At 39.1% G+C, this 144,179-nt stretch overlaps 6 protein-coding genes and 4 long non-coding RNA genes across 27 annotated transcripts in view; 2 read left to right on the forward strand and 8 right to left on the reverse strand.

Annotated features, from left to right (window-relative positions):
• Positions 1-28,131: 28,131 nt before the first annotated feature.
• LOC147759082 (uncharacterized) lies at positions 28,132-32,180 on the reverse strand. The gene is made up of 2 exons (XR_015324969.1): positions 32,039-32,180; positions 28,132-30,979 (listed from the first exon to the last, which is right to left on the reverse strand). It is a non-coding gene; the product is annotated as an uncharacterized LOC147759082 (long non-coding RNA).
• Positions 32,181-33,125: 945 nt separating this feature from the next.
• On the forward strand, positions 33,126-74,836 carry LOC111252595 (uncharacterized). 10 transcript variants are annotated; one of them, XR_015324947.1, is made up of 6 exons: positions 70,015-70,151; positions 71,038-71,113; positions 71,698-71,899; positions 72,073-72,287; positions 73,427-73,483; positions 74,080-74,836. XR_015324947.1 is itself a non-coding variant. In XM_086985275.1 (6 exons), exons 2-5 carry the CDS (start codon positions 71,111-71,113, stop codon positions 73,474-73,476), a joined length of 378 nt encoding a protein of 125 aa, XP_086841401.1. In that variant the 5' UTR covers positions 70,015-70,151; positions 71,038-71,110; the 3' UTR covers positions 73,477-73,483; positions 74,080-74,836. The 10 variants fall into 10 exon arrangements, 8 of the variants coding, with proteins under 8 accessions (XP_022666553.1, XP_022666538.1, XP_022666520.1 ...); XM_086985275.1 differs by having other exon boundaries at positions 72,073-72,195; XM_022810777.2 differs by lacking the exon at positions 73,427-73,483.
• LOC111252638 (uncharacterized) lies at positions 53,491-64,032 on the reverse strand. 7 transcript variants are annotated; one of them, XR_015324965.1, is made up of 4 exons: positions 61,961-64,032; positions 61,768-61,814; positions 61,049-61,182; positions 53,491-60,713 (listed from the first exon to the last, which is right to left on the reverse strand). It is a non-coding gene; the product is annotated as an uncharacterized LOC111252638 (long non-coding RNA). The 7 variants fall into 7 exon arrangements; XR_015324956.1 differs by lacking the exon at positions 61,768-61,814 and having other exon boundaries at positions 61,961-62,379; positions 62,953-64,020; XR_015324966.1 differs by lacking the exon at positions 61,768-61,814 and having other exon boundaries at positions 53,491-60,177; positions 60,686-60,713; positions 61,961-64,015.
• On the reverse strand, positions 68,159-69,885 carry LOC147759083 (uncharacterized). Its single transcript, XR_015324968.1, has 2 exons — positions 69,831-69,885; positions 68,159-69,608 (listed from the first exon to the last, which is right to left on the reverse strand). It is a non-coding gene; the product is annotated as an uncharacterized LOC147759083 (long non-coding RNA).
• Positions 74,837-92,611: 17,775 nt separating the features above from the next.
• LOC147759084 (uncharacterized) lies at positions 92,612-93,373 on the reverse strand. Its single transcript, XR_015323376.1, has 2 exons — positions 93,243-93,373; positions 92,612-93,002 (listed from the first exon to the last, which is right to left on the reverse strand). It is a non-coding gene; the product is annotated as an uncharacterized LOC147759084 (long non-coding RNA).
• Positions 93,374-93,543: 170 nt separating this feature from the next.
• Positions 93,544-108,504, forward strand: LOC111248238 (annexin A4-like). Of its 2 annotated transcripts, XM_022800212.2 has the most exons (9): positions 93,544-93,946; positions 98,337-98,511; positions 101,324-101,437; positions 101,635-101,725; positions 102,002-102,169; positions 102,939-103,097; positions 103,537-103,622; positions 103,988-104,083; positions 108,148-108,504. In XM_022800212.2, the coding sequence occupies exons 2-9, from the start codon at positions 98,338-98,340 to the stop codon at positions 108,229-108,231; spliced, it is 972 nt and encodes a 323-aa protein (XP_022655947.1). In that variant the 5' UTR covers positions 93,544-93,946; position 98,337; the 3' UTR covers positions 108,232-108,504. The 2 variants fall into 2 exon arrangements, with proteins under 2 accessions (XP_022655947.1, XP_022655955.1); XM_022800220.2 differs by lacking the exons at positions 93,544-93,946; positions 108,148-108,504 and adding an exon at positions 105,442-107,142.
• A 1,501-nt stretch (positions 108,505-110,005) lies between these two features.
• LOC111249649 (uncharacterized) lies at positions 110,006-112,664 on the reverse strand. The gene is made up of 4 exons (XM_022803787.2): positions 112,369-112,664; positions 112,132-112,236; positions 111,021-111,193; positions 110,006-110,760 (listed from the first exon to the last, which is right to left on the reverse strand). Exons 2-4 carry the CDS (start codon positions 112,219-112,221, stop codon positions 110,625-110,627), a joined length of 399 nt encoding a protein of 132 aa, XP_022659522.1. The 5' UTR covers positions 112,222-112,236; positions 112,369-112,664; the 3' UTR covers positions 110,006-110,624.
• Positions 112,665-122,648: 9,984 nt separating this feature from the next.
• On the reverse strand, positions 122,649-124,554 carry LOC111253173 (uncharacterized). Its single transcript, XM_086986014.1, has 4 exons — positions 124,483-124,554; positions 124,025-124,197; positions 123,605-123,658; positions 122,649-122,851 (listed from the first exon to the last, which is right to left on the reverse strand). Exons 2-4 carry the CDS (start codon positions 124,074-124,076, stop codon positions 122,649-122,651), a joined length of 309 nt encoding a protein of 102 aa, XP_086842140.1. The 5' UTR covers positions 124,077-124,197; positions 124,483-124,554.
• Positions 124,555-126,203: 1,649 nt separating this feature from the next.
• LOC111251826 (uncharacterized) lies at positions 126,204-131,770 on the reverse strand. Its single transcript, XM_022808858.2, has 7 exons — positions 131,633-131,770; positions 129,593-129,768; positions 128,788-129,039; positions 128,082-128,220; positions 127,567-127,668; positions 127,334-127,388; positions 126,204-126,818 (listed from the first exon to the last, which is right to left on the reverse strand). Exons 1-7 carry the CDS (start codon positions 131,643-131,645, stop codon positions 126,677-126,679), a joined length of 879 nt encoding a protein of 292 aa, XP_022664593.1. The 5' UTR covers positions 131,646-131,770; the 3' UTR covers positions 126,204-126,676.
• A 6,653-nt stretch (positions 131,771-138,423) lies between these two features.
• The window catches only part of LOC111242794 (uncharacterized), a 21,330-nt gene continuing 15,574 nt past the window's right edge, over positions 138,424-144,179 (reverse strand). For both annotated transcript variants that reach the window (XM_022787608.2, XM_022787607.2), the window contains exons 2-6: positions 144,097-144,179; positions 143,024-143,275; positions 142,543-142,687; positions 140,613-141,861; positions 138,424-139,319 (exon numbers count right to left, since the gene is read on the reverse strand). The exon at positions 144,097-144,179 is cut by the window's right edge and continues 96 nt beyond it. In XM_022787608.2, the coding sequence (XP_022643343.1) occupies positions 139,175-139,319; positions 140,613-141,861; positions 142,543-142,687; positions 143,024-143,275; positions 144,097-144,179 (1,874 nt within the window). In that variant the 3' untranslated portion in view covers positions 138,424-139,174. The remainder of the gene's footprint in view (positions 139,320-140,612; positions 141,862-142,542; positions 142,688-143,023; positions 143,276-144,096) is intronic.

Genomic DNA, 144,179 nt, shown 5'->3' on the forward strand with positions numbered 1-144,179 from the left:
TCAATCAAGAACACTTGAAAAACTGAAGAACGCCTTTCTTAGCAAAAGGCCGACGTCAAAAGCCGTAGAAGGGTTGAACAAAGCAACCTGGAAATTGTCACACTTCTGGTTAAGCTTTAGAAGTGGCAGCGGTTTAAAAGTCAGTGGGAATTATGTATTGCTACTATTGAAAAGCTGGTTTTCAAATGGCAAAGAACGAGGTGCATTAAAGAAAACTGTGTGCAGAAAAGTTTACGGTTTATCTAGTTTTAGGTAAAAAGGCACCTGTATTTCAGAGTCTCGTTTACCTAAAAAGCAAGTTGACAAAAACATGCGTCATTATAGGTTTCGGGGTTTACGTCTGCGATTGAGTCAGCGCGTGATATATCAAATCACGCAGGTAAGTAAAAATGATGCGTTTCTATATGGATGAATCAATGTGCAATGAGACATGACAAGAAATTTACATTAAACTGGACCAGAAACAGTTTTTATAAATAATGTTACTGTGATTCTAGACTCGTTAGAGGGCGCTATACGGCGTCCGTTTTAACGTTACTTTGACCAGTCAGGTTCGTTGGTGCAAAATATAGTCTAGTGAAAACTGCAGGTCGGCTATAAATCCCGTTGTACTTATCATGAAAGACCCTTTCGCGTTCTCCTGACTGATCCTATACCATTCCAGACGTATCTCATCATTCTATTCAGCTATTATGAAAGTTGCTTCATCCTACATCGAAGTTTTAGTACAGAGTTACATGGTCACAAGTATCGCGTCAAGATTCTGGCAATTGCAGTTATTACATCGCCCTGGGTCACCTGATTCACCTAATCACAGCAAATCTAAAACCATATCTCAGTGGTCTTGTCGCACTAATACAAATATGCCTTTAAAGACGTCGTCATTTGCCGGAAGCTAATTGCTTCGAGCTTTACGTCCGGCACCGCCGGTGAGCGATTTTATCAGGTTCTTCTTGGAAGCTAGTTCATCCAAAGGCCAGCAACAACCGACACGACCATCGTACGAAGTTACTACGACAAATCTGCGCGTAGCGTACCGACCATTCTACCATAGGTCCACAGTTCATTAAATACGTACTATTTTACCACGATTGAGTTTTACCTATCATGCAATCACGGTTTTGTTGTGCCACTATTTTCATTAATATATGTGATATGTTTTGTTGTTTACTGGACGATGGTGTATTTGTCGAATTTCGAAACTATGAAAGTAACCCCAAGTCGTTAACCGGCCATGCGTATGCTTTTCAATTAAACATGTACCTTTTTTTCACAAATCAATCTAGGTAAATTGATACAAATCATCTGCTCAATCAAACCGAAAGAATATATATATTTTTTTTGAACTTGAAATGCATTTCATGGTGTGTTTATAGAAAAAAAAAATATTCAAAAATAAACAAGATCAATTAATTATTTATTTATTTGACTATTGCGACAAAACCGTTCAGCACCAAAAAAGGGTACGTCCACCCTTTGCTAAACATAGTTATTGTTTGAACAGGCAGTGTAATACTGATATCCTCTACCGGCAAATCTATGTTCCACTGCTGTGTTAGTTCAATAATTTCTTTCAGCATTCCCGTTACACGCGGTTTTAGACAAAGGATATACTCACTCACTATCTCATTATATTGGACCTCTAGGATCTAGTATCTACAAAGAACATTACAGAAGAAATAGCACGAAGTAACGCGTTCCAGTCTCCAGCCAATAATAATAATCATTTGTAAAAACCTGCCTTCATTCGAAACCGCGTCAGCCGTTGCAAAGAAATCGTACTGTAAGAAACCCCATGGCATTCCATACAAAAACGTGCCGTATCACGTACCCAATGGTTTCTTGCTCTCTGTTCATGATACAAATTCTCCTACGGTTATCTTTTCCGACCCCTTTGGAAATCTATTAGCTCTTTTTCTCGTCGAACAGCAAACAAATGACTAAGAGTTCGCACGACGTGTGTTTCATTGGCGTGCGTTCGTTAGAACGACAAATGTGTACGATCAGATGAAACAGTTGACAGTCAAGATATATAGTTTTCCATGTTTCGATCTGTTCCATTGGTAAAAATAACAAATACATGTCTGCCCCAGAAACAGTTACATAGTATTCGTATGCAAGTTCCCCGACGTATGCCGCACTATCGGTCAACCTAAACAATGCCATATGCTTATACAGCGTTTAGTCTACCTATGACCCATATCAATCGTGATATGATAAGTTATGGATTGATATGTTTATTGATATTTATATATAAATATATATAATATTTATATATAAATATTAATAAATATATGCACCATATGATATTGGTATATTATGGTGGCTTGCATTAAGGAATATTTATAAATGTCAAGTAAGCAGCAATGAGATAATGGGAATGGGACAGAATTGAGGATATCCCACAACAGTTGACTAACTACTTTGGTATAACTACTGATGCTAAATATAACAGTACATAAAGCTAATACGATGTTACCCTTCGGAAACACCTTTTTGCAGGGTAGTAATTGTGTAGCCGCAAACATTAAATACAGAACTATTTTTCCAGCAGCGCTTGACATTACCACAATACCACCTCTGTCAAAAAAGGGAACTTAGAAGGGGCATTCACAGAGAAAACTCATACTTGAGATATCTTCTCTTCGTAAACCTCCGATACGACAAAGCAGGGGCAAAGGGGCAACACAGAGCTGTGCAGGCATCCATCCATCCATCCATCCGTCCGTCCGTCCGTCCGTCCGTTCTCATTGTCATCTTTGTGAATAGGTGCAAGAAGGCGACGAACGAACGCAGTGCGGCAGCTCAGTTCATATCCCTGTCTATGTTTGGTTTGACAAAAGGTAAAATGAGGAAAGGGACGTCACAGAAACACCCGGCTTCACAAGAGTCAGCCGACTGGATACACCCTGCCATGAAAGTATCGCTGCCCTAGCTGTGGCTGTCCACTCTGTTGTAACATTTAGTACTGCGACCTAGCAGTACTGAGGGTGCAGTCCGCGCGACTATTACCACCATTATAGACTCACTAGCTTTTCTGCTCTCGAGTGCGCGAATGGACTCGGCCTGCACTTCTTCGGCTCCACGGACCACGTGGCCCTTTTCCTTATCCTTCGAACCGTGCTGCCGAAAGAGGACATGAGTCATAGACGCATTGTGCCCTCCAACATACTAACATAGCTGTTTCGCCTGTCCTGCGTTCTTATGACTGTGGCGGATAAACTGAGCCTTGGACAACAGCTGACAGGAGACTCCATGATTATATCTTAGAGTTTGCCGTACCCTAACCACACAAAATCTCGAATAGCTGGCTAAATGATTGATCAATACAGGCGCTATGGTGAACATAAAGCAAAACAAAGAAGAAAGGACATTTCTGAAGTTCTGTTTAGAAATATGTATTAGCTAGCTGCTGATGGTGATAATGGGCAGTGGCAGGACAGCTTTTGCGACAGGCCACCTCCGCAACCTTTGCTAATCAGCATGATTTGCACTACGTGAGAATGCTATTTCAACGAGGTCATATCCAACATGAGTTCTATTAATAGGATGGACCTATCCTGCAGGCTGTGAGGCTCCTGCGAAAAAATACAGAACGTTTCATCCACCTTGAACATTAATCATTCGACCCGCGTCCACAGTATTAACATAGAACTAGATAATCCTAATATTAAACTAATGAAATTATGGTTTCGTTTACTAGGCTAGATATACATTCACTATCTAAAAATTAAAGAAACTAAATGAATGGTATCTGTACGCTTTGTACCGAAGACTAAATCGAACTATTAAGTTTTCATTTTGTTGGCAAACCCCAAATGTATATAGAGAATATTTCTCACTTAGATTATTCTATTCAGCTGCATGAGTGGAGCAAGTTACCAAGTTGACTTTTGAATTTTTCGAAAATGAGTGTAGTCTCAGTATATTAATAAAGATTCACATTCCTCCTTTGATTTATTAACATATAATTACAAGGCTGTTTCGAGTTTTAGGGCATATGTTTCCAAGAGTGTCCAGTTTATTTATGGTCTGAATTACCACACAGTATAATATGACCAGGATACGACAAAGGCTGTAGTAAAAGGGCAGCGTATATATATTCACCTATATACAAAGTATATACTCAATCACAAGTATCTCAACTCACCTCAAAAATATCTTTTGAACACATCTCAATTAATATAATATACACTATATAAATAAATATTTACAGACTACTAGCACTATTAGTAGAAAAACACACGAGTCGGGTAGCATTGACTACATGCCCAAATCGATATATTACTAAATAACACGTAACTAACAATTAAAAAAATCATTTACCGGGACCAGGGAAAATCAAATTTTAGTTAAGTTGAAGACCAACTGGTGATTTTAACTCGGTGTTACTTTGTGATATTATGGTGTCCTCGGTAAGCATAATACCGAGTTTGAAAAAATATTTACAATGTCTTAACCCAAACCCGCTTCATTCCAGGCCACGTTTCCCTATCTATCCTATGGAGCTCACAGCCTTCGAGTAGTGGAAATAGATATATATATATATATAGTTTGGTGCGTTCAGATTGCGAAAAACCTTTAGCTGATTTTTGTCGTAAATGGGTTCCGTTCATCCTCTACTCCTAGGGCCAGGTAAAAGCCACTTTTTTTTATAAAAGAAAACAATAAAAGCTTGAAAATTCATCATAAAGACCTAGAAAGCTATTTTCATATGCTTAGATCTTGCTGAAGACATTAACAAATATTTTAGTAAGAAGATTACCAATTATCGATCGGGTTGTTCCGGTAAGCTTCAACAGGTATCTCTTAAAGACTTTTTGCATCTCTTGAACTTTGTGCCTCATTTAAGCCTTTGTATTTGTGGCATTCGGGCCTGCTACCCAAAATTTAATTACGCCTTTGTATACCGTATTTGAGCGATACCTTATTGAACTTACACCTGCTAAGATCGATAGACTTATTTACGATTTAAAGGAAATATGTATTAAAAACGACTAGCTAGTAGTTTAGGTCCGAAGTTTGGGATGTAATCGTGGTGTATAATGGTATTTTGAACAACCATGACCGCCAGAAATCAATTAAACGAAGTTGCCGCATAATAAATATTTCCTTTTGTTTAGATATAGTTTTATAAAAACTTTTTTTTAATGTTTTTTAAAAAAAATCTTATATATTTTTTACATAGGAAAAATTCTTAGTTTATGCTCGCCACTTTATATATAAATAAATTCTAACAATTGATCTTGGATACCCTTTCATTGAAACTAAGTTAATACTATTATAAGTGCTCTGTAGAGATTGAACCACATAACCACAAATACATTAAAATTTCCTTTTTGCCAGCTAGCTGGAGATGTATGTAGCCTGACATAGCCATGGAAGAAAATGAAGCTTTTTCTGCTTTACGGTCGATTTTTTTAGACAGTAAAGGTCTAAATTAACCGTTCTCCCAGGTGATAGAAACCCAATGTGTGATTCTTTTCGAATCTCTTCTGCAGCGTTAGTCTGAACCTTGCTACGGATTTTATAGCACACACAGAAAACACTGAAATGTTTTCTAAACTGCACATTGTTGTCGTATGTGATTTATTTGTCAGTATGTATAATCAGTAGCTTTATCTCGTTGCGTTTCTACTGAGTTTCACAGATAGAAACACGATCGAGTAAATTTCTTTACGCCAATTCATGTCGCATCTAGACAGCTTCCCTCTGAGCTTTCGAAATTTTTTTTAATCAGCTTCGTTCATGTTGTTTACAATTGTTTGATGATGGGTATTTAATCTTCTGATGATATCGTAATTACACATACGTCCGTCTTGCTCAACCGTCATAATGGTATAATAAGCATTCTCCATAGTTGGTCAGTGTCTATGACGAGCAGCTTCCACGTCATAATTTTTAAAACGAAAAAGACATAACCATACTTACACCGTCAATGCATACTAATCACAACAGCAGACACATGGCCCTATGCAGCGTTTGTGCCTTTACTCTAAAAAAAAAAAATTAATATTCCATCATTCTAAAAGCATTCTATCTTAAGTGTAAATAGCGCTAATCCAACTTTAACACAATAACTACTGCTAGGCCTCAACTTTCAAATGTTGATCGAACACGACTCTTATTACCTGTGTGAGATATGATTTTAAAACTGTCCAGGTAGAAAAATTACCACTACCTTTTCGACTATATATATACATATGCTAGTCCAACTGCAACAGCAGAAACAGTTTCACTAACTTTAAAAGTTAAGTTGGACCAAATTGCATTTTAAGACGCTTATCAATCAGATTGACTTCAATACTATGCGCATTCGTTTGTAACAGATTTGTCGAAGATCAGAGAGACTTTGACATATAACACGGGGTAATAGGAACACATTTGGAATTTCGAAAGGTTAAATTGTGTAAGTAAAAGTTATTATAACTTATGCAATATGTACGACCCACTTAGGTACCTATTAGGTATTTTGGTGCATGGTAGGTTTTTTTTTATATCAGACAAAATATTTTAACAAAAAATTACCATTACTGTGATACTAACCACCATGTGCGTTATAGGACAGAATTCTGACACAAATCTGAAAACAAATTTGTTGTAATAGAAATTCAAGGTGAACTTTCACGGACCATCAACTTTCTCTAATATAACCATTCTCCTCTGTACCCTTTTTTAAAGGAAACTAGTCGCCAACAAAGTATAAAGTAGGGGATTGGACTCGCTTGTTTAGTAATATAAACGCATGGCACGATTTCAATGTGCTTCAGTTAAGGACACAGCATTTTAGGACTAAATCGTAAGCATTAACGCTATTTTTCCAAACGACATTAGCTTCGGTTGAGACGGAAGTCCATCCGAGTTGAAAATGGTTGCTGTCTTATGTGTCGGCTTTCGAACATACGCTGCGCTTTTTTGTTTTAAATTCTGTTTTACTCCTGAAAGGCGCAAGCCAAAATTCCTCTATCGAGCTTACCCCGGCCCATGCCAGAATCCAGGTCCATGTTATGGGGCTAAACTGGGCCGGCAAATGATTTTTGAGAGTTTCTGCCCTTTTCTCCCTGTTTTTCAAGCCAAGTTTCCAAGTTTGCACTTCAGTCTCGAGTGAAAACGTTGAAAGAGAGCGAAGTCTGTGGAGGGTGCATTATTTCATTCGGAATTCTCAGTTGTGACGATTTGTAAGAGGCTTTTATCCCATGCGACACCGCTTTCTTGAGTCCCCGCGTTTCTAGTCGCTCTCAAAAGGATCTGCTCCTCTTATTTAAGACTGCGGTCGCCTAGGGCGTCCGAGAATACCGCAGGCATGGCCGTTTGGAACCGCCACTTGCGCTGCGAGTGGTTTTGTGGAAATTCTTTAGCCTTTTTTCCTCCCTGAATTTTTTTGCACACAACGCACACCATCTAATATATTATTCCGGCAAATGTCTCCTTACATAACAGCATAAACTTTAACCTTTTCAATATTTAAGGACTGTCGCGCTTTTTACAAAATCGTTAAGATAGAAAAACTTTATATTAATTAACTCATGTCTAAATGTTAGCATATAGGGTTTTTTAATAATAACAGGACGGCATGCGAATTAAAACAATCCGATCGTTGATTTCTATTTCGCGTATAACGAAAATCGCAGTTTTTACTCTCTTTAAGCAAAGTCGATTTGTAATTAACGTCAATTACATCATATCAGTTAATATTAATTTACATACAGAAGGAAACCTTTTGAAGAAAGCTGTGGCACGATAGATGAATATGTAAACAAATGTATATTTTTTTAATTTGAGGTAATGCATACAGTTTGAAGAACAATTTTAAACAGAAAATTTTGGGGGAAATTTAGCATAAGGCTAATATACAAGACCACGTGAGGACTGCCAATATATCCTATCATTTTCTAGATTTACCAAAGCATGGCAATTACCTGCATTTTCTGTGCTAGGTCGCTTCTTCTTAGAGCTAACTTTTCAAACAGAACGACGGTCATTTACCAGGTGCCTGAGTGCGGATTTAATAATTCACAGAAAGGGAAACAACATAGCGATGAGGCCGATCGGCCACTACGTTATCTACGTTTGGCGCTGGAGATTTTTCTGATACAGGCAAAGCAGATGAAGTTCTCTCTCTAGCAGACTAATAAACTACGCATTTCCTACGAAATAGGGGCTAGACATTTAGTAGTCTATTTCGATTAAAATTGCGACTACGAAATAGAACCCAGCCACACTTTTTGTTGTTTTTCTTCATTTACTAAATAAACCACATGCTATATCGAGGCATCGAACAAACCTGTAATGATCCTGAGTGTGCTGATATTGAAATTCTGGATCATATGCAAAAATGCTTTTAGCGAAAATGTGTCATTCACGCTGATATAAGGCTCTTCCATTGTAGATTGTTTATAACGTTATTTTTACATAACCACACATGTCGTATAGTGTATATCATTTGCAGGTTCGCATCGTTTATAACATATCAGAACATAAAGTCTACGTTTAAAAACTTCAATAGGCTAGGAGAGGTTGATTATGCAAGGAACCTTCATTTATTCGTGCCTTCGCATATTAAAGGACGGCACGAAACCCAGCTCAATAAACCGGACAACTTGAAGTTCTGCCCGGGTTCCTCATAAATGTCGAGTGAACAATTCTACGCTCGGTTTAAGGTTCTTTTTCGTTATACGCTGCAGTGCTTCTCTTAAAGTGACGTTTTGTCTTCCTTATTGATTTACAGAGGACAACTAACAATACCTTATGTCAGTCTTGAGTCATAAAAAGTTACATGAAAACAAGCAAACAAGTATTTGACTTCAATAGCTTCGGCCTACAACAAAAACTTACATTTGGACAATCAATCACGATAAACGTCAGATGTATAGGGCGTTGTTTGAAGACCGTAGCGTGCTGCGGTGGGCTGAAAGCCTTTGTAGCAACATTCGTATTTTTTTGGGTTACTGTTGCAGTAGCAGCAGCAAAATTCTAAGTGCGATATTGCTACATCACTTGGTGATATTACTTTTAAATAAGGCTGAAGCCCTTTATATAATTTTATGGGAATATTTTTAAGATTATCATATTAAAAATAGCTCTTATGTTTATGCCCTTACCTATTTTTCTAAAGTCAGTGGTTTCCTATCTATCATCATCATCATTTGATTCAACCTTTGAGCAAATTCATTTAGCTTAAGCCCAGATAGCTCACAAGGTATGCTCCGATCTATCTCGGGGAGACATCCACAAAAATGGCACCCTCCCTGTAATTTTGGCTGACATTAAAAGTGTTGTACTGAACTTTTCCTATTTCGTGATGACATTTGTAGATTATATATTGTAGAGCGATCTCACGCAAACAGCTAGATCCAACAACAGTGTTGAACTAAGTTCATGTTGACGTTAGTGCTGAAATCTTGCTTTTCCAGTCGTCGCACTGTGTCTCCTATCTTGTTTAACAGGAAACAAAGTACAGCAGCGGATCTTCCTTTGGCAAGAAGCTTTCCAGGAAGAAGGAACCCATGGCCGTCATTGTGGCTTGCCGCTGGTTTTCTCTTAATATCTCAAGCCTAGATATTGCCAACGAGACAATTTTCTGCATGAGGGCCTTGATTTTCTTCGATGGCGCTGTTGCCTGATGCGGTTCCACCGATATGAGAGTTTAAGAAAACTATCTAACATAAATACGTATAAACGCATACCATCCCCAGCTTGTAATGGAGAGGTGTCATTATGCTGAACTCACGCCTGTATACCAGCGTGCGAAGGGAATTGTTCCTTTGCATTCTTATCGGACAGAATGTCAATTACCTAGGTGATATTGAGTGTATGATAGGGAGTCAGTAAACACTGCCACTTCGATGTAAGGTACACTCAATTGAGCGAGTAAAAACAATACTAGATACAGCTGGAAAAATCGTTCTTTGTTCATACTTCATTCTCTTAGCGGTACATCTTAATGAGCTCTTTTTGGTGGGGAGAGGGGTAGAATTGGCTACACACCCAGTAGGGCCAACATGGGCTTTTAGTGGTTCTCTCATTAATCTATATTCGTTATATGTGTTCCATTCTCGTTACTTGCTCTAGTCTACCATAAATTCATCCGAAGTTAAGCTTCACTTATTTTCGTCGGACACGGTGATTCCTAAGGTAGTGAAACCGGGCCATCCTTTTTAACGGGGAATCAATGCTACTGACTATACGAGTTTACGTCCCTCACGAGTTTTATGATTGCTTTCACGCCGTGTTTCATCTAATGATTCGAATCCGATAGTGTTTAGGTTTTGAAGAGCCGCCGAAGGAGAAATAGGCGAGTGGATGGCTCAATTAGTCGAGCAGTACGAGAACGTTTAGCAACTGTTCTTCTCCCTCAGACAAACAACATCATGCCATTCGATTTCAAATATCTTTCTACCACCGACGTATTTTGTGTTGTCTTGTTTTTAAATCTGCTGGATAGGTCGGTAGTCTTAGCTCTTTTACCTCCAAGGAAAGGAGCGTCATGCACCCATGTTCGGTCGAAATTTGAAATGGAAATATCATAGAGACGGATAGAAATATCATAGAAGTAGAATTTCGTTTTGTTTGTTTTTCGGCCATCGCAGCTATGGCTGTGTTTGAAACTATTAGTTAACTGTTTACGACGCCTCACTTCCCTGGTGTTACAGTGTAGAGCCAGCTAGTACAAATTTCTTTTGTCACTGATTACATAAAAAAAAAACCTATTTTTCACCTCAAGACACTTAAAGCTAGCACTTAGCATTATAAAACCTGTTTTATGTATGTGGTTCATATCTTAACATAACGGTCATCTGTACGACAATGTAGCCGCGAAAATAGCAAGGATTTTACGTAATGCATATATAGAATAGGACACATTTTGGACTAAGCGCACTCTATCTCGTGGTCAGTATCATACTACCCTGCTTGCTTTTATAAATTTATTACTATTACAACGACAGCACCAACTGTAAACAAGCGCAATATAGAACTTCACTCGTAACTTATAGGCGAATCTTTTGAACTGCTTTGCCATAGGGCAGCACCACATCTGTACTCTATAGCGTGAATTCATAAGAAGTTTAAAAACCATATAAACAAAGGCGTCATTTAGTCTGCACTGGCCAGCTAGAAGCACTATCAGCTAAAACTTCTTTCAGATAACTTTTTCTAAACAAAGAGCGTCATTTCCGTTTTATATATATATGTATAATGCTGCGTATCAATTAGTTACCCTTTGGCGACTGTGAGAAAATGTCAATGCATATATTCGGAAGAGACGTGTTCTCCCGATCTACGGTGGTGTAAAAAAAATAAATCGGTTGTATCACATCCAATCATTCATTTTCATCATTATACAAAACGGTGGATCTAAGCATCTGATGCCTTCAGTCAGCTCTGGCACCTGCAAAAATAATAGCTATAATCAAGTGAACCTATTTCGTCTAACAAATATAAAATGTTAGTGATTTTTGCCAGCAGCTTAAATTTGCCATTAAATTTACTGATGAATTCTGCCATTATAAGCTATAAGCAGCTTTCGAATACAGGGATCCCTCAACGATTCAATTCATGTGCGTCCACGAGAGGGCATCACATGTCATCAAGAGGTGACGTCGCTTCGTGGCTAAAAAATGATCAGCAGCTTTTAATGTCCGTTATGCGTATGGATCGTAATAGTCAACGTGTGTTGCAGCTGCTGATTCAAGCACAATCAACTTCAATATTCGATAAAATTCAATTTTATTCGACTCTTCGCAGCGGTTTATAGTGCGCTGGAGCCGTTCGGAAGGCAGATCACGTCGTCTGCTAGCGGTCTTTGAAATCTTATTTCGGTACCATGTAACGCATGACCTTCGCTCTTTGAACAATGAAAACAAGAATCCAACGAAAAACTTACGATTCTTATAGTAGGCCTTTAAGGCATTGGACTATTTTCTATATCTTTTCCCGTTCGTTTTTTCTTAACACTCTCTTGTCGTTATGAATTTAAAGTTCCACCGCTAGCTTTAGTTTATGTTACTGTCTAAGAAAAGACTATACTATAAAAAAAAACCAGCGCAGATTCAGCAGTTTTTTTGTCTAGTGATTAAATCTTTTGAAAATCGACTAAGAATATTAAAACCTTAAAAGTCACGAAATGAAAATAATAACAGCCGGTCCTAGGCTAATGCTTAATTTTCGCGATTTTGAATAATTATCTATTTCCTTTGACCTTATCAAGAAGCATTCTTTGATACACGATATACACTCGTTCAACCGTCATACTAGTTACAATATGACGAACTTACTGTTTCTTGGTTTTCGAACCGCAATGAGCTTGAATATCCTTGTTCCATGTTTAGAGCAGGCGTGCGAATGCACATACTTTTCACTTGCCAGAATGGTTTTGCACTTCGGATTATAGCGTCTGAATAGTTTCAATGGCGTCGCCTTCGGATTTTACTGAGGTTTTGATGTACCCAACGCATTTATGCGAATACAAGAACAATTGTTGTTCATCCGTTGTATTTGTTTCGTAACTCCTTTGTTCGACAAGTCGATTCCGTCTAAACGAGTCAAGCGGTTGGTCTTGCAATGCAGGATTTCTACAGGCACTCGGTGCCTATTATGCATAGGACACGAGGATTGAAACAGTATTGTCAGTTACGCCAATTAGCACGACACGATTTGGAACATGTTATAGGCTTCTTCTTGTGACTCCTTTGGTAATGAATTAAGTAGAAATAATTGTACAAGCTTTCGAGAAGAATAAAATTGAGATTGTTGTAGAATTATATATATATATATATATATATATATATATATACGGAGAACTGAAACTGAATTAAGTAAATAAATGGGTTGTTGCTTTGTGGTGTCGTTGAAAAACCGATGCTGATGATTATACAATTATACAGAAAAACGGCATTGTTCTAGGTCGGGCAGCGCGCTTTCTAAAAGATTTTAGAAACTAGGTAAATACTTCATATTTCAGTGAACCTTAAGCGGAAAACATATATGTTTGGGTTCATTCTCGAGTCCATTCTCCGGGTCCCAAATCGACAGATTCATTACGGATAAGCACTTTCTATGACCGTTTTTGAGTAAACCTCAATTAAAGGCCGCTAACCTATTTAGCAAGCAAGACACTAATGGTACACTGAAATTGGCTAAGGTTAACAAATAACTCCGCAGCAGGCAGGGAACATCAATCGACCATACAGACCAGCTAACCAAATGGCAATAGTTATATATATCATACTGAAGTGCAGTAACTTAAAATAGAATTAAACGTATGATAGAATGGGCTACTGCCTTCAGCCTCAAAGAGAAACATTTAGGATGGATAATCGAAATTCAACGCATGGTTGAACATATTGAAAGAATTGCACAAAGAAGCTCCATAGCCCGAACAACAGTGGGTGCTTATGTTAGCCTCCCTACTTAAATGGCGGGCCCGTGAGTTGCAGCCCAGATAGGGCAACATGCTTCAGGGCGAGACGGACACACCAGGACTTTTATCCTTCAGCTCTTTCAACAGTGCCCTGCGTATAGGCATGCGTCTTCCCTTGGAGAAATCGGCAAGAAGACCCGCAGTCGGAAGCGCAAGGAAGCGGTGATGCGGTAAAATGTTTGTATCGCGCCAGGACTTTAAATCTGGGTGTCAAGCGCTCTCACACATAAAAACTGTTCATACTTTGCTTAGTAATACATTTATATTTAAAAAATGTTTTTTATGGTATCGGCAGATTAAGATCTGTGATTTCTTAAGTGGAAACTTGCTTGCCCTATTTCGCTATGCAATCGGTATAAAATGTTCATATGGCGCGAGAATTTGAATTTCGCATTGCCAATTTCAAACAGAACACAAGCGGTGTTGGTGGGAAGCTCATTTAGTTGCTGTGGTACGAACCTGGTACGATCGTACTGTGCCGCCACATACCGGCAATGTGCAACTTAACGCAGTTTAAAGGAAGAGGCGCATTCTAGGACCGTGTTGTTGTGTCTACTGTCAAGCGTTTCTTCAAGCCTCCATCTCCTCTTCCTATAGGTTTTTCAAGCCTTTCAGTTTCGCCTTGTCTAAATGTTTCGTTATTTGCCTCTTATCGCTTTGACGAAATTATCCGGTTTTGTACCCTTGACGCCTTTCTGTTTCCCGTGCATATTTTCATGCGAAAAACCTTTTTGCCCGAGTCTGTCTGCAGCTCGGTGGGACTTTTGGCCTTTTTTTCGTAAAAAACGACCAATTGCAAAAAGCAGGCCATTATTAGCATTACGAAGCGCTGCATCTACAGAAAATATTGTTTGTCAATCTAGGTCGCAGATATGCTCGTAAAGAAAGAGCAATATAACGATGTCGTCAGAGGTCAGACCCTAATACAAGGAGCTAGCTTCAACGAGAATACACCTCTTTTCTAACTAGGTAAGGTTTAAGTAATTCCATTATTAAATTTGACTTATTCTTCTTGCTGACCTCCATTGATTCTCTGGCGCCTTTAGGCATAACCTTCTTAAAACGCAAGGTCCCTAACTTGTCAACACAGGATATATTTAAGTAGCTTCAACGAGCATTGCCTGAAATCGGTACCAAGTCAATTGGCGCACGGCTTATAAACTTGTTTTATCAAAACGTGCACTTATTAAAAGCCGTTATTACATCGATTCATCCGGTTTTTTTTTATATCCACCCATTTATGCTATTCTATGCAGGCAGCATTTGGTAATTAGAAAAGTAGTCGACGAATAAAGATTTGCTTATAGCAATGTTTACAGTCGAACGCAATCAAACAACAGTTATAGGCTTTATCTCTTCGTACACATTGCCAATAAAAAAAAGCTGCATGTGCAGAACTTCTGCGAGTATTGGCAAAACCGAAAAAGAAAAGGGTGCTATTGCCCGGCGGGGATTCTGTCGTTCGGGCGCTTTGTTATAGTCAGACTGTACCCCTTAAGACCGATTCGGAATCCCCTGAGACTCTCTATGTGCGTCGACCTGAACAGGACGTCTCGTGTAAACTCGCTTGAAGGATTACCTTTTTCGGCGTACGTTGCTACAATCCGACGGTGAAGTTGGGGTTGTACAGAGAGAATGGCGCCGACGCCCAGAAGGTTTTAAGGTTAATTCAGGCGCTATCCATCAGGGCCGTTTCCGCTGCAGGACGAGGTGAACCTTCAGCATCGCGTCTTCCCACCCGTGTGAAGTTTTGCTGATCGCATACAAAAAATACCCTGGACCAGCCCACTCCCATCCAACTCTCTCTCTGTTTATTACTCCAAGCGCCACTTTTAGTCTTTTTGCTTGACTTACGGCTCCCACCTCCAAGGCACCTTACTGAACATAACAGGAAGCTCCGTTATTTCCCGTTCCGAACCCCCTTGTTTCTCAGTCAAGGCTGGAAAGGAACAAACAACGATCTTGCACTCTACATGAAATCTGTCTAACTTGCGCAAGCTAACAGCGACTTAGTCATTATAAAAGCTTTTAGAAGCGCATCGTCGAATTATTAAGTAAATATTCGGTTAATTTTTACTAATTCGGTTCATAGAGTTAAGCGGATAGCAATTGACGCTCAATAACTGTACTCAGTTCTATAACAAGTTGAACTAACTATTACGGCGCGAAATTTCCATCTAAGTAATTTCATATACCGAGGAGATTGAAGTGACAGCAGAGCTACAATCTGATTACTGTGAAGATATAACAGAATACAGACAGTCAAATGAATATTAAATTTACAATACTCATCACTGTAGAGGCCGTTTAAAAGTACATCAAAATGTACTTAATAGAAGCGATATTTCAATATCCTTATTAACTTACTTCAATAGCGCATAAAAGTACAGAGTATTTTTATACAAGTGTTGCCCTTTTGCCAAAAACTCGAATGTTAAAACTGCTAAAGGATTTGACGACCGAGATATCTATAGGGACACTCGCGTAACAGTATATCATCAAGTTCTTACATTCAACGCATCTTGGTAAAATCTCACAATATAGTCAAGTTATGGTGCCCATCCGGTAAATATTCCTGGAGCCCATGTTGTTACATTATGTGGTTGAATTGAATAAATTGATTACAAAAGTGATCGTGGCAGAATGTCGCGGTTGATGTTTGAGCAATTAGTTTCGTAAGACATGTTACGCAAAAAGTTTTACTTCTACAGCCTGCGTAGCTCATTTTGAAAAATGTTATGCTTTTTTCATATTATGCTCCCGGGCGGTTGGAGATTGCACTCTTTTATGCCACCGGAATGATTGCCATTAGTAATTTAAACAGAACACAAGAGATAAACTAGACTCTCCTAAAACGTAAAATCCCTGTTGCAGATAATACAAGAAGCAATGCATCGAGCCATAAAATGTTTCGCAGTACAAAAATTTTCACTTTTTTAAATCTTTGTTTTAGAGTAACGCTCGGAATTTTTCCATAGCTCGTTCTATAAATGATCCAATGAATCATGGCTACGTTACTCCGGCGAACATTATCGATACAACGGTGGGCATCGTAAGGCGCTTTGTGTTTGCCGCCGATGTAGTTTCGAAGCTGCACCATGGTATCCGCCAGAAACGAAGGAACCGATTGTTACTGAAGCTAGGTGGATGGCGAGGGCCAAAATGGAGCTCGAGAACCCCAGTACAGCTGTAGATCGGCGCCTTCAACGGCCGTTAGCCTATCCGATGTGGACAGTGATGGATAATAACAAAACCACAAAGGGCAACGTTTACCTCGACGCCTTTCTTCCTCTCTGGGTTAAGAAATCCCTCGCGGCCACAAAAGCTTTTTGCTTCAACCATCGTAGTATTTCCTTGTTGTTCTTCCTTCCTCCGATTTAGTCCCGAGCGCCATTTCAGAAAAATATCCTCTTCCTGAACTCATTTCCATGGCCTGCCATGTGTCTTGTCGAGTCATAGCCTACTCAAACATATGGTCACGCTTTTCTACTGTCTGCATTTTTCGCGAGAGCGCTAAAAATACGAAATAGCCGCGACATCGTCGTCGGTTAAGTTTTGAGCCATCTGTGTGTCAATAGATCGCTATGATCAGGTGATACCGTAGCCCAGCAACTAGTTAAATGAAGTCTCTCGTTTTACCTAGTGTATATCCGCTTATGCCATTTCTTTATTCAAATGTCGTAAGCCTTAATAATTCATAGCACCAGCTAAGTGAATGTATCCATGGTCCATACACGCCATAGTTCTAGCCATTGTAAGTAAATGTGCATACCGAAATTTAGATAGAATTCTAAATATCTTATAGTTAAAAGCATAAGCAGACCTAAAAGCCCATACCATTTTAACAAAAACATGGAACAAAGGATTTCGTAGTTTCCCCCTATGCGTTAATTATACGAAACAACTGGTCGAAAGCAGCTATAATCAGATCTGAATACGCACACTGAACAGTACTTGAAGTACAGACAATTATCTACATTCATTTTGATATTATACTGCACTTATTATATAATGTCCTGAATAAGCAACCAACCTTTCCTTAGTCCGAAACGCTGTTGACTGTATAACTCCTTTTAATATAGGCTTGCCATATAAAGCAAGAGTCTCAGGAATATATCCCCAAGTACTAAGATGTTTTTGCCGACGACTCCTAGATTTGTTGCTAACCAACTTCTTATGAAAAGCTTTTTTACCCTAGACGAATGGTCTGGGCGCTACGCTTGTTCATGATATTTAGCATTACTTCTTTTCGTGTATAGGATACACACTCTCTATGAGATACCCATCCACATATTTAATATTATATTAAGTATCTATCGTAAGCTTTAAGGGGAATAGTGATGCATTAGCTTGAAATGTGCTGAGGATAACAACGATTGTCTTGAGCAAGACGCGGCAGTGGCAAGAAATTCCTTAACATCAGCGGTGAAGAACACTCTATGTCACTTGGGTTGGCAGAGATAAAAAAAAGCGTTACCAAACGACCATGGTGAGGTCTTGCTGAAGCCACACATACTGATGCTTTTGATGGTGAAAGCCGGGGCCTGCTGGCATCGGTACATTGCTGCGAAAGGGACAAGCTCGTTCTCATTGCCACCGCTACGGTGTTGGCAGTTGATATACGCCGTGTTACGTACCTTGCAGCAGTTCCCGCAAAACGTGTGCACGAGAGAGCGTGCAGGCGGGATGTTGGCGAAAGGAATGAAGTTTGAAGGAAACCAACTTTAAGAGAACATTTGCTGCTCCAAGACGCTAGCGCGAGGAGGTGCAGCGGGTGGTAGAATTGCACGATGGAGCGGCGATGCTAAAACGGGAAAAGGGAGCGGAAAATGCGTCAGCTGGCTGCGATGGAATTCGTTGAAGTACATTGCCGCCGCCGCCGCCGTTGCTCTGACTTTGTTGGTTGTTGATGATCTGTGGCACGGAGACCAAGCCTGGTCCGCCTAGCATGCCTCTTCCGGCCGACCTGTCTAAGTCTCAACGTCCCATATGCGCGTTTCTAGACATTCAGAGCACAGCAGAGCAGAGCACATCTGGCGTCAGCTGGTTGTCTGGTGTGTCGCTACCGTCTCTATGGTCTCCTGTCGCCTAGCGCGGCAGCCTGCGGCTCCGGGTAGGCCGAGCGACCAGCCTATCTCCCTCCCCCCCCCCCCCACGTGAACTAGGAACCCAAGAGGACTTGGCAGCGATAGGTTTGCAACTATAACAGTTCCTGGTTCATCATCACCGTCAAGTGTGGAGTAACGAGGAACGAAAGGGAAGGACTGAAATAGAGATGGAGCTGATTTCGTCTGTATATACGTTTGTGTATTTCCGTAAATATGCACATTAGTTGGTACGTTAATCTATTTGGCTGGTTTTGTACGACAACGCATGTCGGTAATATGGTCGTGTTTTATTTCGTTCTGTTTAGTTAGTTCGTCTGTCTAGATAAAATAGACAGTGCTGAAAGAAATGAATAGAGAGATAGAATTAATTATTTAAGATGTACTTCGCTAGAATGCGCGGTCAAACAATTATAAGTTATTAGTAAGGGCTAAAACAGGCTGTTATGCTATATGAATTAACGAAAAAACGTTGCCAGTCCGATTTCGTATGTCCTGTTTGGGACTCCTAATAAATATATGTTGTCACAATAACATCATTCGGCTGTGTTAATTCAAGTTAAGAAGTTGAACCCGTTGTCCCCATAAATATCACCTAGCCATGGTGCGTCGTGTAACAAAAAAATAAGCACGGAGACTGTATCGAAATGTGCGTACTTTACAAATATACGAGAGTGTTAAGGCAAAGATGATCCGTACAAAGCCGCCAATGAAAAAAGATTCCTTGCGTTTAACCGCGTTGCTTGCTAATGAAATTTTGTATTAAGCAGTAAGCTAGATTGCGAGAACGCTAGAGCACGGGCTGTGCTCCATTTACTCTGGTGTGGTGATTCACGTAAAAATATAGCGCAATTATCATAGATAAAAGCTTCAATCATTCAGCCCTTAGCTTTGGGAGGAGATGGTTTTTTCAAGCCGTTTAGGTCATAATGATTATTTTTTGAAGGTCGTTGTTATTGAAAACGCTACAAAATAATTTATCTGGTGTAATTTCAGTGATGCTTGTACTCTTCTTTTAAAGGAACTACGTATGGAATATATCTAATTGTCGGTAGCATATCAATTAAAATTTGAATGTTAAATAATTATGCGCTCGAACGAAAAATACGTTTTTAGCATATATTTGTGTTCTATATTTTCCCAGCTATCTTTCTCCGTACCATAAAGCTTACCTCACATTTAATTCACTTAATTAACAAAGGTCATGCCTTCACTTATATCTATAGGACTGGAAATTTGCCTAACTTCGACAATTTTGGCTAGCTCCATCTTAAAGGTTTAAGGGTGCGACGTGGCACAATAATTGCCTCTGCAATGTTGACCCTGTCGCCTTTCTCATTGTGCCTGCTATGATCAGTTCCTGCAGTCAACCTTCGCCTATGCAGAAACGTTCCTCCAGCTGGATGAGCACCAAAACGGAGTCACGGAAAACTGAACAACTCACGGCTAAGCAAATTCACAGTTTGCGTGCGCCTAATCGAATTATTACACCGGTAGGGAAATCAAAGGCTCTCAATGAAGCATTCCTCATCGAAGAAAGCCAAGTCAGAAAGGATCGAGAGAACTAAGAAGTAATTGTAACAGCTGGAGGAAAGTCAGTAGTCTTGCAAACAAAGCGGTCGACGTGGCACTGCAGTCCTGACGTCGGTCGGGTGTCGATTCAGCACATACTGGGTATTGCCACCAAGCAGGGTATTCAGGCCAGGCCCATTAACGTGAGCCAGTTGTCCCTAAAAAAGACATATTACTGTGCAGCAGTGCTCATTGAGGGAACCGACGAACATTATGAAACTAGTGTTAACGTAACTCAAACCAAGCAGCGAGGATTAAATAGGGATTAGCACAACGGTGTGTTCGAGCAGGTCGTGATTAAACCTATCCTATTAGATAGAGTAATTTTAAATCTTGACAAAATCTGAAGTCCAATTTTCCTAAATAGCAAAGGTTTAAGAAAGTAATAGCTTACCTTTTTTTGTATAATATTTTAAAACTTGGGTCACTTTGACATACTTTTGCTAATCGTAGGGTGAATTTGGGACATTCGATTAGGGCGACGTAAAATTGACACAGGATCGCAACAAGCAGCGGACGTGTGTCGAAGCTTCGAAATTCCTACTTCTAAGCCTTTTTTTAATAAATTTAATAAATAACTTTATAATAAGTGACTCTGGATACATTAAAAAGCTAATATTAATTCGCCCAATACGATGTACTCCAATCCGATTCGCTAGGTAACGACTATGCCCGAAAACCTTGCATTATCATATGGATAAATTTGAATTTTAGCGATTTCAACAGGAGCGTAGTAAAAGTTAATTAAGCGCAAGACGGGCGGGCACTTACCAACGCAGAGTAGATCCTAACAGATAACTGAATAGGTAATCGATTTGAGTTCAACATAACGTTTCACACTTTTGCTATCTTCCCTGTGATTTAAGACTCTACTAGCTATGTAATATTTTACATACAAATAGTCAGCCTCATGTCGTGCATTTGTGTACAGTATGGACTCGTAAGCCGTCTCGCCAGCCATCGGACGGTAATTGTAATCTTAATATGATGAAAGAAGTCTACAGCCTGTCCCAAAAGAGGAGCACGTTCCATTGTCATCTTTCATCCCTGACGTACCAGGAAACCTTCCCTTTTAGAAGTAAATATATAGCAGAGCTTATTTTGCCTTCACATGCTAGACTTCGAATGGCCGACTACTAACAGCAGTCCTGCATCTTGCTAGCGAAGGGCACCTTTTTGTATTCAGCACGACACAAAAAACTCACGGCACTTTGATCTGTCCCAAATAACACTATTGTGCGGCTGTGTATAAGGTAGACACGAGTATGAATGCCTACTGCCATTGCTTATAGCTGTAGGAAGCAGTGATGAGAAGATAAATCCGGGCGCAATTCGGACCCGCTTGCTGAATCTGGTGCTTTGGGAACTACTCATTCCTCATCGCTTCGTTTCCTGAATAAACAGGATTGATAATTTGCCCTCGATGAGGCGTCGTTTACAACCGAGCGCATACCGGAAGTAGTTCCCAAGTGCTCCCAAGAACTTCAGGTACCCTTAATACTCTCTTCCAGTTACGATTAATATACTGTTAATACAAAGTCAATTGGTAAGATTACAAATACGACGGAAGCTTGGATGAGTATGTTACAAGGATTCCGATGACCTCAGCCGGTGGCTATTTCCAATAGAAAGACGGAATCGCGCAATTAAACGGTACGTTCTGAATCACGTGGACTCAGACCCACTACACACTGCAATATCGATCTGAGCGAAACATTTTTAGGCTAAATATATCATAGCATTGGACCGATTCGAGTGACTATATATATATATATATATATATATATATATATAACACGCAAGATGATAAAGAAAGGGGAGACGGGGAGAGGCAAGCTTTCAAATAAGGGACAGATATGTAGGCAATATGATAAATTTAAGTTGATTCTTCTCTCCGTCACATGGAACACGAATCACACATTTGCCGGCCCAAACACGCACGTCACAATGCCAGCTGCCATTAGCTTTGAAAATTATATTATGATTTTTAGTATATCATTGTTTTACATATTTTAAGCATAGATGAAACAATAACAAATGAAAAGTCATCTGAAACGGATGTCGCTTTTCAAAAGACAGTGGTCCTGATAATTGACGGTAGTGTAAGCTGACTGCAATAGATTTCGGGCGAAGTCCATGCCAAATACTGCTATTTTTTTTCAAATTAACCTACGGAATGTTAAGATCGCGTAAATGTTAATAGGCAGGACGACCATTATTCTTTATATTTAATTTAAACTGTATAGATGAACAAAGCCATCACACTGAACAGCTAATCGCTTCTATGAATTGGATTTGCTAATGGAATTAAAGGCTATGAAACTGTTTTTTTGCTGAAACAGAAACAAAGTTAAGGTTAAACGCGTGTTTGAGTAGCGGAACGTCAACGATCGTATAGGTGCGCGCACATAGACGCGTTCCATATCACGCATTTCAGGCTCTCAGATTTTCAATACATTAATTAAAGATTCCTATCAAGTATCCGATCGAACGCCCAGGTACTGCGTCGTGTATGTTGTCCACATAGTAGTATATATAGTATATATCTATAGTATGGCGTAATGCGACATGGTCACATTTGGCTTGTAACTGTAATATGGAATCGCATTTTTCGTAATGTTTTTAATCTTTTTATGCACAACGTTTATTTACTACAATCTAATTACTACTGTGAACAACGGTTTCCAGTTTGGGCTAGTGCCAATGCCCCGACCCACTTAATCTGGGAACACATGGAAGGTCTACGTTCAAAATCTGGTGTAAACCCACTACGTTTCGCCCTAGGGACAGTCGTTTGAAGCAATATTTAACGACAGTACGCACGTAGAACACGAAGCACATACTAATTGTGATTAAAGAAATTAACCTAAGTAAAATATTTTTATTAGGTTACGCGAAGCGTACCCTTAGATGCTGATGATCGTACATGTTGGCTCGCTAATTAAACAAGTGAGAAACAACTGAAATGCATTCGGCCAGATATGTTTTCGTTAAATTTTTCCTCCTATTAATGCAACTGATAGGGACAAAACTTTTCATTGTTACCTCAATAATATATAGTTCTTGAACAGAACTGATCAAGTCTCGTATTAGCGTACACAAGTATGTTTTTAGTATTTCATTGTTGGAGAGGAACGATGGCCCTCTTTGATCGGACTAATTTTTAAGAATGGAAATGCTAAAAAATTAATCAAAGCCACTGAATGAAATTCAAAAATCGTTCGATCGGACAACCTTGTCCAAGATGAAAAAAAAATCCACTGATACGTAGTAACCATAGGTACGGAAATACTAAAGATTCGATTTTTGCACTGCCATTTCTAACCAGCGATGAAGCGCACTGTCATTTTGGTTTTCAGAGACACGCTTTTAGCAACTGACCACGGCACTGCTCAGCTGAAGCCTTTATTAATGCCATTACCGAAGTTGACCCTGGTTGAAAATAGACTGAAATGGATCCATGCATCGACTCATTATAATTTAGTATATTTCATGAGTATTCTTCCGAAAAAAAAAAAAAAAAAAAAAACTCCTTGTTCACGCAACTGCTTACCATCTTTTAACATATCCATTGTCGTGACAAACTGCTAAATTAACCCAGTTTCAGGCTATAAGAGAATTTTGCCTTGCCAAGTGTAAGCGTTCTTAAAACTGGATTTTACTGCACGCTTCATTACCTTTTTCATCGAAAAAATTATGGCCTCGTATTTTGTACATATTTTTACATACTTAGATTACGAAGATGGGTGGTTACAAGATGGTGTTGTGCAACTCGAAAGTGCTTTGTGCGTATCTATTTAACTTAGATCACCCTTGCGTTTGCGTAAGATACGGTTCTGTAACACAACGTATATGTTGAACATAGTTATTCTGGCTCTGCATTGAAAGATAAAGTTAGAAGTCGATCGAATTCAAGGGGCTACCTCAGCTCAGTAATTTCGTAGAGTGTACACCAAGTCTTAAAAAAATTATTAGTCCATTATCTTTCTCAGCTTAGTAGCAATGCATAGACGACATTCTACGCAGTCTAATGCGCCGATCGTATCCTAGCGAACTCCTCTCCGAGGCGCCTAACGTTCTACTACGAACGGATCGTGCTGACTGAGTTCCGAAATAGCTTACTGTGCCCGAACAACCATTGGGTGGGGTGGTCGCAGAAAGCAGTAAAGGGCAGTGCAAAGATAGCTTCTTATCTTTTGTTAAGGCTACAGACTTCACGCTACAGGCTAAAGTCAGACCACCGACCATTTCATTTCAGACCTGACCAGAGCAACCTGACAACCGGAAGCGAGCACCACCTACTACTGATAAGCACTTTATGGTGATTGAGGCCTTTCGTTGATTGCAGAACTGGACGCAGAGGGAAGAAACAGTGTTTCTTTTAGTACCTGGAGAAGTCCACGCTAGGCTTCCAGTCAACGATATCTCCACGTCACCACACGCCTCCAAGTGGCAACGTTTTGGAGATCACTGGTGTGTCGGACCAATAACCCAACTGGTTCAACCTAAGACGCCATTAAACCACCCGTCAAATAGCACGTTTAACACAAAAAGTATGCGAGAAACATATGCGTTCTTATTCTAACAGTCTATCATATGTCGTTTGAGGAACGATATTTCACTATAGATTAGTGATGCTACCCAAATTTCGTGTCTCCTTCGATATAATAGAATAATTCAGATATTAAGGAAATGATAATTGCATTTTCTAAGTATTTGCGTCAAAAGTTTCACTTGGAATGATACGAATCGAGTGCAAACTAAAAATTTCTAAACTTCGACTGATTTTGAACGTTTAAAAATTATTAAGGAATGGCCAAGAAGGAGCCACTTTGAATGAAACGACCTCAATGATAGATCGATGTCGCAGGCACCGTCTAATGTAATCAAACATGCATACATCTTAAATAAATATAATACGTTATCCCAAATATATATTACGTGACACTCGAATTATCATTGACTTATACGTGTGGATTCCCAATACAACAGCGGTACTGAAATAACGTTCTTGGGTAGTAACAAAGTCATTAAACGCTTATTTCTTAGATAGTTTCCCTGTAACGCAGTGAGGCATTTTTGCTCTATTTCATACAAGCTTATATTATAAAATCTTGTAATGAAATTGTATCTGGTTGCTCAAGCGAACCCAAATAGCACATTTAAAGGCATTTATCGTCAAGGCGGAAGAAGGGCTATTTAGATCTCCCGAGGACTCGCCTAATAGCAGCAGTTATGATGAGGGTATGTCAGTGTTCACCTGCAGAACCCTTCACAATGCGTACCTCTAATGTCCTTCATGGGGTCATGTAAGAGCTTTGAATGTAAGCAAGCCATTGTCTGTCATGTGACTTTCTATTATGTCGAAAGGTCATCATAATTTTTGTGAATTTTCAAAGCATTAAGGCCATAGAAAAATCTCCCTTTTTCGGATCCCTGAGATTATCATAATCGCTGATGGTGGTATCTTACCTGAACTGGGCAGGCGTATGACCACAAGGACAAAGAATGAGATCACATAAAGCTGGACAAAGATGGATAAAGATGGACATCGCTTTAGTTTTAGACAAACCCGCCGGTTTGTCCTCTTAATGTTCGGTATTTCTCGTGGAAGGCACGACGGGCATGACGTTAGAAGTGTAACTACGCTCTACTTATTTGTAAACATACTAGCCTTTAACGTGTAACATCTACAAAAAGATTCGGAGTGCTCAAGAAAATTTTCAATGAACATTTTGTAAAGTAAGTATGTTGATCGAAACTTCCCGAGCAAGACCTATCAGCTTCGTGCCTGTATGCAGCTTTAATATTTTTCTGGTTACATCCCATACGTTTGTTCAGATATTGCTGAATCACCATATAATAGACATTCCAATAATAATATTTATCCTCATATAAAGAAAAACGCTGGCATTATCTAGTTTTATACAAGATGCCATACTTGCATCCTGCGCTACTGACTAAACAAAGCTATCAATAAACTTTTTAATAAACAAAAACAGACATTTGGCTTGAACGAACACTAGAGACAAAATACAATATTGATCTTACAGAAACTCCTTGTCACAACAGTTCTTCTAAAGTACACCTATTTTAAACACAAGTCGGTGCTCGTGTTATCACACTGTCGATTTGAAGATTCATGCATAATAGGGTAATCACAAGAAGCATACTTCTTAGGAAAAAGAAGGAACAACAAAAAGAAGGAAGAAGAGGAAGAAAGTTGACAATATTAATGGAGAACTGTTCCCCGTATAGCGGTTTGTTTTTACGTTTTGCATTCAAAACAGAGCTCTATCAAATAGGGCTATTTATCCCAAAATACGAGTAACATGTGGCCATGGTTCCTAGCTGACACATTAATGAAGCATTTGCTCGGTCGACAATAACGCTGGATAACAATACACTCTCCAAAGTAAATGTATTTCAAGAAATAGGGCTCTATTTCTGCTTCTAATGAATGCACTCGTTTGGGGATTGAGTCCTCCAGACCAGGTCCGTTACAGGGAGTTACCGAACTGAGCGCTGTCAAGTACTCTCCAAGATCCTCCAACTAACAAGAGGGTCCTTGAAGAGGTCTTCCACAGACCCTTAACTACAGACAAGAACATGAAAGCCCAGACTTTATTAAAGACCGAGTGCGTCGGTGTAAGACTGCATGGCATTGATCGTTCCCTTAACTGCTCATATTTATGGTGCTAAGTTTGACAGCCACCCTGCTCATTTCACTAGAACCTGCGGGGCGGCATCACATAGATTTCTATTATATCGAGCTTTCTCTTAACTGAAAGCGAATTAAAATTTTTGTTTTAAGTCTGACCCGGGCAAAGGCAATGACACAAGCTGCTTGCCTTTAGGGTATTAAAGCACGCATATGGGCAAGTACGTAAATAACTTATTTAGAAGTTACATTCGCACTTGCCTATACAACCATACTATATAACGAATGTTGGTTTTTCGTGCCAATTGTTTATGAGTTCTACAAAATGCAAAAATATGTATATTCTACAGTTAACTATTGAAGTACATTAGCATTCTTTTACCAGAAATATGGATTTGCTCTCGATTGAAATTTTTTTCAAAGGTTTGAAAGATTTTTGCTGCTGGATGATGGAAAACCCGACATTTCGAACGAACCGTGTTTTTTTGGTCGGAAAAGCGCGAGTTTCTAAAAAGGTTGGTACAAAACTTCATTGTGGCCTCTATCGAACTGCTTTACCGTTGGGCTTGTCCGACTTGCCATGGACGCTGGAGACCTTCTTTCCGCGCACATAAATGCTAACGATGAAAGCTTATCGGTGGCCTCTGTCTTCTACAGTGTCTCCTATTTAATAATAAATGGCTTTCTATATATATATATAAATGTATATACATATACATAAATATATACACGTGTGCATTACAAGAGAATTCGGCGGACGTTGAAATTGAATACCTTTTGAACTATTCGAGCTCAAGTGATAATTTCTTGATATGTGCTAAAAGGTAGTGTCCTTTATTTTGCACACACTTAGAGCTCTGGCAACTTTTAGGCAGCGATACTTTTACCATTCGCGTTCCCGTATACTATTTGGATCAAAGTAAATCGACGATGTGATATACATGTCCATCAGTTGTCTTTTTAGGGTATGGAGCGCTCCGTAATCACATGGATTTAAACCGAGACAATGAGCAGGTTAAAGCTAACGTTCGACGATCCTTCCCTTAATCCAGAGCGTAATTAAGGCATGGCAACTCAGTGTGGTGTTATCGGTAAGTAACACATTTGCCGCGATAACGGTCTATGAGTTTTTTAAGGAACTAGAGATAACGAGCTGCATTCATCGTTTGATTTTTGACGAGTAGCAGGTGCCCTAATGTCCATTGCAAGTACGAAGAACACCTTGCATCCAGAGCTGCTCGACACCGCCACCTACCCGATATCTTTGAAGGGCAGTTCTATTCTTTCGCCAGGTACCCCTCCGACTGGTGGCGGAGAATGAACTATACGCTCCAAAAGGCTTCCTTGTTGGTTGAAGATACAATACACCACACTCCTTTTCAACTGACATGTAGTAAATTTATTAAGAATCTATTTTTCAATTAGTTCCCGCGTTTTCAGTATTTGAGTAATACTTCTGAAATACGTTCAATGCGAAATGCTACTTTTAGGTTTCAGGTTTGCTTTCATGAAGAGTCCCGTCGATTACGGTACTATGTTCTGTTCATCAGATCTGGTCACCTTCTTGCTTATCTTTAATATTTGAATTTCCGTTCCTAAAACGTTTGCACCATTCACGCACTGTGCTTTCGCGTGAGCTTTCCTTACTTCATGTCTTTACTAATCTTCGATTAATTTCCGCAGCTATGCGGTTTTAGAGAAACAAAAACTTGAGAGTAACAGATGATTTTCTTTCTGACGCCATTTTTCCCGAAGTTTACTCAATAGGTTTTTACTGACAAGTTTAAAGAGGCCTGGAGCATTTACCAGCCAGATTTCGCCTGCTAGCGATACGTAAATCAAAAGTCATTCAAGTTCCGAATCCGCCTTATAATATATATATACAACATTATCCTTCCATTCATTGTGGACTGCTGATTTACATTATAATCAAATTTCCACAGGAGTACGGTTTCCAAGAAGCTTCGCTCCCACATGCGATATGATGAAAGCCAAGAATTGTACAACGAGGAGTAGCCTTGCTCTACAGGGCTCTACAAAAGTCACATTGACTGTCACTAGTGCTAAGAAGAATTGAAGATCAATTTTAGTTTTTTTTTTTTGTTCCAAACTCTCCTAAAGTCCTTGTACACTTTAGTCTTTTTCCCTTCCATAAAGACTGGTATTCCTGTCTACTAACTTATTACCCGTTTCAAGTATGCAAATTTAATCTTATCACAATCCGCCAAGTCTTTCTCTACGCAATGATTCCGGATCATTTGTATGCCTTATGTACCGTACCCTAAAGCGGCATCTTCAGGTTGAGAAACGGATTGCTTTGCGAAAAGATGGCGTGTAAGGGGAAGATCGAAATTGATGCTGATGCCCTAAAAACTTTTTGTACTCTGTCTTCTAAATACTGACCACCCCCTTTAACAATTGTTGTTGTAACCTTATAATAAATGCAAGAAATCAATCTTACGACCAAACAACGCTATCTGCTTGCAGTCAGTTTTCAGTTGAGTATTACGACTGAATTACATTGTTTATGTGTAATGTTTGGCTGTTCAAGTGGTCCCGTAATACTAGGCGGCATTAACGATATATAGTAAGGCGAAATAACGTTATGACATTATATACCCTAGATGATCTAATAATGTTAGCAGATTCAAAATGAGCTACAAAAGTTGTTTAGAACAATATTTACATAAACGCTTTCCATAAACTACCAGTAATATGCGTTCTTTTTATACTACGATTTGTTCATATCATAGCATCCTGCGTTATATGCACTTAGAGAAAGCTTAATTACTGTGATCAGAATCCGATTTGAGGTTGACGATAAATCGGAGTATTTTAGTAGGTCGACGCACGTGCGTTCCACGGCTGCAGTCTACGGGATGCTCCACCTCCTGCATTCGGCATAAATATCATACACAGATGAACGCGAAGCCGCTGTAGTAGTTCATCGCACGCACGAGCATATTCGAGGAGGCTCAACTGTCCTCACCTCCCGATTATGTCTCGATGATGAACGGTTGAATTACGTGGGTGGTGCGCATGCGCATGAGAAATGACGTACCCAATAGAGCAAACGCAGAATTTTGTTCAGGACCCCCCCCCCCCACGCCAATCCAGAACAGCGAACATACGTTATGGAGAAATAGTGCAATGTACGAGAAACGGTGCTGGCAACGGCAACATTGCAAGCCCATTCAACATGGGAAAGTGCATCCTTATATGGTTACGGTTGCTACTGCCACTGCTGGAGTCACGTGTGGGTCGACTCACATCAATAATGAGACAGAGGTGGCAAATGACGACGAACGCAGTGATGATGGTAATACGTACTAGAACGCTTCGTGGTTATGGGAAAATTAAGTACATGTAAGCTTTTGATTGAACGTAGCAAGAGACGAAAACGGACCTTTGCTCAACAAGCTTTGCATGTCTGCAAATATTATTGTTATATATGAACGTATTATCATTCAGAAACATAACTTTCATGTATCTCCATAATACAAAGGATTAACCATAACAAAAGGTTACCTATAATCGTATGTATTTCTTAGGACTAAAAGGCAAAGCGTATACTTCGCTTTTTGTCCAATGACAGCAAACTAAGTTGGTTGAAAATAATCAGTATTTAGTCAAACATAAGCTAAATAGTATTGTTTATTTGATAGACACAGCCTAGGTATTCGAGCTGAATCATTTCACATATTGATCCTCAACACATTATAAAGGTTTTTTCTAGTATGTGTTTTTCTAGATAAGAGTGTATTTAGATTGTCAAATAAAAATCACTTTGCGTTCACCATATTTGATCTTTTTAAACTGGGTCATTTAAAAGCTGCCCATTATGGTCGGGAATTTAAAACCTTTATAAATCCACTACCCAAAAACCTTGTTCCTTCGTTTGATGCTAGTGGCTGATAATTTTGGTTTTAAGAGTTAGTATAACGTGCATTTTTGAATACGATTCAATATGTTGTATTGGACTAATAAATATAGAAAAATCAAGAAGAACTTTACCTTGCATCTGGCCTACCTATCAACCAGAAAACTCGCTCGATCTCAGGCCAAATTTTTTTAAAGATTTGCAGCAAGTAAATGTGCCAGAGTAAGATATATTCTTGTTGTATTCAGCTGTTTCCCCTCTTCTCAAATAGATTTGTACAGCATAGTCAAAATGCGTTGTATCGGTTAACGGCTTGAATCCGGTCCTGTAAATCCGATCTTCTGAAAATGGTTTGGAAAAAACCAGATACCGTCAAAAACGTATGTCAGCCATTTTTGTTGTCACTGTTGTCGCGTTATTGAATAGCCTTTATCCTGAAAATCTGTTGCAGTATTACTAGCCAAGCTAACCAGTGAACGACATTTAGTCGAATCCCGGTAGGATTTTCAATTTATCGAAATAAAATTGCGGCAAAACTCTTTAAATCCAAAGTCTGTCTGTACATTTTTTCCGCCCGATCAACGTTTAGGTTATATCAAATCAAGAAGCTTTATGCAAATAGTTATCAATTTCAATAAACCCTACGGGTCTGGGCAAAGGTCTGTTAGTTCTCCTAGCGGAAAGACCTGCTGGGAGCCTAGAATAACCTAGCTCTTCTAGGTAGAGGTAGGGTTTAAGTTTTGTACGTCAATAATTTAGGATTTGAAGTTACGTAAAAATTTAAATAATAATTTTTCTTAAGTAATTCTGTATTAAATTTAGCAAATCAAGCGCGATTAACTTAATTAGAAAGGAAGCAACTTTCAATGCAATGTTCAGCTCCGGCCGTATACGCTAAGCTCAGAACAAACTATAGACCACTGTATATAAAACAATTATCAACTAGTGCCCATCAGAGCGTTATAAGAACACCTAGACATGCAGCGGTGTTGTCAAATGCATGATATGTCACAAACAGATTTCTTCTAAACAATTCTATTTCTCAGCGACGATCATTTTATAACCGGGCCATTACCGACAAACTTAACAGGAGTAATGGTAGCGCCAGTTGAGCAATACGCGGATAGAGTATATTAGCACCATCCATCACGCGTGGCATTGTTGTGCTTAGTAGGAATGATGTCATTAATACTGAGGATTTTACGAGGAGGGCGCTACGAGCATAGGGTTTGCCGTTTAGTCACAGTGGAATGAATGGCTAAATTCGGTAGAAACCTTTATGTAGTATGCTGGTAACCCTCAAGCTCGAGACAGGTCCTTGCAGGTCCAAGGCCTCGTGCAATAGTGCTTACGCATGAAAATGACAAGTTAATCAGTGATAAGGGCATAACACTACGCACTGTTTGATACGAGACGTCATAATTTGATGCGATACTCGAGCTAGAGGATCATCGGTATCGCGCCATGCCTGTTTACATCCGTGTCCATATGGGACTGCCACATCATGTCTGCTATGCCAGCCTGCTTTTATGTTTATATCGGACTATAGGGCTTTCGCTGTGGTTGTCCGTTATGTGCGCGTCGCATGCCTTCTTTTCGTGCACTCTTTGAATTACGACCGTCGTGCGTTCATAGCCTGCTGTAGTGTCATACGCTCTGCATTTAAAGAGAAGAACCGGGATGAGGACAAGATGGGGGCGCGTTGCGGCGCAAACAACGATGCATAGCGTTACCGTGAGGGTGCAGCTGCTCATTTTAATGTAGCTCCTTAGCGAGCCGTTTCATGCGCATACTCTTCCATTGGAGCGACGAGCAGCTACCTAACTGGCTGGCAGCACCATTGTGAACGATAGAGGAATGCTAGAGAAAGTGAAACACCTCTGGATGAGGCAGACGAGATAGAGGTAGACAGAGGTGACTGTGGGACAATCGAGTTGACTGTACGTCAACTCTATTGTCTAAGCACTAGCGGTCGCTGTTATTGCTTCAGGTATTGTGCTGTGTGGTACGAACTAAAGAATCATTAGAGCCCGCGAACCTATCTGCGGAGATGGTTCTTCGTTTCAGCAGTTTGACGCAGCGTACAGAAACAGCAGGGGCAGCATCTGCCCTCGCCCCCCTACCCTGCGCAGCCAAGTAGAATAATGATCCTGTCGTATTCGTACTCCACGTGCGTGCCGTTCCGTTACGGGTTCTCATCGCGAGACGAGACGAAGGCCGGCCAACAATCGGCCATTGTTCAGCACAGGAGATAATTGCAACTGCTTTTTTTGACTCAAATGGTGTTGTTGTTGTTGTTGTTGTTGTTTCTACTGCTGCTGCCGCCGTACCGTTGCTCCAGTGCACATATAAGCGTAGGTCGCGTCCGTCGCTTGGCACTACGATTCTAATAGAGGAAAACTCAAGTCGTTATTGTACGTACTTGAGCATAGCGTAACTGAACGGTCTGCGTGCATCTCCACAGGAACACAAATACTCAATGGTTTAGTGTTAACGAGCTTGTAATTGTTCTCACATCACCTACAGAGCGATGCTTGATCGCAGCGATTGCTTTTGCAGCCGTTAGCTAAGTCATTCGACAACTGTATGATTCGTGCAGGCCATCAAATAAACGCTGTTAACAGCAAAGGTACGCATCTATTAACGTTGGCTGACAAATTTTTCAAAATACGATAGAAATTAGGTCGCAGATTGATATCACAGCTGGTATCGTCGTTGCCAGATCACCTTCAGGTGCTTTCAAACTATTTAATGAAATGATCGGCAATATTATTAGCATTCGGACGGCTCGTACTTTAACCATAGCTTCTATGTATTCCGTATATCCAATGCTATGTTTGGCCGCAGGGCAACATCGAGAAATCTAAACTATCTTAGAGTCCTAAATCAGGTCACATACACTCCTTATTAGTAGTGGGACGATTGACGCTTAGATACAGTAGAACTGGACAGTTATTTTGCATTGGTCCTGTTTAATGAGTTGATGGTTTAATTGTTTAGATACTTACTCGCTTGTTGTTATAATAAAATCCTATTCGATTTCTATAATGTTGACGTTTTAAATGGAATTGATGCCTTTTTATCACCTCGTTGACTATTTCGTCATGGTACACCTTGAATGTTTTCGAATAGATAAAAGTAAATACAAACCGCATTAAGAAAACTATCCTGCATCGAAATGATACACGCCATTCAAACTTACTCAGTGCTTCAATGCGTTCCTTAAGACACGATCGCCGCACTTCATACGCAACGAAAATTCTATGGAGTCTTAGAAAACGTAGAAAAAAAAATAGTATTGCATTTTGTTATGCAGATCGTCGCGATCCTATGTCCTCTCGGCATCTCTACAAGGCTGAGTTAAGCATAATTACAAATATCTACCACAATTAAACGCTCACCAATTGTAAAACATGGTGAAACATCGGAAATTCTGTTGAAAATATCTACTTTTTTTTTTGATGCAACAAAACCCATATCTAATATGATGTATGTAATATATTGCGTCCGTTTAACACATCCTGTCTTATACATAAAATGGTAAATTAGCCTGAATTTGTAATAAGGTTTTGCTTTAGAAAAGTAGCCATTGGGTTTGATAACGCCTAAACTGACGACTAAGAAAAAGTCAAAATCCTATGCACGACCTTCTGCACAGTCACATAATGAAAATTCTGTTGGATATGGCGTTCAAAGACATATTAACCATTGTTCAATAATTTCCAACAGTGTTCTAATTGAGGCAAAGTTTCAATAATAATTTCAGACTTTACAATGTTACCAAGATTTAAACAAGTGGCTAGGTTAAAAGTCAGGTAGCAGGTCCAGATTAGATGGTTTAACTATACCTTATCTAAACCTTATAAGTTCGCATGAACGATCAGCAGTGCATTTTATTTGTAGAATGTAATTAAGAAGTCGAAAAACCGAAAGTAGATTTCGAAGTTGGCATACTCAAAAAACAACGTAGCAAACTTGACCGTTTTTTTTTAAAGCAGGTCTTCTCATCTACATCCTACTTGAATTTGCCTTAGGCTTTAATCTTCATACAAAATGTATCGATAATTCACCTGATAGAAATTGCAGAATCTAGTATAGCTTTTAGATGTCTATTATCTAAAGAATTGTTGTAAGTACTATGTTTTACTTTTTTATATTAATAATAGTTTCTACGAATCTCGGCCCCATACCTTCCGTAAGTTACTGCCACTATGCTCTCCCTGTTTTTATATGGCGGAGCTGCATTTTAGACCATCAAGTTGAACTCAGCCCTTGCGAACTGCATAGAGAACTCGAGTGGCCCGGCGATATTCGTGGAATAAATTTGCATTGAATAATAGATACCTACCGTTGTTACTCCAGTGCCCTGAGATCTTTGCCCTTGTTCGGGACGATACCCCTATTACATATACGACGCGTGAGTCACTGTGTGCAAGGTGGTCATTCGGTTATAGATTTATATATAAATATGTGTAACTTAGTAGTAAAGCTCCACTATCGCCTAAATGGGTTTGTTTAGTTGGAGTTTTTGATGCTGTTACATAATGGCAAATTTAGTTGTTTCTCTATAAAATGTAGGATATTTCTCATAACGCATATGTACACAATCAACGTCCGGTAGTTTTTATGTTTGCAGGTATATGATATGTTTCAGCCTTAAGCCTGTTATTTTGCACCTGTAAAGTGCCAGTTTATAGTTTAATAATGGTCTCATCATGCCAATACATGCCAGTGTTCAGCTAACCAGGCTTGTATAGCTTAATGAATAGGGAATGTTCATAACCAGCGGTGAACCAGCCGCTACTGCCGTACCGCGTTATTTAACAGCCGATATGCTGTTTGTGCGGAGCACGCACTACCAATCCTATCAAACAGATATACTAGACCGACTTTCGATTTCGGACTTGGCTGTCGCGGTGCGATCGGGAACAACGGTTGTGAGTGCTCCACAGCGGGAACGTGGCAGGCGCCTTCCCCTAAAAATGACTGGCCACGATGTCCGCACCGAGGCAAGTGTTCGCTGACCGCTTTGTTCAACACACGTAAAAACACGTCATGTCACGTCCCCACAGGCCAGCTCAGTCGCAGACAAACAGGCAGAGAGGAAAGCAGTCGTGGTCCTAGAAGCGTCATCCTCCGAAGACGTCCTTGCAGACAGAGACCCTTCATAGGCCACCTGCGGTATGTCGAGTTAGGCTAAATGGAACGACCTTCTCGATTCACGATTCAGCCGACGGTTTTTGCCACGTCGCATATCGTCCGGAGGACTGGGGCTTTCCATCAGACAAACGGAACATTTCACCCCACCAACTTGTTAGAGACGAGCGGTTAGAGGGATGTTATGGTGTAAATATAGAAGAGAACGGGGTTTTTTAAGGCATTTTTTTTAATCTGGCATAAACATTACAACCGGACATCTTACGAGACATAATAATAATATACATCGTTACAACAAATTTCATCTGTTATCGTGCATAATAGTACGCAAAACCATTAATATTCACATCCGAAAATTCCCAAACGTACAGAAAGATCACAGGGGCTAATTTAGCATTTTACAGACGCAACTAGTTAATAGCGTGTAGTTGAATACTTTACGAGAAAACCAGATAACAAAAATAAAGCTGAAGCCTCAAGGAAGTTCGGCGACACGTTACCGTGACAAAATAAAAGTGCAACAAACGAAGCGTAAAGCACCGGCCTATAACCATACGGTATCGCAAAGTCTGGCATTCGGCTCTTTGCTCGGAAATCCGTACAGATTTTCCGATGCTAAGGAGATCCCCTAGCCATTTACCCTATTCCTTACTATTATCAGAGACTATGTTACATCTATGCCAAAATATATCCCAATGACTGGAACTAACAAAAAAAAAATAGGTCGGCTCGTCATGGAGCTGTTACATGCAGCTGTAGTGTAACGGTAGTGAAGCACAGGGAAGACCTTTGTCTGCCTTTGACCGTGCTAACATCATAAGAGTGTTCGAAGTGCGGCAAGAAGCCAAGACAGGCCTCAGTAATCTTCTTGTTCAAACCTAATGTAGCATTTACTGTCCTGGGAATGAGAGGCACAAGCTAGGGGAGTTCTCCATCGTTTTTCCCGCGCCGCGCCTCGTTCACTATCGCAACCTTTGTTTAGGGCCCACATGGCCCCCTAGATGAGTCATCGCACCAGAGCGCGCCTGCTGTCCTCGTCCACTCAGGCTTAACGGGGTCCCCTCGAAAAGAAATATAGATCTCGGTAGCAAAAGCAGAGACCTTAGTAATGCTACAAAGCGTGAGGCGTCACAACAGCAAAGAAGACAGCGAACACTAGAGCAAGTATATATATATATATATATATATATATATAGTGAAGTATGAGGCGTTTCCGGCCATTGTCAGATTTTGGTCCGTAACATCCGCTCCGGATTGTCGCACTGTCGATCTTCTTTTTCATAGTTGCTTGCGTGGCATTGCGATGCTTTCGAGGCAGCGACTTCTGCATAGGTCTATTTTTGGTGTGTAACTAAATGGCAAGTGCTTCAATAGTTCGATGACAGGTGTAGCCTCCTCTGTGGTGATATTGGTGACCAGCTTTTGGAAAGGTATATGGTTTTAGTACCCTACCGTTGATCTGTATAGGGTAGTCGGTACTGATGAATGACAAGATGGCTCCTTAGCACTACCAACTAGACAACAAGCCCATTACAACCGTATAGCAGGACAATGAGTGCTAACAAAGGTCATGCCACAACCATAAATACGCTCCACATTAAATGCTGACTATTCTTGTCTCTCTTCATATTTATAATAATAATAATTATCATATTTTTGCAAAGGAATTTTCGTACGTAAAGATTACGCAGTTATTATATTAAGCATGCGTTCTCTTCCGTGGCGTCTTTCTTGATTCGTAAAAAGAAATAAACAAATAAATAAACTACTCCTATAATAATAGAGGAAATTCATGTTAATTTACCGTACCCGAGGATGTTGTTGATACACTGTAGGTTTATGTTAATTTTCGAACAACGAGGCCTACTATCTCTATTTTCGGTATAGCGTGCAAAACACGTCAGATGTCCATGGTTTGGAGCCTCAAGGTTTGGAGTTCCTTTATGAGTGAATGGAGGTTTAAGTGTCATGGGGGAAGATGTATTTCAGCCAATTATAAGCAATGATATTTAACAATTTGTTTGTGTTACACATTTACAAGCAATATAATGCAAAATTAAACTAAGGTTTTCACCAAGGTGTCATTATAAACCTTTTCCGTAACAAAATGTTAGCGCATAGCTAAATCAATTTTATTGTTGAAAGAGGCTTTGCCCTTCAAAAACAAGCAACTGTTTAGCAAACTAGCACTAAAACGCATACGCATGATTTCCCTAGAAAGAGTTACCAAAGAATTGAACTTTCAGGACAATAGCTTTAGTTTATAATGTGCTCTTTATTGTTTATATGATTGTATAGGTTAAAAACCAATTTGATATAGTGCACTGTGGGTAAAAGTCATAACGCACAAAGTTGGCCTATTTAAAAAGCTGACACGGTGAATGTCTTGTGCCATTTCTGGCCCAAGATTTTCGGTGGACTCTTCTCCAATGTAACCAACAAAGCCCGGAGGCGATGTACGGTTTTCCCGTGTTGTCTTCGTCGAAAGGACAGGGTAACGCTTACCAAAAGGCGAGCTACAGCTGTACGTCAACCCTTGCTCCGCTATTGCTGTTACTGTGGCAACAGCAGCCGGACACAGGCAGCCCTGAGCTGTAGGGAAAATCTAATTTATGAGAGAACAAAATCTCCCGTTGTTAGCTCGGCCATGCGAGCAAAATAAAGGCCGTTCCCATGAACGACGAAATTCATCAAGAACTGATGGCAACGATGCGAATTACAGTCCGAGGTTACCGATACCGCCTATATATTTGTTTAGCCTTGGCGTACTCTTGGTTTAGCCTGTTGTCTCAGTTTTATTTTGATAGTTTGCACACAATTTGCGACAATGGCTAAGTGCTAGCAACAGTCTCAGAAGTATTTGTTTGTAAGGGATAGATAGATAGATAGATGGATGGAGACGACGCGCCATAATTTGCCCAGCTAGTGCAAGCTGGTTTTTTATGTTAGCGCACAACCAGACCTTTTCCATCAAATTGTAAAGTAAACGATTTATGGCGAAACTAATGATGAACGAAATTTTACAGAGGTAAGGTTTGTCGATCTAGTCAACACCTGGAAGCGAGAAATAGTTAGAAGGAGGGCTATATGAAGTTTTCATTCACTCTATTCTATCGTACTGTATATCATTTTATAGAGAGCGTTGTAATTTTTCTTCTTCTTCTTCTTCTCATAATATGTTTGGAGTACCCTATTTAAAGCTAACAATACGTTAATTTTTCGTTCAGAAATTCGGTGTCAAAATCGAATGGTTTCAATTTAGCTGATCTAATCGTAAGATTAGATCTTTTTAAACAACATTTTTTCTGTATGTTTTAAATTTTTTTAATTACGTTTTAAAGCAAGTTCTTGATCAGTCATCGATTTTTTTTTTTCGGTCTTCCTCGCTTCGATTGTTGTTTGTCACAAACTCGTTGCATTTTCGAAGCAGGAGCCTCAGAGGCCACTTTTCTGAGGAACGTCTGTAGGGGCATGCAAACGATGCCAGCCATAAAGCCCCGATTCATTCGACTTGGCATGAATGAAGGTATCGACACCAAAGGCTCCAGCGAAGGAGTGCAGGGAAAAACGATGGTACGCAACGGAACTACCAACAGCAAGAGCAGGGAGATTTGCGGAAGTCGTAATGATTCAGATATGGTCCCTATTCTTATCGCGGTGGGAGCCCGTGAACTATAATACCACCATCTGTACGCGGTTCTTGCTTCAAATACGCGAAATCGCTTGCTAGTCTAACGGTGTGGTGCGTCCGCGTGTGCTGTAAGGATCTTTCTATTGGAATCGCTAAAAGTGGGAAAAGGGAAATGTGGTAAGGGGTTTATCCCATGGAATTGGCACAACAGCAATGACTTGCAGCTTCTTATAGTGTGCCCCTGGATGATGGGACGTTGTGGTCGATACATCGCGAACCCAAGGTGGGACATATACAGTCGCGGCAAGTGTACACTTTTTCTTATGTACCTCACCATTTTTCTCCTGTGCAGCGTTTCTTTTCGTTTTTCGCGTGAACTTTTTGCAAGTTCAAACTCACGCAGACTAGGTGTTGCTATTGCTTCTGCGTTCCGTGATGCAGGCCGTGTAAAGCTGGGTCCCCTTGAGATTTCATCTCGAGGATTTTACTTCTCGGGAGGCGGGCCCAATGCGGGACCGAGAGGAGAGTTCGAACAGAATTCGGACCAACAGTTGCAGCCACTGATACCATTGATGTGTTGTAGAGTATGATGGCTATTTTGGTAGAGTGAACTAACCGCGTGTGTGTAGAATTCGGGAGTAATTCGACTAAAGGGAGCAAGCGAGAAAAGCCGACCCGATGAAAAGCAAGGAGCGATCGTTTTGCAAAAAGAAGGAGCTGGGAGGAAAAAAAAATAGGGGATTTTCGACGGGGACGGTGTAAAACTTTGAATTAAAGAGGGGAGAAGAGCAGCTCAAAGGAAGGGGCTGACAGCCATAATGAGCTGAATTACTATTGACGCCCGGCTAGCGGCCGCTAATTGAAACCTGGTGGTGTTTGTGAATGATGAGGGTACACAGATCGAACCACAGACGGTCAGAAAAGAGGAAGAGTAAACCGCATTTTTACGACCCCTTTGGTAAGCGTTAGATAATTTCTTTTACGTTATGCAGTCTTATCGAGTATAACGGCACCATTTATCCAAGTAGGTGATACAAGGAAAAAATAATGATAGCAATATAATGCAAACTCGTCATAAACTGTCTGTATGATTACGATATTATTACAGTGTTAATTTAGTACGCGTGCACATTGTAAGGCTTCCTACAATGAAAAATAATCACATAGCTACCACTTCAATAAGACTATGTCGATGTTTCACGGTCACGTACTAGGGCTCGATTAAGGGGCACGACTTGAAAGAAAGAAATTCATTTGAGTCTATTCGTTGTGATTTGAAAAAGTTGCTCTACGAAATAGATGTATCTACCTACACCCGTACGCTTCGATGAAGTCCGCATACTTCAGGTTGCGTCGTGAAACTTTAAAGGTACATTAAAGTAGACTTTGCCATAAACATGCAAAGATAGTGTGTCGTTCTTCTAGCAAACGATCTGTACAATGATTCGTGAAGATGCAAATTTAATTGTACGCACAAACCATAGTACAATTTGAGGCTCTGAGCTCATCTAATATAACTGGTAACGATTGTCTTGGTAAATGCTTTAATGGCTGTGCCGACGTAAGGTTCGAATTGGGATCAGAAGCCGGTCGTTGCCAGTTGATATCGGTCGTCACAACTGCTCAAAGTTAATGAAAGCGCATCGAACTTGACATCGATTGCTGGGACCGCAAAACAAAATTTCCCTCTCATTATGTGTCTACGTGTGTATATATACGGGTAGGTTTGGACGAAGATTTCGAACGCTGTGAACGCTGAACGAGGCACATTGAAATGGAAACGTTCATTTGAGCTCGAGTAAAAATATCAGTCAACAGTTGGCCTATTAAATGTAATTTTTCCGGCTGAGGAAAAATATCAGCGCAATACTTTTTTGTAATCGATCGCTTACTTATTAGTGTAGTGTATCTGAAGTTGGTATCGGGTATGCTTTGAAGGTTAGAACATAGCAGTAAATCATTTGTAATAACATATGATCTAGAAAAAAAAGCATATGATCTATTCAGACACTATCGGGTATAATGATGACTGACAGCGATCTCCTACCGCCTAGCATCCCCTGTTTGTGCTTAGTTGCAAATTTGTCGTGGTACTAACATTTGTAAGACCCCTGGATTGTTCTAGAAGTTTGCTACAGCAGAACACAAATGACGTCCCCGTCATTAATTCTATATTTGCCTAGTAAAGCCTGAATATAAATTAACATTCAGGCTTGTCAACTGAAATCAAACACCAAAATACCAACCATACGCTTTAAATACCACGTTAAAATAATGTAAAAAAAAAAAAGGGGAGAAATGAGATATTTTATTTTAGATAGCATATGATCTAGTGCACCAAACATCGTATGCTCTTCTGTCGCTTTTACCTCGTCTGAGTACACACACATGAGTAGGTCGTTGTTATGTTGAATTGTACGCAAACGAAAGTGTCTACGCAATGTCCGAGTGGGTTAAGACAAACTATCATACAGAATACTTTTGATTATAAACTGAAGCCAAGAGGTCAATAGACTTCACTCTAGCCCCTCTTTGATTGATACCATATGAAGATGAAAGTTACCGATTGCTGCAGAAAGAATGCGTCTCCTCAACATACAGCGAACGTGAGCGCCCTTGTGCTTGTTACCCTATAAAGCTAATTAACAAACTTCGGATAGAAAAAATGAAGAGAAAAATCGAGGTTGAGATGCTGGTAGCTTCACAACATACTGGCGGCAAATTTCAGATGCAGCTCAGCTAGTCGTGTTGTAGATCGTTAAGGCGTACCAGATTGATTCTAGCCTCTGAGAGAAATAACTAGCTACGTTTCAATACATTTGTGACACTATACACTGAAATACACGCGGTTCAGCTAACGTTGACTATACGCCCAAATCATGATATATTACCGGATGATAGATAAATGGCAAAAAAACCAATTATTTATGACCAATAGGGAAAAGATGTTTGGGCGAATCAACCGATTATTTCAACGTGATATCATTTTGAGACAGTATGAAAAAACATGCTATAGCGTAATAATGATCGTTCACTCAGTGTCGAGTTCGATAAAGATATATTCAATGTCTCGATCCCAACCTGCTTTATTTTAGTCTACCGTTCCCTAGTTTTCATTAAATTCAATTTCATTTGTAATTTTGTTCCTGACCGGCTTTTGTCCTAGCCGTCGTCGTGCGGCCCTTCGAAGCGAACTGCCATTGAGTCATGATTTTGCGTTATCCTTTACGCTATGTCGAAACTATCATGATAGTATATACTAACAGAAAAAGTCGATTTTGCAATATGGCATCAGCTGGACGAGTCATTTTTATGAACCTTTGTTCCGGTAGCGCTTTCGTTAGTCATTCAATTAACTTGGAAATTTCTCGGTGAAGCTAGTCTGCAACCGTACGCGGCGAAAACAGATTTTTTGGAAACCTTGTTCAGTCTCGCCGTCATAAAACTTGTTACGTTTTCACAGACGACTAGTACACGTTTCCAGTTTTCATCTTGTCACGTAAATTTATATAAGTCTGCATTCTTGTTGTGTATACATATTCCAAAAACTAGGGTGTTATTGGCATTACGAAAATGTTGGGGGCTCGTGCGTGGTCATGGTCTTGTGTTTTGGAATGTTCTGTGTTTTCTTGCGGACGAGGCCATGCATTTTAAACGATGCCAGAAAAGAACAGCGTAGGAACTTTCGGCCAGTTCCTGCTAGCTGCGTCTGATGAAATCGAAACTAATCTTAACTAGATCCTGCACCTTTTATCCTGACAGCTCGGAGATACAGACGTGAGAATAGATAATAAAATCAGATTCCTAGAAATGCCCAGCTTGACTGTCCCAAGCCTGATTTAACTGTTCAGGATGTTTCCGAATCTTCATATAACTTGCCGTTTTGAAACATTTTTCTTTCAGCCAACCTATTTGCCCTTCCTGCGCTATTCATATTCTAAAAGACCAGATTCAATCGCATACTACCGAGTATCTTAGACATTATCAAAAGTCGTTCAGTATATACGTAACGCCGGCAGAATTTTGATTGTGTGCAGCTGTGACTATTCTTTAAAGCGCGTTCAGCTTTTTAGTTCTGTTGTGTGCATTCAGCATAATCACAGAACCTTTTAAAGATGAAGCTCCAAGATGGCAAACGCACTTCAAATTATTGAGGTCAAGACGTCGTTGAAAATACTTGCTCGTTTGTGGCATATGCCAGGGGTGGCATAGAGTGTGACACCCGAATGGGCTGTTCAATTTGCGCAGGCTTTTTCCATTGTACCAATCAACACCTACTTCAATATATTAGAGGCAAAAGCCATCGTTTTACAGCGGCACAGGTGCCTAAGCCAGCGAAATAACTTCCTGCCTTTTTCTGCTACACGTGGCAAGAGCGTGCCACGGGCATTGCAAGCACCTACCAACTACGCCAACCTTTCAGTTGACTACACATTGCTATTCATGGGAAGCACCAACAAGCAACGACCGACAAGTGTGTTGTGGTAGGATAGCTGCGTGTAATCCCTTTGCTCACACGGGGGATTGGGACTAAAGGCTCGCGTGGCCCTTGCCTGTATCTGTGGTAGCAGCTACTTTCCTTCCTTACAGCTTTGTTTCTCGTTGTTGTCGTGCGGCTACCATTGAGGTTCCACTGCGGGGTGAAGAACGGGAAGGGGGTGATTGGTAGGAGATGGAGAGACAAACGTCTGCCGGCTGACAGCAGCACTTCTTGGTGTGTCAGCACCTTGTTCGCCGTTTTCCTACCAACGCTGCTGCTGCGTCGTAACCACTGTCGCTGCTTCACTAGTACTGCCAACCTATAGCTAGTCGTCTACTGCGAAGCACCGACAAAACTGCAAACGTCGCAACATCACCGAGCAATCACACACGCCTGAAGGGTAAAGAACTGAAAAAAGAACAACGTGGCCAAGAGACAACTGGGCAGCTACTGAGCACAACCGTCACCAGCTTACAACTCTTCGTTTTATACATCCCTCCTAGCAGTCCTTTGTAGTGGACGATGGTCGAACACCCAGTAGCGACCTGCGTCACTGCGCACCTAATCCTCTCGCATATCACTTTTGTTTAGAAGTCTACGTAACAGACAACCAAGGATATCAGTCAGTTGTGGCCGAAACTTTTAATTTAATTGGCGTATTTTTTATTCCCTAAAACCATTTGAGTGCATACAAGCTATTGCAGTTTAGTATACGTTATTGATATCATGCTCGTCGAAATTATGTACAATTGGCTGCCGATCACGGTATCTACGAGACTGAACCTTGTTTTGCACTAGGCAGAAGCCAGTAGTAGATTAGGTTTGGATACGATAGAAAATCCAATTGACGCAATAAAAATGCTCTTTTTGACAATGGAACGAACTAACTATAAAGTACGGCTCGTTAATTTCTTTCATTCACTTAATAGAAGAGGCGGACACGCTTCTTGCTACTTTGCCAAGCCGATTTCACTATCAGAACTCCTTTTCGCCGATTTCAAGAACTCCTATTCCTCGATTGTTTCGCAGATGGATACGCATTCAAGCTTAGTAAGTTAGCTGCGAAATTTATACTCAATAATTTTGATTATTCTACAAGAAATGTCATGCGCACTGTAAATATATGATTACTAAACAATCTAGAATAGACGGTATCTAGATATTTACATCTATAACTTACTCTAAGAAGCTGAGAAGTAGCATGAATGTTGAACTTGTTGCGAATTAGTATTTACTGCAACGCCGCTATCTTGACATAACACTAATCACCGTCATTGACTTCCCTAAAATCTTTATTTACAGCTTTGTTGTGCCGAGTTTGTGACGCCTGTAGTTAATTTAACTATTCAAAATCACCAGTCCTTCTAAAATAGAAAGCGAGCCTTGTACTTCATTCATTTTCCCTATGTTCGTTCATGTCTTACTGTTGTCTGCATGTTCTAACGTTACTTTCATACATTCTGTATCCAAAAGTCGAAAGAAACTTCTGAGACAAAGGACAAAATCTTTGGTTGAAGAGCCCCATCACTGTTCAAGGATTTCCCAACTGGGAATCACTTGTTCGTGTTCGCTTTGGGATGTATTGCTGGAAGTAAGAAAGTATGTGAGGAAGCTGCAATCGTGTAATGCGCAACGTTGACGACACCGACAGAGCCAGCTACAACGATGATATCCTGCGCGAGATCCTGCCACCAAGCAATCGCTTAGTAAGGCCGCTTGCGCCGGTTGGTGGGATCTGACGGGACTGAGTTCATATTGGGATAGCAAAATGGCAAAACGTACCACCAGCCAAGCCACACTGTCGAAATCTGATTTGGCTCCTTCCCTCTCATTTTTCCCTAAATGGTGAGGGGTCGCTATTGCTCCACTCTTTCGTAGTCGGCGGGCGAGCAACGGCGTGAGTAGGGGGCAGCTTCGTAAGCAAACCCCGATAGTCACTCACTCAGGAGCAAGCGCTTTCTGAACGAAAGCTCTCCCTGGGCTAGTGCCAAGCATTTTCTCCGTCCTGCTACCCCTCTTTTCCTATCACTGTCCGTTATGCTCCCATCAACGAACTCTACCTTCTTCTTTGGCCCTTCAGTACTTTTCGTGATTCCCTAGCGCCGTCTTGTGAGCGTTCACTGCCCGCATCATTTTCCTACGATTCTACTTTGCTTCTTTGGTCTTCCTTAGTCTCTCACAGGTTTTGGTCCTATTTTCTAAGCGTTCGCTGGCTCGCTTTAGGCGCAGCCCTGTCTGAGCCTACTCCTACTTCTCTCCCTCGTCGTCTTCATCGACGTCTTCTTTCTCGTAAAACTTGCATCACTACTACCACCCATCTCTTCGAATCATATCTTGAATGGTAAGAAGGCCGGGGCGTATTTTGCGAAAGTGCAATCGTTGGTCTCCTCCGTTGAACCGCTTGCTCTACTTGTTTTCTCACTCTTTTCCTACGAGGCGTCCTGCCCTTTCCTTCACCCTGGTTCAACCACTTATGCGGCACACACCGTGCGTTTTGAGGGGTGAGGGGGAGGTAGGTACAAACTACAGGGGAAAAGCAGACACGGATGTGTATGTGTGTATCTACAGTAGACAGTTGGCTGCGTGCGAAGACCGTGCTCGTTGGTACAGAAGAAAAACTAGGGCAAAGTCTACATGGACAAGAAGAATAACAACAATAACGCGATGAAATGGGTAGATAAACTCAGTGCGACGTTGGTATCTTCAGTGGGTTTTACTCGAGCTGATAGCCGTGGAACATCATCGCTTCAACCGCATAAAACAACGCCATCATTCGATGATCATCAAACAAAAAAAACAGCCGCTTGCTGTGCGCGCTAAGAGTCCAAAGTAATCATTTCGTAGCTGCAAGGACACATATTACTTTACTCATAAAAGTCGTTATGAATCTGTCGCATATCACGCCTCCAGCCACCTTATGGCTTACATTGAACTAGACACGAAGTCTTCCAACCAACGTTTCAAGGACGTGATATAGTCGAACGCTTTGCAAAACTGAAAGTCGTCCAATGAAGCACGTTAGCCAGTGTTCATCTGCTGTATCTCTTCGGCCAATTGCCTAATAGTTTCTCAGTTCAATTACACTACATCCGTGCATAAGGCATCCGTGCATCCCTAGGGGACCGGTGTCCTTTCCCTAGGTTCCCTAGGTAGCTAAAGATTCAGCTAAAATAGAACAAAAACGACCATCACTTCCAAGGACTCTCATATAGATGCAGTAGAAAAGTAATAAAAATAGCCTAGTTATGTGTACAGTTGCCACAATCTTTCCTATAAGGTGTTCTAATCAGTCAGTGGAGAGATGACCTGAGCTAATGTTTTGGAAACTTAAGGAGATTTTAAACGATTTATACCTAGCACTATGATACCCTCGTTTATTTATATAGTGTAGTTATAGTCATATGTAGTAACATATAAATTGAATTTCTTAATTCAATTCACCAGACGAAAATAAACCTGACCATTTATAGCACGAAACTTGTGCAACACGTACCCCTTTAAAAATCGATGAAACATGGACACTTCTGCATGTATTGCCTCAAACAATTATATAGCAATACAAATGCAACAGAGGTTCGAGTTAATGTAATTATGGTAATTGGTATCGATATCGACAGACTCTCTTAGTAGCCAGAAGCGAAAAGAATATCGATATCGTTGAGTAAATAGTAACATTCCTAGAAAGACTGACAAATAAATGATGTAACAATTAATTCCCATCATTGACGTACACGCTGCGGCTTTCGGAATACCGAAGGTACCGAATCCTGCTCCTGAACCTTTAGTGGCCTGATATTACAAGAACAGAGTAGATTAAAGATCTCTTATTATTAAAGATAGTACGTCTATTGAAGTAGGTATAGTAATTGTCTATTATTTTTGTACTATTTTGACCCTAAAATAAAAATGCATCAGAACTGGCATAAGAATTTCTAATCAAAGGCATGCTGTACGTATTGAGCATCGAGTGAAATAACGTCCAGAAGGAAATTAATGATAATAATAGGAAGAGTTATATAAGGTCGTATTATTCGTTTGCAATATTTCGCTACCTAATAAACAGCAGGAGCAGGATGGTGAGCAGGATAAATCAATAAATAGAAAGTATTTGAACCTAAGCAACAACTATACTCTACAGACTCAATTTTGCAGTTCAAAAAAGCTCCAACTAGAGAGTGCGTTCACAAATGCGAAAATTAAAATTAGGTCAACGTAATTAATCAAAAAAGAAAACAACTTATTGCTACATATAACACCTATCAGCTAGCTAACGACCGGTATGGGTATTCGTGTTCACAGTCTCCAGGTGCACAATACCATTTCCCTATCATACTCCATTTAATTATCTTTATTTTTCCAACCATGTTGCATCAGAAAAATCTCTATTCATGTGATAATAAGCTCCTTGTAAACCAGTTTCATGTTCCTCCGAGATTGCAAAGATGAAGAATTGTTTCTCGATGTCAACGGTTTCCCACACCGAGCATCGAAGCTCACTTTTGAGGTGTCAATTCCCTTAGTCCAATTTTTCTCAGCTATTTTCGCTGTAGGCAGTTTAAGAGATCCGGGAGTAACAGGTAACTGCGGTTACTACTTCCTAAAAGTTTTATCAATAAATTCTTTGCCTCAATCTAATCGCAGGATAATGTGCAGTCAGGAATTCAGAAAAACTCGACGATAACTAGGCCAATTATAGGACAGCATAGGCATGCATTAGAAACATTCCTTATTTTTAGGGTCGAATCATATGTAGTAAGTATCCCGAATGACTATGTAGAGTAACTTGGACTTCCTGGTGACTTTGTCTAAGGTTTCTTATAAGAGTTCGACTATCATTTTCGATTTAACTAAGTCTCAGCTTACCTTATACAGAAATTGTGGTTCCTATCGCTAGCCTGAGGTTTTTAAGCTGCTTACGATGACGAAAACAGACGCCAAATAGAGTTTCATGTCAGGGATGAATTGAAAGCAAAACACCTCAGGCGAGCGTGGTAGAGAAATTTCTAACTAGAACACAGGACTTGTGCCCCTAATAGAACAAGTGGCTGGCCTTTAGCTTTTGCCTGATTTTTTGGTAAACCGATGAAGGAAAAGAGGCTGGCGGTTAACGTGAATTAGGGTTCAATTTAAATAGTTTTCATTCTGTCCCAAGTACGCAAACACTTTACCTTAAACGCTTTTCGTCAAATACATTCAGGCGACAACTGGTGATAATGTGCTCTCTACCGATCATTTGACGAGACTGAATGTTCACCGTTGGTCGCACCTTGACGAGTTTTTGGGACATACTTTTATTGAAGTTGGTATATTGAAACCTTCTTGGAAATTGAACATATTGATCTAAAAACGCTTAATTTAACCAAACATTAGTGTTATATTTAATAATTTTCTACAACTACTGATTACTTATATAAATTGTGTGCAATATATTAATAGCTATGAACTGCTCACTAGCTCCAGATTCAGGTAGGATGTCCTGCCGTTAATTCGACAATCGTGAGCTCCATTTACAGAAATATGAATTAATTACACTGTTGCATACAAGTACTGGCCGAATAAACAAGTTAGGATGCAATGGCTCACCATATCATCCAGTTTATATGGCATTGTTGCGCTTTGATAATGAATTGACTCTAGCTTATTATGGTAACTGGTGAATTTTTTGGAAGAGCCATCTTAAATTCTCTTCATCATAAGTCAATTATTTCAATAATTCAGGTAGGATCAAATAGTCTTAATCTCAATGATAGGGTAACAAAACGTCGTCCTAGTATTCAATATCGGTAAACATTTCAGCTGGGTCACTTTTTCAGTACGTTCTCCATTTGCTTGGTTTTCTTCTGCAACATCTTATACCCATCGCTTAGTGCAAATGGATACTACTGGTGTAAGCCCATCGACCCTCCCCTTACATCATATGCTCGGGCACACAACAAAGTGAAGCTACACAGGTAGATAATCAATTGTTTCACTGAGTGTCTTTGATTGGCCGTCGAGGTCGGAAAAAGGTCGGATCGGTTTCGATTTATGCACCTCCGTCGTGTGTGGCCCGTTATGCTCGTTTCTTTGTTTTCATTTTTCTCCACTGTCCTGTTTTAGGATAACTTTTCTCCAGAGGGCTACATCACAATGCCTTACACTTCTTGCTAGCTGAATTGGTTCGTTCTTTTTACGACACATATGCACACTCATAGACGGGTGCACGTAGGCCATAGCGCAACCTTTTCCATCCTTTTGGTGAATTTCTGTGGCATGGTATACCATCGCGGTCTTCGCGATTCTGCGTCCTCGTTGTGAACTATCCTTTATTTCTCAACTGCTTTACCGTGCTCTTCCTCGTAGTTCGTAACGTCATCCTTCTCCCTCAAAGGTCCCTTACTTCTTTCTTCTTTTTTCGCCTGTGCGCCTTACCACAAGAGTCTACGACAGCAAAATCGTTGGAGTCGGCCGTCGTAATCTTCCATGCAATTTTGGGTAAGCGGATCTCTGTGAATCCTAGACCTTTCTTCGTCGTCCCTGTTCTATGTTTTCTTCCTACTGTTCAAAGCGTTCGTCGACTTTGCACGGGCGTATCGACCCGGTACCCGCGCCGCGAGTCTCACGCGACGCTCTCGCATAGCTCGAAAGGCTGATGCACAATGGTTTTCCAATTTGGACCAAGCGCCACGACGCAATTCGTGTTCGTCGGAACGACCCAAGCTAACACAAGAAAGAAGAGAAAAAAAACTCCAGCGTTCCTCTCCATGGTATCTGTACAAACACTGCCTGCTAGATTCGCCTGCTGTACCGCCTGCACCTCGTCTCCTGATCCCGGACACGAGAGATTTCTAAAGAGACTTTTTCAAGCGTTACGCATTCTGCGGCCTTTCTGACTTGGCAAGGACATCCGTGGTCTTGTAGCCTGTTCCTGATTCAAAATAACAGTGAGACGGTCAGATTGGAATGCCATAAAACTACTTGGTGGGCAATATTTGTGAGTTGGCCTTTGACATGGATGGCATGCTATATTAGCTGTTTCGACAAATAGGTCAATAAGTACGACATACCGGCAAGTACGACAAATTGGCTTCTACCTTAACCCTTTTGACTTGACGTAATTGACCGACGATGTTTAGACCCTTAGAAGATGCAATTCAATGTTGATTAGGTTATTACTGCGCTCCATTGCCATAGACAACATGCAAAAATGTCTGATGAAATTTGGAACTCGAAGTAGTGCTTCCCTGTTTAGCCCAGTCGTTCAAAGATACCCTGGCTCGCTACCATTGAAATAGAAATTCTGCGCTACACTGCATCTAGAATGTAACGACGAGAAATCTCGATTGTAAAATCCAAAAAGAGAAATGGAAGTAGGGTTGGGTATGTGTGTAAGCTTGGGGCAAAATGTATATACAGTTAGTAAAAAAAAGGTCGGCTCACAGCTAAGGCAGCAACCGTTTTGATTGCTAACTTACTCTTCCCAAATGCGTTTTTCAACGCTAATCGAGGAGTTTTTTTTTTCCTAAATCTAGTTTTTTCTAAACGTTTTTTTTTAAGAGTAACTTCAACTGTCATATAACTACATACCCGTAGCCTACGTCCTGCAAAATTGCAAGCGACCTTTTCTTTTTACGCTTCCTCCTACAGAGACTATTGCAAAACATATTATGAATCCTACGAAGGGGATTGAGTTTGGTAGAAGAGCATATTTTCCTCCAATGGTGCCAGTTTTGACCTATTGACATTCTGTCCAATGCTTAGCATTAAAATTGGGCATATTTTTTAGAACCGTGACTAAATAGGGTAAAAAAAAGCTACCTACTACAGACGATAACACCACTTTGCGGTCTATCAAAACTACGCAAACGTGACTTGACTGTTAATAAAAGTGCATTTTAATACTGCTTGTAGCCAACACTTATCATGAAGATACTAAAACTGTTTGTAATGCTCGCTTAGTTTTACTGCAAACGTAGAAATACTTCTCCCTTTTAAGAAGTACGTAGTGCGCGAAATAATTAGGTCGCTTTTAAGTCTGTTACGTAGGTTACTCTATTTACTTAAACGAAACCTTGAAACTGACGCACTGATGGGTATCGACCTACCATGACTTAAGAGACTTTGTGGGCCAGAGCGGATGCAACATCAGGAAACTGTGGGGGTCACAGGCTAATACACTATGTCTTAATTACTTCACGCCTAAAAGAACTCATTATTAAAATTCGGCTATGTCCTGACGACTTGACACAGACCCAGATGCTGCTGCGTGTCGGGGTTGCCTTTGCAGAAGAGTTTGATATGTGGCGGAAGAAATTCACATCTATGTATGCGCCTGCCACGTGCCTAGTGACGTGTGACCTAGCTTTGTTCGTCTCTTCGTCACAAGATCTCAAAACATGGCATCTTTGTATAGCACTTTCTTGTCTCTGCTTTTATTTAATATTTCCACTGACAGAAAGATCCCCGACAAGATGCGCGTTACTTCGATAGTATCCAACTCATGATGATCCTAATTATTCGAAAAAAAATGAACCCGTAAGTGATTCCTCAAAGGAAAAAAAAGTATGTCGGGTTTACAGCTGGTTCCTCAGTGTACATCACTATTCAATTTGAAGCAATTTTAGGCTGGTCGAGTAAGAAAAAGGTCGTTGAAACTCCATGGGTGTTCATCTTAAGTTAAATGAAAAACATTCCTATATATGCACAGGATTTTTTTATTATGTTGAATGCATACGTACATATAGTTAACCTTTACAGTGCCTCAAAAATATATATGAATTAATGATATAGTAGTAAAGGGTGGGTTAAATGAGGGTGCAGTAAGAGAGCTTTTATAATTTGTTAAAACAGCATTTTTGCTTTATGTGTGACGGTTGAAAATACTATTAGAACTGATTTTTTTTTTAGTGCTTGGTATTTTGAATTTTCAACTAAATCAAAGGTTTCATCGTTTTTCAAAAAAATTAAGCGATAAACACGCAGGATTGCATTCCCCGTTGCTCCGGGAATGCATTAATGACATGACTCAACAAGCCGATAACTTTAATACGTAAAAAGAAAGATATGCCACCTACTGAAAAAGTGGTACAAGCTATAATAACAAACAGTAGAACGGATATTCGACAACATAAACTTGCTTGAAGGATTGCCCCATCCACCACATCGCCTAGTTCTCTATTTTTTTTTTTTTATCAAAAAGCTCCTCTGCGAAGGCAGACGACGCAACCTGACGGCGGAAAATGAACGAAGCAGGTTGGGGTACGAAGGCTTGGATTGTGAGTTTGAGAGACGGCCCAAGCCGGTCGAAGAGAGAGGCCATAGGTTTTAAGGTTAATTCAAATGCGATCCATCAGGATCCTTTCCGCCAAAGAGGGTGTGAAATACCACTTCGATGCTGTTGACGTTACTGCCAATGTAAGTTGGGGCCAGCAAAGATTCTAAGCAAACTTTCACCTCGCTCATATGTGGTAGACAAAAATGCTCATGTCATCTTTTGGCTTCCACACTAGCCGAGCGCCTATCCTTCAATCCGACCCCAATGGTTAGCTAGATTCTAGTTTATAACTACATCAGGTGGGTGAAGGTTAAAAGATAAAGCGTACAAATAACACCGTTCATAAATATATCGTGTGAGTTTTATGTGTCGAAGAGTGAAGATACGTGCATCACAATGACAATTAGAAAAGTGAACGATGTCAAAATTCGCTCTGATACAAGGGCTTGTAAATATTATTTATTTGAAATATATTAATGTTTCATTGTCACAGGCTTTGTACCCCTTAATGGATGGCACTGTATTTTGATCTGTATTTATCTTAACAAAAAATACCAACCGAAATGCCGAGACGGAGGATAGCGCAGTATCTCCGTGTCTTTGAGAAGGTTGCATTTGATACAGGTTACCCAATAAGCGTCAAATGTGTTCGCCATGTATCACTGTTTATTTTATCATACGGCAAGCAACGTAAAAAGTATTTCGGTACATTTATTTTAAATTGTACACACACGTTTTTGAGTCTAGATTGCATCGAAATATATCTAATCCATATATAAACTTTTTATGTGTGTTTATATATCGAATTTGTAAAAAATCGTCACGTTTTCTTTCGGTTTCACTGTATTTCATAGAATCACATGGGGACGACACAACCAGCTGTCGTCTGGTTTCTTGCTTTAACAGTATGCTACAAAAGTTTCTTAAGTTTTTCTTAGAGCTAATTCAAGCTTTTTATTCGTCTAGTTCAGAAATAGGTGGATTTGATATATATATATATATATAATCTTGTATGTCAATGCATTTTCTCGTTTACTGAGGCCATCATCCAAAGATGACCAGTTCACTTTGGGTCCTTTGTGTGGGAAACAACAATTTCTTTAATAGTCTGATACGGTTTGTTTGCTATATAAAGCACACGGTAAGTACCTTGCGATGCCTATTTTTGGGGCTATTATACGTTTGAACATGCAATATATTTTGTTCCTTCTTTGTCGATATATATTTCACTGCAGAGAAGAAGAAATTATAGAAAGAAAGAATCAGTTTGGCTAACATTTGAGAACCGATGGAATAATAAGCAAGTTAATTACGTGTGTAAATTTTCTTCCTACCTTTACAACTTTAAAAAACAGGGTACGATCTAGGTACTTATTTGGGTCTTTTGTAATAGTTTATGTCACTTTTTAATCTGAGAATGTGTAAACAACTAATCCATTTGGCACAGATAAGCGAAGCGGCTTATTCTTCCCCCTAGTGCAAAAACGGTCCTCAGCTCCAATTTGTTCTTTACTGACTTATAACCGCAGACGTTTTCTTCAATATTGTAAAGTTGCTTGTACAATTTTTTACAAAGTTCCTCATAGCGACAGAATCAATCGTTGCATAAAATAGTTATGTAATAACAGCATGCAATAGAAACATCTTAAAAGGTTATAATAGGCTTGTGCTAAGAAGCATCTAAAACTTTCTACAGAAACACCGCAGCCTTCCCACGCTTCCCAGGCATCATCGTTCAGAATATCTTCTGACTTTCTATTCAATACGGTCAAAACGCATTCATTCATTATAAAACTTTCACGTTTTCTTTAGAAGTGAGGTAACGTTCTTTGCTCAACTGCTTTTTCTAGTACAAAATATATCTGTGTAAAGGTTTTCCTATTATACGAACATAATAGACGGGATAAAGAAGCAAAGACTGACACCTTATCAATCAGCCTCCGCTAGATACTGCGGCTGATATTCTTTTCAATCCTTTTTTTTTTTTGCATGCACTGATTCCGATTATAAATTAGGTCACTTTAAAAAAAGTTCAGTTCAAGGGTACCCAGGTGATTAAATGATCTAGCAGTTTCATTGATAGCATTTCTCAGTACTGTAAACGGACATCTGTTGGCCTGCCTGCATCGATCCTGGCTATTCCTTAATTCCTGTGCCTATTTTATAAGTGTAAGCATCTGCGAGTATCTATTCGTTTTATCCAGATCCTACTATGTCCTTTCGACCAATTTTTACCACCTCAACTGATATCCCCGCCGTAGCTATTCGGGCGTGACTGAATAATTCACGCTTCCTCGAAGCCCGGTCTTTTGTCTTTTGGCAATTGATGATAGAATGTTGTTTTTATACAGACACACAGATGTGTACTTTCTAGACAGAGAGCTTTTTACACGATAAAGACACCAGTCTAGCTTGAATCATATCCTGTTTGAGTGTTTACCATAGATCTGAACAGCGCGTGAAATGGTAAAAGCGGATAAAATACTTGCAGCCAATACGGTTAGACTAAAATAATAATCAATTGAAGGAATATTTGATTCAATAAGTGTTTTTCTGCATTAGCCGAACTTCAGGTCAACTTCATGAACATACACTAAACGTCGTTGTTCCGTGTAAAATTTGCTGGAATTGTTGAAAATGAGCTTCCAGCTTTTAAGAAAGGCATTGACAATATTCTGCTTAGAGCTAGTAATTAATAATAATTGTATTACCGCGAGATGCACGGTTGACATAAACTTGTTTTGCTGACTGTTGAGTGAACGCCATTTCTAACCGTAACACATCTATTATATATCTGTAAGGACATACAGCAGTACATTACATTCTTCCGGGATTGCAAAACCTAAAACGTTTCAGCTCTGTTACTTATTCGCTTGATACCAGAATCTTGTTTGTGTTAATCAGAAAAAATCGACTACAAAGCTGAAACTTTGATAAAGGGAATTTGTCGTTGATTCTTGTCAGACAGTTGTTGTTTGCTCCGATGATTCTGAATACGTAACACAGCTGACAGAAATGAATCTCTATGCCAATCTCTTTTAGCGTGGATGGGCCAGACTATATTTCTTGAACGATTTCGTTCAGCCCAATGCTGGGCTCTGGCGCCGATTCGGTCAAATTGTAAAATCGTTATTGGGCACAAAGGCGGTCTGTATGCCTGTGTATGTGCGATATCAATAATCGTTTGGTAAAGGGAAAACGGTTGTCTTCGTCTGGCCTGAGGCTTAGCGCGAGCCAGATTTGGCTTGGGATCGAGTACATCGTGTATGGCTCCCACCATATGTGCCTAACTAAAGTAACTCCTGTCGTGCGTTTGTATGTTGTCCTTTGGACTCTATAGTTTGTTGCCAGTCTATCTATGTGGCCTAGCTCTTAAAGGGCATCGGCAAGCGAGCTTTACGGTTACTGGCAAATGACGGTTAGCTTAGACGTTCTGTGAGCACCTCTGTGTTAGCATACGCGTCGTTCACCGCGACGAAACTACACCTTCTCATTGAGTTGAACAAATCTTGAAGTACTGCAGCAAAGTTTTGGAAAGAGAAAGTCGCACATAGAAACATTCAGCGATAGCAAAACGTACCGTAGCAGCTATAGGCATACTGTACGTGACGTATACGTTGGCGTAGCCCCTTTACCCTTGTCCCGTCGCTTGCGGTAAACGTCGGGACTAGCTTCGTCTAGCGTCAGCTGGCCGCCATAGAATTCTGAACGATGGCTATATCACTAGCGGCTGGTAACGGCTGGCAAACTGTCGTCACCAGGAAGGCGTTGGTAACCTTCAGTCCTGACAAATGATGTAAAAGGAATAGAACAAAGCGAATGAACGGTCCGAAAGCTGCGGTACTGAGACAATAGACAAAGAGCGCGAATAGTTCGAGAACATTGGCTATTCAGTAGGGGAAAGCCATGCCGGATAATGGCCCTAAACCGTTGGAGAAGTGTTGTCATGCCACTTTTAGCCGTTCATAGAAGAAAACAGCACAGCTGGTAAACACTGTATATTTGACCAGACAGACAAAGTACTACAGTTATTACATGGGACGTTTGTACGCCTGCTTATTTTACAACTTCCTAAGGAAACGCATTTAAGAAACGCGGGTGCGTTTATAATGGCGGATGATCAAATCTTATGAATATAACCAAAAGTGTTCTAAAAAACGATAGTTGGATGACAACCTATGTAACCAGACCTATTACACGTTCACTGGAATAATACGTATAGGTAACAAAGAATATAGGAGGGTTGAAAACAGTAGAGGAGGTACTTTTTACTGGTTAATATACAGTTTATGTTAGTTGTTGGATTTTATCTGTAGCTTAGGGAGATTCTACAAAGTAAGAACACATTAAATTTGATACAAAATATTCTCCTTACCGGAATAGCATATGTCGTCAATGTTACTTTTAGAAGATAAATTCGGCGCCTTCCTACATACGCCGCAGAATTTCACATGTCATAATTGTGGGACTGGGTCATTTTCTCTGTTACGCTCTACTGATTCGGAATTCAAACTTTATCCTTGATTAAGTCCTGATTGTTCGTTTGCCAGACTCCTCCTGAAGGCGGTATACAAGTCGAATTCTCTAGCGAATTTGAAATCCCGCTGGCAAACTATGTAGGCGAAATCGTCTTCCAAAGAACTGTAGACTATTTAATCATTGAATCAGTGACGAAAATTAAAGACTTCAGACAATGGAAACACCGAGATCAAATATAAAATTTGACAGTCCATACTAAGCTTTCTAAGCTAAAGTGTTTCGTTAGTGGTTATTATTATTATTTTTTTTAATTAGATTTGGTTCGTCCAATTTTTTTCTTAGGCCCATGTGTCACCATACTTGGGTAACCAATGTTGCTGAAATAAAGACTGTATCTGAGACCTTAAATGAAGAGATTTCTCACGCACGTTAGTGTTGTGCTATAGAAAAAAAAAGAGTAAATAAAGGTGTATCTGCTACCAATATATATATATAAAATCATTGATTTTAGGTTTATATTTTTTATTAGCGCAACTGAGACTTTTCTAATAGCCAATCAATCATCTTAGTTGACTACAACCACATCTGTGCAATGTATAGAAACGTGAGGATCTCTTTTATTAAAAGTAGTGATATGCTATATCTAATGTGGTCCGAATTTATTTCCTTCAGCTACGTCCGAAATGACACGTATTTGGCAATCAGCTCACATCTGATACTTCGTAGTTCCTAGGCATACTTTAACTTGAATTGTACATCAACTTAAGTGCAATATAGTGTCTGCCTTTTGTGCGTCGAAAAAGGATCTCGCCAAAAAAGCCAAACACTGATCTTCTATCTGCGCTTTTCCTCTTCCGCAAACTGGGCTGATCATATGAGGGAAAGACGTGACCCTATACCCAATGACTAATCACCATAGGTCACGTGCTCGACAGCAGTCACTCTGAACACGAACCGCAGAATACTATACTAAGTTATACAGTGCTCAATTCAGCTAAAGACCCAAGTTTCAGCATAAAACCTAAAAAAAAAATATTAAAAAAAAAACAAAAGAAAGGATGTCAAAGGAGTGCCGTTTGCTTAGTCTCAATCTGAGGTTCTGGGAAAAATACCAATCGATAATTGCAACACTGTGATGAAGTACTACGAGTATACTGCGATCTAATGAAGTTCCAGCTGTCGAGGGTTTTCAGGGTACCTTTCTGATGTGATGAGTTATCAAAAGAGTTCTCCCCGATTAGCTGTAGCCTTACAATCGCTTTGCTGAATAAAAAGAAGAATATTGATATTAAGTCATTTGCAAGCGTGGCTCTTATTAGCATTAGAGAATGGCGAACGCTGTATATTTTACGCGAACAACGACACTGATGATATGGAAAACAGAACTAAACAAGCGGATTGTGGGTGCATAGTTTTGCTGACTGCGTACTTGCAAAACGTATAGGAAATCCGCCAGCATCTGAGTACAATCGATTTATAAGGCAAATTGCAAGCCACATGTCTTTTATGCTACATCTGTATGCATCGTAAATAAGATCTGCGCTATTCCCCGGTACTATGAGCGAAATTCCTTTCGGTTGTAACCAAGTGCCCCATCTTAACAATGGAAAACTTTTTTTCTTTTTCTCATTTTTCGATGACTTTAGATGAAGTTCCCTAGGTAACCACATAGCTATTTAACATTTCGGTTCAACTTTTCAAATACCATTCGTATCTCGTGCGCACGGTAACTTGTCATGAGGAATAAAACCGGTACATGTAGATCCAATTAGAATTTGGTACCGTATTTACCGTAACCTGACAGCCACGAAGTCCCCGCTAGCATTACGTCTATTGCGTTATCATGGCGTATGTACCAGTTGAGTCAACGTGAATTTCTTCTCCAACTTGGCATGTTAGTTACCGGTTGCTAACTAACTCTCTTTGGCCAGTAAAAGCATCTTTCAGGCAGTGCGGCCCCTGATGAGGATGTTGGCTTACAACGTAGTTCGCTTCTATCCCGTCGCACTTTCTCCGGACGGTGTAAGCTCTGTTATGTTTCCCGAGTGGGTCTCTTCCTAGAAGCGGGTTGCGTCCCCTCTTCTCTCCTACCATCTTGCCGCTGCCCTTGCCGCACAATATAATCCGATAAAACTTGTTATCCGTGGCCTGTGTGGCCTGCTTATTGTTGAACGTCTGTAGCGACTGTCTGCATGAGTGTATTTGTACAAAAAGAAGGTGGGATCTTGCCGCAAAAGTGGATCGGGAAGTCTAAGGAGTAGCACTATAAAAAGAATGTAGAGGAAGACGATAGGCAATTAATGGTCACTTGGTTGCAGTCTATGCCGGTGGAGTCCGGGAAACTCTGTAGTCCGGGGAATCGGGAGTTGGCCTGTAGTCCCTTTGTAGATGGCTGCTTATCCGATATTGGCGACATTCGATTATCCAACTAGCTGACGGTCATAGTCGTCTAAACGGGAGTAACGGTGGCAAAAACGGACAGTCTCTTCTTGATACCGCGAAGTGACAGATATGCTGTCGTAGTGGTATGGCCAACAAGCTATTGGTAAATATTGCTTAGATACCTATCACTTGAGATGCAATGTTACGGGCATGTAATAGTATAAAAGGCTTGAAATACTTTTCTGAGGCACGCACCGTTCCAAGTAAACGTGGACGTGCTCAATGTCTCATAATTTATAGTGCTGGACAGTTCTTAAAGTAAACGTTTATCAGGAATTCGTCAAAAATCACTTTCTATTATCAAATGGATACGTTTTGTATCGCCATAATATATGCCCTAACGTCTGCATGCCGATTCATATCAGTCCCCAAAAAATAATTAACATAATAAAAAATTAATAGCTATTTCTTACTTATAGCTATATAGCTTATTACAGCTAGTTATGTACACTTATAGCTAATTCACTTGAAGAAGCACACGGAGATCAAGAAGTTTTAGTGATGAAAAGTGTCCAACGAATGAAATGTTATCGAAACTTGAATATTAGGCACATTTTTAAAATGAAGTGAAACCAACTTTCCAGATTCCTGTCTACTTAACTTACCATTTTCCTTAGTTCAGTCAGCAATTGCCTATTAAAAATATAGTTTAAATTTCAGTTGACGTATTCCGAATTCATACAACGGACTTGGATATTATAAAAGTACATAGTAAATTATTACATATGGAGCAGTTTTTTTGCCTCGAAGCTTTGTACGATATTCTGAATTATTTTTGAAATTTTTATAAGACTTTGCTGCACAATTACTTTTAAAACACCGATGTTTTTTGTGGTGAACCGAATTTGCTCGAAGACTAACTACTCCCACAGAAGAAGATAAGGCTCATTTGTTTGTTCTGTTCTGGTGAGTTTAAGGACTCCGAACAAGTGTCTTGCAATGTTGCAAAAAGAAAGAATGTTACGCACCTCAAAAACAGTATGACCAAAGCAACGGCCAGCGACGACTGACCGCTTCATCAAAAGCAGATTGACGTTTTCTTTTACTTTTTAGCATTTTCTTCACTTCTCTGTCCGGTAGAAGACATCGGACATCGCTCAAACTAAAAATATAACAATTTCAACGACAAAGAAAATGTAATCATAGCGTTAGTCGATGACCCCTACCTTTGTTCCCCTGAGTGGCCCTTGCTTGAAATGTAAGACTAGATGAAAACGACTTGTTATGTTGCCCTATTGCATTTTCGGATTGATCCTTACAGGTTTGCTTATTCTGCATTTTATTCAATCTACGATGCGCTGGAATACAAAAGCGCAGTAGGAGTTCGTAGAGGTACCTCTCCTTTCTTACTAATAGATATAGTACCATTGTACGTCAACAGGAAATTTATCATTTGAGAGAAACGTAGATTATACGATTTGAATTTTCCATATTTCCACACTTGGCAATTTGCAATTGGGATTTTTTTTATTCCCTTTCGAATGCAACGTTTTCAAATTGTTCAGATTTGTTAACAGGACCTATATCTGACGAGCTCATTTATATGGTGTTTATCTATACCCATTGATCTATTCTGCCTTGATTAGTTCATCTGCTAGCCAAATCCTGTTTCGCGTCCGTGCGAGAAGTCTTTTGATAATATGAATGGACTATAGTTATTATCCATGGAAGGTTATCTTGAACCTACAAGGCACGAAGCGAAAGCAGCTCATCACTTGCTATCCAGGATCGGGTCTGAGTCACCAAAAAGGAAGAGACACAAGTGGATTAGATGGTTGTTGGTTTGCTCGCTCGCCGCGTGCAACAGCATTCAGTGAGTAACACTGATGCAATCGGATGCTTCCTCAACGAGTCAAAGAATGAGGTGAGACGCCACTTACCTTACTTCACTGATCAAAGGCGTCCGACAGGTGGCTGCAGATCGCTCACAACTCATCATTCTCCTGCTTTGTTGATCAGGGTGAGTCAGCAGTGTAAGCTATATCACCAGAGGGGACTATGAAACGAGCATATTGAGCAATTACGATTCTGTGGATGCTTCCAGATTTTTTTGTCTATGTACCTGACTTATGATTGGGAAGTTAGGCTGTCCAGGCCGCCGTCGTATATTCCCTATATTTACACCTGTTCGATTACACTAATTAGCTGTAGTTCTAATTAGTCAAGCTTCGTGACAGTGCTCCGTGGGTTAGCTGTCGAAGTTCGTGTGTCTTAAGGACGAGGCGGACTGAGATCTACGGCGAACTTCGCAGGGCTCACTGTGTAACTTAGAAGCCTCACCTCTACCGTTTATGGAACGCTAATGTATTTCCAGACATTGAACACATTCGTGAGAATAAAATTTATATTGACGTTGCAAAAAAAAGTCAATAAATCCAGACACCAATTTTGCAACCCGTATCAATCTTTTTACGAAATGTATGTACATACTGATCAAATAAAATTAAATCCTCCTTTATAAAACGGAGCAAAGTTCAGGTAATTTTATTGAAATGTCTTCGTTCATTTTCGTCAGAGTCGAAGGCTTTAGAACAAGACAAATAAAAAGTAGGTCGTTCTCTCGTTAATTTAACTAAGACTTTATACGGACTGCTTATCAGCAAAATATGGCTTAAGCTAATAGAAAAGTTTTATTTTTTACTAGACGGCCTAAATCGATGCTTCAGCCATAGGTTTACCGAGTCAACTAGAAGCACGTAAGAGAAATTACACATCTTCATTTCACCCTGCCATTTAAACTTTGTTTCATACAAATAATCAGTTGGGAAGTTATAAAGAAGACCTGCTTACATCGATATAAATGTAAAAATGCGAACTTTTCGAACTAGCAACAAACATTAGTATAGAAATTGTTGAAACACGATAAACCCACCTCTTCACGCACAACTCAGCCAACACGAAACTCAAAGCTCATCATACACTTATTGTCCACACTGATTATACATGTATATATAGAAATTCTCTGTTGTCCAATAAAATGGCGATTAGACAATAATCTGTAAGTATAGCCACGCTAGATTTAAATCTACTGCAAATAATCCTTTTCATAAGTTTGACATTGCGAAGATGAAGGTACAAACTAAACGAAATTACCGTTAACGTTAGATTATGCATCACGACTCTGTTGTTAATCTCTTGCACGGAATCACATAATATATATAAATCACATAATAAATAAAAGAGTAAATAACATTTTTCCAAATTGAATTCAGTATAGTTTTTATCCCTTCAAGGAGATAGAATTGTTATTAAGAATTCTTAAGGAGGTTTGCTTTCTTTTTAGGTCGTAATATACGTATAGGTGTTGAATGTGGCCGTTCATTTGTATTTAGCCGAGCCAACACTGCTAAGAAATACACTGTCATGTTTTTGTTCTTTTAGTCCGCGTTCTGCATAGCAACGAACAATGTATCGTATGATGTTAACTTCATTATCATGATCTTCATTAATTATGAAGATCTTCATTAACTTCATTAATTATGATCAGGTACTGTGGACAGGAACCACTGCAACGCCCGATGCTGTGTACCGTCGTAGTCTGCAACGGCGCGTGACTGCTGTAGTGTTGGCGCTTACCAACGTCAAGCTAATCGTCTGCAAAAAGGCGGGCTGTCCTGTTGATCTAGAAGGTACTAGCGGGCTTCCCAAGCATGCACATATACATGCGAGTGTTTCTCAGAATATATAGGACCCGTATAGTTTTGACGATCGTCCCCTTATCCTACAACTATATCATGTCAGGATGGAAGATTCTAGGTAGCTGCATAGAAGCAACATAGAGCTAAATTTAGCGTTTCTATAATTCGACTGACGAAAAAAACTTTGTCATGGGATTTTAGACAATAGTAGGGCACGGTGATTCAGAGACCCAGATGCTGTTCGCTTCAGTGCTGTAATCTCATAAAGAGCGTCATCGTTATAAGCAGTCCGATCGTCACTTTCGTCCTCGCCGTGTCTATTGCGCCTCCCTTCTCGAAGCCGCTACCATATACCCTTACCCCTATCGAATTGACAGAAAGAGAAGTCCCCAAGAGTGGGGCCATATTGTAATACTCTCCTACGACTCTTCCAAGCGACTACGGTCTGGCTAACTAAGATCATTTCAAAGCTCTGGTTCGGCCACAGGGCTCGATTCTGTTGAATTGAACGAACATTAATGCCAGTGGAAGTGAACCCGTGCACTTTCCTTCTTCTTATCTTCCTGTTTTTCGCGGCATCTAAATGCACCATAGCGTGCCCGCTGTTTCCTACCCAGCAAATAACAATCGCTGCTCATCTCTTTAATTTCCGGCGGACGACCTTAGATCATCGGCGGTTACTCTAAACAGGTACGTCGTTTTTGTACTGCGGAGTTTAGCTCGTTTCTAAACAAATAGAAAAATGTGTACATTGAGAACAGGTATAAGCCAGTGATAGCCAAATATGTGCTCTGAGTGACGTACGTGTTCAAAAAGTATTGTGATTTCTGAAACCCTTGGGTCTATCCTGTACAATGTCTCTTAGAGTGCGAATGGAGTATCGTAGTAGAAATGCGCGCTTTTTCCCCGTGATACGTGCTGCGGTGCTAACAATGAAATGGCTACATCTTTCGTTTATCAATTGTCTCCGATTTAGAACAGTAAATGACCATGCTGATTAGGTAATCAGCTAATATTAGAACTTGATAATTTTCTGATCTCAGCATTGGTATCGTCGTGACATGAATTATAAAATAAGACATTTCACACCACGCGCGAATTAGAGCATGATGACGCCCAAATGACTTGCAAAAAATGATTCGTCTCCACAACGATAAACCAAATTTTTTCGCCTAAATTTTTCGATAAAGCGTGCTTTTTTCGTGAAAGTTTTACTACTAATGCGTTTTTGTATATCCATGCAATTGCTCGAACTCAAAAAACAAAGGTGGGAACTGCAGTCAAAGCCCGACAAACAGCGTTCGCGCAAACCAAATAGTAGCGCTTAAGCAATAACCAACTTCGTACAAAGATCCCTACTTATCGTTTTCATTGTCCCGCGCACATAACACACTTGCTTTACATACTCCCGCGAATAGATCTACTTTCATTTGGACAACCTGTTTAGACAAAGATATATGCATGTCTTAAATTGTCATTTAATGTCCGTCAAATGTATTTCTTCTCATTTTTCGTTTGTTGGGGGATGTTGTTATATAGCATTGTCATAATTTTTCTTAGATCATAAAATTCTAGCGTGAACCTAGTCCTACATACTGCGCATATCCTAAATTGCCACAGCCGCATGTTGATCTCGGCGGAAGGCACATAGAAACTGGTGAAAAGTGTGTCATCCAATGAACTTACGTTTGAAATCCGAACTTGTAGAAATTTTCAGATCCAAACAAAACGATGAAGCTAGGCTTGCAAAACAAAAAAAAAAGTTTTCCAGCGCTATTTATTAACCATAAGCAAAAAAAAAAATAGAAAAGGAAGCCATAGATAATAACTTATGCGTTTATTATAATGGGACCGGTCTTTGAGCTATGCTTTTTCTTCATAGCAAACATAGGGTTATCTAAGGTGAGAGAAAAATCAACATCAGTCCTTATAAGGTTTGAGCCTTACGTGGCCCTATCCTTCCATTTCGTTACTCAACAAACGAAACTAGCGTACTGGTAAGCTGGCTTGCTCCTGTTGTAGATATTTCCTTTTAAGTCACGTTCACCCTCCGATAGTTATCTGGCTCTCCACTTCTATTGCCATCGCTCTTTAACGGTAGCCATTGGAAACATCCCAGCGTATCAAGACACGAGCTCTGAAAAAGATTGTGCATACAGGAGATCTCTTTGGCTATCTTAGCTTTGCCGCCTCTTTCGATCTTGGTACGAATGCAGCCCCATTGAAGCGCGACTGCTTGTCCTGGACCTGTCGCCCGTGATTCAGACAGCGACCAACGTGAGCCTCTTATGCCCACATCTGTTTAGGCCTCAAAGGGATCTCGGAGGAAACGCTCTACCCATGAATCAGTGACGGTCTCTTACACGACAGCTTTTAATAAGCGAAACGTGAAAAAGAGGTATACTGTTAAACATTGTTGAGAAGAGCTAGGCAAGGAGCGCCGACGTTTCAAACTAATTCTGATTAGGAAATAATTGCGGCTACATTATAGCTAGTCTATTTAAGCCTTTGAAAGGGGATACAGTGGAAAAAGTAAACGTATAATTAGTAACCTGTACGAAGTCTTATTAATTGTGTGTTAATTTTTTTTATTAAAGTACACATTCTAAAACATTAGAAGAGCAAGTCTGTAACTCTAATGCTAGTAAGAATAAGTGACCATTCATACAAATTATATCGCACAGTTGTGCATACTAATGATGCCTGTAGTGGACCTGAAGCCGCGTCGTGAATCGCGTTCCATGAGTAGCTCACCTTTAAGCCTGCTAACTATACCTGCGTGTGTGATCGCTAAGCGAAAGTTTCGACTTTTTCTACGGACTTGCACTTAAAATATCTCTGTAGTAAGCCATTTAGATCATTTGTGTTCTTCTCACACGGTACTTAAGCACACCTCGATACTCGACAACGTAGATATATATGCAAGATATTGATGTTCTCTATGTTTCGTAGTATTACTTCTATAAATCCCTTCCCAAATAGAATATATCCCTTCAATTGCCGGCTCATGTGATATATACAAATTACAATATTTTCTTTTCAAACAAATATGCCAGTATACAATGGTACTTGGAACATATTTAGCTTTTACGATCATGGGCTGAACAACACGCATTATTTATAAAATAAATTTATATTAATAGATGAACTTTTTTGAATTTGCAATTAGAAAATTCATTTGGTTGAATCATTGGTTTTCTATAATCATCTGCATATTTGCTCTATTCCAACTGATTTTGTCAGATTCAACCCAAAAACTAAGCGTCTGCTATCGCATCGCCCACCAAATTGGTCATGCGCACACGAGAAGCATAGTAGTGTAGACAACAATAAACGTATATACTATATAAATAAAGCGACCTTAAATGACTGTTTTTGCAGATGCGCGAATAACCGCTGAAGGTGTTTCAGTTTCCTAGGTAATTAGAAGGCTTTGGTCGAAGAATAAGAGGCGCTATGCTTCCAATTGGGGGGAGCATACACCGCACAATGCCGTGTCCCTGCTTTGACGAAATCCTAAGCAGGATTCAAAGGGATCAAAGGGATTCAAACAGGATCGAAAGACGTCGTGGATGGATTCAGTTTATACATTGACAGTTCCTCGTGAAATCAGTGCACGTTTTCGCTTGCCGCTCATTTTTGAGCAGAGGATCCGAAGTACTTACAACGCACGTTCACGAACGACCTTTTTGTGGCTCCTTAAATCAAGCGTGATAACGAGCGAAAGGAGTATACCGTAAGTGGGGATCCATAGTAGAAAACTGCTGTCTCGCAAATAATGTTGAAAGAATTTAAGGTTTTACCTTAAGTAAAAATAAATTCTACCAGTCACTGAAACAGATAGATAAAACTAATATATATAGAAGTCGGCAAAAGGATGAGGATAGGCTACAGTCGACAGTATCGTTTTCAAATAGTTAAAACGGCGGAAAGAGATAGACTTACCTGCTCTTAGATTCCGCTATGGTGCATTGAAGATAACAGATAAAAAGTATATGTTGTCAGATATTTTTTTGCCTCGAGGTAAATTTACAGCCACGTTTACAGGAATCGACTACAGATGTTTTCAGAACTCGGTTCGGATACTCGCGTAATGTATACGAAACCAAAGAAAGAATGGGAAAAAGGTATTCTTAAGGGACATATACGCATAAAATCGCCGCGATAATTCTCCAAAAAAGGTCTACAAATAAAAAATATTTACGAATATATGAAGCCGAACCTATCTATATTCCATAGTCACCGTGGTGGCAGTATACAGGAATAATGGCTATTTCAATGCAATGTTGAGCTATAAATGTTAAATTAGGCATTTCATTACAAATTGCTAAAAATGGTTTTATAAAGATAGAAGAAATGGAACAAAATAAGCTATTCGTCCTTTGGTTTCCTATATGGTGTCACTTTTCGGCGACAACTATGAACGATAAAAAAACAAGGTAATGGAACATAGACTTTTTATTTGACTGAAATATACCTGTACAGTTTCTTCTCTGTTTGAGCGTTGTGTTTCACACTGAAAACCATTAATTCTCTAAATCTAACTTCATTATATAATACCTCAGCTATTTCTCACAGATTTTTCGCTGTCATTATTTGTCATCTCTCGTAACCGTGCCATTGCATTGTATAATTTTGGAAACTTTTATGCTTCCAATTATTTCATGAGCTATAGAGCTATGGTAGTTGGCACAGCAGTCTCATGGGACGGATGAGTACAACGCTCATCCCTATTTGCTCTCTTTAGTCTACTACCAACAACTAGCTAGAACTCCGTGAGCCTTAACGCTCTCACCTTGCCTCTTATTATTTCTAGTTTTATTTTTAGAAGCGTACATCTCTCGATTAGTTATCAGTATCTATCTGTACCGCTTCTGGGCAACGGCGTCTGACTTACGGCCTGATCACGTCGTGTCAGATAATTTCACGTGTATCGTCACCAGCCAGCGCAATGTCTGACAAATTCTGTACGCTGTGCTTTTGGGCTCTGTCACGCTGACTTTCCTGCAGTCCTGCGTAAAAGTCCTAACTTAGAATGCAGCTCTAATTGCAAAGCTTCTTATTTATACAATGTGTTTCTATTTCGAGTTCCCCAACGATATTACTGACGGTTAATATATTATAGAACCCTTAGTTCAGAAGTGAAATACAAGAAATTGATCAGTCACTGCATGACTCGCGTGCACAATTTGTATAAACCAATTAATTATTTTCAACTATCTTCACTCATAGCCTAAATATGGACGATCACTCTCAATTGTCTGAACTGTTAATCACTTGGAATTATCAACTGCTGGTATTATACCGTACAAACACCGACGTCTTCCAGAGCAAACTTAATTGCTAGAGGCTTACTATTTCGTACAATAGCTTAGGAGGGGTAACATATCCTTAAAAAAGAATGCCCCCTAAGACTATCAGTCATCCATAGTTGAAAGGTACATAAGTCAATTCTAGACAATGAAAGAATAGTTTACTATCTTTGTTGGGTATCGATGTTTCTTTCATTTAGAAACTAATAAAGATACCTGCGGCATATAATTACTTGTAACTATTATATTATAAGTTATTATATTTTCTGTCTCACATTTACATTCGGAGCTATGCGTAGCTAACCTGTCCATAATCCACGGGATCAACTTTTCAGTTTTGTTGATTAATATATTTGTGCTTTTCGTAGCGGAGAGGCCGTGATTTGTCCAATGCGAGTAAACGTTTGCTGGCATCGTTGACTTTTGGGTCATACTCGGGACAGGCTAAGCGCGCTGAAATACTTTGAGAGTATTCATTGATGATTGCTAATTGACCTCAGGCAAATCGCTCATTTTTTCCTCCTCGGACCATCACAGCGCGAAAGTTCTGAAAGATCGCGACACAAATCCTTTCCAATCTAAAAAAAAGCAACTTGCGTTAGAATCTTTCTCTTCACTTAATCAGGCGGCTGAAAATTAAAAAAAATCCATGGACAATGATCAGTTGACTAGGTATAGTAACTCTGGTCGACAATCCGATTTTTACGAGTTCTAGAAGAAAAGTTTCAATAATCATGACAAATATAACGGAGGACTTTTTCGTCATTAACGTTCGATGCGACGTCCTGTGAAACGCGTACAGATGTTTATGTTGAAAGCCAACTACATTTAGTTGTAAATGCGTATGGAAATGAGTAGCTGACACATTGTCGCAGGGTGCCTTTATAGAAGTACGACTATTACAACAACTACATTGAATTTGTGAGAGAGGGTTATCGCGGTTTACATATAGTAGCTTTGGTGAAGAGAGATCGCAAGGGTACACCAGTTGTGGCCCGAGTTTCAGTCAGGACAAAAGGCTACTCCGTGACGGTGAAGTGGTCAGGTCGCAAGATATTCACCGATTACGTGCTACATCTGAAACCAAGCCTGCCACCTTTTGGCCAAGCAAACCTCTCTATGTACGCCTCTACAACTATTGTATACTTCTAAAGACTAAATGATACGCTAATGATTGATTTGTCTGTGTTGTGATTTTGAATGTATTCGAATGGCCATGCCTGTGAGGTACCATACACCTATGCGGTTCCGCAAGACAACCATGTAGAGTAATTAAACCGAAATCTTTGGATTTAATTAAAAAGTTCTCCGTGATAAAGTCGACGTTCTCAATATTCATGCATGTCTATTAAACAAAGTGTATCGTATTTTGTTTCTAATGTTAGAAGGGATGTCAGAAAATATAAAAATGTATCATCCTGTCTCCCTTACCAGGAATTCACAGACTTCCCTTAAGCTTTTGTTAAACGTGTGATTTTGGCATGATGCAGTTTTCGTTTGCCAATAACTCCGACGCCATGATGGACGATTTTCCGTGAATTTGAAAATGAGATTCGTTTGCGGAGCAAACTTTTTCCCAGCTGTCAAAGGTGCAATTTTTTTAATCGATTTGTGTAGTGAAGACAGGCTTGTTTCGTTTCTCAAAGTTTCTTGACAAGTCTACTATCTTAAATTCCGTTTCTTTGAATCGGTAGCAACTCTTGGCAATTGACGGTTATTAAATCTGTTCTGGAGGACATTATACGATATGAATCTAGATTTTTCAAGCTCCTACGATTCTCGCGCTACGTAGAACACTTTTTTCGATGTTTGTTACGGATTTTACAGTAAGAGGTCTTCAGTCTACAGTAAGAGAGATTTTCTAACAGTGTTGGGGACTGCATACGGAACATTTTAGCTGTTTTACGTTGTGGAGTGCAATTGTTTTGATGAAACAATCTGCTAGTCAGTGTTGTCTGCTCCTCAATGACGTCTGTTCCTTTTTCTACTTTGACATTTTACACACAGAAATACGTGGAATCACTAGAAAAACACTCAAGGCAGTTAAGCTCACTTAAACACAGTCACTCAGTCGTCATAGATGGTGAGAACAACGCGCTCGCTGTGAATACGATGAAATGTCGTAATGCTGAGTTAACTGAAATCTGGCATCAGAGTTATGACACTAGCGATTGGTGAGATAAAATACGTCTGTTTTATGTATCACATCGTTCATCAGTAGCTATCCGATGTTTTCCGATCTAGTTATTGATATGTCGGGTAACTGTGTAAAGCAGAATACTTCTGTTTTCGTAAGCCAGAAATATCTTGCCCTGCGCTGTACGATTGGTCCTGAAAGCTGAAGCTATTTTATCAAGTTTATCCGAGTCCATCTAATCGAATACCGAACCTATTTGCCCCTGTAGCTTCGATGATATATATATATATATATGTATATGCTAATTGCTTGAATACCGCAAGCAACTCTCTGCGATACTATATAATTGTGTAATATCATCAGTATCTCGACAAAAAAGGACGAAGATCAACGTAAGTACAAAGTATTGCTATGGCGGAACGCGAACTTAGTGTCTATAGGCTCTTCCACAAGAGACAGTCACCATATAGTAATAAGCACAATGTGGTCTACAGTCTACAAACTGTTTTTAGCAACATACCCTTTTACAGATATATCCTGTAAAAATGACTGCCGGCGAGGACCCCGTTAGTAACCGAACAGATATGGAGTGTTTGAATATAGGGGAACAGGATACTGAATCGTCAGAGCAGGAAGATTCTCGACGTGAGTCTATTCCACTCATTTTTGATCATTCGTACACCGAACGGCAAAGTCATCTACACCGAGAAACCAAATGGCTTGGTGACAAAGGTAAATATTTGCGCTTGACATTTTTTACTGCTAAAAAACTAACAATGCTTTTTTTTTGCAAAGAAAATTGGCGTATGCATTTGTGTAAATGCTGTTTGATGCATACGACGTCTTGCTAAACTATTGTTGAAGGTCAATTAAGTTTAGTAACGTAATAGAGAATTTCGTTTCAGCACGTGAGCTCCACCGAAAGTTGGCCGTTTTAAAACGTGTCCAGAAAGACATTGAGGAACGAACTCGCATTTTGAGGGAGAAGAACCTTGAACTACTAGAACGGAATCAGCAACTCAGCGCCGGTAATCGTCAGCTTCGAGACGAACTTGTTGAAGTTAGCGCGGTGCGCAGGGAGAGAGAAGAATATCTACGTTTGGCCATCATCCATCAGGAGGTCTGTCAAACGTGGCCAAGCACATAAAACGTTATTGACGGAGTCATCGCTTTTGTGTGTGAAGCAAAAGTTTGCTGGAGTTTACCGCGGTTCAGGCATACTCAAGAGGTCACTAGTTCTCCCTTTTTCCGGCCATGGGGTGCTTCTTTAGGGTTCGCAGATTTCTCGAAAGAGCATACTGTGGCTCCACAACGCGATCTTTTTGATGAAGTGTCAAAAACGATTCCGCAATATACTACATGCTAGGTTTTCTCCAGGGCAAATATGTTAATTTTCCTATATTCGTCTACTAATTATAGTTCGAATATAGGTAAAGGGGGGGGGGGGGGTAACTTCTTTTGCCATTGGTCTTTCTGGTCTATAAATACATATTGCAACGGTAACGTAAGGTCTGAAACAAAAAACGTGCTTAATTTAGAGGTGGCATCCATCCCATGCTTTTACTTTAAAAATAGGCGCTACAATATAAATATTTATTCGGGGAAAAAGAGCTACACGGAAAAGTAACGAAACTTTTGACAAAGTTACTTAACTTTAAAAGCATTCTTTAGATACACGGTTTTGCCTGCTTGACTGTAATGATGTGATTCAGGCCCAACTGCCTGCTTAAAATGCAACAACAGGTGTAATAAGGCGCCATTCTTCCGCTTTTTTTTTTTTTTTTTTTCTACTAGCAACGTCATAGGTCTAGTGGAGGTTCTGGTATTAACGTCGCTACGTTGAAAGGGATATACGTAGTGTGAGCCAATGCTTTCGGTACAAATCATAGAAAAAAACCGTGTCTCTCCTTCGTCTGTTAGAATCTATATATAATGAAAATGATATAATCATATCGAATTGGGAATGTCAGCCAAATGCTGAGGTGAGACCTGAGAAAAGATGCCTATACATTTTACCGGCAATTATTTGCACACAATGCAGGCCCACGTCAATTAACGTTGGGATGAACCGCCGATATCGGCATGAAAGATGCCCATTACGGTTGTTCTGCCCCAATGACTCCCTGCGCAGCGCAACTAATCCGTATTTGCCACTGCTAAGAAATCCATTTCTACTAACGGCCTGAACACTTCGCTTGCATATTATAAGTACAGGTAGTGTCGTCGTACTTGTATAATCGAGTCTATATTCAAATTCAGGTTTGACGTACATCCAACAAGGTCAAGGATACAGTATGAGAATCAGCTGATGAATAGGCGAGCGCAGATTTCAACGCATAAATATCAAACAATTATCTCTCTTAAAGATACTATCCTACATTTAATACATGTCACATACTTGTCTTAATATTTGAAATAACAGTGTTCCCCTAGCAGATGCTATGAGCTTATATGCTCGCTGCTAAGTACGTATGAGTGAAGTAACTGTCTGGCGCCTACATAATAGCCCCCCAAGCATGCTTGTTACTTCGATTATCTCAGGCTATGCTGTTAACGAACATACGTAACAATCGCTACTGTGATGTTTCACTATGTCCACCATCATGGATAGGTCCTGCAATAGTTCTCGCGGAGCCGCCCTTGAGAGAGAGAGAGTCTAGTCTGTTAGCTTTTGCTATTTTCTCTTCGGTACGTCTCGTTGTGTAAGCGGTGTAGTCGCGTGTTATGTGACTCAAGAAGGCGTGCTCCACAACAGCGACCTGTTGCTTGAGAGCCGAGGCCAGCTTCACGGTATGCCATGCTATTGTGGTGATATAATATCTTACTTCATCGCCATTATGGTTACCTTTTGACGTAGAAGTCTAATATTTAGGCTTTTTGTCTGCTCATGTGATTTTGTTGGAATATTTCAGTTCACTTGGGAAGATAATGCAAAGGATCAGTACTCAGATCGTCACGGCGACAAAGAGCCTTGAGAGGGATCTTTTTCGTTAACCTACGGGTTGAAACGACGAGTATTTCCATATTCATAACGTAGATACGTTTATGTAACATAGAAGTGAGACTATATAATCAATTTCTGGTCATGTTTTATACTCACTTGCATACGTTTGTATATGACACATGAACGGCATAGAAAGAAAAAAAACTAGCATACCTTAATTTACCGTACTTTGGTACAAAGCTCTCAGTAGGTCACAGGTTGTTTAGTCGAACGGAAGAGCTTTTCTTCTTAGAATGATGTCATTCCTGTTTAGTTTAGACAATATGACATCTAATTATGTGAAGTTATATTGTGTAGTGACCCTGTTAATTGAGAAAGAGATGATTAGCAGAAGTACAACACAGGCATTTCTGTTTAAAGAAAAATTGTTTAAACAAGAAATTATAGCCTAGCTTATTAAACAGCATGCACTAATAACATAGTATTACTTACAATGTATGGTTTTGCCATTGAGATACGGAAGCATTTAACTAGCAAGTTTCCTGATGAAAGACACAGTGATTCGAAACGGTAATGAGACCATTGCAAACGATAATTCTGCATCTAGTTTGTATGAACATCAAATAAGCTACAAAGTACTCTAAAATAAAGGTGTATACGAATGTCTACATCACCATATATTGATTTTTTTGTACACACTATAATAAATATTTGTACAAACAAAATATCCCGAGTACTTATTCTACATGCATGCACTAATTATATAGTGTGTCGATTTGTTGATATCGGTATTAACAAGCTAACTCTGTAATGGTTATCCATTGGTCGTCCTTTAAAACAATCAGGCTCTCATCAATCAATGGCGTGGCGGTCCTGCCTACCAGTCTAACAGTTTAAGCTTGACTCTGCGGGTAGGTACGTTCTTCCAAAATGGGTTGTCCAGAGCTGTGGTAATTGGGTTAGGTAAATTAAGGGCGCATGAATCGTCATTTTGAAAGAGATGATAATTTGAAGAAATGCTAACTTTGTCGATACATTTCGTGGCATATTGAAATACTAGCCGTACTAGTTAGTTTGAAGATTTATAAACAAGATTCTATGGAGCCTCTGTTTACCGGACCTGTTCTCTGCTCAAAGGAAAGTAATGCCCTTTAATAGAGAGAAAAATAAGGCACTTTTCTGATTATTCATTTATTACATATTATAATTAAGAAAAAAAAAAACAAATCTATATTCGAAAAGCGTGATGATACGGCCGTTCGCTACTGGCACCATGATTCGATAATTTATTTTCCGTGGTACGCTAACACGTCATGCTGTTCGTAAAAACGCCTACACAGTGAGCCAATATTGCCGTTTTGAAAAGGTAGAAGTTAGCAAAACTTCCTATGCAGCAGATCTCTCCGTGCAAGAATGACAAAGTTATACAGAAATCAGCCAGTAGAAAACAAGGTTTTGCATATATTTGCAGACTGTAACGTTTTTATTAGACATGATGTGATTAGCATTATTTTGGTTCTTCCTTTGATTGATTCAACTATCATAAGCCATTTTGGTTTATCGCTTCGTTTTTCTATATAAGTATTATATACAATCAGAAAGCTTTTTCTCTAAGCAGTCGTCAGTCTTCACAGGGTTTTCTCACAACTTCGCGTATGTCATGCAAAAACAGAGATGAATTTCGCCGTCGTCAAAAAGCTGCAAGATCAAATGCTCTACGGCTAAAATATACACCCTTACCTAATAACTACCCTGTTTCGGAGTTTGCCCCTGGAAATTAGGTGATCCCCATCGATGTCGTGAGATATGTTTTGCTCGAGCTTAAGCAGGGACTCTTCAAGCTACTCGCTAGCTCTTTAACATTGATCAAAAATGAATAAGAAAATATCAGTATACGAATTTCAACTCGATCAGTTTTCGGGAAACGTCGTTACTCATAAAAGGTAATCCGACCTTATTATCCGGACTTATAATTTAGGGGAATCGATTATAATTGCCGTTCCGGTGAATGTTGCATCTCTGGTGCGGACTGTTCACACCGTTCAAGTTGCGACGCTAGCCACAGTCCTTACCGTAGTCGTGTTTTTAATAACTTTTTTCTGCAAATCGGCGTACTGAAGGTTTGTTCGTTTCTTCATCGCCTTCTTCAATTTTTCCTATACTTCCTATTAACAGTGAAAATACCAAGTTAGAACATGAATAGCCTATTTTGTTTTCCCTAATCAAAGAGTGTGTTTCACTCAAATTATAGCAATAAATTCTAATAGCAACAAATAGAACGACATTCTCCCATTAGTTAACTAATTTACTATAGTTCTTCTCACCAAGAACTTTCAAGTCTAATGTTGATGGACAGTTTTTGAGATGGTCCTCACCACCGAATTTCCATTTGCCAATTTCATTTGTCGCTAACCGGAATAGGGAAGCTTTATTGAAGCGGGGTGTGGAGAACATTTTGACTGCAAAAGTACCTCTCACTCAGACTCTTGCAGGACGGTTAACATATTTTGCCATATGCAGTTTTACATTGCGGTTGGTGTCGTAGTAGAGAAAAGTGATTTTCCCTTTGTTTTTTGTTGGATACCTCGTTCGCTTAATGCAACTGATCTGTATATAGATCCATTTAGAGACCTTTTCGAGCATTTTTTAGCGTATAGAAAGAACCCTTTCAATCTTACCAAGCAGAAAACACAGTTCTTTTGAGCTGGAGATCTGACCTAATTCTCGGAACTATCCATTTTATCTTTGTTTTACATAGATGTAGAGACATATTTTTTTTTTTGCTACCGATAACGTTTTTATGTAGAAATCTGTCAATGTGGGTACATGTTGTTTGGTTGGACGAGATACTGAGAGGCAATGAAAGCCGTGTCTTCCTGTCATGTTCCTTCAGTCCATGGATCGGTCATTTGAATCTCTAATTTCTGGGTAAATCCTGTAGATCTAAGATGACTGTTAGTAGTACGATTATTACAGTTCATTTTCTCCTCCGAGTGACGAACTGTTCGCCGGCCGCTTTACCCTAAAAATACATATCCTAAAAAAATTTAGTCAATTTATATCGACTTAGATGATCGACCTGGACCGAGTGCATCCTCCAGTCCCAAGATGTCGTTCCTGAACATCTTAAATCAGTTCTGAGTAGTTGTCTCAGGCCCTTGCTGTGCACGGCACAAATACCTCGTGCTGTTTCGGCAGCTCTTTGAGCTGGGCAAAAGGCGAAATAGAATAAATGTCAAAAAGGCATTCGGCAATTTGGTATTTTGAAGCTATTATAATATTATAATAATTAATAAGTATTTTAAAACTGAAGTTATGATGGATTTACAAAGTATATAGAGAGAGTAATTCTGATAAAATATATAGAAGTAAACTAACAGTGGACAGTTAAAAGCAAAAGAGGAGGTAAAGATTAGTGGAAGGTACTTGTGTTCCAAACTAATATAGACCTTATACTAAGCATGTTTACTGGCGTAACTGGCCACCTACATACCATGGAGATGCCTACCCTGTAAAAATTTCATTTGTAAGTTCGTCCTTTAGATCTTCATATGAACTTAAAACTTGAAAGTCTGAGAAGCCACAGTTCTTTACCATACTATAGAAATTTTGAAACCTTTCAACAATTACGTGCTTCTTTTATTTAATAAACAATAGGCCTTGTCGGAGAATCGACGCATAGACATACTTGCGGGCGCAGGACGCTAAATTAGCTCGCTTTAACGGAACTTGAATTATACATCTTCACCGAAGTCGTTCTGTGGATTCTCGATATGATTTAATCAATTTCAAATTACCTTGTATCTCTAAAGACAACTGTGTGATAGAAGCCTTAGACACAAGTTCCAATGCACACTTATTAAACTTTAAGCTTGTCAAGTTATTCCCATCATCCGATGCTTAGACGCCGTCTTAGTAAGATTAAATTCATTGTGTCAACTTGGGGGAGAAAATTTATTTTTGTAAAGGTAATTTAGAAGCATTGGTAGGCAACCGCTTACGTTTATTTCGTATCAACGGTATCTACTGGCGGACGGCAGTTACCCTTCCCAATGATTCTCCGGTCTATAATAATACGGTTGTATCTATCGCTTGCTTTGGTGGCTCTGTTCGTTATTTAGCTAGTAAACGTATGTTTTTTCTTGAAGCGAACCTGGGGATCATGGCCTAAATACTGTTGTCGAATGTTGCAGTTGTCTTCCATTAGGTAATAAAGTTTGCCTTATCTAAGGAAGTAAGTTAATGACAGAAAGATGCCTTAGTTGTCGAATGATGAATTCAGGTAGCTTTTACCATGCACACAATATGGCCCGGTTATGCCTTAACAGCAGTGTGTGTTCAAGTAGGGTTTTTATGAATAGAAGATCCTTCAGTATCTAAAACGAGTCTGTCTTTGTCAACAATAATCAGTTTAAAGTTGCTGCAGGAGACGGAAATACATAACTTATGGGCTCGATGTGGCTAACAGTATGTTTGGATCGTAGTAATGCACGTCTACAAGTGTAGTCCTATTTCAAAATCATCAGTGACAACTTCCCAGACAAAGGTTTTCGCATCGATGCGATATTGAAGGATAGCTCCAAATAGAAATGGGTGGTCGTCATTTGTTTAGTTATCACTACTAAGATTATGTAAAGAGATATTTTAAAAAAATGCTTTCCATATGTTAAGAGGCCATTTCTGACGCTCTTTATTGTTCAATGCAGTGACTACCGGTGGTTTGGCGCCTTAGGCTTGTTTCAATGTTCTTCTTACAAATGTATGAATACCTTCTCGATAGTATAAGCGGGCGGATCGACGTTGTTATGTGGAGGCTTGTTGGATTCTCACTGTGTAACGTTCCATGCAGTCATCTAATGGTTTCGAATTTAAGCTGCACGGTGGCTATATGTTCTCATAGCAGAATATGGTCATATTTTCAAACCAAACTCGCATGCGCGAATGCACCATCATACCGAAAACTGTATGGCCTTCTCTCGGACGCTTTAGCTATCCGCGGTTACATTACATTTTATAAATCACACAGATAAACTTCTTTGGCAATATATTCTCCATTAGCGTCATGACGTGTTCTTTATTGGAAAGCACACTTACAGCATGGACAGGGCTGGAAAATTTTATCCATGATAAGCGCACAATCATTCTTCGGATTGATCTTGCGTTGAAAATAAAAATGTTCTCGTTAGAAAAAAATCAAAATCGACCTGTTGCTCTGCTACGGGTCTAGGCCTTAGGAAGCATGTGTCTGAATTTTATAATATACAATCTTTGACGTAGCCCCCTCTCGCGAGAAATGTCTTCGCCAACTACCTAATTAAGACAGAACGTTGTTGGAATCGTTGTTTTCTGCCCGTCGTAAATTTCGAGCCGCACTAGAACTTGCTCTTGTTTCTCTCGCAACATCATTCTCGATGTCGATACAGCATAACTTCAAAATATTTCGAAGTTCACTTATAGTTCGTCCAGTGTAAATAGATTGGGTAATAACTGGTTTCTACTCTAGTTTCGAAAACGACAAACTACTTCTCGCAATATCTGGAAGCGTTTATATTCCCTTTCATTGACACCAGGTTCAGCTAGAGGCACACCTGAAGCACAGCTAAAGCCCGAATTTAGCCAGTCGTTCTGTATAATGCCGTTCTTTTTTTCATTTTATTTTTTTCATAAACAATCAATAATGAGTAGAATTTTGCCAACAATTTGCTCTATTTACGTAGGTTTAGTGGTGTGATTGAGGAAGCTCTGACCATCACGAAAACGGTACCGAACATGCTGTGGATGAAATAATTTTTTGACTAGCTCTAATTAAGAGAAAGAAAGCTGTTTGTTTAATAGTAAGCCTAATTATAGATAACAGCGATACCAAATGGCGAACCAAAACGATTTCTCTTCAATTTATTATATATATTTATATAATTCTTACTATGCCTAGGTAAATGAGAGAAGATACTGTGCCCCCTTGTCTAATGCGGTATGTATTTCTCATGTTTTTAATTATATGATAAACATATATTGTAGCAGGGCACTGGTGTAGATTACGAGCAGATATCAAAGTACTGTATCCTGGAGGAAATGCAAAATTGTAGCGTAATCGGGATCGTCACCGTCAATAACAACTATATTGAGGGACGAAGTGTTCAACTGCTACACACGTAGGTACCTTCATTGAATGATATTAAGAGTAAAAAACGCCATTGAGGCTTATGAGGGCGTACATGTGCACTAGTTTGGTTCGTGGGTTTAGGTAAATAAATAGGGCTAAAGTATCCGAGGATGTTTAGAGTGTGGATTAAAGATTATTAGTGACTATCAGAGATAATTGCATATTTTTACTGGATGAGTACTCAATAAAGGACATATTTAGGTAACGAGTGTACCTTTATCGCTTGACATTTGAAAAACGAAATGTTGAACAGAATTATGCACGTTTTTGCCATTCAACTTCGGTTTGTGTGTACCCTTGTTATTCATCGCCGTACTGTTTGTGAAGATGTGGTCACTAGGGCGTTATGGTATCATACCCAGCGTAGTCAGGGAATCCTGCAAATATATTTTTTTCTAAAGCATGCCTACTATTAACCAAAACTCACTTTTATGTGTAATTTCGGGATCACCATGTTTCTTTACTAATCGGAGGCAAATACGTTACGGAAAGCCAAGTATAGGAAAACATTTGATCCTACTGGAATCAAGCGAGAATGGAATAAAACCAATTCTATACGACCAATCCTTTCCCGGATTCGGACGAAAACGACAAGGTGTCCCTATGATTAACAGGCAAATACGTTGCCCTTTGTTTCTCGTTCAAAGTTCAAGTGAATATGAGTGTTTATAAATTTAATACTTTTTCCTCTTGTGTTAGCGAGAATGGAATAAAACCAATTCTATACGACCAATCCTTTCCCGGATTCGGACGAAAACGACAAGGTGTCCCTATGATTAACAGGCAAATACGTTACCCATTAGCTATCAGAAGGACGCTGTAGGTGTCAGCCTATTTCCTTCCCAAGTGTCGTTCATCCTTATGCCGTTCATCATGCCTATCTGACAATATTAACAAAGCACCTTCTATAAAAACGTAGCTGGGCTAGAAACGTTCACAAATTATACCTTACTAATACAACCTATAGAAAATATGCAAATGTTCGTAGCAGCATGCAACTAGAGAGTGCCGATATAAAGGCTTATGATTTTGCCACGAACGCACACAAATGTCAGGGTAAAACCTTTAGTGAATAGGTGTTATCACTAAATTTACTGATGTTTCTTGGTCTTGATGTAACTATTGAATCAAAATTAATAGATTTGGCGTGAAAATACCAAATCTTATTTTACTGACACACATGCGAAGTATTTCTTGAGAGTTAACCGCTATTCTCAATTCTAGCTTGAATTCAGTCAGGTGCGAAAAACATACCTAATGTAATTCTATAGGTAAAGTGTCTTTCGGGCCATCTTAAGTAACCTACTGTTGATTATATACATATATATATTATATATATATATATATATATATATATATAAGATATAAAGCATATAAGCTGAAGCGTACGATTCTGAGAGGTAGAGATAAAAGGTAAAGGAAGGAGCAGACCAAATATAGATTTATAGTGCGGTGGGACGAGTTACATGAAAAAAAAAAGCTCATAAGTAGTCTTCTTGTTTCCTTAGTAAAAGGTTTATTTGTCATCAAGCTGCTTTCGTTTAAAAGCGATGGAAACAATGTGAGAAAATCCTTTTCTATTGGCATGAGCGGTACGCGCATTGCGGGTTTGAAATGGGTTGTAATCCAGCACAATTTGTCCTTTAGGTTGGGAAAAATAGAAACTACTTTTTTAATGTCATCTTTCAATTTGCAGATTCCAAACAATAATTTGGCCAATTATATTAGTTTGTTGGCTAAACCCCTAGCGAAAAAAAAAGCAAATGTCACTTCAGTGCCATCATAACTTGTTTATCAGATACCAGCGTTTGGTGTCTACAATTAGTAAACAATAATAAACAGTAAAATGTTCATTAGTTTTTTTAGAGCCGTCTTTATAAACTCAAAGGTGCAAATATCTCGAACACGTTAGTCTAGTGCTGTTACCTTTATGATAAGACAACCTTATTGAATTTTCTCCAATCGCATTCTCCAACGGACATGCGGAGCATTGCATTTGTCCAGGTGGAATTTGAGGTAAATCTTCGTAAGCGTAATCTGCATGTTCATGATAGCCAGCTTTCGGCCAAAAGTTTTGCAATTTTTTTATTTAGTTATCAGCAAACGTCAAAAAAGTACCTGTCTATAATCTGACCCTCCCTGCTTCTAAAGAACCGCTCCGGATTATAACCCGGAAGTATTTAGGGTTAGCATGTATATACGGAATTAAAGACGTGTCACGCATAACATTGTTTATTGAAATGCTTCCATTCAAGCGTCCTGGGAATACATACGATTTATAAGAAATGTCGCAGGTACCAAGCGTACTGCTTGAGGCATGGACGTCTCTCGAGAAACTTTTATTCTATTCAAATCTTCGTATGTCATCCCGGTGCGAAAAATGCACAATGTATATGACCTGCTCACTCTTAAAAGCTGCTGTCGTCAGTGATATAGTAGTAGCTTAACTTTAATCCTCCAACGAAGAATAAAAGCGCCTAAGAAGCTAGCATGTCATCAATGGTTGTTTGTTCTTACGCTGAGGTATGGGATATACATTAATGTTATTAGTGTGTATTGTATAATTTATTCTCTGCTGTTTTTATAGTGTACGCCAGCTTCTATAGTATTTCTAGGGATCTAATTTAGGGAGACGTCAACGAAAGAAAAATATTGCGTCAAAGTGGGGTAGACAAAATTACAATTGATAACAAAGAAGCCTTGTATGTAGGAAAGTACAGTCAAGACAGGGATCTTTTTTAATCGTGAAAATAAATACTAGAGTTGTTTTTAAGAGCATCGAGTTGATGTGAGCGTCCTTCGACACCGAACGGTTGAGTGCGCTTGTTGATTGAGATGCACACGATAAATAGCTCCAAAGCGGACCCTCACAGTGGAGTAAATTTGGTAAATATAGAGTAAAGATTGCCTATTGCGCTTATCTATCTGTAAAATAGTGTCGCTGACTCAGCCCCGGGTAGCGAACTTGAAGTGGAGCTAACTCAAAGAGAAAAGTAATTCAACTGTGTGTTATAAAAGTCAGTGGGAAGGTACATAATTTTTTTAAGAATAATCTTACTTAATAGAAATTGGTTAAAGTTATCACTTAGTTGACCGGTCAGCACCCCATCCTTCAACCAAAAATAGCTAATAAGCAACGTTGAGCATTTCATTACTTAAAAGATTGATTGCCATTTCGAGAGCGTAACGACGACTGGAGAAGTCTACCGAGATAGTTGCAACCTAATAGACGGCATTAACAACGAACGGGAATGCTGTTCCCTCTAGCTAAATACATAAAAAATCGTAAAGCATTGCTAACGACTGACATAGGCCTCAAGGATATACGAAAGTCCATAAAAGAACGTATGGAATAACGAAAATGTAAACACCCAATAAAATACTGAATAACACACTAACTTCATACTTAAAAAGTAAATTATTATTACCCCTTCTTAGCTGATGGGCGTACTTAAAGTCAGTACCAACGAGAACGATATTTTTTCCCTGAAACAGGTATCACTCAGAAGTTTGACCTATGTCCTTCACTGGCATATCATGCAACAGCAGATAAAGATTTAAATAGAGTTTGAGAAATGACATTGAAAACGCTGTTTGCTACTTACAGTTGAAATGCAAGCAAGCACGAAAAATCAATAGAATGCCCAACAACTTCGCGTAGCCTGAGATGCAGGAAAACTATATAATTAATGATGATCGTTGAAAAATTCGATTTGAGACAATTGGGTCCGCACTTGGCGAATTCCTTGTCTGGGAGGTCGCTACATAGAACTATTTCATAAATACTACGTGTCCTTAACAGCTCCAGTGTCTGTTATCATCTTTGCCAAAACAATATAGGCCACACAGATTCAGATGGAATACTTTGTCTGTGATCGTATAAATTCCACTAGTAGGACCAATGGAAGAGAAGTATATTGCTCATTTCCCCTCTATGGCCCGCATGTGACCCTATACCAAGAACTCCATATCCCTGCATCTAACATCGCTATTATTACACAACTTTCTTAACAAAATCCCGTGACGTTGGGTAGAAACATTGACAGCAGAAACAGAAGGACACTTAGCAAGCGAAAACTATCATTTACGCGAACAAAAAAATACGGAGCTAAACGTAACAAGGAATTTTTTGATGGTGGATCGTTACGTGGAACCTGTTTAATGCTAGTTTATGTCCATAATTGTAAACGTGCCAGCTAGAAGAAATAGTAAGCTGAGCTAAGAGTCCGTGCTCTAATCGGCTGAACACGTAAGGTACACCGATTAAAAGACACAGCCTTTCTTATTATGAAATGCGAATTTATCTATATTGACCAAATGGCATATTTTTTTAAGTAGAGAAAGCGCATGAACCACAGAAGTAAGGCAATTGGAGTATGGATAGAAATCTCCATTATGATACTTTTCACAGGAAAATTACGTGTTTCAAAGGTGCATCCCGTTGAAATCATAGGCTTACGTGAACAGTACACCAACGTATGGATTGCTCCCGTGGAAATCACTCACGGTGCTACCAAACGTTTAACTTTTTCCTTACAATAAAAATATAAAATCCGAGCTTTGAAATTGAATTGAAATATTAACATTAACAGTGATTTCGATACAATTGACTTAGAAGTGTGAGTTTTATGTCATGTTTCATCTTTTGGCTTGTTTTTCCTCTTGTTTTGAAAATATTCCAAAGCGTATCGTCGCGGTAGAGAAGTTTTTCATTCTCAATTCTTTTCCAGTATGTTCATTTGGAACTTTGTCGAAGAAGATCGCAAACTTCTATAAACGGAAGTAAAAAAGATCGTTTATAGATACATTTTATTATTATATTATTATAGACACATTTCGTATAGCAGTTAGTTAGAAAGTTGTTAATTGAAATCGACATTTTTCGGACTTTAATAATCGAAAGAATGATCATCCCTGAATCCACGAACGTTAAGTTTGACGGCGTAAATACCGGTTTTTTGAGATATTATATATGTTAAATATCGTTATTTCTGGGGCTTTTTGAGGCGAAAAAAAAAAAAAAGATTCGCTACGGCAAACCTAAAAGGCTTTTTCGAGTGATAACCGCCTTAAAAGAACAAAGAAAATAATATGTTTAGAAAAATTATACCTATAATAAAGAATAGACAGCTTGTGAGCGCTCGCGTTCAACTACTAGCCATGCCCTTGTTTCTTCACAAAACCCTTAAGTCTTCTGGTAGTAAACTATTTTTTTTTTTTTGAATAACCCAAGAGAAGTTCCGGTTGGGCATAATGCTAAAAAGTAAACTTCCGACGTAACGTTTGACTGATTGCCGAGAAGTTTATTCTATTATTAAATGTGACGCCCGAGAATTACTACGGAAATGGGCTTTTCCCATGTCATCCAAACGTCACTCCAATATTCAAAGTATGATTGAAAGGAGGCTATCACAAACCACGTTAAAAACAGTTTTAAAGAAAAAGCTTAAGGGTGCTAGGCATAAAGAAATTCGTAACGATCGTTTTGACCCCAACAAAGGGTCGGATTCTTCTATACGTATTATCTTAGCCTTTTATGTTTTCTAAACAATTTAGGTTGACTAAAGTTGAAAACTGTCGGCACACGTGATCTGATAGAAAAGCGGCTAGGGAATCTAATAAGAACGTGTCTGGATCGTGTCAAGATTCATCGCAATTTTACCTTTTCGAAAAGCGCTAGACGCCAAACGACCAAAAATCGGGTAGCTCGAAAACTTCCTATGAGCCTTTATCTATGTATATTTTCGCTATCAGTGCCCTGAAGTTTATTAGGTCTTCCCTTTTCGTTTCCACCCTTTCGTCATTAGGTGCTACATATATATGTGTTCTGGGCTTTTTTTTTTTATAAAAAGCCAAGGGCATCGACATGATTTAATTAGGCAGACGTATATCAGGGCAAACGTATCCAGCAAAAGGAGCCGATATCCCAAGCAAGATCTTGATGGTAATGAACGTCCTTAGGCTATTCTGTGAGGCGCCGCTTAAGTAATAGGAATGCTGGCAGCGACTTGACAGTTTAAAGTTTAACAGTACCTAATTCTTACTAAGCTATTATCTTGTTAGTTGATTTTTCATTGAGTCATTGCGATGTGCTTAGTGCATTTGTACAATTATGTATCGTGCAATTATAAATTTATCAAGCTTTAAAGGAGAAAGTGACCAGCAAGTTATGTCTTAAAATTTAAAAACGTTTGTTAGGAGTAAAAGTTGCAGAAAAAACGTCGTTGTATAAGCTAAAACGGTTATTGTCTGACAGATTTACGATGTTTTACCTGCAATTTCGTGGTTGTTATAAAATATTCCCGCTGTTATTGACAAGATAGGTTCACCCAATCAAAAACTACGACGTTGCAGGGTATCAAATGTTTGTCTGCTAATAAGAAAAAGGCAAGCTTGTATGAGTAGGGCTTAAAACTGAAGGCATTCGCCCTCGGTATCGTCAACTGACTTGGAAATACCAACCTTTATACATAAATAAAACAATGTACGCATGCAGACTTTAGACGCTCAATTTACAATAGTTATAGCACTGTTCAGTTGACCATGTTACAGACCTAGATTGGAAAATCAACAGAAGCTGTGAGTGATATGCGGGTAGTAACCTTTATTATTACTTTATAACTATATAGGACTATAATGCGTTTATTACTCATTATAATTAACGTTCTTTCATCGTATGTATAACATCAATGCTTGCCGAGTTAGAAGGGTCAGCTATGATATTCAATGGAACTTTCGAGCAGCTTTAATTGCAGCAGTATTGATAATGTTTGCTTGTTCTTGCAGTTAGTATTACGGTAGCTGCCGGTGCTGTTCTACAGTGACACAGTACATGGGCGGTACCCAGCTGTTCTGCTAATCAGCCTATAATGAACGATGCACTCTTCAACCCCTATTCAGAATAGCTGAAAATTTACGCAACAAGCAAATTGATTTCTGATATTGCTGCGGTCAGAAATCCCTCTCGTGTATACATCAGATGCTCTTCCTTCGTCTCTTCGAGTGAATCGCGTTCCTTGAAACAGGTTACATACACTATGTAACAGGCAATGTAGTAATATACATAATATCGAACAGCAAAATGTGATTCTGGTCAGTCGCATATGTCCGTCGTACGAAGAGAATGATTCAATCGTGTGCTGTGTATTTAGAGCCGTCTATCTATTCCAGAACACTGAGTGCCGTTGGTAGATTATACGAACACCTCGCTTTACGTGAGTACGTCTCAGCAGTGTGCTACTAGCAGTAGGTCTTTAATTCTGACGTACGTATTTAAGCCGCTTTGCATTTAAGATCTCTACTATATAAACCGGTACGCCTTCGTACAACTTTCGAGACACGATAACAGTAAACGGGTCTGACGAGGGGCCCGTGAGGAATAGCTCAGGATTTTTGGCAACGGAGACCGACCATCTGTTTTCCGCATCTACAATCGATTATTATATTTGACAACTCAGATAACACTAGAATGCTCATGTTTCTGCCTTGTCAGAAGGTACCGAAGAGTATAAATCCTAACGAAATGCCTGTTTGCGTTTATTCAGGATATCTAACTTTGTCCGCTATTTTTATTTCTAGCGATCAGCTACAAACACCGTCATTGCATGATGCTTTTACATATAAAAACATTAATAACAAGATCCTTTACTAAATACATACAATTTGTAGCATAAGACTAGCTTTCATGTATTCGTGTAGGCTACTATTTTTTCTCGTAGATTATGCTGTTATCTAAGTTTGAGTAGTGAAACTAAAACGCAACGCTGACGCTTGTTCGACAATCTCTAAACTTATTAAAAAAAAAAATTAAAAATTATTGAAAAAAAAGATAAAAGTAAAAAATTATTGAAATTTTTTTATCAATAATATACAGGCAAAATTTTGCAGACATTCACAAAGGACGGCCAACGACAAAAATTAATCTGAGTAGAGGGCCTATTAGAAAAAAGGCTAAAGCATCTTTATTATTTTCGCCCATTATCGCCAACCTGTTGCGAGGACTGTTTTAAATGTACACAGCAGGCTTCAGCTTTACCGACGGCGTTGCACAAAGATGGTGCAACTCAAAAGAGGAAAAATTAAGTATCGAAATATAGGCTGTTGCAATTTCATTAAATTTAATAGAGCAATTAAAGCCGTAGATCGACGTGAAGCGTCACTCCTGACATAACGTATTATATTTTTATCATTTTTTGTTATTAATTTGCTGACACATGGCGGAAGCGGACAATATCCAAATAAAAGGAAAACTGAAGATTTGCATTAAATACGGGCCCACAAATTGTTATGACATTGTTGTTGAATAATCACGTATGTCTGTTTTTCAGACCGAACAGGAGGATGCATAAAAAAGCTTCCTGTATCGAGAGTAACTACGGTTACCACCAGTTCCATGGGTTACACCGTATGTTTCATTCGCATCATCTTGTGTGGCATAATTATCATGACAGGGTTAAGAGGCAATTTTTATCTGAGTCGACCTCTTAGAAGCTCAGACCACAATCGATTCTCCTGATATCTTTCAGCGACGTCATCAGATTCTCCAGGTTCTGATGATGTCGTTCTTGTCCTGTGGCCTCACAGTGTCTTTTAAGATACCAAATATGGAACAAGAAAAAGAAAATGACTCTAGACAGAGAATGGTGGAAGAAAGGGCGTCTATAGACTGGATGAATCAGAGCGGTTCAAATCAAAACTCTTCACTGCTATAGAAGCTATCTAAGCTATCCGTGCAATTTCTACCGATAAAGGTTATGCATTTTTTTAAAAATTGCCATTTACAGTACTTGTAATTACAAGACCGGATTGCGGTTTCCCGATGACCCATATATATATATATATATATATATATATACATACATATGTATATGCTACTTAATGTTCTGAAAGGTGATGTCAAAAACTATATTTAGGAAACTTTCGAGCTATATAATGGTAATGTTAGAGTTGAAGTTTCTCGTTTACATTGTGGAGCCTTTTCTGAATGACCTACTGCACCCAGGTCAAATCAAAAACTAGGATTATGTATTATCTACTGTATTTCTGAATAAGTTCAAATCACAAGGTACTATAAAACTAAAATAAACGCAGTTAGCTTGGGTTTCTGAAGAGATCTATTAACGGAAGGATATGTACTGTGCTAAAATAGCGATACATCAACGAAACTCAATATGTCACCTACAGATAGCACATAGATTTCACAGTAAAATTCAACTAAATGAAACGAGTGTTTATGAGATGCAAAGGTTGCCGATTGCAATTGATAATACTCTGCTTACTTAATTACTCTACTTACGCGCCGTGTCGACAGGATCTCGCCTTAGGGTAGCAGAGCTCATGTGTATGATGTAATAGTAAATCAAGGAAAAGTTAGCCGTAATTGATTTAAAGGAACATGTTACGTATTAAACTATAATATTCGAAACACCTTTTCCCTTTTTAATACAGTACCCGTCACATAAATAATCTTTATATAATGCCGTGATGAACGTTATTAATATAGAATGTAAAGCAGGATTTGCCTTTATCAAGAAAGAGATATTTATACCACCTCAAATTATGACTGAACGCTCACTTCGCAATTAGAAAAGCCACTAGCTACTTCTTCTTTTCCAGTCTTTAGCCTCCTTCAAATTTCTTTTAAGCAAACCTGTCAAATAGATGAGTGGTCAGCTGAATCAAAAATAAAAATAATCGACTTAGCGACGATTTCTAGGTCACAAATGCCACCGGAAAGGCTTAACTGAAACATATTGGGCTCGTTCTTCGTAGGCAAGCTAAAGTGATGAAGGCACTTATTTCCGGAATGGAAAGCAACTTATAGAAAACCTTGTGCACAACGCTATGAGAACACGAATTCTGCAAAGATACTGCGAACATGATCCGATAGGGATCAATAACAAACCTTTCGCTTTTATGTTCGGAGGAGTTAAATCTTCGTTTTAGCATATTTATGTCTTCCGAAAGGGTTGAGTTAAGACCTTTTATCCGAAGGCCTCTTATAAGGCCTTACTAGTCCTAGCTACTAAGCTAGCATTTACGTCTATGAATTATGGCACCGCTTTAGGTTTTTAATAATAATGCATCTATAATGATTGTGTGAAAAGAGAATTCCTGAACAGGAATTCTATTATGTACATTTTACAATAAAGACACAATAGAAAATACATGTATGCCAGAATGAATTGCCCCTTGCAATAACTAGCTCATCCATCTCATTCAGTAGTAAAATGCATGTCTCGTATCTCGCTGATCGCAAAGGGTTATGAGATCGTCCTTCTTGACATTGCATGAATGATGAATTAAGGGTAGTCATAGATTTACTAGAGGTAGCTAGAAATCAACACTCGCTGCTGTCAATCGATGAAAGTAAAACATTGTTTGTTTCTGTCTTACCCTATCTCTCGGCTACAGTAATTGTCTCTACGTGCCCACTGGTTCTATATGATGATGTCAAGGGCACTTAACAACAGTTAACTAATCACCAGTCGGATGTCACAGTGGGACCTATCGGCCGTATAGGTTGCTGACCTGACAATTGCTTCCTTACCACGAGACTGCATAGATTATTGCCCAATACGCTATAGTCGCTTGTTTCTGTTAGACAACCTACAATAATGTGAACGCACACTATAGTACACAGTACGGATCTTTAACTTATTATTGAAATGATATAAAAGATAACATAGCATGACATTGTACATTCAGCTGCCTGTGTTCATAATGAAATTAATTAATCAAATGATGAAAAGATGACTAAATAGGTCAAATAGTTCCTCAGGCAGCTTAGGAACAACACTTAGATGCCGGCTTTAGAGATTTACCTATTAGGTATTTGTGCATTTACTCTCAGTAGCTATGTTTCAGCTTAGAACATTAGTTCAAATGTTTCAGAGCTTGACGTATGCTTGCCTTAAATGGAACCTATTCAACAATTAGGTTGCGCGGCATATCGCCGTATCATCGAGATAGTGTAGATTCACACTGGGGCAAACGTTCTAAGTATTTCCTGAGTATTTAGCGGAGACAAACATTAATACATTGAGCGATCTCTATGTCTCCTTAGTTGAACACTATTGATCGCTAAAGCAAGTTTGTGAAACCGTGACAGTAACACTATCTGAACAGAACCCTCACAGATCCGAGAGCTTAACGCAAGCGTGAAGCGTTCGGTGAAGTGGCGTTGAGCAACTGAAACGTCGCAACGAGCCCTCTGAGCGCTAACAATGCACCCCGCCGGCTCATCTGACGCAGAACGCAGAAAACCATTTCAATGGCATACCCATTCATGTGCTGGACTTTTAGTCTTATAAGTTTCTGCACCCTAGAAATCAATGTTCAATCCTGACGGCAGTTAATAACTTGTTTTTTGCTCTTTGGCAAGCACATACGGCGAACACGAAATTTAATGTTGCAAAAGGTACCGTCCAAGTAAACTACGCGGGCTTATTTTCTTTATTTGAGAGTTCGTTAACTACTAATCAAAGGAAGAAGACTTTTAGCTACAAACAGCTTAGCTACGCCTGAATGAATCCAGTTAGTAGCGGTAAATTTTTCTAAGTATATTATATTTTTCGTCTAACTGCGTCTCGTAGACAGGGTTCGAGATTGTCTTTTGGATATTTCATGTGGCCCATTAGGCAAATATTTGTTGGGGTGCAACCCAAAAGATGAAGGCAGTAAGTACTCCATCAGCTTGTAATACTATTTGATAGCTCAGACAATGGTGTTAAGGCGTTCCGTTAAGCTGGCAAAGGCGTGGCCAAGGTTGGTGAATTTATAATGATATTTCTCGTAAAGCATAATATGGCATAGGCCTACTAGAAGTCCTGTAAAATTTGTAATTTGTCATGATGCTACGTATAAGCTATTGAGCTTCTTAGTCACTGAGCAAAAAAAAAGAGCAGATTTTAAAAAAATAACACTGCGAAGGTTGCTGCTATACTCCGAATCGATGGTGCCAGTAACATTTTTCGTCATGGTAAGTTCGAATAAAAATTATAAAAAGGTGTTCGCATTTTGATGTAGGGCAACGTTAGCTCTAGTTAAAATAACATCGTAACAAACGTTCACGTGCAAGCTAATATAATTTTTTTCCCTATAGCTTAAAGTAAGTTAATTCGTGCTTATTTCTTTCTGAGAGGAGTTGCGTTGATTTACCCTATCGCACGGAGCAGCTATGCAAACATTTAAACCAGCTCTATGAAACACACACGGTCATTGTTATTGAGTCGGAAAGCGCCAGTGCTATTACGTACTGACCCTCTGAAAAAAGTTGCAAGTTACGTATTCAACTTGTGGCACTTTACCAAGCTAAACGTACCAAATAATTCTACCATTTTAGATACGGGTTAATTTATTGCTTATATATATATATATATATATGTACGTCGAGTGCTTATATATATAAGTCGAACGGTTTTCTTAACAACGCGTATTAGTAAAGCATTCCTTTCGTTGTCGATTTCGTTATTACCAAAAGTATATTACTGCATGTATTCAGCATAAAAGGTGCATAAATTACAGTGTTGTAACAAGTTTATATCTTCAAGTAAACCTTTTCGTTTTGTCCTATTCTGTTAATTAGCACGTAGTTGAGCATTTACTACTCTTTCCAATGTTGCATCGCTTCTGTCCATGTTTACTCGATATATTCGTCCTTTACAGCAGCGTGTCTCGTCTTTTTCGTATACTACTTCGTCTGGTCATTGTTTACGTTTCCGCCTTACCTAGTAAACAAAATTACTATTTCTAAACACTTTTTGCTACGGGCCTGGCTGCCTTTGTTAGATCGTTGATGGATCGCGGCGTAGATTCTTGCAACCGAACATAGTATAATTCGATACGTCCCAATGTTTACGTATATACGCATGTACATACGTATACATGCAGATAAATTTTGAGTCTTGTGTTCTCTCGCTTTACGTGTATGCATCCATTTTCCACTTACCGTCCAACGTTATACTTACCACACAACTACGATAGGTCTGCACAGTACCTATATGTCCTCATCGTTTCAGCGGACGCGTTAGCGGATTAGTCATCATCACCACAGAAACGGATAGATGGACTAACAGGGTACCCTTTCCTTCAAATTTACGATATTATACGATGTGTTGTCTCTTTTGTTGGCCTTGAGGAGCACGGCACATGAAAGGCAGAGAGGGACAGTTGGCCTCTTTCCGAATCAGCGCTGACAACGGCGTCGTCGTCGGTCGTGTGGCGTCTGAGGAGGGCCCCAGAACCCAAACGGCACCGGCTGACAAACACGACCGAACCAGTGCCGCAGCTTCTCTATTCGCCGTAACACGTCTCACTTTTGCCTATGCGAAGATAGGTTTACTTTTACCATTGCCGTCAACAGAGCAGACGCTAGCCGCAGCGGCAGCACAAGACCCAGCGAATCGTGTCCGTAGTGGTAGTAAGAGCAGTCGTTTGGCGTTGACGACCGATTACGATGGTAGAAAAGGCCGAAATAAAGCTGAGAGAAGGAGAAACACCGCTCGCTCGAATTGAAAGCAGCCTTTAGAGCGGCAGTGCACAAAGCACAGGGCTTCGTGTAGTAAATCGCTCCGTTCAGAGCATACGTTAGTTGACTCTTGACGCTTGGTCCACTTACTCAGTTCAGCTCATCGATACCAATACCTGCCGCATAAGTTAGCATCAGCAACGAGTAAGTTCGCATTAAGTATGGTGGCAGTGTTCATTCATGTGGTTTATTGTCAGAGTGTGTGATTTCGTGCAATGGGCAATGCTAATTCATTCAAGCAACGGATACTGTGACGATGAGTAGTGTCTTATTTTTTTTTTATTAGACTATAAGTATTTGGCAGGAATGGGTTAAATACTTAGATGGTCATTTTTAACGGGATGCATATATTACCGCAAAAGTTAAAGATCATCAGGTAATCGTAACAGATGACAGATTATAACTAGACGCATAGCAGTGAAACAAAAAAGCACCTCTGCTGATAACTTCCGATAACATACTCAGTGTGAACATAACAAAGTTCTAGTTAATATATTTAAGCATAATCGTACCGATACACAAACTCTGGCTATACTTATGTTTGTGATATCTTTGTGGAACTGTTTGTCAACAGTTCAGCAGATATCAATACATTGCTTCCAGACGCATGCCCCCTGCCCCCTTGTGAGTTCGTTGTGAATGTAAGTGTGTTAAAAGTAGAACAAATATTACTAGGCTACGTCTTGGGATGTGAATGTGTGCGTGATTTGGTTTGTGTACTCGGGCGTACATATGGCTGTAGGCGTGCTCAGTGGCATATTTCATGTTCCCCCGTTTCCATTTGCTGCTTACAATGCAGCGTGATCGATGGCCAGCAGAGGTATCTGCAGCCTATTTCCATAGACAGTTCGAGCTTGGCGTGTAAAAATGGGTTCCCTTTGCGAATGTCCACCGAAGACAGAGTTACTATTTTGTCTGGCAAAGGTCACGCTGTGCTGCAGCCGGAAGTTGACAGTATTGTTTTATGGTTAGTCAACAAATACTGTTACACGGATGTTAAAGTATCTAAGTTTAGGACATTCCGTGCATGTTTCGCGAGGGTTCCGCCATTAAGCCAAATAGTCATTCATTGAAAACAGTAGGATCGAGTGGTAATCGCTGCTGACGAAAGAACATCGTAACGACATTTAGCTGTCAACGTACTTGCCAGCTAGACGCGCACAAAAGGCTTCTATGGACTGCGGTGTTTGTTATACTATCGCTGTTCGTTCACATTAGAAGAGATTATTTTCTTGGCCAACTGCTTATTTGGTAAGTTACTCGAATGGCCGAACGTATTTTCTGCAGATAAGCGATAACCTTACGTGCGTGCGTACACGTTGCCGAAGTGATGGGCAAGTATGCGACAGCAGTAAATGGTTGTTCAGCATAGAACATTTTCAATTTTACGTCAAATATAATTAGGGACGAGGGGGATATGAGAGCAGAACCGTGTCATTGTTGAGTAGAATGCCTTCGTGCTACTGCAGCTGACAGTGTACTGCTTTTAAAAATCAAGCGTCGGTTTTATTGCCACATATTCGTCACGTTCTAGAACTGCTTTAGTCTTCTTTTATTATATTTTACGTATATATTTTATTCACAGTCAATTCCGTGTGTTCATATGCGTCACTGAATATGGTAATGAGCGTGATCAACAGAACACGGCCCTCGCCATGTATGATACCAAGCAGTTCTGCAAACTCGAATAGAGCGTTACTTATAATTTCACGTACTTAAACTTGTTCGAAATTAATTACACGGTGCACAACAATAGTTCTCCCACTGTCTCTCAATACGCTACAAGAACTTCTCAAGTTCTGTCCATTTCCACCAATTGGGTGGCGTCCAGCTCCGCTTGCAGCGGCTTCGCCACCAACTGTATCCACAGAAGACACGGAAGTACGTCTTCTCACGATGCTGCGAATGTCGAATTTTGGGTTAACGACTGCAGACACGGTTCAACAAAGAATAAGTGAAGTTCAGCCCAATAAGAACTGGGGCGTTAAACTGCCCCGGAATTTTATTTTTGGTGTAATAAAAAAATATCAAATGAAGAACTTTTTGTAAATTAAATAAAACATGTTTATTATCCACGTTATCTACATATGTATTCTACATACGTAGATAACGTGGAGAACTTGCGAAAACAACTTCGGTTCTGTGCTAAAAGGCCAGCGTGTTGGACCTTTCATCTTCAATGTGAATGTGTTTATTAATCGCTAGGAAGACTTTATAGCAGTAGCAGTTTCTGACCACGAAGCATCGTCCTGAATATCAGTAATCTACTACTACCAGTGTTACTATAGGGCAGTTATGCTCCTTAACTTTCACTCGTATCATTTCACACTCTAGTACTTAAGACGAGTTCTCTCCCATTTCTATCACTATAGAAAATAGAACGATTAGTAAAAATAGCCTATTTTTTAATTTGAAAGCTCAATAGACTTTACGAAAGTGCAACTAGTCTCTCATTACCTTTGAAGTATCCAAAGCTATTCTATATTATTAATAAGATAGATTAATTTTAAGAATCAGTCTACACGCAGTACATTGGCTTATGTTCACAGTTAAACGTTCAACTTTCATTATTGTCCGTAGGACTGCTTGTATTAAACTCTAAATTCACTCTGTGGTCTACTGTCCTGCTTTGATCGTTTTGTCGAGATGGCTTAACTTCGTAGAATGGAGAATGAAATTATAATTAGGTGATAGGACGAGGGTGTTAAAAAAAAAATGTCGAACCTGTCGAATATTTGGGTTAAGACATAAGGAAGATTGAAGGCAGGTTAAAAACTGAACTACTTACAGGTCCAAAATTAAAAAAAAAAAAAAATAAGCGTCCATTCGGAAGAAATATAGAATTATCGTTGGGACAGATGCGCGATTAAGAACTTTTTTTTCAGTGGCCGCGTTTTTGTTGCACTGTACCATGACCTAGTTGCACACCGCTTTACTTTTACCTTGCATCTGACTATAAGCGTTTGGGTTAGGCTTAGCGTCGGTGCCATTAAAGTTCAATAATCACATAATGTTTGTGTATTACATAATAACCTCAAGCATTAATGATAGTTCTGTGGATCAAGCATATCTTCTGTCTAAGCAATATTCTCGTGAAGCATCCTCTAATGTAAACATCGTAGGTTCAACATAACTATTAGGTAGAAATAATCCAAAATATGCTTAGTGTAGCATTTGAGACATAGCTTTCGTTGAATGGAGATAGTAGTCCGGGGGTTCGAGTATTCAGGTCTTGCTGTCAAAAATATCGTGGACGATTACGTATGTGTAGACACGACAGGATCTGTCCTGAAGCACCGCACACGACTCCCTCTAATGAAGGCATTGCGTATTGGAATTTCTTGTAGATAAGTTCACGACACGCACCCAGCCCAGTTGCGCTATGCGTTCTGCCAAGCAATATGAATTCGCCTAGAAGCTCTACGAGTGCCCAGGTCGATCGTTTCGGTCGATACGGTACACTCAGATATACAGAATACAAACTATTGTTGGTCCCATTTAGTCCGATCACAGCCAAGACGGTTTCGTACATGATTAATAGAAAGCGCGGTTCAAAGTAAGCATGGAGTGGAGTAACGGTCCATATTATCATACTGCTGTTGCCATATTCGCATGAAGGTTCAGCAGTAATACGTTTGCACGGTACCGAGAAGGAGATCCGGATTATACAAGTTGGTTTCGCTGTAGGCCAACAAATATGCGTTGATTAACTTCTTCTGGACCTATTATTACAGATAGTAAGTTTAAAGTTGGTTTGCGGATGAGCAGTATTAGGCCAGTCTACAGCATCAAGGGGGTACAAAGTTGAGTCAAGCATTGGATAGTTTATTTGTTGGCGAAAGAACGAACTGCAGTTTACCTGTTCGCGAGCTTTTCGTCGTTATTTTTTAGTTACTGTCATTTTGTTAGCATACGAACGGTTGATTGGAGTATGCTAAAGGCTTGGGATTGTGGGCTGCAAGATCGTATCAATGAGCTATCTTAGAGCTTAATTAATAGTATTGATTGACGAATTCAAGTATTCCCAGGAACAATATTCCGCCTTCAAAAGTAACTCAAAAAGTGCCCAGTTGGGTTAAAGAAACCAAATGAAGTGCTTGCTTTTCTGCCTCCAACCCACATTTTCAGTTACAGATTCCTCGTTGCGCACACTACACCAATCCAAGTTTATGTCGACAGCTTCATAATCTGGGTGAAGGATAAATCACAAGTGATGAAAATTTTGTTTTCTCCCGAAAGATAGATACATGTCCTTGAAGCTTGGGCTGAAGGTGAAAACGATGACAACAGCTGTATGCAAAGAAAGAGTTTTTCAATAATATCTAATTTTTGACCATTAGTAAGCGAAAAATTAAAAAACATAGGTGGCAAAGTAAGTGGCCATTCGTTTTTTAACAGCCAAACGTATACGTGGATCGTGAGCCTTTGGAAACCGTTGGTCAGACCAGCTTTATATATATATATATATATAGCTGGTCTGGTATAATTTAATGGTATAATTTACATGTTAGTGACCTTCTTGTTATTCTGGCAGAATGGCCACAATCCGTCCCTACAGTCCATTCGATCCTCAGGAAGATGCGAAGGCTTTACGCAAGGCGATGAAAGGCTTCGGGACAGATGAGGCAGCCATCATCTCGATCCTCTGTGCCCGCACTTCAGCTCAACGACAAGAGCTTATTCCGACATATAAGCAAATGCACGGACGGGTAAGCAGTTAGTTGCTTTGTTACAGTTTCAGCATGTCAGTCGGCCGTTAAATCCTAGATACCTAAATATTTTCGAAATTAGATATAACATATTGTAGCAGTAACCAGCTCTTGAGCGTTCTTTCAACTGCCCTAAGCTTTAAAAAGTGATTGCGTAGCTATATATTTCCGCTTTTACCTTCATTCGTATCGATTTCGTATCGTTGAGATTGTTCACAGCTTTTCGTTCTACTTTTAAAATTTTACCAAGTTACTGTTAATTTTATTACTACATCAACGAGACAAAATGAGAAATTTCCAACGGTTACGGCAGTAGCACAGTCGCAGTGTAATTTATGATTTAAATAGCTAAATAGGATAGGACAAATTAGATGTAATCATGTTTCTAGTCCTGGCAAAGAAACAGGACATATTTTAGCCATTTTTTTTTTTGTTACTTTGCCATAAAATCTAGGTGCAAAATGTGGCTTTTAGAGTTTCAGATGATTTCGAAAATTATTGAAGCTATACTAAAGGCAAGTACCTATAATCACTGTGAGACGACAGTTTAAACAATTCTGATCATGCCGATATTTCTGAATTAGCACAGGTGAAACTGCTGTGTATTGTTAAGTACAACGAGTCGTTTCCTCACGATACGTTTGAATGGGCAGATTAAAATAAAGAGCCCCGGTTGTCGCAGCTAAAACCCCGGCGGAAGGTTATCTTTCCTACTTTCGCTTCTTGCATCCCTATTGTCTGTTATATAGTTTAGTAGGTTAATTTCGTATGCCTTCATACACTTTTATCGACATAACTGCCATACATAAAATTACCTCTGCCATAAATAACTGGGTATTGCTGCAGTCTTGTCGAGGCGTTTATTCGACCAGGCCGTTAGCTCGGGGCATCTGTACAAAAATCATTTGCCCGCATAGGCTCTCAGTGAATCTCAACCACATCATAGAGTTGCCATCTGCACCTGGTTCACAAAAAAGCACTTTTCACCGACCCCGAGTATTTTCATCACTAAACTTAATCATGAAAGGACCTAAATGCTTACAAAAATAAATTACATGCATCAATAGATATTTGCTATATGGAAAAATCGTGCTGATCGCACTTAAACGCTGCTTAATAGCACGAGACGTATCCTCTCTTTGAAGTCATTCATCAAATTAAGTATTCACTAGTATTTAAGTGACGACTGTGTTTTATATAAACGTATTTATTTGTTATATTCATTCCTAGTTACTAACAACGTAAGGCTTCCGTCTATTCAAAAACCTCAGATCTACTGCTGTCCATAGTAATCGAGCAGCGACAAAGGTTAGCGTGATTTGTTATTTCTTATTAGCTTATTATTCTAGCGTGATTTCTTATTATCAGCTTAAGACAAAAGGCGGTCATCTGCTGAAACGCAAACACCGACAACTAAACATTTTGAGAAAATATTTTCAATAATATTTATTCATGGTGAGGTCGCAACAAATTGCGCTTCATCGATCTTTTTCCAGTGTTAAATGGAGTTTTCTTTTCCCGAAGTTAGTGCTTTGAAAGGCACTTTTGCCTACTCATAAATACATTGTTCTAAAACTATATGTAGCTGACGCCACCAAGGGCATCGCTGAGTCATCCACAACTAGCTGCATCTCGACTTATCGTCATGTTATTGATGTCTAAGAAAGACGCATCAGCGGGGACCCAGTCGGTAAAAACGCTAGGGAAGTGTTTTAAGAAATCATGCGGATTACTCACCGTACTATCTATGACACAACGTATACGTTGACTTCGTTCGAAAAACGGAACTTTAAAAAAGGTGTAAAACTTATTACACAGGCATATTTAGGTACCGGTGGGACTGCCTCTAAACATTTTGGGATGTCAAAATAGAAATTTATCATCGTCTAGCAAACTACTCAGTACTAGCCGGCTGTCTTAACTCTAGCTTTAAAATAGTGCCATCGGTATTAATATTGTAGTATGCTCTGAAAACTCAACTGATTATTTCTGTTAGGAACTTAATCATTTTCAAAATATTACTATATGAAATATATGCCGTTGTAGAGCTGATATAGTGGCCTATTGAATATGGCCAATAGTTTTGCATTGTAGCACCGTATTTGATTATTGCTTGCTATCTCCGAAAGATAAAGTCTTCTACTCGTATAGCGAAGTATCCATGTTTAACAGTTCAAGCTCTACTGCTACATTAAAGGCTAAACCCGTTCGGCAATGTTCATAATTGATCTTTACTTTTCTGGATCATATTCATTTTATATATATCACAAAGGTTTAATAGGTCTGCACAACGCATGGCTTTTCGACAGGCATAACCTTGCTCATCGTGCCATTGGCTTTCTTTGAAGCGCATGCGCTCGTTAGCGTACTCTTCAAATGACAACTGGGATCTGGGTCGATGGGAAGCATCGATTTATGTCGTATCAGAGAAACACTTCGATCAAAACACCTGTGTCACACAGACATCTTGTCATGGGCACAACGCCGTAGTGAAAACAGGCAACGCTGCTGATCTGTTTATTCAGCCGACAAATAGAAAAATATATATAAAAAAAAAAAGGTGTACACGATCTTATTCGTATAAGCACAGCAATACTGCCATAGTGCGGTCTACTCGCATTGTTCTGAATCGTCCTATATCAAAAGGTTAACCCAATGTTCAGTATTGTTTGACGTCCGGAAGGGATGAACTGTGGTTGGTAATTATTCTTAACAGAATAAATAAATCTAAATCTGACTTTTTACATTATCCTAAAATGGTTATCTAACAGCCTTGTTCTTGAATAAAAAACCTTTATGCTCGATATTATAGGACCTAATCAAGGATTTAAAGAGTGAGCTCTCTGGGAACTTCGAAAATGTCATCATCGGACTCATGACACCTCTAAACGAATATCTCGCTCAGGAGATCAAAAGGGCGATTAAGGTACGCACAGGCATAATCTTTGTTTAAAGGGATTATTATTTGTTTCTTTCGACTCATTATTCACGAGGCATCAACTTTGTCTCTAACTTCTATACTCAAGTACGATGTAAAGGAAAACTGAGATATATTTATGTAAAGGTACGTTGCGTGTGTATGCTGAACACAGGATTAATTTAGAAACATTTTTGAACTGTTAGGGTATTGGCACGGAGGAAAATGTCCTGATCGAAATATTGTGTACGCGCAGTAACGCTGAAATCGCTGCCATTAAGGACGCCTACCAAAAATGCGAGTATTATTTATATACATGACCATTTACTATCATCATCATTATTATTTTCAGTGTTAGATTTTATCATGCCGCACTATACATTTACACTCCTTTATCTCATTATTACACGGCGGTAGGACACATGTCTGCACAAGATTCTAGCTACATTGGAGCAAGCATGTAATCCAGAATTCGTTGCAACATAACCTTGTAGTTAGGTTGATATATATAAATATATATATACATATATATGCGCTTAATAACTGCCAATTTATTCTTTCATTCGTGTGTAGTATATGGAAATTCCATGGAAGATGAGGTCGCCGATGACCTCTCTGGTGATCTAAAACGCGTGATGGTTGCATTAATGACCGCACGCCGTCCAGAACGTACTGGAGTCGATCCTGGCCGTGCTCAAAGGGACGCTAACGAACTTAAAAGCGCCGGTGTGGATCAATGGGGTTGGTACATAAGTAAAATTGAAATTCATAAGGTTTATATCTCGTTTATGAGTCTGAGAAATAATTGCATTTTCACGTTGCATAAAGGACGTCAAAGGAAGCATTTAGGTTTGATTTTAGCTCAAAACTTATTAAAGTTTTGAGCTATTTATAAGTCCTTAATCTGAGCAGTTGCTACGCCTAGAAGGGCTGGTTTGAGTGGGGTAAGTTGGACCCATAGTAGGTGAATGATCGATTCGAAGATCGCCCCAGATGAGATTAATCGACGGGCAGCGATCTTTCGATACATCAACGTGATAGCGTCACTTTTTGTCACTCAATCATCTTTGACCCGTGTTAAGAGCATCACATTTAACCGTTTCCATTGTCACTTTTGACAATTCTAACCTGTTACTCGAAAATGGAAAGACCAACATTTCATATTGCTTCAGTGATTTTAATAATAATACTGTGTTTCTATTGGAAATTATGGACAACAAGCTCTTTTTTTGAAATTTTCTATAACTAACCCACTGATTTGCTTTCCTAAGCCACAACATAATTAGGTTTGGCTAGGGGTCAAAAATGTTTACTGATTTTGTCGTCAGAACTCTGCTCGATTTGTATCTGCGAAACACAAACAAAATGGACGGTGTCCTGTACTACTTGCCTACTGCTTTTGATCGACGGTTCTAGGATAACATTTTTCAGCCCAACTACATTCATACCCGTTGCGAAAGCAGAATAAGTAAACTTTTTATGAAGATAACTTGTCAATGTAATGTTACAGGCACCGACGAAGGAGCCTTTATTAGTGTTTTCTGCAGCAATAGCTACGAACAGCTGCGTGCTATTTTCCATGAATACCGAGCCCTTGCTGGACACGATATCATGGATGCCATCAATAACGAGATGAGCGGAGACCTCAAAGATGCGCTTCTCGCCATTGGTACGAATGCAACGTTTGCTCATATAATTAATTACTCATACAGGCATGTTCTTCGTTTTGCTTGAGATACATCACACGAACCGCACAATACATATGCTATGAATAAGTTGCAAATTTTATTAATCATTGGTAAAGTAACTTCATCTATAAGTTGAGTTAGAATTTTTACAGTCTGAGATTATGCATCACATTGTACTAGATAGCCGCCGTGAGTAGTGGTGAAGGGTAGATTTGATCTCTTTCAAAGTCATTTATATCAAGTCTGGTTGATTTTTGTCATACTAAACAATAGGTGTGTAACGACTTTAAAAAAAAACTTACAATTCCAAGATGCCAAACCTAAGTCAGCCTCAGAAATACCAACAGCTAATAAACGCGATTGCTTACTGTTGTTGTTGTTGTTGTTGTTATTGTTGCTAACGCCTTTTATATATTTCAGTTAAAAGTGTATTCAACACTCCTCTGTATTTCGCCGAACTCCTTCAGAAAGCTATGAAGGGTATGGGAACCGATGACAAAACTCTGGCAAGTGTTTCGAAACGCTTTTTTTTTATTTGAGAACATCATGTCACAGATGTTAGACTACTTCATGAAGCGTAGTATTTTTTTCATCGTACTAGATATCTGAATGTATATGTGGAAATTTGATTTCTTTGCCAATCGATCTTAATATAATAAGATACATAAGAATAATATAATAATCATACAATAATTTACTTATGTAGCAAATCAGCATTGTACGGTCCCATAGCTTTTATCTTATTTTATTTTATTTACTATATCCAGTACCTAGGCCAAAAAGATCCTTGTTGTGTTCAAATGTTTAATGGACAGCACTCCAAAGGACAATAAGGTTAAATAAAGAACGTGAATCTTACTGTGACGTGCAGGTCCGTATTCTGGTATCCCGTAGCGAAATTGATCTCGCTTATATCCGTCAGGAATACCAGAAGGTCTATGGAAAACCTCTTGAAACTGCCATCAAGGTATCTAAGGAGTCTAGTTATCTATTACTCGATGTTCCTATTTATCAGTATTAATTTATAATTGTTCAAAATTGCTTCAAATTGTTGTGGGGTTGCTCGTTTCAAAAATGCATGTTTTTTTTTTCTTTATAATGACGCTTGCAAGCCTGGAATGCATATACGTAAGGACTAACTTTTTCATACTTCGATGTGAAAGCTATCGAAAATCAAACAATGCGATGGTTACAGAGGGCTCATTGAATAATATTAAATTTATTTAATTATCCTTATGTGATTGCCGCTACGTCTAAAAGAATCAGCTGCGAGTTAGACATTCATAGAGTGCTACAGCTTCAATTTAGAGTTTATATATCATTACCAAGCGCGCTCGTTAAAATAACTTTTTTTGATAACTAATGTAAGATTTGCTTAATGAATCAACTATGCCATTGAATCTGCTAACCAGGGCTAACTTTAACGGAGGGATGAAACGTATAACAAGAACTTAGACCAAAAGAGTTGCAGTAAGAAGAACGAAAGATGTGCCAGTCCTATCAAATGCAACAACTTTAAGCACAAACATTTCGCGACAACATTTGTATGATCTTTCTGCTACAGAATGTGCCTGTTATAATTTTGCTAACAATAGCGCAGAGTAAGCACGATGTTTATTAATAATAGGGGCAAAATTTTTCCTTCGATCCTCACAGACCTTAATTATTGTAAAAAAAAAATCGCGCTTAAGTACAATTCATAAACGAAATAAAATTCTATGGGGCTCGCTTACGAAATCGCTTTCGAAAATCTACGCACGCGCCCACAGACAACACCGTGTACAGACATCGCCCGTTATTATTCATAACTGCGGTGGCAGGATTATTTTTTCTACGTACTCAGCTACGATGAAGCTATGAAGCGATATATCTCATTTGATCCTTGCTCTATGTTGATTGAAAAACCGTATACACTAATACACTATCACATACTCACGTATACAATGCACTGCCGTATAAAACAAACATGTTAGATATTCCCAATTTTGATGGTTTGCTGTAGTGATTGAAATACGTTGCATCCGCAACGGCGACTGCGCACATAGCGAAAAGGCTGTAAGAATAGCCTATTTCACACGAGTTTGGCGCGCTGGTAAATTAGATGAATAAACATATAATAAATAAAATAAAGAAACCGTTCCAGCGATGATAGCTTCTAATTTTGTAGCATTGCAGTGTTTCTTATCGTGCACCTCTTTGTTTCGCGCATGTCAGCTAGTTGTTATTCCGTTTTCGTAGGCGAACACCATGGTCTTAGGATGGGCAAACCCTGAAGTCTCTAGGTGACCTCCATCACGTTTTTATCGTTCTTATGTGCCATTGCAGGAGGAGACTTCAGGAGACTATCAGACCGCCCTTCAGGTTATCGTCCGTCAAAATTAAACCCAAAGTGATACTGACGCACCAACAGCCCTTTTCGCCGAATAATCCTAATTAGGAAACAGCTCGTCGACAAGCTTGTCCTATTATAATTCTACAGTTGCTCTACTGCAAACTCTAGTTTCGTTTTATCTTTTGAATCAGATATTAACAGAAGATTTTCCCCGCTCACTACTAATTTCATTATTTTTCTACTGTCGCCCACTAGGCCCCATTGTTCTCAAGCCCGCAGATCAATAGCCGACACGATATTCTGTACTTCTAGCTCAGTCGAGCACAATAGTTCCGCAACTGAAGGGTCATGACGAAAGTATGAGAATGAATATCCCGGATCTATAAACTTGTGCTTGTCGACCATGGGAGGCTTAGTTATAGTAACATGATGTTGAAAAATTATGAAGTACAATGTTGCTATATAGTTTTGAAACTGATTAAATTTAATAACAGGACTAAATGCAGATTAAGTATAAAGAATGGTGTTAATAGAAATGAGGATCGCTTTGATGGGATCGCTGCTTGAGCACACAAAATACAAACTAAATAGAACAAGTGTTTATGTATTTGTTATAAACGAAATATATGGGCAACGTGATGGATGCTTCACAGCACAGACGTGTCTGGCCATTTTGTCGTCTTAATCTGCACATGTGCTTGCTTAAAACATATAGTTAAAACACAGAACCCATTCAGACATCCATTCTAAAGCGACCGTTGTACATCTAACACGGTGTCCAACATATAACAATAGTTGCAACATGGAGCAGCCCCTAAAGTCTTTATACATGTCATGAACAATGTTAGGTAAATGCATAGCTTTATTCGTAGCAGTTTAATTGACAGTGTACAACAAATTGCATGTTAAAATCGTGTAAGATGCTGATGTTCTACTTTACATGGCACATGTCTATAAACGACGATCGCCGACCGCCGCGCGTTCACATTTAGGAAAAATACGTCGAAAAATCCATCGAATTCAATATAATAGAAATCTAGATGATTGAATTCATACAGGTTTAAATATACCTCTTTTTTTATACGTGTCGGCTCTAGATAGTTCAGCGTCTATCTATCTCGTGTTTGGCTACGTTTCTGCTGAACAGCTCAGCCACTTCGAAACGTCGCCATCCAGCTACTGAACCATGCTGTACAAACGTTTCACATGTGACCTAACAATTTATTTAAGCCAGATATCGCTTCGTATACAATGCCTTACAATTTACTGAAACAGACCTTAATACTTTAACATTATTATATTACTTTAACATATTGCTAACAGATCAGTCTTCAAAGCCGTAAAAGCTAATATTTTTATAATTTAGTGACCGAAATTATTCTCAAGAAGAGTATATTGGAAATTCGCGTTATTGATCATAAAAAAAAAAAAAGAAAAAAAACGAAATCAGAGGACAGGTTACTCGCGCCAATCAACATGACACATAGAATCTGAAAGGTGGTACAAAACTCAGCAGCTGTCTACAATTCATTCTTTGTAAAACGTGCGTACCTATAGAGGCTGAATTTGTTTTTTTAACACTTTCATTTTACGCTACTGCCCGTTATGCTCGGAGTAGGCCAGATCGTTACTGTTGACATAAGTGTTTATTTAACCAATTTAGTCCTCAATAAACCATAAACGTATGTAACTAACCACTCGCTTTTTATTTAAATGCTAGTTAGTGACCGGGAACCAATAATAAACAGATGAAAAACACAATTTTGCGTGTCCATCTATGAATAACTGAGACCTATCCTGGATAGAACCCCTAAATTTAACTTGCATTGTATTCTAATTAGCAGAAGCAGCTGTATTTTCGTAACGATCAACAGCATCTTCTATTCTTAGGTTCAGAAAGTACAGTCACCATTTTTGAGCAGAAGCAATACCGGCTCTATAATAGAGATAATACGGTTCCAAATATGCGCCTGTAATGAACTTAAAAAATCATATATAGAGTAAGTTTCGTAAAACAGCTGCTTGTGCTTAGAGGAATAACTTAATCAAATTGCTATAAAAGAATGTTCTTAGTTTGAAACGTAAGTATAGGCACTTCTGTGGAAGAATTTTTGCATGTATTACTCCGTAAGTACCGTGGTACATCAGCTGCGCAGTGGATACGTAAAACGACCACATGGAAGATTAACAAATATTTTTCAAAGTTCACTTTTGCCTCCTTAATATTTCCGTCTGTTGAAACTTTGCATTTTTAACTTTACGTAAAACGATTTTCTACGCTCATTGTAACTGTCGAACTTAACTTTCTAACCGCACACTCAACCTTCCGTTCAAATTCTAATTTCGTCTGTCTTTAGTTAACGTCTTTTCTAGCAGCGTTTGCTAAAGCTTATGCATGCTGAATTTTATATTAACTAATAATTGTATCAATATATACCTTTTTCATCGTGTTGGAGACACTGAGACAGGTTTCAATGATTCAGTTGAAATCTACAACACAAAATAAAATATATCCTAACTTTGTCGCTCATCGATGCCGCTCGTTGAGCTTTGTATGTAACTTGAAAACAAATTATAGTGCTTTAATACCAATTCATGTTGTGGCATTGTATGGCTCCTACCGTACTACGTTGTAGGAATATAGAATAAGGTAACAAGGCTTTTATTGGTGATGCTTTTCTTTTTCATGAATCTTTCAGAGCGAGACGTCGGGTGACTATAAGCGTTCGCTAATCACTATCCTTACGGGCCAGCCGAGCATGTACTATTCGTATAACCCATGAACAGTTATAACGATACCCATCATCGTCTCAATGGATTTTAAAACAACAACTCCACATAGTACGAATGCGGCCTTGATTCAAACGTACCATTTCACCCACAGAACTCCACTACCAGATGAGACCTAACAGTTTTAAGTACGAAAAAAACGCTCGATGTACTTTTGCTTCTTATCTTGAAACATTTAACGATATACAGCCAGATATAATCGTTTACTTCTTACCGTCTTTATTGAAAAATACATCTCGGTCAAATGAACTAATCATTACTTATTACTTTATTAGTGTCTTCTCTTACTTCGGTGGAAAAACACTTTGTTTCGGTAATGATATGATGATCCAAAATGTGATGTGTCGAACTCTTCGCGTCTCCGTGCGTTTCGAAGAAAAGAATGTTGAATGTTTGCAGATAGCGAGTTCCGCTAATCGATTAGTAGATGATCCTTGTCTAAAACTGACGACGGAAATCTTCACTTACGTGGACCGTAGCACAATTCGCCTGTCTGAGGCTGCGTATAGAGAATCGTAACTATAAAACATACCCCGTTTTTTATCAATAGAGTTTCCCACTACAGCCACTTATATACGTTACTCTATATATATATATAGCACGAGACAACTCCATATAGCTTCCACTATATTTTATTTATATATATATATATATATATATATATATATATATATATATTTAATTTAAATGCTGCGATTAGGTGCGAAGCCATTCAGAGCATATGTTTAATCGTGTAGGTACGCCATTCGGTAGAATTCATATTTAAGATAAGTTATCAGTGGCGAGCCATCGGTCCAATCGGTGATAACATATGCTACCAGTATTACTGGTTTATCGTGACCATTTGATTTTTAAGTTGATTAGATAAATCCAAGCTTTCAGGTAAGACTATGCCCATGAACGCTGCAGCACAAAATGGTATACAAGCAAAAAAAATAGCCTCTAGCAGCCTTAGCTTTCGTTGCTTCCCTCAGTGAATACATAAATGATGTATACATATTGTCAGAGTAACAAAGAGTATATATATATACACGCTATCTGTGTTGTCAATTGAGAAGCTAAAAATTCCTATGAAATCAGTGCACGACAACATTTTGTTTTTCTTGTTTATGAGTTCTTTAATTGATTTTTCCATTTGTTTTTTTTATATAAGTCCAGGAAAGTTTTAAATCAGCTTCAAAGTCTAACCTCCAAAACTAGAAGCTACTTTAGAAAAAAGCCAGTGAAATTAATAATCTAACATAGAACTTCACACTGCTAGTATATTAGATGTAATGTTATCGTCATTTTCGCAGTAACAAAATGGACAATCTGCAACAATCCGTTGCTAATTGTTACTATTGTTTTCGAAAGCAGCCTAAAATTTCAACGTATACAAACATCCGGCATTCCAAAGCAGGGTTACTTCGGAGTGCGTATTCGGGCGCAAGCTTCTGTGGCGGCAAGTGTTTATCAGCACTAAACACTAAGGTCATTGTTAATAAAGTACCATACTTTAGCTTAACAATTCTAATATATAGCATTTCGTTTATTGGAAAACATGTAGATTGTTGAAACCAGTGCTGTTGGCAGTACAGCTTAGGTATGAACTACATAAAAATATAGAACCACTTCTGAAGTTCACCCACTGAAGTTTCACACTACCTCTAAGGGCTACAAAATCTTGCAATCCACCGTCCACCAACTTCCACAAAACGTGCGTGGTGATGAAATCATTCGATGCTTGAGAACGAATTTAGTGTTCTAAAGAATAATAGAAAACAAATATTGAACTAAAAGTACACAGTTTATTCATCAGATACGATGGTGCAGGGCTTCTGTATCATAACTTCAGTTCTTCTTTATCTATGATGTAGCTTACACGAAAACCGGCATGGCCCAATAACATGTGATCAATGATGCTATGTTTCACAAATTTGGCCTATCTAATTATGTATTTATACTCTGTTATGGATGTGTGTCTTTAACTGGCTGTACTGTTATATATATATATATATATATGTATATCTGTATGTGTGTACATGTGTATTTTGTGTGTGATTGCGAAACCGTTATATACAATTTACAGCAGTCATGATTTTGGTGCTGTGGCACAGTAGTTGGTATATCAGCCTGTGCCTATTATACCACACGTAAAGAGTCTCGTATCTGTTCTATTTAACTAAATACTAATCATAATAATACCGGGGCACAACATAATTCGGTGGTACGACGATTACAGTAGGTATACTTCTAATCATCATCATTAGTTGCATCCTAAGATCGTTTTTGTTTACTTCACACCTCTACCTCCATAATATTCACATATGTGCTGCAGCACGTTCTACATTGGACGAAATGCGATGCCCACCCACAACTGCTCCAGACCCAGGTAGCCTTGAAACGATTACAGCTTTGTTATTTTTTTCGGCCGAATGATAGGATTATTTTTCATTAATTCCTGTTTGCCTAAATCCCGATAATCGAAGTCACAGTCGTGATCCTCGGGGTTACGATGTCTCTGGCAGAATTCGGAACCGCATCTGCAAGATGGTGCAAACTTCTCTGTTAGACTCATCCTCAACCATTCTTGACTTACTGTCTCACCGATTCAGTCATCATCAACAGGCAAACAGCGAACAGCCACCGGCTTAGGGAATGTGGGTCATACGTCTCCTACATAATCCTGGGCTAGTTTCTGTTGGATGTTCAACATAATGGCTCAGTTCTCAAAACGTTCTTTAATGTTCATATCAACAAATCAAAACGCAAAAATCAATAGAAGACGAAAACTTCATCTCACCTGCACGTAAATGATACTAGTTTTAATTTCCCTTTACATACGGGGCAGCGTTTGACTGACGAAAGCGACGTACGGGGCTTTTTCGCCGGCGTATCATCGCTGTGCTGTTCCTTAAGGGGCACCGCAAGGTTACTAGCAACGCCATGTGCTGGATTACCTTCCGCTTCGGGTTTCTGGAAGAATAGGAACGCGCCTTTATAGCTTAGCTATGAGCATTCTCTAGTTAAGTAACTTCAGTAACTTTTAGGGGTTGCCAACACATGCTTAACGGATAGCAGCGAAAGCATAGAATAAATTGCTGCAGAGTAAGCACCCGTACCTCTATGCCTTTGTGTGCTTACCGAAAGTATCCATAAATACCCACACTGGCTTACAATCTAACAATTTACAAGTATTTTACGCTGCGATAGCTAGTGAACAAAATGAAAAATACTCCATGAGAATACACCTTAAGGTTAATTGCGACTACAGCCATGTTTAGGTGTCGTTTCCAAACAGAAAAACGTATTTTTATTTATTTAGCAATAGCCTTCGGGTTTAAACCCCAAATAGAGAGCTAATAAAGGCTTAGTAATGGAGAAACTTCAAAATATTTTGTGCCACCATTTCAGAAATAGAACAGTACATCTAAGAACGTAGTTAAAGATAGGATTCACAGAATAATTGCTGGGAGAAGGAGCCATGCTGTAATTAAGTAAAATCTTTAAGATATAGGGTTTGTAATAGGGAAATATTTACGTAAATACATTCAATGGTTTTTTTTGGCTGCTTCTGAACAGATGTATCCTTAATCTATGGATTAATCCATCGACGCTGCGCGATCTAACATCATAAGCTTCGAAATTTTCTATAGAAAACATTCTGAAGTTCCAATAAAAATTCCCACGCTGCATCTGCGCGCCCACAGTGTCTTTCACTTAACTGTGTTAACCGTCCTGCTGCGCCTACAATTAAAATACGTAGAAACTGAAGAAAAAACCATATATATAATTGTTACCAATCCAGTCAACACAAGTCATTGAATTGAGGAAACAGCTCAAAGGGTTCCGATGGTAATTCTATAAGGCAGTCGCCCAAGGCAGGACAATTGTCTAACCTAATGAAGACCCACCTGACGTTTACGAGAGCGTTCGGTTGTTGAAGCCGCAGGTGAAGTGCTCACTGATGTCCCGAGCTGTTCTGACGAGTCCGACATTCTCATGTGATACGCCGAAAACTGTGCAGAGAAGTCTATTATTTTTTAGAGGTTCAGGGGCTCCGTTCTGAATAATATCAGGGGACAGATATTGCCAATTGCTTTTTTTTTCTACCTATAGAAAGTTTGGCAATTTCATGAGTTATTCTGGACCTTAGACAGAGGAGTAACACCCAAGCATCTTGAATCCAGTTGGAGATCGCCGAAACGCTGACGAAACGTGAAAATGGTAATACAACTTTTGGCAACTTAACGATAGCCACCCTTGGTATTCAATTAGGTCAGTCCTAAACAGAGCGTGGTCGATTTGCACGTCGTCACTGGTTTTTTTTTCCCTTTCGCTTTTTATACGCAAACGCCACGCAGTGCACCTGCATTGGATCTGCAACCTAAACTATTAGCACGTTGACGGAGCTTAACAGAGCCCATGTACGTTATAAAGAGCACAGTTCTAAAGAGCAAAACCAATCCGACTACAACAATGACCAGCTTCTTCTATAGGCCAATTCGAAGGGCCCGCGGCCCGCTGCTAGCTTTATACAGCATTATCAGAGGTAAATATTGATATTTGATCCATTTATACCGTTTTGTGTATCTATGTAACAACAAAGCTGGCTTTTTGTAAAACCTTGTATTTTCGAATTTTTCGGATTAGTGGTGTCGACGATTGTAGCTACATGGCGAACACTGACGGATTCGACTCGAAAGTATGTAATGTGTGAAAACTACGGAGGCAACTATAAGATTTGTGCATTGATTTTATTTAATAAAAATTGAATAATTATCATCATGAAAAAGGAAGTTCCTGCGTAACATGAAAATAGTTTGCTTTTTGGTTAATTCAGTGGAATTCAAGTAGTAGTACTTTCGATTGGAGCTATCACGCATTATTTCAGTATAGTACATCATTAATAAAGACCGTAGTTCCGGGTGTTGTAACATGGTATGCAACATGCGCATACTGATAGATTCACTAGGTTATTTTGGAAAAGTATTTAAGAACAGCTGTTCCTATACTGTTATTATTATTACTATACTATACTATATAATTGCTGCTGGGTTGATAATCGGCTTCAAATAGGTCAATCTTAAATCCTTATGCACACATGGCCTGCCGAATATCCTTACTTGAGAGACTCGTATGGCACAAGCCGAGAAGAGTTAACATTACGATTTTAGGAATTATTTCGCCAATTTCTAATAAATAAAGAAAAGTAAAAAAAGATACAGACGCAAAGATGTAATACGTTTCAATCATGTCACAACTATAGTAGATACCAACTGCCCAAAAAATCAAAGCACCCTTTGTTATTCGAAAAACGCTACAGATACTTCGCTACGTGCGTTGACCTATTATTTTTCGTAGACCTAAACAGTTAACTGAATGTAAAAGCGATTTTCGTGCATAAACGATAAACGCGTATTTTTTTGCGTCAACTGAACATTTTTCCCGGTATATTAGCTTCGGCACTTTAGAAGCAATATGCTTAGAGCAACGATCTAATGAATCTTCGTGAGCGGGTCTTTGTTGCAATACGGCACTGGTGTTAACAAAAAAAAGTGCCAAATCCTAAGCTCGTATTTAATCCTTCCGATAGACATTCACATTCAGTCGGTCTAAACCACCGTTGAACAATGACAATTCATTTCTCAACTACCGTTTTGCCTAACGAATCCACACCTTCACAATAGGCTCGCAACATTCACTACACGTTACTGGTTACCAATGTTGCGCGAGCCACCTAAGTTGACAAACTTCGCACTTAGAGTAGATCTGCCTAATAATTCCAATTATTAACTCAGGTTAAAACTGATCAATTGGCTCTGTCCAAAAAACCTGCGGCCTGTTGTCACCCTTCTGGGAGGCAGGTCATCTCTCAATCAAACGGCATAACACGGCACGTAAAGAGCATAAAATTTTAAAGCATTGGGGAAATCGGCCGAATTAGTTATGTTTGAGACTAACTTTATGGTCAGCTTTGCTTGCCTTTCAGACAAAAATTGCTTTTCTAATTGTATAGAGCAAGTGCATGTACATTGCCAGCCACGTGCATGTGCTGCTCAACACCGAACTCAAGATAATTCTATTCAGAATAAAACTACGTGAGTCCTAACAGATACAATAACCGCACAGGTACAATTTGGGGTAACTATTAGTTTCGGTGCGTGTAAAAAAAACAATTTAGCATGCTCGTTTGGCCCACGTTACCTTTTTAAGTTAAATTTTCCTACACCTTGCGTGCTTTCGTCAGGACGTTTGCACGATCTTTGCAAGTAGAAATACTCCACAGCAAACAGTTTGAGTTAAATAAGAAAGAAGTTTGAAGCCATATTGGAGGGCTACCGAAAAGAGTTAACAAAAAGCACTTACATTACACTTATGTACTATATGTAATAAAATCCCTTGCATCCCGGTTACAAAACTATACGAAACTTTTAAACCCTTAAATTCTATTATTTTTCAATAAAAAATAGTTGATGAAAAGATGATGTTAGTTGATACACATTTTAGCAGACGAAAACTAAAAATACAGCGATCTTCAAGCTACTGCAAAATCTGGGCGTTTTGGTTTGTAGAGATATCCTTTGAAAATGCTCTTATATACAGCTCTTGTTCTCTGCCCAACCCCAAAACAAATAAGCACGATTATTGCAATAGATCAAAGCAGTGACGAAAGCAAGAATTTTAATGTTTCGGCAAAAGGAAATTTGCAGAGAATTTGTAATAAAAACCTTTGCGTAATTTAATCGATCTGGCTGTAATACCATAATCTGCAAACAAGCCTCTTAAAACGCTCACGTGTCCCGAGACGTTCGGCTCTAGAATCTTAATAGTATATAATATCTGACTCATGCATGTATTCGTAAATATCATGAGGTCGTGGCTTATAGTAATCGATAGAGTCGCGATAGCGTTGAGATCTAATACTCCTATTGTTCTAGCACATATAGATCTGTTGTTTTGATCGATTTTACAGGATGCAAAGTGCGACACAAGCCGTGAAACAAACAGGTTCCTATTATAGATTTGCCTCTATAATTGCAGACGACAACTTGGGTCAACGGCGTTAGCAAATCTAGTACGACGTCTTCACTTCATAATATGCATGATACGTAACGAAAACAATTTACCTTTGAAAAATCCTGCTGTCTTCGACTCATTCCATAGAGGCTCAACATGGAGAAGGTGAACGTCTTTCTTATTTACTTCTAACCCAGTCTCCCAGGAAGATTACTCTAGATTTTATAAAAACACTAAATGGTAAACCTAAGTGTCCATTCACAACCATTTATGAAGCCAAACGTAAAATTAGGAATTATCACTTGAGGACTCGAAGTTTTTAGAATTAACGCTTAAAAACGTCCTTCATTCAAGATAGTTCCGTTGTTTTGGTGTTAACTACCTAATAACCAGCTTTAGGTAACTTAAAAGCACCTTTCGCGTGGAGCACTACGTGGCTACGGTGCGCTTGTAAGTTTACTTTTATCAATTTCAAAAGGAATATCGCCAGACTGATCAGTTGTACTGGGGTTGCGTTCGCGGTAATGCCTATGTCGTACGGAAAAATCTTTTGCGAACTTGTCTAAAACCCACAAATCCTTGTTAGAATAACACTTTACGCATGACCAAATGAGTAAAAACTTCGTGTTTGACCACATTACCAAACTCGGCTGAGGTTCGTTTTCTCATTCCAATAATAATATATATTTAAGTCAAATTGTCGGTTGATAGACAAATGGGAGATGGAAATGGGACACAACATAAACGCAGATGTAGGTATGGTAAATAGACAACAAAACAAACGCGAATGTCTTGACTTAGGTAGCTAAGTCGTCAATTGGCAATGAAGAGTCCACGAGCAAGAGGATAATTAACCAAAAATACATGAATCAATGATTACGTCAGTGTGAAGCCATCGAATGTTACTAATCTCAACAAGCAGGCGTTTAGCTATACCGTTACAGCTACGGTCGAAGTAATTGGGTAATGCGCACTTCCACCTGTCGGAGCGGTGACAGAAGTTGTATACCTGATCGCGCGTACTACAACGGAGTAGAGCTGCCGCGAAGCTATTACAGGGTGCGTGAGCTGCCTTTAGGCCTCAATAGACGACATGTCCAGTAAGGTCAATCAAAATGACGTGGACCAACCGCTAGGTGCTGGGGTCTATTGCCGTTGTGGGTTCCACAGTCTTAGCAGAGTTATGTCGAAAAGTCCTGTGTTTCAGCGGCGCCTTGCCGAACCACGATGCGTGTCAAATGCCTTTAAACTAACTCATAGCCGCCGAAGACCCAACATTCGAAATGGGCATCGATTTCGTGGGCGAATTGAGGAGGCGTCACGGGTGGAAGCCGAATTAATGACCTCTATCGAGAAATTGCAGGATGTGAATTCTCTACTGATCGCTTATGACAATCTACGTAATAGCGATGAGCAACATGAAATAACACCTAAAGATAGGGAAGCACATCGCGAAAACATGAGGCAAAGAGAAGTACTGGTAGGTAAAATATCTGATCTTCAACGAGAACTTAAAGGATTGTGGAATCAACGGAGGCACCTCGTGTAAACGTGCCATGGATCGCACATGATTTTGCTCTCCACGTATGCTTAAGTTAAGACAAATAAAATAATGTACACAGATACGTAAAGAGTATTCTGAACCAGTTACTCTAGTGTTATATATTAACTGAATATAAGCGAGCAAGACGCACACTTCGCTCGTGTGTGTAATGCAATAGGAGCTGCATCTTTGTGGAAAACAGGCACGGTATAGTTATACCTCTTCGGTAATATCTGCCTTAGTAGAACCTCTTCGGTAATATCTGCCTTAGTAGACTAACAGGTTACCCTACTATTACTATTATTATTATCAGCATCATAGTAATTAGTTGGGCCGGATTTTAGCCACGGTATTAAGGCTCGAGATACCTGAAGGATTGGACAGTGTTTCCTGCATTCACTTTTAGGCCATAAATTGTATCAGGAAGACGAGTTAGAGATCTGGTACGAGGATAACTCGCCCATGTTTTATGAAACAGTATGAAAGCTAACTGGGTACATTCCAATATATATAGATTCTGTACCTGTGAAATCATCACACATCGAAAATGCTCGTCTAGGTTAATTCCAACTCTACGAAACAAAGTGGTTTATCATACATAAAAGTAATTAAATATTAAAGTTCAACAGTTCTTCTTCGGCGTAAAAAGCAACCATGAATTTGGCTTCGTTTCATTGCAATTCAAACTCAGTAATGCCTACATTTTGTTACCTTCCATCAATAGCGAACGCCTTTTATCGAAATGTGTACAGATGTACATGTTTGTATCAATAAGAAACATATGATCTGACCTAACGAACGTTTCGCGTTTAATATCATTCAAAAAGTGTCATGTTTATATCAATCGTTTTTATACGTCTCCTTTGAAAGCTCGAAGTTCTTTGTTGTTAGTTGACGCGTTGGAGATAATATAGCGTATTTGTCATTTTACGTACGTTGATCGTACGTAAATCTCATATTCGACGGCACTTCTCAGCAGACACAATACTAGCTTGTTTTTACTAAGGAGCTATTTACTATCGTGACCAAATACAGAGTTGTGGCTTCCCGCGTAACTCTGTTTCATGCGATAACTACTAAATACACTGTTAGCAATATATATCATTGCATTTCTGTAGCAAATGAAAGCAGCTTCCGATTATTTTTCTGTGGCTTCCTTACTGCGTTTAATATTGAACTGTCTTTAATATTGAACTTGTCAGAAAAAGAATAACCGCAAATAAAAGACGATAGCTTCCGTGCGATCCAAGAAATGTGCTTACTTCACCTAAAAATCCATGCACAAACCCTAAACAACTACCTGCGAGTAAAAATTGAGGCAAGACCAACCTTTTACGGCACACAACGCTTTCGTCACGATTCGAAGCTTCTTCGACTCACTGCATCATGAGCCATCCTCAGCGTCGTCGGAGCTCATAGCATTCTGAGGTACCTGCGAAGCTCAACCATAACCAGTGACGTACATGTTACTAGCCGTAAGTTCTGAAGTTTAGGTAGAGAAATCTGACTCACTCTTAAGCTTACCTTGTACTTTGCCCACTGATAACGCTAAACGTATGGCTGGTAGTAAATATATAAATATACAATGCTACACATGACAGCGTAGCCATGATGGGGCTCGATTCGATTTTGTACACGTACACGTGTCTTGCGGTTTCGTCCTGCTGCTTGCTCCTGTTTAGGCTTCGCGGAAACATTTGTCGTCTCGATTTATCGAGTACGGTCTGTGACCGTTCCGCCTATCTTTTTCGTTTCGTTGTTGGAAGACGCTTTAATTAGGAGATCCAACGCAAGAAATGCTGGAAAACGGACAGTCTATATATCATAGTATTCGACAGTAATTGTGCCTAGCAGCGTCCGTATACGTGTAAAATGCTAGTAATTCCACAATAGTTTTCAGCAATAACAAGAAGTCGATACTGAAGGGGTTCGAGTAACTTGAAGGCGAGTACTACAAAGCACCGTGAGAGTCCATTACGAATTTTCTTCCTGATCAGAGTCTTAAGTTAGTCAAGTAGCTAACGTTGTAAAGGAATCGTTTTACGCTGTTTCTGCTACCTGTAATGCCCGCCGTAACTTCGACTAAGCAACGCCTGCAAATAATTGTGTCCTGTCTTTTTTAATAACCGACTCTCCCTTGTCTAATCTCACGTTGCCCCTCAATCTGGTTCTTTTATGAAAATTCGATGCGCCATACAAAAAATGTCGTCTTATGAATATAAGCAGGAAGCTCCAACGAGCAATAGCACTATGGATATGTAAGTCGCTAGTACGAAAATGGTTGCTAAATTCCCGTATATAACGAAGAAGTTCGAACAACCTTTAGGAAAAACAGAAATAATAGTAAAGTACAGCGGTATATTTTCTACACGATAAATAATGGCTGTAGTTCAGCTTAGAACACGAGGTATCATTATTTAGTCACACTGTAAACCTTTAGTACGAGCAGACATCTTCTATCCCTTAAAATGGCTTTTTCCGGAACGTTTTTGACGTGACTTAGTTTTTACTAATTCTGCGATTATCTTTAGCCCATACAAATTACCTATCTTGCTGTCTGTAATTAGGCAATGAATGTAAGTAAATTCGACTTTCCTTGCCGTTATTCTCTTCGAGCAAACTTTTCCAGATTCGTAATTAATGAGAACAAACTTCCCTAGAAATTTTGTTTACCTTCAAATTTTATTAGTGTATTTGCCCAATACATCAATCGAAACTTTATCAGATACTTCCTTTTACTGTAGTCCTTAGGAAGTTCGGCAGGTGGGCGCGGAGGTGGGAGCAGTAGAGACGGGGGTGTGCGCCATAGCGGTATTAGATAGGCGCAAGAAAAGAAGCAGCGTAGTGGGCCACTGTTATGGACAACACTTACAAGTACAGTGTGAAGAACGCTAAGATGGCGGGCAAAAAGAAACAACGTGCTAGTTACAAATAACGACAACGGAACGGTGTGATGAAAAATTGCGGTTTGAGCGGTGGCGGCAATCAAAGGGGTAAATACATTCCGTTGCTTATGTGAATGTTGATGAACTAAGATGATGCAAACGATGCCCTTTTTCACAGCGATTCAGACGTCTTTCGTTACGTCTGCAGGCGAAGGTTAGAACTATCTCTGCATCTCTGCTTTCTATTTGTTGAATGTGAAATAGCAATGGTAAATGATTTTAGTATAACCTATAAACCTTTTAAGTTTCAACCATAATCCGTATCAGATTTATCCGTATCGCATTTACTTTGCGAAACACCGCTGTCAAGTCTTATGTTTGGGAAATCAGTGGTGGTTTTAAGAAACTGTAGCAGATGATCACCGTATTTCGTAGATGGTTTAGTAGGTGGATAACGTTTTTACGAAGATGGCGGCCGCCGGTACTAAGTACGCTACAAAATAGAATACAAAATTACAGTATAGTGGTTTGAATTACACTATGATTTTTCGAAGCGCTTGAGGTAGAATAAACGATCTTCACCTTCATCTTATAAAAAGCCTAATTAATCAATTTGCACATAGCAAACGTCTGGGCGTTTCTAATAACAACAACACGCGGACTGCTGAACAGATCGTATCTGACTTTTCAATCGAAAAAACATCACCACTTAGAAATTGAAATAAAACCAGTCTAGAAGTTAGGTTAAACTATAATTTATATATAATATAATATATAATAATCAAGCTCACTCTTATTCAACTCTTTTTGGCACCTTGTCGAACATTTTCGCAGCGAGCCTTCCTAAAAGCGACAATCAGTTGGATGCTACGTCGCCAATAACATAGATTTAAAAAATATATATATACTAAAATTTAAAAAAATACATAAAAATTAATAAAATTGCTAAAAATATTATTTTAGAAGTATATATATATTAAACAACTGGTCTTGAGTGTTTTTTTTCGAAGATTGTACGATTTGTTCTAGTGATCAAAAATATCTTAATGCGTTACCAAAGATACAGCGGTATAGAGCATTTTTTAATACGTTCCTGGACCGGTAGACTTATCCTAATGAAAACTGCGTTAATTATTGCCAGAAAGGCTTTCAAACGAAAACTATCTTTCTAGCTTTTACCTACGTATCTTAAGTTTGTCCTATTGACCTTAATTCAGAGAGACTTGTGGTTTGTATAATACTATAATAACATAAAAACAACATGTCTAGAAATTACTTGGTGACTGTAATGCATTTTTTCCATTCATGCAATTCTTTATGCAACAATTTAATGTCTCTCCTGTATATATAGTATAATATTAATTTTCACGCACTGCGCAATGAGCTGCGCTTAGAGTTCATCATCTCTTCTGAGACGTTGCCATACTCGATAGCATAAAAGGAGGAAAATTATGACCTGGTCGTCCAACCCTGTATTACACGTACATACGCAGCGATGTTGCTAACTAGCAGTACCTTAATAAGCGATGACTTTTCAGCCGGAATCGACCTGAAAACAATGCCTGAATGCCCGTGTTCAAGTGAATGGTCTCAGATTCATAGCTATAGGTTTAGTTTTCTTCTGACAACACGATTTCGCTCGTACCACAAAATATTATATATGCCTTTTGGCATTGTCCAAAAGGGATTTCCTTCGACTACGAAGCGCACGTTCAAGTGCTCTGAACTTGTGTATATACGGAAGCACAAACTAGCGTGATGCCTCAGCTTCGCCTATAGCTTAGCTTTTACCCGGCTCCATTTTTGGATAGCAAGATTAAATACTACAATGCTTCCGTGCATAATGACTTCAGAAGCTGGCCATCAGATCTTGCAGACTCCACATTCGAATTTAAAATAACTAAATATGAACAACATTTTCGCCAGTAGTACAACTGACTGGGGCACGGCATTTCCATGTAAGAAATAGCAAGCTGCTCATTTGTCTCAGGACCCTTATTTAGGTGCTTGCATAATCAAAACTAGCAAGCAATGGACTTTCGACTATAAAACAGGAAAATAAAAACATCTGGAAGTCGTCAGAAATTTTCAGGATGCTTATTGTAAAAACAGCTGACCTTAACCAAACACGGCCTGGCAGAACTATAGTGCAAGACTACAAACGTAAAGGAATGCAAGATTATTGTATTCAAAATTGCTGGCATATTTAAATAGATCTTTTCTGTAGAAATACCTTGAGTTCTCACAACCTTGTGTCTTGTAATTTTTTAACCTCAGGTTTCGTCTAGACCCCTGACGCCCTAGACCCCTGAAGACACCCTGGACGCATCGTCATCACCTCTCGACTGCAACGCTAGAATCCCGATTGTGGTACTGAAATACCGCTGGACTGCTATTTATCTCAGTGCTAAAATACGCCTAATAATGCCGGGTTTACAAACTAAAGCTTTTAATGATTGCATCCTACTTAAAAGCCAAAGCCTCCAATCATGGTGTCTAAAGGGCACTTTCGTTGAATGCTGCAGAGCAACCAACGGGTTTTCACCATACCTCCCATCTATTCCATACGTTTTCGAGTGGGGGTTGCACACCTATGTTCCTACTCCTAAAAACGCTACCGCTTATAGATGCAATGTAGAAAAAGCTAAATGCCAATAGTGAAAACCGCCTGTCTCCCCTCCAAGGCACCCGGAATCAATCTAACGCCATTGATTTATTATTATTATTATCGATATTGTGCCAAATCAGTATAAACATCAATTCTTAAGAAAAACTACTAAAACCGATACTTTTACTGGCACTATCTGAGACAAGACGTCTCTGTAGAAATCGAGTTTGTTTCGAGCTTTATCAAAACAGTTCCAAGATAACGAATACTAAAAACATCTAATACACATGAAATATATGCTAAAAAAAAAAATAGTTATAACGAGTACGTCTTGTACTTGAGTGAACGACAAAAGCTTATCGTCGTGGCAGCTCATTAGTAATCACAGTCCGCAGAAATGCGTCGCCAAGATGTTGCATTCTGGCAGAAATTATCACATCGCAGGCTATCTAAACAACAGTAGGTACCCTCAGGGCATTTGCATTCGGGATGTGTACAATCCCGGTAGTTATTCCTAGCGCACGAGGATGGATACTCTAAGAAGGAACCAATCCGACAAACGACAAGGAACTTCGGACCTGTTTTAATATCATATACAGAAACAATCACATGCGCAGAAATAGTTGTTAGAAGCGCGCAATAACATTCTCAACATGCAATATCATGCATGTGGTGCCTCTAGGCTACCTCAATACATGCTTAGTACCTAACTCTTCAGCGTATCGTGGGCCTTTCCGCTTATCAATCAAGTAGTAAAAAATATTGACCTACTAGACTGTGCCATTGTCGGAAGCCACCTAATAGCTACACCTAAGCCCGAGTCGGAAGTATTCACTGTATTTCCATCAATGATTAATTGCTTTCCTATGACAGATATTCAAGTGAATTCCTTTTCGTCACAATGAACCTATTGTTTATACATAATTCTTACGATTCTATTAAGGTTTCCGCTGCCCCTCATGCTTATCGCGGCTAATACTTTGGGCTTGTAACACTATAATCCAAATATATGGCCGAAACAGTCATAAGGCGTTTTTAGCTAAGGGCATGGTAACGATGTTATACTACGTTCGCTAATCGGGCTCCATATGATACGTGAAAATACTGCGCAAGCGATTATTTGCTTCTTAACGGTATACAATTCTCGGCTGTGCTATTAAAAGTAGAAATCTGGCTTGGATGTTTATAGGTCGCCGGTGGCCGGGTACAAAGTAGGGTGTCTGTAGCCCGATATTTCCTTATCTTTGCTGTCGACAAATATTTATCGTTGATTATGAAACGATAAATATATGGGCAGGTCAGGGTGAAGCGTGAAGCCTGCCAGCACTCACTTGGGGAAGTGACCCAGTGGCGAAACTGTATTGTTTGCGGAACCGGATAAAGCCCTGCAAGGAACGCATACAAAATCGAGCTGCGATTTCCCCTGTCAAAACCACTGCCACTAAATCTTCTGCAGTTATCGCTGGCCCTGAGTCCTTACGACATGGTCGCTGAGTAAAAGCAATAGCTTATTTTTTTCTCTTTATTTTTTCGAAACGTCCGTAAGGCCTTCACTATGAGCTGTTATAAGACATGCGTTGAATACACGTGAGACGTTTTTGCCACCAGCTTACTCAGCATCTCGAGAAGGCTCTCTCTCATGGCTTCTATGATAGATGAAAATTTTACCTACGTGGCTAACTATCTTTATCGATAGCTCATGATATAATAACACGACGGCCGACATAATATCATATGGGAATATAACTCACCAATGACAAAAGGGACAGCAAGTACGGCGAAGATAAAGATACTCTGTCTCATATTCCTTTCAGTGTTTTGCTCCAATCACATCCATTCAGCCTTGGAACGTATTGACGAATTTCAGATGTTTCAATCGATGCCCATAACTACGAGGTATCGTAGTGCTATTTCTCTACAACACCTGTTGATATTCGGACTCTGAATAACAAGATCCTTTACAAATATTATTAGATCCTTTATACCCCATACGACCCGCAGATCGCGAATCGCAGCCTCTATGTCTAACCGCCATCTAAACACGCACAGAGGATCTATTGTCGTGCAGTGCGATCACAGACTTGTATGACAAACCTATATTAACAATTCTTAGGATTTACAATATTTTGAAAATTACATTTAGTGCTTGATACATTAACGACCATTTCATCGGAATGTTAGCTCTGGTTAAATGAGAAATAATTCTTACAATGCAAGACAATTGTGCCAGCTTCGTTGCTGACATAATTTAACAACAATCTATCGACAGAATCTAAAAATCTAGCGCCATTCCTGAAGGCAGCCCAAGCACCGCCTACAGGCATGCGCCTACTCATCATAAAAAAAGGTGCCTTTTTTGTTAAATCAAAACCGTGTACCAGTAGGTGTTACTAATGATGGTAATTTTCAATTGTCTACCACGAGCTTCCCTCTAATTCGTTGCAACAATATAACTGTGTCTAGCTTTACTTGCATATGAAGGATATTTGTATAGGCCCTAATAGTAAAAGTTCTGTTACCATATGTGGCTTAAAAGTATTTTTTCAACCGTAAGCAATAAAAGTATCAGGCTGATCCGGCGGATTTTCACACTGAATACGTTTTGAACAATGACGTTTTTCGGTAGAGGTGCTCCCTTTTATTTTCTTTAGCTATTTTTCCTTGTGACTTTAGCAGCTTCAGAACAGTCATATAGCTACGATTCGCGTATGTATTTTCTTTATTTATCGTTTGTGGAGGCAAATCGATAGTAGGATATGCTCATTCGCCCGTTGCCCTGCTTAGGCCGTAGAAGGTCCACACGGAAAATCGCATGGAGTCTGATCGGGAGCATGAGAAGGTCAAAACCAACATCGGATGTTCTTATACCCACAGCTCAGGAAGTAATCGAAAAATGGCGATCAAGTCTAGCATCGCCATCAAGTAACCCGACCGCGTGTTTTCGATTACCTTGCCAACAATTTATGAATCTTTTAGGAAAGTCGGAAGAGCGGGCTAATTTTCCGTTTTCTCTCTCCAATATCCACTGCAAGTGATTCCTCTCCGGCTGGCGGTATTAAACCATTCCTTGTCTATGGCGACCGTATGCTTCAAGCGGACTTTTTGTTGATTAAAGTCGTGCAAATTGTCTATGGAAAGCACTGCACGCATCTTTAACTGACTTTGATTCAGTTTACTAAGGACTCCTTTTTCGCTTAGTTTTCGCATTTTTATTACTGGAGCTGTGATTCATTAACATGCTACATGTGAACTGTCGAAAACCATTCTGGATTGCCACAATATGTCCTCCTTCTTCGAGCCCTATTTTCGGCCCTTTCTACTTCCATGAAAACCATTCTGGATTGCCACAATATGTCCTCCTTCTTCGAGCCCTATTTTCGGCCCTTTCTACTTCCATGAAAACCATTCTGGATTGCCACAATATGTCCTCCTTCTTCGAGCCCTATTTTCGGCCCTTTCTACTTCCATGAAAACCATTCTGGATTGCCACAATATGTCCTCCTTCTTCGAGCCCTATTTTCGGTGGCTTTCATGTTACAACCCACTTTTTTGTTTTTCAAACGTTTGTCCTATTTTCGGTGGCTTTCAATGTTACAACCCACTTTTTTGTTTTTCAAACGTTTGTCCTATCCACGTGCTACGCTTTTGTTTAAAGCCACCTGAATTAACGTTTACACCTATTTTCAACGAGTTTCTAGAGTTCTATAATCTTCGAGCAACAAAACTTATTCGCTGAACGTCGATCCCCAAAATTAAAACATATTGTTCTCGGAACCTGCTTTCCATGCAATAAACTGAACCGTTTTCCTTTCGCAAGAGGTATCTACGGAAGGTCATGAGTATTTACCAATTAGGTTTTGCCTGCTAGCCATTCTTTTTCTATTCGATAGGTCGTACATGGAAATATACAACCCATAGAGTACGAAGGTATTCATTGCAGAAAATTGTTTTTTTTTTTTTCTACATATGCTCTTTATTTAAAAACACAGTAATAGCATGAGCAGCCTAGTAGATAAAACTTCGAAAACACAATACCATTGCATTTACATATAATTCGTATGCTCCAGTCAATATAAGTTCGGAGTCAGTACCACTGAGCTGATGGATATTGCATCAGGGTTCGGTAGGATCGGCTTTTTACGTTTAGGTAAGGAACAATTGAGTAGAAAGCGCTAGGTACGCTTACTCGGACGAAGAAATTATCAATGTTATTGTTGAATACATCTTGAGCTACCTCAATCAACTGTTCAGGTGGTCACATAGCGATTTGCTTAGGTGTAGTTTGTATGCGTTTCGAGATAATCTTAGAAGAGAAGCAATTCCTTTGCTACCGTCAGGCAACAACTTTCCATTGGAGTACTGATACCCAATGCCATGTTTTTAGAAATCCTTTTTGAAGCAGCTTAATTACATGAACATATGGACGGAGGGCAATTTGGTGGTCTGTGTTTACAGTTGGTAGTGCACCAGTTATCCATTCCGGGCTGTGTTGCATAGCGGCCTATAGCGACGCACTTTTTGTTTGGGCCCGGCAATGGAAGAGGTCTAAAACGCAAAAGGTAAACTTATGTAATTTTCTATTATATCAAGTAATGATAGTGATAATAATCATATATCATTTAGCAAGTAAGTTGCAATCCTATATTCTAAAACTGAGGTGTCGTCTAGTAGGACGTGTCACTAGTGGTGGGTAGGATGTTGAAGAGTTACAGTCGAGTGGCCATACGGACCTCGTATTGACAGTTAATTAACAGCTGTTTTCCCGACAAAGATATTAGTACATGTTTAAATTTAGGCCGCATTGAAACTGCCGCCTGCACATAGATGCAGTAAAAAAAGGAAATATTTTTGAACACAAGGATTTAAATGGCTTAGTTTCTGAGTGTAAAAAGCCAGAGGCCGTTAAGAAAGGTTCTACAAGAAAAACGGTTACCGTCGAAATAGTACGTTCCCGTACTTGCTGTCAGTTGACAATATTGATTAGTATGCCGAAGTATTCAAAGCAAGCGAATTGTTTATATTTTTACTGTTCTCGCTAAGATTTGGGTTAATGCACTTACCTAAAAGTAGAAAATTGTGGTTTAGGTGAAGGTAAGGGGAAAGGTGGTTGTCCACCTGTAAACAAAAAGAAACATCAATTTATGTTCCTTTGGTTATACGTCATACTCTTTTGAGTTGTTAAAAATGTAAGAACCAAAGTGCTTTTATGCGTGTCAGTATGCAGAAGCTCAATGAGGAAAAGCGCTGGTTGGCACTTGTTCATGCACGTTCAGTTGGGGTTAATGATACATACCGTTGTCTTTTGTGATGGAGACATCTGCACAACCACGGAACGTTTCCTGAGGCCCACAACCCACCTCCTGGATACCATCATCACAGGTTCCCCAATTGTTGCCTAAAAATGGTATTTATTTCGTAACTCTATATTAAATTAGCCGTGCATTGTCAAATCCTCAATACAGCGTATTGAGTGACCGCGCATTTGATTGCATGAAGCTAAAGAGTAGGTAATCTGTGTCTACACGATATTCGTAAATAAGTAACAATAAAAATTTATCATTGTTACTATGATTTAAGTGACTTACTGTGTTAATTTCCCAGAAAGTAAATGTACTATTATTTTATACTCTATATATATATATATATATATATATATAAAACATTGTTGTCATAAAAAACTATCTACCCTACTATTTGATATAATATTTTGCTTTTCATCTGAAGATACCTAGAAAATAAAGTGAGTTATACATATCGTATGTACTAAGCATCGAATTCTAAGTTTGATATTATAAAAGTAACACTTACCAGCAGTGTACGTCCATTGGAAGACACATTGTGTGCACGAAATATTCGGAACTCGAAGTCGTACATTGAATATTCCCGCCCTTTTGATTGGCACGTAATAACGGTATGGGTAGCTACCACGTCGTCTTTTACCAATGACCTGCCATATTATCACAGGATATATATAACGACGAACGCACTGTGTTAGTCCTCTGTTTGTCGACATTTTACCGCTGTCGGCGTTAGTCAACTGCCATTTGCAAGCGTTTTCAGTTAGCATCAGATGTCCTTCTGCAGTAAATTAGCTTGTTCCATAAAAGGCTATATCTTTTAAATATAATTGATTGAGCTTGATATAGTCGACGAAAGATTAAAGAGGATACGTTCATGTAAATAGTGAACAGGAAGTTTCATTATATTAAGATATATTTGGCGTACGTTTTTTATCCTGGAGTTCGACATTTGCGAGCCTCAGTTGGTCCTGCGTCATTTTTTCTAAGGTGTAGAAAATTTGCACTCGATTTTTCATTCTATACGAACAGCTAACATTATACGATGCCCTAGTATGATAGCTACGGTGAAGGATTTGGAAAGGTTAAAAGGAAAAACTAGATAAACCATTCGACACAGGATAAGCTTTTATAACAAGTCTAGCTTAGTAATGGCAACGTATGGATCTATCTATCTATCTATAGTGAGATAATAAATGACTTTGTAAATAACAAACCTCCATAGGATGCTCTCTCATGCACTGATCAGTTTCTAGAGACGCGTTGCCATTAACCGGACAAAGTTTAAATTCGAAGAACCCGTCATGGTTTGCAGTCAACTCAACCGTAGCTGTGATTTCCTCTCCCGCGCTATAATTTTTCGTAATGATGCCTGTGTAATACTTTCCACCCATTGCATTGTCTTGCGGAGAAGGTGCATCGTATGGATCCCCACAGACCCCACAACGCATTTCGTTAGCTTTTTTACGCTGTCGAATTAAAAATGAAAAACACTAAGTAATACGTCTACGGTACGTATTACATGCTTTGTGCTTGAGAAAAGTAGCCGATATTATCTATGGTAATTCACGAATTTTTAAACTTCGCAAAGTTCAAAGCTATTCTGTTTAGCTTTCGTAGAAGAATAACACTGACTGAAGGAAAACTAACACAGATCTGAAGTATATATATATATATATTAAACGCATGAACTGCTCATCGTTGGTGCAATGCAGACCTTAAGACAACAAGGCGATATGATGTATAACCATTAATTGAACAAAAACAAAACAAACCTTTGTAAAATAACTATTTTTCCTCAACTTGACAAATAATATTAGTGTTATTTACAGCAATCACGACCATCATAATCTCACTATTTTTTGCTCTTTGGAGAAGGTTTTATACACACATTCTTTCCATCATTTAGTTAAAAGGCGAATCACCAAGGCGGTATGTGAAGAAATCTTTTTTTTTTTTTTTTTTTTTCGCGATTACTCCCCCTTGTCCCTCAATGCAGTTTAATATTGCTTAAGTACTCACTTCGAATCCACCGCAGAAAAGTTCATTATCGGTGTAGTTCGGTATAGTGGGATAGCCCAACCTCCACATCGACGACCGTGACGGGGGTGATATAAGCCGGCCGTGGCCACAGACCAGTGGCGTCGATGCTGTAAGAACCAATACGGCTATCGACCAACTAAACAGTCTTGCCATTTCTAAAAAAAAATAGAATTTAGATTTTAATCACTTACAATTAGCTTTCCTTATTTATTTTTATTATACTCTGGTTAACTTTTTTTCTTTCACGGGCTCATGAACCCGTTTTCGTATTACAGTGAACTTCCGACTCATAAACAGAACTTCAGGTGCAATGTTTTTAGTTCTGTTTGTGTATGTTACGAACTTTCGCGTACGCTGGACTATTTTACGAACGAAATTATATTACAAGGCATAACTTCTATTAAAAGAATTTTTCAATTTTAATTTCGTTCGTAAAAAAACGTATTCAAAGACAAGCGAGATCTATGATATTGTATAATCCATTTACTGGAACTATTGCTAAGGATAGGTCAAACACCAACAACGCATCGAGCCATTTTCGCCAGCGGCCCTCTAAAGTCTATTCCAAAATTCACAAACGTACGAGCAGTACGAGTACGAGTAATTCGTGGAACCACGAACACGCATAGTGAGCTTTGCAAATCGTACGGCACCGCGAAGACGCTTAGTGACTATTTTCACATAAAGATATCATGTCGGTCTAGATCGAGTTTTTCAAACGAATTTTAATTTCGTTGCATTTATTTTAATTTCTTCGTTAATTTATTTTAATTGCATCGTTCGTTTGAAAATGAAAAATAGCACCTTTCGAAGAGAGAGATTTTCGACTGCAGAACTGTGAACCTTAAGCAAGTACAGTGCACACGACTTTCAATGAAATGACTAATATACCTGCTAGGAAATTTACATAATAAAGGCAAAAAATAACTCCAAAAGCAGAAACAATAATAAATACGCTCATATACATACATACATACATATGCTAGATGTTTTATCTCAGACGCCTCTAGTCTGACATCGCGTATATCAGAACTCACTCAAAATACCTCCTAATTTTAAGATTACTATTTAAAAGAGTCAGGAATAGTTGACACGTGAAAAGCAGTGAGATTTAACGTCTCTTCGCTAGACGCTCCACATAACTGCCCCGAGCCCCCTACTGTTACTACTGTGTGATCACGATCCATAGATAGTCTATCGCGGATGCTGAATTAGCTCAATGACGCTTCGATTATTTGAAAATTCATAAGCTGTTATTAAACGAAAACGTGGCCGTTGCCTGTGGCCTCTAGAATTTCGTACAATACAATATCAAAAAAACCGTTGAAGAGCTAACGTATTGTGAAGGAACCGTAAAACCGTGGCATAAAATACTAATCCAATGTTCGGTCTTCGATCGATCACCTATTCTGATCGGAATACTCGCCAGGCGACGTAAACCACATTGTGAACATATAATCCACTATGATCTCACATTTTCACAGATTTCAAAGGTCGTGCTTCTTCTAAGTAGCGATCCCAAATAGTTAAAAAAAAAAAATGATGGGACTGATGACTGTGTTTATGGTAAAACTTAACTGCAAGCTGAACATCTGCGACTAGATTTATGCAGCGAAACTCTACATGGAAAGACCGTTTGCTCGTTCTATCAAAATGAAACACCAAAATAGTACCATATTAAATGTACATGGGGTATAAATTGATGAAAGCTGAAACGCTTGAAATTTTATCTTGACCTAGTTAGATTCGTCTTTGAATGCCTCTAACACTAAATGGATAGTTCACAAACAATGTATATATATATATAGATATACATTTTAGCTGAGAACGTTTTCTATCGCGCATTGACGAAAAAAGGAGAAAAGTTTTGAGCCTTCGTGGCTGATAAGTAAGTTTAAATTAGTAAACGGGCATATACTGAGAATAGCCGGGAAAATTACCCTGCTTAGTGCGTTAATTTTTGTTGATGCAAGACAAAATAGAGTGTGTATAGGATGTTGATGAACACAAAAAACTTACCTGAGCCAAACATGAAACTTTCCTAACCGGATAACGCTGGCCCAACCTCTGAGCGCACTAAGTGACAGTTTGACACATTGATCGAATTTAAGAGCGGACAGGGATCCCTTTGGCCTTCTGATGATGCCACCTGCTTTCATGGTAGCCCTAAGTTTCTATAGGATACAATTCAGCGTGAGAGGGAAAAGGAAAGCGGAGTATAGGCTACAAGTGCACATTTAAAAACTTTTAGTGAACAGTTACAATGTAAGTTAGCCAAAAGTTCGAGGACCAATGTAACGGGTGAGAGCTCTATTTTAATTAAATTTCGAGCAGAATTTCAGAAAAAGGACAAGTTGACTGGCGGCTAACTTACCTAAATATAAGATACTAAGAGTAGATGTTTATCCCGTTTAGGTGAAATCGTACATACGTAACAAAATCCGACCCTCAAATCTGTCGAAGGTCTAAGAATATTTAGTTCGAATCTTTTATGGGCCTTTTAGTAATTGGCTATCGTAGCTTGTACGCCCAGAGAACAAATAAAAATTAAACTGTTGAAGGGCCCAAATGCTACTGTCTATACCCTGACAATGTGGGTCTTTTTAAGTTCACCATAACGATGGAATCACCTCGTTTTCGTTCAGAGCCTTGCATTCTAATATGTCTTAGGTTGAAACCGATCCTAAAATGTTTTGTTGGACTTTAATTTTACTAAAATCCCCTACGGTTTAATAATACAGACATGCCGCAGAATCAATGCCCAGAAAACACTGGGCATTTGTGTTTATTCATACTGTTGTTTATATATTGTGTTTATATATTGTAGAAATAAATTATGTCACACCATAGTTGAAGTCGCATTAGTTAGAATTGGTTGATCTTTATTGAGGTTGGTACAATCGCGTGCTGGCTGTATAATATGAACAATTAAATGCGGGCGTATACGATGAACAGAATAACATTATATGAGTAGTAATTCAGGTCTAGGAGGCACTTCACTTGGCCATCGTCACCCCAGCAGGCTTATCAAGTTGGAAATTATATTTTATGTGTCCTTAATTTATAGAACTGATACGATGCGTCACAGTTTACTTGCCTAAGGAAACCAAAATGGTATTTCTTCAACATTTTTGCATATATAGCATATATAGTTCAAGTTGATTTAAACATTCTGGGCTTTCAGATTTTGATGTGACTGTAATCCAATAAAATCATAGTAGCCTGTTAAGAACGTATATTTTTAGTTTTTGCAAATCGTTTATAATGAATATCTGATCTTGCTTCATCATACTTTCTGGACTTTATATCTATGATTCGGGTGGATACCTACACTCATTTCATATTAGAGATAGAAGAGAAACAGATTTGAAAATCAGGGCCGAATGGTTGGCAAGTTCTTTTCTGCATGTTTAGTTGATACATTGCCCTATACCATCTTATATTGTAACACACTAACAACATGCCCAGACAGTTGCGTATGACAAAAAAAAGTACTGCTGACCATCTTTTTAGTTGTAGAGTATAACGAAAAACGTACGTTTGTGCCAACGTCAGTTCATTAACTCTATCCTGGCTGGTCATCTTGAAAAAATATTTTTCTTAGGCGTGACATGAATGATGCATGTTGTTTGCTACTTTGACTAGGTTCTTCGTATTTCAGGGTAGCGAAACTAAGCTGAATTTGTGATTCTACTATGAGGTGCCCTACCTGCCTTTCGGATCCTTGTACTGGCTTCCGGCCAACGAGCTTAAGAGATTTCTTAGATTCTTAGAGATTCTTCGCTTTTAGTTTCTCTCTCTGTTACTCTAGTTAGCCATGGTGATGGCGGCTTACAACGCCGTCAGGCCATGTGGCAAATACAACTGTACGGACCTCTTATAAAGTCGAAAGTTTCGTCGAAGGTCGGACATTCAAGGTTATCGCTCTAGCTGAATGCTCTATAATCCTTTGGGTTAGCACTCTGACGAGGATACCAATATTGGCCAATCTTCGATGGAGATTATCAAACGGGAACATTACAAATGTCGCTATTATAAATTCAACTTCCAGAAAAAATGTGTTTTGCTCTAATTCAGGTTGTAATAAGGTTATCACGATGATTTACTGTTTTGTGTGTTTTCAATAAGCCACTAAAAGTTTGGGCAAGCTGAGATGTCGACCAAAAAAGGTCACAAAAAATGTGTCACATTTCCTATAGCGCAGGCTGGCACGTTTCGCTAGGTTTACTGTCTAAACAATTGCAGCCTACTAGACCCTATTATAATGTACACAAAGAGAATCTGGCAAAATAAGATAAAAAAATTCGCAGAGGTCGATTTCGAATTCTGTTGAGCAGAAGCCAAATGGACGTGGCCTGGAAAAACTTTACCTACGTACCTGACAGGTACGTAGTGATGTTCTGCGCTACGCATGGCTTTCACTATCATCCATGTAGTGTAGAAGCTATGGATTCGGTATATCTGTAAGATTCTATTAAATGCCGCAGATGTCGTCCAGGTGACATTGAGTGACGTCGATCTCTTAGCACTGCCTAAACATTTTACCAGTGAAAATAGCTTTAGATTTTAGATCACAGACGCGTAACGGAAGTTAAACTATTTCGCGCTGAATGATAAAGATCCTTCACACTTACCGTCTTTACGCTGCTTGTTCGATTCGATCTCCATTGAGTGGGACAGCTGCGCCATTGTTTACGCTTGAGGCTATATAACTGCTTGTTCCCCGCTTCCCCACAGATTTATAGAGATTAGGGAGTTTAGGGAGAACTATGATTTCACAAGCAAAACGCTACAAACATTTTATTTAATGCAAACATCCGCACGATTAATTGAGTACATGACATCTTTTTAGAAAGACAAACCCTAAAAAGTAATGTTGTAAATTACACAATGACGCCACCGCAAACGATCATAAACGTTGCTCAGTTTTTTTTTTTCGATCTCTTTTTCTTTGTTCTTATTATCATTCCTAAAGTATTATTCTGTTAATAATGGATAAGTAAATTACACTACAAACAGAATCTGGGAATGACTCGCATGCATATGTATATATATATATATATATATACGGAATACCGGACAAAGAATGTAAATCTCAATGTTGATTGTCGTTTGTAGAATTTCACCAGATATGGTTTATATCGCGTTCGTAGAGTATAACGTAACTTATATTACGCAATAATCCAATGACCCGGAAACTCATTCATTTAGATTGATCGCGTACTACGTACAATTTGGGATATGTGTTCAGGCAACGAGATAAACCCCATGTACATGGATTCCATAGGTTGTCCGCTGACATTCATTTGTTAAAACTCTCTTGTCCTGCGTTCAGCCTTGGACTTGAGAGCTTTCGACTTCGCTATGCTGTTAAATGCATTCTCTAAACGTTGCAAATATTCCTTCGCAGGCCATCACGGTCATACGCTTATTGATTATTGTGAGGACAATTGATGCGCTATATCGTAATTTTCCTTTATTATTCCTATATTATTTCTAAATGCCTGTTCAGACGCGCCAGAATTCCCGTTCTATGGTCAATTAAAAGCTGAGTGATAACCAAAAAATGAAATAAGCATTAAAGAAACACCCCTAAGTAACGAAAAAATAACTTGTTTCATCGCTAATGATGTTGTCTATGAAAACGAGTTGGATCTACAATATAATGCATAGAAGATGTTCCCAAAAATCCTATACCTAAATACCTTGAATGTAAAAGGTCATCAAAAAGTAGCGTACTTAAAATTCTATTTCGACACGCTACCACCAAGCAAAAAGATGTATTTTTAATTTCTGGTTTAAGAAATTTGTGAAAGCTCTTCTAGTTAGAGCGAATGAAAAATGAGTACCATTATCAGTTCATTAAGCACATAATAATCTTCATAACTTAGTCGTATCCATTTGGCTTCTTTTTGGGGTAATTGTGCATTCATAGGTTGTTTTGCATTTAAGAATCCTAAGTATTTCTAATTTTCTAATGCTCTTTAAAGTAAATTTTACAAGTAAAATTTTTTTTACAAGTAAATTTTTAACGTAACTAGTTAGGATGTTTAATATATATAGACGATGGTTGATAAATGATGACCATATTATAGGTTATAAATCCTCTAGAGTATAATAATAAAATATATTTAACTAAAGTAATTAGCACAATTGAAGGAATTTATTTTTTGACGTACGAAGAATATACGCTCATACAGCTCAATACGGCTGGACCATGTGGATATACCAACAACGACGTGGAGTCTTGTTCAAAGCAGGAAGAGGACTAACAAGTAGTCGTGTCTTTTTTATGGGATGTCTGAATACAAACAGCTCACTATGGTTTGCTATCAGATGTTTAGTGACAATTACTTGTCGGCCTATACGATACATCCTAGAAATTTTTGTCCACAATGTATATGCCTGTTACTCGTTAGGTTTCGACATGTGGGCGTCTGCAGGTCTATATCAGTTCATGTTGTTGTTTGTCATTTGAGTTTTCAAAACAAGTTATGGTTGCAAGACGTTGGTTACGTGTCATTCAGAGCTAACTTCCATCCTATTTTCGTTAGAATATTTCATTATAATAAACACAGATAAAATGACTCTTAATCAGTGGTCTTGACGTTATCGGTCAAAAGATAAAGGCGCAAAACCGATATAGGAAACTCTTCTAGAAATTTTCAAGCAGCGCCGATTCAGGTTTCGAGTTCACTAATTAAAAACACAGTGCTTCAGACTTGTTGCATTTCGTAGGGCTACGTACGTTTTGGATGAAATTGTTGATTTGCCCTTTCCAGAACTCTATTTTGCTATTTCTATTCTGCCCTATTCAGGCACTATTCTGGAAAACACAGTCCACATGTATAGGTATCATCTTCAATGATCAGGATATAATTTTGCATTTACTGACGTCCTTAGAAAAGTAATTCGATTCGTAATAATTTGATGGGGTGCTGAAATCGAAACTTCGGATAAACGAACAACCGGATGTATATGGCTGAAACCTCGCGAAATGAAACATTTAGCACCGGTATTTCTTCAGGAAATGCTATTTACTCGACTTCGGTCGAGTTCTTATTCCACAGATACGTCTCGTGAGGTACATACGTTATAATCGGATAGTCTTGCCGTGGCTTGCCACCAAAAATTGAGGGCATCGTTAAACAAATGTCGTCCACCATAAGCTCTATAAGCTGATGACACCTTGATAAACTGGCTCTGTATATGTGATCTTTAAAGCCTGAGCGCCCATTACGGAAATTATAAGTATTTGCATTTATGTTGCAATGTACGGACTAAGCTCAATATGTCGTCTTTAAAGACGTTTTCGTACCAAAAATTTATTGAGGACAAAGATACCTTATACATAGAAATCCTGGCTATAGCTTTTCTACGCTTCTTCGTACCTAAAGAGTGAGTTTAAGCACACGCAGTTCTATAAATTAGATAGATAGAATAAAAACGTATCGATTGCCTCATTATACACACTTTTTTTTTTCGCGAGGGCCGAGTAATCGTTTGAATACCTGCTAATGAAAAAAAATTTATATTATTAGTCATACAACATTAATTTATTATGTTTTCTTGCAATAGCCACCTCGAAACGTATTAGCTTCTAAACCAAAGTTAGTTTTGGCTATTATATGTAATAGTGGATTGGATGGGAGCGTATATTATTAGCTAGGAAGATTGCGGACATAAAGTGGATGTGGACATAACGATTCGTGGACATAAAGATCGTCTGCGAACAATTATAGGATAATTATAAGTGTTTTGATTATATTTTGACAAAATACAGGCCATGCGATTGTGTTGCAGTTCTCTGCAAGCTAAACCAGTTTCTGCTTGGGAGCAAGTCTGTAGAGAAGTCATCTCTAAACAATCTAAAGAAAATGATGCCTATTCCGGCATGATGAAATATTCCGGGCATCGGTGCATGCGAGTCTTTTGGAGAGGGTGCACAAGAAACTCCGATGTCATAATCAGTTGAACCTTTCGGACCAGGTGATTAAGTGATGCAATTATGCAGAGGGTTGTACAGACAGTGCGGTCCGTATCGCATCGATTAAATTATGCAGAAGAAAGTAGAAGAGTTTCGCTAATTGGATATACATGCCAGGTTAAAAGCTAGCACGAGATCTGATCGACCTACCTTCTTTGTTAACTTGATTTCATTCTATGGCGAAATGTATTTGAACAATGTTAAGCAATGACACCTTGCCATAGTAAATCGTTTGAGCATGAACATTTTTCTAAGTAAGTTGATTGCACAGAAAAGTTACTCAAATGTGCTCTGCAATATGGTACAACATATTAGTATACACGGCGATATTTGTCCTTGATTAGTAGAAAGCAATTTCCAGCGGTAGTTTAGTAGGTATCGTGTTTGCCGTTATAACCTTTCGGTTCGAACCCGCGCATAGGCACACGACCACTTCGCGTTGGGAACCGCCAATTATTTTCGCGCTGGAACGCCTAAGGACGAAACAGGATATAAAACTTGCAGCATAGAGGTGGAGTGTAATAAAAATCGAAAAAAAAAAAGGCTTGGCTCGAGCCAAATGTACACTTCAGCTCGTGCTAGGGGAAACTATTTAATGAAGTCGATTAACTCTAAACATCGGTTTGCCCCTTGCATATACGTCTTTTGATAGAATACCGTCTCTCAGTTTATTATCGGTTGTTGAAAATAAGTGGGATCAAAAATAGACTTTAATACTCGAATATTTTTAGTGTTTAAAAATAATATAGGTTTAAGTTATTGATAGATACACTACGAACAATCGGTGTACTTCAATATCTAAGTAAAATGATAACCGACAAAAAACGTGACTCAATAAATAGGTTTATTTTTCAGTTTTGGATTCATCTTTCCTCTCAAACACATCGCCCTGGGACGTTACACAAAAATAAATACGCTTATATTTAAACTTATTATTATTATATATTAATTCCACACGCACCGCACAGTTTTATGCATCTATCTTATTTAGGATGTTACAGCCAGTCAGAATATTCAGTTTATGCCGGACGCAACGAATTGCAACAACAGAGAACGTTGATCCGTATAGCTATTTTCTATATATTGGTACGATTATGACGGTTTTATATGTACACAATGAATGACTATGGGAGTGGCCTCTGACTGCGCATCTGTCATAAACGAAGAGCATTCACAGTAAGCTTCATCTCGGCTCCAAACCACATTGTTATTACCGTAACTTGTTGCGATGAGTTCTGCTAGACAGTTCCTCACTGTCGTTGTGGAATAACCTATTGCTATTATAATTACACAGATGACCCTTAAAAGTAATACTTTAAACATCCATAGCCATCATCAGTCATTCAGCCTACGCCACCCAGAATTGGTTCGTTTTCATTCTTCACTATGCGCGAATTTACCACACCCTATCGTGCCTTTTTTACACATTTTTCTTCTTTTTACCTCCGTATAATAATTTTGACCGTTTTCTCTGGTAACCTGTTATCGTCTCTGTCTGTGTTAGCATTGAATGCAAGGACAGAATCGAGATGCCGTAGAAGTGATAGTCCTGTTAGACAAAACCGTCTCGTAATCTAATCACAATCGCAATGCGACGAAGGACAATAGAGCGGTACGTGATTACAATTGCTTATGCACCACTCGTCCATACCAGGTGTAGACGCAAAAGTTCCTGCTCCGCGACACTGTACCTGCCCGGGTCGTCTTGGTGTGACAAGCCTAGAACAAAAAAAAAAAAAGCTTAACAATAATACCAGGTGCTAGACGAATAGGAGCGAAGGTCCAAATATATTATTTATTTTCCTCATATTACCGACTCGTTTCCTGGCCGCTAGGCTTACGGCAAGCAATAGTACTCATCTACTTTTTTGTATTCAGTGTACTTTAATAGAGCACCCACGGAGGCAAATTTACCTATTACGTCACCTGCCGTTTAAAAAGTTCGAATCCACAAGCACAAAACTATTAAAATATTCTATTTTTGTCGAAAAAAGCCAGTTTCATCACGTGTCATGTCGTATGGAAACGTTCTCCAGAGTTCAGAATTATTTTCCAGGCTAGAGGATTTCGTTGCAGTAATCCCATTTAGCGATATAATGAAAACCTAATAATAGCCATTTAGCATTCAGTGATCGATAATTGCATAGTTCCGTCGAGCAACTTATTGTTCAGTATTTCATTATAAATATAATGTCCTATCAATTGAAGAAAGCTATAAAACCAAGATTTAGAAGTAACCATCTACTATGAAATCACAGTTGTCCGGTAGTTTCGATGTGTTACGTGAGTTTGAGTAAAATGAACAGATTACGCATTGCTAAAGGTTATGAGATAAGCGGTGTCCTTTGCTTTTCGCCCTGCTGATTAATGCCCGATGGCAAACACAAAGCTGTAACTATTCATACTATACAAACTGTTTCGTCGCGCTCATCGTTAACGATTAGGTTTCACTCTGAGATGACTACCGCAATGCTTGTTGATGCTTCAGGAGTGGTCACTGATTTATTAGTACCCATTATTTCTATTGGCGGCCTTGTTGAATATGGCCTTTAGATAAGAGTACACCTTTAAATTTGGTCATATATTTTACACCAATTTTTGCGACGTTTACGTCGGGAAGTTCACTGAAACCATCTAATAAATTCCATATGCAAGCGTAACGTATAGATTTAAACGTTATCGCACCAAAACATGACGAATGAGCATCGCAAAATGTGAAAGTTCAAAGTTTGTATACAAGTGAATCGAAAGAAAATGTCAAAAATGCTTTTTCGCTGCATTCGGGCATAAGTCTATTTCAACACGTGCCGCACTTGCAAAAACTGAAAATCGTAAGAGGTGTTCAGTTTGAAGTCATCAATTGATAGTTCTAGCTTGAAAGAAACTAATTAACGCCGAAATGTATTCGTTATATAGAAGAGTCAGTTTCCTCAATTTCTATTGAGGTTAGCTTCTGTCCCCTTTTTGCGGAGGCACCTCAAATATATGTGGCCATACGACCAGTAGACTCACCCTTGAGTGACTACAGGTGTTGTAAACATAGCGTTCTGCACAACATCCACAGAGACAACTGGGGGCAGCGTTGGCTGCTTCCGAGTGGACGGTGGTACCAGCAGCGGCGTGTCTAAGTCCGGCGATGACGAGGGCTTTTCCCACTGTGGAGGTGATGAGGAGGACTTTTCCCGCTGCGGAGGCGATGACGAGGACTTTTCCCGTTGCGGAGGCGATGACGAGGGCTTTTCCCACTGTGGAGGTGATGAGAAGGACTTTTCCCGCTGCGGAGGCGATGACGAGGATATTTCCCGTTGCGGAGGCGATGACGAGGGCTTTTTCCACTGCGGAGGTGATGACGAGGGCTTTTTCCATTTCGGAGACGATGACAAGGGCTTTTTCCATTTTGGACGTGATGGCTGTGGTATTTTTTCGTCATGTGAAAGTTCTGTGTGTATCTCGTCATGCGGGGATATTTTGGTCGTTGGCTCGCTAGGCGACAAAGTATCTGAAACATCATTAAGAAAATCGTCCATCTCTGGATTCCATTTGCGGTGTGGGGGTCTGCGCTTAGGGAACGGTCTTGGAGAAGTTTTAAGATCTGGAGTAGATGGCCACTCTTCTTGTTCAGGTAGGCGCGGACTGAGAGGAACCAAATACGGTCGGGGACTCGTCGATTGTCTGCTAGGATTACGCACATGTTTTCGGCTCGGATGCACGTATAAAAATGTGTTTGTCGCCCAATTATGGGTCTCAAACGAAGGACGCGGCGAGGTTTTCAGGTCAGGGGTAAAAGGCCAATTTCCGTTCACGGGAAAACGTTGAGACCTTGCCGTAATACTAGGTGTCGCAGGCCACTGGTGATAAAACCAAGTGGTTGTTGATGGCTTGCCATGGGGATAGCCAGGATTAACGGTGCTGGGCCAGGCATTGCCACTATTCCAGTGTTCCCAGGATAGGGTAGGTGGAGTGTATAGGGGTCGATATGTTGAGCGAGACACAGGGTTAGAACGATGTGGGAAGTAATTTCGCGTACGATCAGGAGATTGGAAGTGAGGACGGAATGGCTGAATAGGCCGAACTGTCGGTTGCGGAGGAATCGGAAATGGTACAGGTGTGCTTATGGGGCTTGACGCAGGTACAGTAGTAGGAATGTGAGAAAACTCATCACCGTCAGGTTCAATCTTGATATCGGCACAGCCTCGAAAGGTCTCCTGCAGGCCACAGCCTACAGTATAAGTACCATTAGCGCACATTCCCCAGTTGTTACCTGGAATATAATAGTACCAATCGCATGTTAAAAACCAGACACATAACGGATTGCTTAAATCAATACAACATACAAACACAACAACAAATACGATAAAAATAAACTTAAAATTAAAACGCAATTAATTTTCCTAAGAAATTACTAATTTTTCGATTAAAACTGAGAGGAGTAATTGAAGGCCCAAAAACACGTCTGCTATTAGGTAAGTCAGCCAAAAACACCTGGTGTATTGGCGTTAATCTGGCCAATTTAACAGGAAACACATTCAAAAAGCGCTTTTTCTTTATACATATATATATATATATATATATATATATATATATATATATATATATACATGTAATAATTATTGCAGTAATTTGCAGATGTTGGACCGCAGAAAACAAAGCATATTTAGCTGTTGATCTTTATAGTGACGTCTGCTTTACTATGAATGCTTTCGTATAGCATAACGTTGTTTTTCGCCACATACGGCAAGTTTATATTATTACTATCTACTTTTATATACCGATAAACTACGGCGTACTAGATAATCATGACCTAAAGAAAAGGCATAATAGAATTATTTTTCAAATTACTAACACTGCCAAAAAGTTATGTGTCGCATATCAAGGATCATATCACTGAATTATAAGATCACATATATATTTCGCGTGAAAGATCTGTCTAATTGATTGTTACCTGCTGTGTAGGTCCACTGGAATACGCATTGCGAGCAGGTGATATTTTTAGGGAAGCGCAGCCGAACGTCGAATTCTCCTCTATTGGAATTTTCCACGTAATACCGGTACGGGCTTTCGTTTTGACGACGGCCTTCTCCAACCACCTAAGTTTGATAAAGTATTTAAGTGAAAATAAACATAGAAAGTTATTTTAAGCAAAAAGGATTAACCGCAATAAATGGAGCTGTGTAAACCTCTCAGAAAGTATGAATATGTAGGGGTTCACGCGTTTTTTAGGTTTTCTATCGAAATATATATTATGGTGTGTAATAGACGTTTAATCTACCTATATCGTTCGATGGGTAACATTTCTTGTTCAAGTTCTTGAATGGTAAGACACAAAATGCTTTATTGTCGAATGAGCGCCTTGAAATCAGTGGGACTAAACTGTTCTTCTCATTGAAAATATATTTAGCGCTACTGCCTGAAGTCGTGTGTACCTCTATGGGATGATTTTTCAGACATTCCTCCGTCTCCTTCGCAGGGTTCCCGTTGACCGGACATAGTTTAAACTCGAAATATCCTCGATGGTTGGCTGTCAACTCAACGGTGATGGTTCTCACTTGACCAGCTTGGTACTTGTCAGAAATGATTCCTGTGTAGTATTTTCCTCCCATTTCATTAGGTCTGGGGGTTGGTGAATCGAACGGATCCCCACAAATTCCGCAACGCATTCCATTATTTCGCTGGCGCTGATGTTGAAAATAACGAAAAAATCAATTTTTAAATTTACAGTAGTAATAAACTAACAGCCATGCAATATCTATTCTGTAGCGTGCTTTTTACTAAATATGAAGTCATGCTGCATTCGAAAACACTACGGAAGCTATTAAAAAAAAAAACATAATTTTGCTCAGATATCATGCTTTGTTAACGAATAGTATGAATCTATCACTTCCCAACTCCTGAGATCAACAGATGAAAATTATTCTGCGTTGCGTACCGGTATTCGTAGCTAAATTATCATTATTATCTCAAAAATATGTTCGCTTCCCTCTCGGGTTCACTTCCTGAATCCTTAATAGGTTAATAGTAAACTCTGTGTTACGAGTAAAGACCTTCTTGATTTTCCCATGAGGTACTTCTAAAATTGTTGGTAGGAATTTTTTTGGTATATTAGGTGTTCTGTAGTCCTGATTGCTCAAGGTCATGCTAAAAATCAGACCCTAATAAGCGAAGCCCTTTATTGTAATTATATTGACGCTTATGTGATGCTAATATAACAAATGGGTTTCCGATTGTCCACATACTATTGCCATAATATTAAATGTGCACTAGAAAAACGTTCTACCTCAGAGTAAATACAGATTTTTATCCTCATTTCCTTTATCTTTGTTATATAGATATTTATAAGCAGAATAATATAAATTTAAACCGCCTTTTTGATCTGACGAATAGCTCACATTTTAAATACTCATAGCCTATTTTTGCTTAGTATATGCGGCTGAAAATTTCTCCGGATCTCTGTCAAAACAAACTTAAATTTTGCAAGAAGCCAAAATAATCGACTTACGGTAAAGCCTCCACAAAACAGCTCGTGATCGTTATAGTTTCGTGGGGTCTTAAAGCCAAGTCTCCACATCGAAGAACGCGAGG

Source organism: Varroa destructor, unplaced genomic scaffold (assembly GCF_002443255.2).
Source record: "Varroa destructor unplaced genomic scaffold, Vdes_3.0 BEIS01000001.1, whole genome shotgun sequence".
Classification (NCBI taxonomy): Eukaryota; Metazoa; Arthropoda; class Arachnida; order Mesostigmata; family Varroidae; genus Varroa; species Varroa destructor.

Coding starts and splice junctions, on each gene's coding strand:
- LOC111249649 (XM_022803787.2), bottom strand. CDS start 112,221: ATGAGAATGTCGGACTCGTCAGAACAGCTCGGGACATCAGTGAGCACT. Junction 111,194..112,131: donor AACGCTCTCGTAAACGTCAG/GTGGGTCTTCAT, acceptor CTATTCTTCCAG/AAACCCGAAGCGGAAGGTAA. Junction 110,761..111,020: donor CTAGTATCATTTACGTGCAG/GTGAGATGAAGT, acceptor ACCATCTTGCAG/ATGCGGTTCCGAATTCTGCC.
- LOC111251826 (XM_022808858.2), bottom strand. Junction 129,040..129,592: donor TTTTCTGCGGTGGATTCGAA/GTGAGTACTTAA, acceptor TTAATTCGACAG/CGTAAAAAAGCTAACGAAAT. Junction 127,669..128,081: donor CCAATGGACGTACACTGCTG/GTAAGTGTTACT, acceptor TACCATTTTTAG/GCAACAATTGGGGAACCTGT.
- LOC111248238 (XM_022800212.2), top strand. CDS start 98,338: ATGGCCACAATCCGTCCCTACAGTCCATTCGATCCTCAGGAAGATGCG. Junction 103,098..103,536: donor AGATGCGCTTCTCGCCATTG/GTACGAATGCAA, acceptor TATATATTTCAG/TTAAAAGTGTATTCAACACT. Junction 104,084..108,147: donor CTCTTGAAACTGCCATCAAG/GTATCTAAGGAG, acceptor TGAATCTTTCAG/AGCGAGACGTCGGGTGACTA.
- LOC111253173 (XM_086986014.1), bottom strand. CDS start 124,076: ATGAGACAGAGTATCTTTATCTTCGCCGTACTTGCTGTCCCTTTTGTC. Junction 123,659..124,024: donor TGCTGTCCCTTTTGTCATTG/GTGAGTTATATT, acceptor CGTTCCTTGCAG/GGCTTTATCCGGTTCCGCAA. Junction 122,852..123,604: donor CCACTGGGTCACTTCCCCAA/GTGAGTGCTGGC, acceptor ATATTAAAACAG/GTCCGAAGTTCCTTGTCGTT.
- LOC111252595 (XM_022810777.2), top strand. Junction 71,900..72,072: donor CAAATGGCTTGGTGACAAAG/GTAAATATTTGC, acceptor ATTTCGTTTCAG/CACGTGAGCTCCACCGAAAG. Junction 72,288..74,079: donor TGGCCATCATCCATCAGGAG/GTCTGTCAAACG, acceptor GGAATATTTCAG/TTCACTTGGGAAGATAATGC.